The sequence below is a fragment of the Perissodus microlepis genome, chromosome 10 (assembly GCF_051167445.1).
Source record: "Perissodus microlepis isolate ML-2025 ecotype Zambia chromosome 10, ASM5116744v1, whole genome shotgun sequence".
Taxonomy (NCBI): domain Eukaryota; kingdom Metazoa; phylum Chordata; class Actinopteri; order Cichliformes; family Cichlidae; genus Perissodus; species Perissodus microlepis.
Window position 1 is genome coordinate 13,756,078 of NC_140470.1, and position 129,986 is coordinate 13,886,063.

Here is a 129,986-nt window from a genome sequence, read left to right on the forward strand (position 1 = left end):
AAATGAATTTAGGTTTGATGTGGGAAGCTCGGAAGCATTAATTATACCCTCAAAGTTAGGATAGATAGATAGATAGATAGATAGATAGATAGATAGATAGATAGATAGATAGATAGATAGATAGATAGATAGATAGATAGATAGATAGATAGATAGATAGATAGATAGATAGATAGATAGATAGATAGATATTAGAATTGTTGTTCAATCTGGATAATAAATTACAGTTAAAGGGTCATTAAAATGTTACCTAACACCCAGTTGTGTTTGATTTTAAAAAGTGGTGGTGTCTGATTACACGGAGTTGTACACCATCTGCTGGTAAAATTCTGTAGTACTACTACTAAGAAATCAACCTCAAGTAGATGTTACATATTAGTATTATTCTTTTCATGTTTTAAGCGTATACTACTGCTCATTTGAGAGAAACAAACACATGTTTTGGATAAAAATTACTTAAAATGCTGGTATGGTGTCACATTATCAAGGACTGGAGTAACAAAGAGCCCTCATGGCACACATTTGAACAGGTAAATAAATAATAAATAAATCATCTGATTCTGCTGTTACAGTTTTAGGGTCCTTGTGTTGAGCATGCTGGTTCTCCACATCACACAATAATGGCTTTTTAGAGCAATTAATCAGAACAGAGTGATGCGAATGGCTTTTCCCTGAAAAAGTGTCCTGGTGGAAAAAGTGCCTATTTGAGCCTAAAAACACAGTGATATTTGAAGTGTTTGCTCTGACTGTGTCAGTGGGCGGGACCAAAATCAGTAAAGAAAAAAAGAACAGTACAATTTACTGTACCCTGCAGAAGAAATCCCATTTTATTTCTTATTTTACCCTTATTTATCAGTTGGCTGCTCGTGCCCGTGTGAAAGTTGCAGTCAGATTTTATGCTTGGACTGTCTGTGTGCAGAAATAGAAAACAGTCTCCCTTTCAAAGCCCCCAGCAGTTGACAGCAGGACAAATGGGGGATGTCAGAGTCTGGGCTTTGAGAGCTCTGACATTCCTTCTTGTGCCCACTACCACCTGCCATGGCTTTGACTGCCAGTCGGTCACCTGTATGGTCATTCAAGGTCTTGGCCAAGCTTCTGACGGAGCAGTCATTGAAGGATGAATGTCCGTGCCTCCTAGGAAGAGCCCAAATTGCTCAGACACGTTTTTCGCGCCAACACTTGAAATTCGGTCACTCGAAAAATAGTTGTGTCCAGCTAAGGAGCTTCCCAAGGCCTTCGGGGACTCAGTTGCAGCTCTGTATTGGAGCACTTATCATCAATCAGCTCATCTGTGAAAGCTTTAAAGAGACTGCTGAAAGACAGACACTGTTGTGATATTTTGGAGGGGCAAAACTGAGAACTCAAATGTCTTTTCGGTTCAAAAACGAGTTAAGATTCATGCATGTGCATTCATGCATGTACAACTGGTGATGAAAATTCCCATGGCATACCATTAACACCCATGAATGAAAACAAATTAACACAACAACTGATCTCGCTTGACCTGACATTTTGTCTCAGGTACATACAAGTAAAGTTGCCGATGTGCCTCCGGGCATTTTAAAACACCCTGTGCGTTATAATCAGGGGAGAGAAGTACTTTTCAACATAACAGAAGGGCTAAAGTCGTCACTATCTCATAACATTTTTGAGTCACTACTTTGCTCCGCTTGTGGCAAATAGAGGTGAGATGAAATATGAATCACAAAGCAGCGAGTTGAGGGAGAATCTGTGGAGACCAGTGGCACGTTATTCTTATATCTCAGCTACAAGGCTGACACAGAGAGGGGCCCTTGAGAGCTGAAAGACAAGTGAAGAAGCCTATTAATCATTTATACCACTTGGACTGTGTTCTCGAAAAGACAGCATTGTGGTAACTCATTTATGTTACCTCAATTGCCTTTGTGAGGCAAAAAAGAGACATGTACTAGGCAGAGGTTTAATGTGTTGTCTCTCGTTGGAGTTTCCTGCAGATTCGAGGTGAGAGTAAGAAGAAATTTGAAGGATGATAATAGTGTTTGATTTTCCTTTACTGCTACATTATTTTTGCTTTGGAATGACTAATACTCTACAAGCAGTGCTTGTTTTGGAAAGCCTGTGCCGCATCAGTGATCCCCACAGTTCTATCCAAACATGTAAATCTTAACAGCATGGTGTAGCACAGCACTGTCTATGCATGCGTTGTGAGTGCACAAATATTTCCCCGCTTGTTCTGTCAAAGAAGAACAACTGCAGTGCTAGCGGCACTCCAGCAAGCGAGGCTAAATCGTGCCGGTTAAAGGGTTAAACCAGAGGATCAATCTACTGATTTTAGACATTCATCTTTTTCCCTTTTTGTTTGATTTAGTTTATTTTTTTCTTTTCTCTGGAATCCTTAACCTCAAATGTTGCGTGACTCATGGAAGACTTGGTGCTTGCAAAGAGCAAGGAGATACAGTATTTGCCTTGCCTCACACATGCAGCACAACCTGAATAGGTGCCGTTTTACAGTTTCTGCTGAATCTAGTAACACCAAGCCAGAATCAGAGAGAAGCCCCGACCAAAAAGGAGTGAGAAAAGAAAAAAAAAAACCCCACACTTGTTGTGATGTGAAGAGTCTTACTTTGTGTCGCATCTGGCTTATCTCTGATCATATCTTGTGAGTTTCAGTAAGACATGTAATACTAATGTTGTCAGTGACATACTGGACTACTGAAAAAAGTTATTTTAGGCCCAGTAATTGACAAATTAAGACCAAAGACCAAATAACCAAAAGAAGAAGAGAAGAACAGCTAACAAAGAGATTTTATCGTCTGTACTTGTCAACAATCTGCCTGCAGCCAGTTTTGAAGATAAGAGGCGAGAAGCTTTCTGCAGTGCAAACTTACTGTGCATTACAAAATGATGCAAGCTTTGGGTAACTTGTAAGTTATTTTAATTTTAATGGCCATTCGTTCTCTCTCCCAGAAACATGAAAAACATCACAAAAGACCAGACAAAGAGATTGTCTTTGCTGCTGTTTTTTTTATAGCAGAAAATCTGTGAAGTATGGGGAAATGGCAAAAAAAAAAAAAAGCCAATGACGACCACAACTTGTGTGAAATTTGTCTAATATATCTGATGGTACAGTGTGCAACTATTAAGAGGGCAAACTAGGTCAGTGGCTGGAAATTAAGTGCATTTCTATCACATTGCAACAGCGGCAATGAACAGCGCACATTCATAAATACTATATGATTTCCCAATAACTTGGAGTGATGATACTGATTAAGAGACAAAGTGTGACTGAGTACTCAAGTGGGCCTCACATCCATGCATGGATGGTAGGCTGGCATTCACAGATGGACCATGGCACAATCTAGATTTTCAAGTAGCTTTACACACCAGACATAAAACAAATCTAATGTGGATTTCCCACATGATGACACAGAACAATGATGTTCTGTGGTGGCACTCTGCTAAGATGGCGGTGTGGTGCAGCATGACCTTGTTGACTAGTTTAAACCAGCAGCTCATGCTTGACACTGAAGAGGTTCAGCAGCCGTATTACACACAAAGGACTTCAATCTTTGCTGCACTTGTAAGAAGAAAAAAAGGGTTCATGTACGTGGTGCACTCACCGGTCAGTCTGTTCGGCTGCTCCTCAAAAGCAAATGTCTAATCAGCCGTTCATGTGGCAGAAAGCCGGTGGATTTAAGAATGTAGACATGGTCAAGAGGATCCGCTCAAGTGCAAATCAATCATTGGGATAGGGTGGAACGTCTATTTAAGTGACTTCGAACATGGCATAGTTGTTGCTGCCACTTGGGCTGGTTTGATTATTTCACAAATTGCAGAGCTATTATGATTTTCACACACAACCAACTCAAGGAGGGGCCCAAAAAAGAAAGTGCTAAGTGCTAAATGGCAGAGAAGAATGGCCAGACTGGTTGAAGGTGATTGAGAAACAACAATAACTTAAATAACCAGTTATTACAACTGAGGTTAAGAACACCTCTGAATGCACAACAAGACTTTTTCAAACATGAACTACGGAAAATTCATGAAAAACCATTAAGAACATGACGGTGGCATGACGCAAGACGACTGCTAGCTGTGAAAATTCTGTCAATTGTCGCAGTTGGATATCACTCAGACTTTGAACTGAAGTCAGGAACAGGAAAGTTAAAGATAGTTTAATTCGAATTTGATTGAGCCGTTTATTTGCATTTTGGTGTTGGGTAGGGTAATGCCCAGGAAAAGCTCAAAGCTGCAGTGTGTGTGAAGCAGATGAGCTAGCAGCAGAAGACAACACCTATATTTGCTACTCCTTTCACCACAGGCCACATGAAGAATGGACCAATGTTATCTTGTGCGATGTCTCTCGATTTCTGCACCGACATTTATATGGCAGGGTCAAAATCTGGCGCAAGCAACAAGACAGAGTGGATCCATCTTCGCTAATATGTCATGTTAAAAAGCCTTAACAGCTCAGACTTGTTTTTGAACATGACAATGACTTTACTGTTCTATACCTGTTCTATAAGCGGTAGAGCAGGAAGTTTTCATCGCTGAGATGCTACCAGCAAAACTGCCACAACATGTTAATATCACCTTAGTATAGACCAAAACATTCTGAGGAATGTTTACCACACCCTTTTGAATCTATGCCACAGAGCATTAAGGCACAGCAATTCTGAGGACACAAGGAGTGTGAGTGGTGAATGACGAAGGGCCATGCTGAAAAATGTTCATAAATGTTGGTGCCACTTAAGTGCTTTGTTAGCGTTAGCATTTTGAAATATCTACGGCTAACTAAAATTGAATTTTACCAAAGTGGTTTGTAGCGCTTGCAGATTGTTCAGTTTACAGTTGACGTAAACAAAGTAATGAGAAAGATTGCTGAGATGATGAGCCATTAACCTGTGTCTACTAAGACGGGTTTAAATGGGATGGATTGGGAAGGTAATAATATTTTTAATTGGACCACAACTAATTCAAAATCAGTTTGCACATTGTAAGTTGAGATACAAGCCATAATGAGTTGTCTAGACTGTCTGTAAAATGAATAGCCCGTGGTCCATTCGTTTAGTGGAATGTATTAATGGGAGAGCAAAAGATACAAGGACAAGACTTTTGAGTGGACTTGCACAGTAACGTTTCTTAAAGCACACAAAGAAGCGTGGGAAATACTGATGTGTTTCTATGTGTTTCTAGAGCGATAATAGCCTACCATGCCATATTTTTAGTTGCACATCCTGAGTCCAAACTTGTAGGATCAGTTGTCGGTTAAGTGATTACCAAAAGCTGGTTTGTTGAAGCTTGCAGTAGCATCATTGTCTGATTACACGGCTGTATGTAAGGCCAAGCAGGCTCTCAGAGGTCATGTGCAAATGAAGTGAAAGCTAAGGCCTAACTTGTATTTGAATATGGGGAGAAGCACAAGAGACAAATAAATTAATTAATGAATAACCAAATAATTTTTAAGTCGCAGAGCTGCTGTGTGAGGTGTGCCCTGACCTGCCATTGTGAGATTATACACATGTATGCTCCTCTTTTACCTCCAGATATGAATTTTAGTTGTAAGAATTTAGAAGGATCCCAAAAATCTAATAGAGAAGTGATTTGTAGTACAATATTTTAGTGTTCAAAAGGTAAAGGTGAGGCTTAATCAAATCAAAATTTAATTAAAAATATGATTTTCTCTAAACTGCGCGGCCATTTATTTTATTAATTGCAGACTTTTGTAAAAAAATAAAAATAAAAAATCTGTGGATTTTCTCTGGAAATTGATGAGGACTCATCAGAAATGAACAAAGGTCTTTAGGGGCTCAGCAGATGTATTTAGCTCTATCTTATTTAGTTGTGAAAATTGGTCAAATTTCTTAAATAATGCTATTAACAAGGCTAAGTTAAGAGGTTTGGGAATAAAAAAAACAAACAGTTCCAGGCTATTCATAATCCTCAGGGAAGCTCTAACAAACCAAATAGTTTTATTTATTTATTTATTTATTGCATTTTCATGTATTTATATATTTATTTTTTATTTTTTTTAAAGATTTTCACTATTGTAATATATATATATAATATATATAAATTTGCTATTTTCTTGTCATGAGGTATTCATTTAATATCAGCCATATTTTCAATCATTTTTTTCACACCGTCCTTGATTTCTTTTTAAATTCACTTTTAAATAGCATAGCTTAATTTGTTAATAAACCGGCACAATAAGGGAAAAATAGGCATGCAATTGTACTGCAATTTAAATTTCATTTTTAGATGCATTGCACAAAATTTTAAGTTAAAAGCATGTGTTTTAGCAAGCTTTACAAAATAACTGCTTTGCCCTCAGTCCCTTCACTTAATGCCTGATACTGTATTAATAGCACAAATAGGCAGATAACTACAAATAAACTAAGCACGTTTCTCATTAAATTTCTAATGGTGTCAACAACCCGTTGCCATAAAGGCAAGTCCGGTAAAATATGCAAAGCACTTAAGAGCCACCACAGAAACACAATGTTCTCCATGGTGAATCCTCCCTGCACGTGGTGCCGGCTGAGCCGTCGTGTTAATAACGCGAAGTATCCTAAATACTGTTCCGGGAAAGGCGTTCACCGCACTGATGTGCAATTTTTTTCTGTTTGTGATCTGAGATTGTGATCATTCTGATTTGGAATAAGTATTAAAGGCATTTTTTTGGTTTTCGTGATTCATTGTCGGATTGCAACCGATCGCATTAAGGCCGGTAGTGGTGTTCCTACACTGTTCCTGGTTAATGTAGGTCAAAGCAGTGACGGAAGGGTGTCCTCCGTTGAACCCGCGGTATTAATCCACATCGCAGTCCTGCAGATGGCGCGCACAGTCAACTGAGAGTGCCCTGGGTGCTCACCGCGGTGCTCGCACAACAATATCCGTAAGGAGCCTACCCAGCTTCCGAGAGCCTACCCACCTCTGTCTCTCCTGTACAGCTGGAGGGTTTTGCACGCAAAGTTCAAGAGTGTAGCTTTGCTTAAAGAGAGTTTTTATTTATTTATTTATTCGTTTGAACATCCCTCTTTCACCCAGCAGCTCAGCTCGGGACGCAGGACGGTTTGTCACATGGGGCTAACCTTAGTTGACCTCTTTGTCAAGTAAAAAGCTTGTCTTTCAAGAAGCAGGGAAGCTTACACTGAACACTCCGTCCACTGCACACCCTAATCACACACATACATATTTTATTTAAAGTATCTGTTATACACTACCTTCTACGTGGTTCATTATTCCGATGTGAACTACAGACAAGAGTGTGCGCACACACGCACACCTGTCACTGTCTAGACAGGGAGGGGGGCATTAAGGCGGTGGGTGCGGGGAGGTTGGGGGTGGGGTGGGGGGGGATCCCACATGACCCATTACTGCTTTTTTTTCTAAGGCAGCCAGAATATATCTCAAGGCACTGGATAATGACAAAAAAATCAACAACAACAAAAGGGGAAAAGCAGCGGCTCAACCAAATCTGATTGGCCGGCTGAACCGACACCGTTTTTTCCCCCTGCTCGCAAACCCGAGGTCAGCTCGGGACGTTAAAAAATAAATAAATGAGAAAATAGAAATGCGTAGAAAGTAGAAGACACGGCAGACAATCTAGCTTGTTGGCGCTGGAAGTGAGCGACGGCGTCGGCGTCCAATGGGAAGCGTCGGCGCAGCTGGCTCGCGGTACAGGCAGAGGCGGCGTCCAATCAGAAGTTCAGACGCGTGATGGACGTGTAACCGACAATTCCCCCTGTCCTTCTTCATCCCAAAGTGGGGGATTGATTTCGGAGTTCATTCACATTTGCGAGCGCAGAGATTTTAAAACTGTTGGCGCTGAAAGCCACGTAATAAAAATGAGTGAATTACATAAAAAAAAGAAGAAGAAGAAGTGGGGGGATTTATGGGTTCAGGAAGAGATTCGCCTGCTTTTCATCGTCACTGCGAGCCTGTTTAACCCTCATCCTTTTACAGGCACCGCTCACTTTCACAGCCCGACTTCCACTTATATAAACTGCCGTGTTGCTGCTTAGGCAGTGGCAAATGAGTAGGTTGAACGCTATTAGCCCGCTACAACTACTATTACTACAACTCCTACCACTTCCAGAGAGCCATAATGGAGCCGGTTTGACCGTCCCACCGCGCTCCCTGCGATTGGGGCGCAATAATGTTGACGGATTTCTGATCCAACCCAAGACAGTGCACTGTTCTTCCAATAGCAGCTTTAAGTGAAAAGGCGTGCCTGCCCGTTCACCCCCCCCTCCCTCCTCCTCCACCACCACCACCACCCCTCAAAGTACTCGATGTATAGTTAAAAAATGGGAGGGCACACTTGAACCGAGCTGCTCTATGAAGGTAGGCTGCAGCGTGTGTTTATTGATGAGATGAAAAGAAGATGGAAGTGAGAAATGAAACAAAGTAAGGGAACATATTAAAAGAAGAAGGAAAAAAAAGACATCAACTCAGCGCGCTTCGTCAGGGGGGGGAACGCCGTGGAAACGCTGTCGCCACTTTTTTTTCTTCTTGTGAACGAGCTTCGAAGTGCAGGTAAGAAATTGAGAGAAAAGTAGGAAAAGGGATGGGTCTTTACAACATCTCTGCCGCTATTATTAGAGAGAGAGGGAGCGGGAGAGAGAGAGAAGGGGGGGAATACAAGGAATTTCCTCTATCGGGGATTAAAACATGCTCGCTGACTTTCGGGTGAAATGCATGAAAATGCCACTCACTTCCCATGTAGTTGTGGCTGGCGTTACCAGCCCCCCCAAAAATCTCCGCAAACATTGGAAACTTCATTCTTTGGAGGGTCACGAACGTTCAATAAACGTGATGCCAGCGTCCGAAATGTAGCCTAATGAAACGAGCCCCTTGCGTTAGATTAGAGGAGGAAGGGGGTGGTGGTGGCAGGGTAGGTAGGTAGGTAGGTAGGGGTGAGGGTATTCAGTTTTGGCTGCCAGGGGGTTTTGTTGTCCATCTATATTCGACTACCAAAAAACGCGCTGCCCTGGCGTGACGCAAGTTTGCCATCTGTCATTATTCTGACTGTGCCCCCTTTACTTTTAGATTTACCCGTGAGCCGGACAGTGGAGAGGTGGTGGTGGTTGTGGTGGGGGGGGGGGGGGGACACTTGAGAACAATACTACTCCGGTCAAAGTGTGTTCACAGGTCTGTTTCTCTCAATCAGCGAAAGCCTGAGCGATGCTCGCGGGCTGCCTGCTCACATTTTACACACTGTGAGCCCGGAACAACTGTGGCAGGCGACGTGCGCATTTGGCTTTTAGGTCAGTTATTTGAGTCAGAGGAAACACGTTTCCTTATTGCATTTTTTTTCTTCTTCTTCTCCTTCCTACCGCTCTTATATACTCTCACTAGAAAACTATCTTAAATGCATTTCAGTTTGTTAAACTTACCGGGAGAGGTGGTTGGGTTTTGTTTTTTTTTTTGTTTTTTTTTTTTTTGCTTTTTTTTGTGCACGCGTGAAATCTATCCTTGGGGCGAAGCGGCTCACACTGAGACAGATGTCTAGCCTACATTTTTTTGTGAATTAATATCATTACGCCGTTGCATTTATGAGATGGGGTTACGTTCAGATGTGCTCAGCAGGCGAGGGGAGGCTGGCTAATATTGTGTCTGTAGGTAAAGCAATACTGCAGGTCCAGTTTCTGGGATAAATAAGAACTGGATCTGGTGGGACTCTTTTGGTCTGGATTTTGGTGCCATGTTTCTCCCAAAAATAAAAGCTCACTTTAAACTGTCGCAATCGCTCCCTCCCCCCGTTTTAAATTCATACCCTACAGTAGATTTAAAAAAAATGTTTACCATGTGAGGCTGGCCTAGATACGAAGCCATGCTCTGGTGTAATTAAAGTTGCAAGAGAGGCTCTCTGTGTTCCTTTTGAGACATTTTGTTGCAAAATATTAATGGGCAACTCGTGATTCCTTCGCTCTTCCTTGTTACATGGCAGCACAGCGGCGCTTCGCCTCTTGATTAAAGTCAAAATATGTGTATTGTTTGCGCAATTAAAAAAAAAAATAGATAGATGCGTGCATATGTGTGTATATAGATTAATATACGCGGATGAATTTATTGAAAGGGCCACAGAGAGTTCATCCCGAGCAACATGTCAGTCCTTCAGTGCTCTCTCCGTGCTCGATCGCGAGCGTGCACGCGCGCGTGTGACTGGGAGATGGACAGGGGCAGAGAGCGTGCGTGTGTGTGTGTGCGTGCATGCGTGTGTGTGTGTGTGTGGCAAACAGATGTTGTCCCAAAGCGCTCGGCTTTGTCAGATAAAGAGAGTAATACGGCGTGTCCTTGTGTCTAACGCGAGCGCCGCTGATAGTTTCTATAATACAGCACGTTCCGTGTCTGATTAATAGCCACAGACCCGGCTGGAGCCCGGGAGTTGTTTCCAGGTATAAAGCTTTGCGTCAACGCATTAGTCATGTCACAGGTTGGTGTTGGTTTGGTCAGTGAATAGCCCCAAACAAGAGACCGGTCCCGGGTTTGACAGGCACGAGAGAAACGCCGCGTCCACGTCCTTAAAGCGCAGACTCGATCTGTGGATGTGCACCTGTGTGTGTGTGTCAGAGCGTGTGTAGTTTTTTTTCTTTCTTTCTCTCTTCCTTTTTTTTTTTTTTTTTTTACGATTCTGCGTTTGCCTCTGTTTTTTTCCCCCTACTTTTGTTGTGATCACTTCCTCCTGCCCGCCTTCATTCAGAATATGCCTCCACAACGTAAATGACTTGCTTGTCTATAGGCTCGGTTACGTAATTGGTGGCAGCACTGGATCGTTTGTTTTCTGAATGGACACATTTGGAAAACACGGAGCTGAGCGTGCAGCATGTTTGTAGGAGAAATGCAACATTTCCTTCACCCCCTCCACACACCCACCCACCCCACCCTCCTCCCCTCTCCTTGATGTGAGACTAAAGCCAGGCATAATTGCAATTCTGTCCCATGAATTAGAGCACGCTGATTTGACAGGTTGCATGTGGGTGAGGAAATAATGAGAAAGTAAAAATTATATTGTCACAATGTGTACACTGAATTGAACGCCCTTCAACTGAAAAGAAACTCAAAAATTATAGTAAACCCCCCCCCAAAAAAGGCGTAGCACCTGCATTTGTGGACATTTTATTGTTTTGATGAATTGGAGGGTACTTGTCTTGGCTGTAAGTGAGCTCTCGCCATGGCTTGATGTCAAAAACTCTTGTTTTATCACTACAGAGGTGTACAGGAGCTGCTGAGCGAGGGTAAGCCATTATGTGCTTTGGGAGTGTTTGTAGTCCGTGGATCAGGTGCCCGGTTTCATCTCAGTTAAGTCAGGAACGGGTATTTACATGTATAAATTCCACACACATTAATATTCACAGGGTTTGAGCCATCGCCATTTGCCCACTTTCTGTGTCACGGCTCAAACCCACCCATGACTAATGAATATTTAAGAGTACGTCTGCACATCAAGGAAAGTGGTTATTGTGTGAGGAAACCCAGCAGATAAACTGTACACCTATACTCACATGGAAGAAAGAGGCTGTGTGTGTGTGAGTGTGTGTGTGTGTGGAAGGGGTGGGGGGTGATCAGTTAATCCACATGCGGCAATCAATCCCAATTTTCTTTTGGCTTCAGCATCCTTCACTCGTCCGCTGTAGCTTGTCACCGTCTCTTCACATTTGCCAGTTTATTATTATTGACCAGAAAACTGGCGCAATGTGTGCCCAGCATTCAGTTTTGAAGTGTTTTTGACTGATTTAGTCACGCTTTCACACATTTTCTCCCACCTGATTATTTGGGTTTACTCAAGTGAAAATGTGTAAGGGTACCATGCTGTACTAATGTAATAAGTGCTTCTTTGTAAGACACATATAACCAGGAAAAAAAAAACAATCATCTTGTACTGTACATGGACACAGATGGTAGGTCAGATTTCCAAAAAATAAAAAATAAAAAAAGAAATAAGTGAAATAAGGCACTGATGCCCAAAAAGACAAGATAGAGACATCTTTCTGAAGCCTCCGCAATGCTTCATTGGTTGTTGGTATTCCCACGCCATTCAGCTATCTTCACCAGGCTGTTACCAGGTAAGCGTGGTGGTCCTGAACTTACATGATTATATTTATAAATATTTGAAAGGATCATATTGTTGCAGTGCAGTTGCCCTGAAATGGTTTTTTTTGGCCTTGGGAGCTACACTATGTAGTGAAACGAACTGGAGAGGTGTGGGAGGGCGTGTAGCGCTGGTCATGAGAGGAATTCACCTCGCTCGTTCTGCCATGTGTACTCTGTATTTATAATTTTATTTTGGAAAGTCTACATTTGGCTGAAAATTCTGGCATGTGCTGGCAATACAACGGCAAAGAAACGAACCAAATAAAATTCCTCCTCGCGGTAATGGCGCGCCTTTACAGATGAAGTAAAATCAATACTGTAATTTAAACTAAAATTTCAAGTCAGGTCTTTACCATCGTATGACAGCAGACTTGCACTTGAGTCCATTGTGGCACTTTGTCTGGCTCAGTTGAACATATTTGGCAGCCATTTTGGGAATGCAGCAGAGATCCATCGATATAACAAGCCACTTTGTGGATTGCATCCAGAATGTCACAGTGCTTGTTAACTGCTTGGCCTTTTTGTCTCAGGCAGAGTTTATCTTTTCCCAGCTTTTTATTTTTTTTTTCCCTCCCTGTATGATACTCGTTAGATGAATATTCCCCCCTTTGGAGTAAGGCTCATCTTTGATGTGATTGCCAACAGAGACTGTTTTCAGGTGCACATCTTAAAGTTAATAAGTCTTGTAATTAACTACAGAGTAGCCTTTAAGCCTTTAATAGACTTTAAGCTTAAGGATTTGGTTTTGTTTAAGAAGAATGAATAAAGTTTCTCACCTTATGTTTATTGGTAAGACTCCTGTTTTACAGCATTTGCAGCTGTAACGCAACATTTGAGTCCCTAGCTGCCATGGTAACTCCCAAAAAACTCAGGTGCCTCTAAAGTATCAGTGATTAAATTATTTTCCATTTCTATTTTCCTTGTATCCCTTGATGCTAGTAAAATATAATGATAGTTCTTCCTTGCTGGATCGTTGGATTACGCTTTGCAAACTAGAAATTGTTGGCAGGCTAGCTACCTCCTGGCTAACTGGCTTGGATCCTTCTACCCACAAATCACCCTTTCCACACATTACATGCTTCTCTTTATATTACATTATTTTTATCCCTGAATATACAAATCAATCACAAAACCTATTGACAATCTGCACAGGCTGCCTTTGTCAGTAAGGAATGAATTTCCCCGTTAGCTGCATAATGCAACACAAAAACACTGTTACAGTGTGTTATGGGGATTTCCTTCCAGCTATAAAGCAAGGATTGAAGACAAAATCACTTGTTTACAGGGAGGAAAATTGTATTTTGTTATTGAAGATGTGGTGAAGAAAGCATAAAAAATATTTTGGAATCAAATGAGAGGCTTTTATTTATTTTTATTTTTTAAAAGAAACCCAATCAGGGTATATTATCCATAAATAATATTTCAGGAATATTTACAGCTCCAGACTTTTTCTTCTCCTTCTTTTCAAAATTCATTGAGTTGTTTTTTTTGTCTTGTTTTTTTAATATGTGCCCTTTTAGTTCAGAACTTTTATTAAACCTTAACTGAACCTGGTGCGACTATAAGATCGTGCAGCATAAAAACTTTATGACGCGTTTTTCAGTTTTCAAAGGACTTTTGTTTTGGAATCTTCCCTCCCTGCAAGTATCACAGGAATGCGTAATGAAAGCACAAATTGAGCCTGAATAAGTATTTGCCAGTGTTACAGCCGGTCGTCAGTAAGCTTTTGTTCGGCTATAAAACTTTATAAAGTCTCATGAAACCCGCTTAATATCCTTACTTCCTGCATAGCTTCATAGTATATGGTTTTAGGTTTGAATGTTTACTTTCTCCAAAATAAAGCAAAATCTAAAAGGAGCGTCCCACAGGGGAGAAACTCATCACACACTTGCCGTCGGATAAGGTTTTATTTTAATGTTTACACATGAACTTGGTACAGGACCAGAATTAATATTAGCCTGCTCACACGATAAGAAATATGTTTATTAGTCTTAAGATTTTTTTTAAATTTTGTCATTTAAAGTGCAATGCCAGCTGCTTTGTTTTTGCAGTTGCGGTCTCCTTGTGTCACATGTATACAGTATATACATTACAAACACGGTGGGTATGATCATGTGTTTCCATTACACTCTCTTGGTTCATGCAGTTGTTATTAAAGCTTTTATATTTGTGCTGCAGGAGCCAAATCTCATGTAAGAACTTGATCAGAAGTTATTTCACAACAATTTCACAACGGAAGAGTTTCTTTTTTTTTCTTCCTTTATTGAAGATGTTTAAACTTCTTTAGAACTCATTTTAATAACGTGTCTTAGAAACATTTATTTTGTCGGTTGCATGGAAGGAGCATTTAAACCTAATTAATGTTCTTTCTCTTTAAACACACAAGCAGGCCTAGGTATTCAACTGATGTGAAAAATATATCCTGGATTCTAATAGCAAAGTTGTATGTTTGCCAAGGTGCATGTGTGTCCTCAGTTCACCCTGCTACCCATATGGTTTTCTACAAGTCATGGTGAGCTCACTGCCTAGCTGAAGGGGAGAGTATCTAAAGAGAGTATGAGAAAACTGCAAAGAGCAGTAGTGTCCTTTGTAAGTTTTTCAGCTTTTCACAATAAATATAAGCGCTGTAAGTTCCCGGCTTCATTCTTGGCATCGAGGAGACTTTTTAAGCCTCATTCCACTAAACTGTACTCACACCAGCCAAAATGTTAAGATTGTGCACACTCTCGCTCGAGGTACATTGGTATGCACTGTGCTTTGGGTAAACTAAGGGGGAATTATTTTATTTACACAATAGTATTTGTGTTGTGGTTTTATCAAATATTACGTTTGCTGAAACCTTAGAGTATTTTCACATAATCTAAAACTGTATTTTCTTTCTTTTTTTATTGAGTAAGTCATTAGTTGTTTTTTTTCTCGTCTTTTCTTTTTTTAAATACAGCCTTAGGAAATCACTGTCAGGTATTTTTCTTATTGAAAGAAAATCTTCAACAAGGGAATTTTTCTCTTGCATTTTCATCTTGAAAAGGCATATCTGTTCTTATACCATCCATGTTATTTATTGCCCTGAATTGTATCTATATCAAGACACGTTTAGGTTTTGAAGAGTCTGAAAATAATAGTTAATTTGTCTAACAGCTTTTTGTTTTAATGAATAGTAAACTATAGATTGTCTTTTTTTATTATTATTATTAGGACTGTTGGTTTAGGTGACAAAGAAAATGCATGCCTAACCTGTTCAATGACAACCAGATGGCAAGGCAAATGTTCAGTTTTATCCGAGTTGCCAGGTTTGTTGACAATAAGTTTGACATTTATCAAGTGACCCAGTGGGATCGTTCTAGTGACGTTCGTAACACCTGCATTACATTTTTATTGTAGATGCAGTCCATGTGTCTCCATGAGATAGTTGGGCGGCTTGAAATTCAATGCAATGGTTGCTGGTTGTGGCAGCAGTGGGACGCTGCACGTGAAAACGTCCATACATGACCTTGTGGCAGCTGCTATGTAAACTCACTTTAAGCTCTTTTTAAAAAAAAATTTCTGTGAACGGATTAAACAACGTGAATCCAATTTAGAGTCTTTCACTAGAGTGAGCTGTGCTGCTGGCTAGTGTCTAAACAATCATTCATTCATTCACAAAGCATGTTTCTTATTCCCACTTCTCTTTAGGCTCACTTCCAACATGCATTTATAGGAAGGAAGGTCACACAAATAGACAAAGACACACATAGCTATTGTACGTACCCTGTTAACTTCACCTAACACACAGTCACATGACCAGGAATAAAGGCATATGCATTCCTGGGCCTCTCCATCAAACCGTGGCACCACAAATGACTTAGAAGTGGCACATTTGTTACATGACCTGCCGAAAATACTCACAGGCCTGTGGCACGATTTTTATAGTAATATTACCAGAAACAGCTGATCAGCTTAGGTTACACTCTGGGGCTTATGAGCTATAGATTGTTAGCATCAACGATAATAATTCTGCTGCATTCAAAAGACCACACTGACCAACAATTCATGAGCATTAGCAAGGCCAAAGGGCCAGAGGATTATCATAAACGGAGCTGATATTATCGGCGCTTTGTGCTGAGGTGACCCTGTGGTCTCTCTGCTTTTTTTTTTTTTTTTTTTTACATTAAAACAGATCAGAGAGGACAACCTGGGCTACACTAAAATGCACAAGGAACAATAGGAAGTGTAGCAATGGTGAACACGCAAATATCTTGTTGTGTTGACGGTGACACATTGCACAGCAACAAACAACGCAAGCCATGTAAGGTAATGGAAATTCGTTACAAAGCAAGTGCGGTTTGCTCTGTAATTACAAATTACAGCATTGTACAGCTCCACCAGTTGTTGTCTTTGGAAAACATAAGGAAGTCCAGTAAGAAACGCAACATTGTCATCATCACTTAAACGCCTTTTAAATCAATTTCCCTACTTTAAATATGATCGATCTTGGAGAAGACTTTACTGCTAATGGCATTTTTTTGTTTTTTGGGCACCAACAAAGCAAACAGGAAATGGAAAGATCAGAAATTAATGAGCGTGTTAACAGCTAACACATCGGGTGGTAAAAATCTATTAAAAAAACAGCCAAACAGCTACCATCAGCTCATTTGATATCATTTGAAAAACATATAGTCATCGTCACGGTCACACAAGGACACAAGAAGTGGTTATGTTTACGCAACCTCTGATATGCTATAGAACTTGTATAACCACACTAACTGGTGTTGCTTACATAGTTTTTCCTGATGTCATTGCTAGGAAAACAACAAGCACAAACAACAGGCTTTCCAGGCAATGCACAGGCCCATTTTGAGATTAGACTGTCCAGGTTTGACACTAAATTGGACTGTGTTAGTAGAAGCCTTACATGTGATTCCCATGAAGTTCATAAGCTTTGTTTTGTCACATGTCCAAGTTTGCATATTTTCCTTTAAACTTCTCCATTTACCTCTTTGTTTCCTCCAAAAGGTGTATTTACTGAGTAAGAGGGTGTGGCTTACAGTGTTGGCAGTAGTTTCTTAAAACGTACTCATCATAAATGCCCGACGAGAGCTGATTTCCTCTTTACATGAATGATCTTATTGTCCTTATGCGAGCGCCGTTTTCACGAGGGACCGATGACTTATCTGTACTTTGAGTGTGCTGCTGTGAAATTTCAGTCAGCTCAAATGTCTAAATAACATCTAGAGATTAACACAAGGCCGAAAGAGTGGAAATCTTTAGTTTTTGGCCTTTCCCTGAGTGCTTGTGAAATTCTGTAGTTGGCTTGCTTAACAAGTTAATCTCGCAACACGCTATTGTATGGATGAAATTTCTTAATGTGGTTAGATTGCCACCCCTTGATGGATTACCAGAAAACCTTACCTATGTGCCAATTTTTGTTTAAGTCATTAGCTCTAAATCACATTGCTCAGCCTGCAGACCAGTGGATCAGACCAGCGCTTGGTCAAAGCGTGTTTAGGGCACGGTTGTGGTCGGCAGTGTTTCAGTGCGTCAGCATTGCACTTTTAGATGGGTCATATGTCAAATGATCTGATGAGACATATATAATCATCTGTATTTACTACACAACAGCTTGCCAAACTAAAAATAAACTAAACACTGCTAACATCCATATGGCTTCAAATAAGGACAGCATGCTTCCATTAAGTCTTCTGGATTTACCATCTTATTCACATAATGAGGAAAATCTGTGTTTGAAGACATCGTATTGAAGATATCACCGGTTCACCTGAATAATGAGTCAGTTTTATTTCATCCCAATGCCATTTGTATTTTTGTTACCGTAGCTACAGGCTGAAGAAATATGTTGCATCATGAAACTATTTTTTCTTTTGCAATGACCATTTTCTCTTTTTTTTCCTGCTAGCATGTTAGCAGTTTTGTACCATGTCTTTTTTAAACGGCAAACATTGTGCTTGTGCTTGCCAGAGAGAGAGGGTAGGTTGCTGACCCTTGAAGCAAAAGCAGCTAGCGGAACAGCTGACCTGCTTAAAGCACCCTTGTGCATTTGTGAAAGTTCAGCTCTGTGCTGGACCATCACCGCGCTGGCTCGTGCACCCTCGTGCAGCTGCTGTGAAACCTCATGGTACACAACTTCTGAAGCTGCTGACTATTCCACGCACGCACGGTCGAGTAGTGATTTAAAGTCACTGCTAGCAGTTAAATCATTAGTCAGGTTAACTTAAAGGTTTAAATTTTACAGAGCAAAGTGCCATTGTGGAGGCACTAACCATGACTGATGAAAGAAGGCTTTACTGTTTAACCACAGCACGTATGTGTGCTGTCTTTGAGAGGCAGGACACCTTGAAAGCGCTGCATGTGAAACCCGGCTTTACATAAAACTTATGCGAGCATCTTTTTTTCTGTTTTTCTAGCTCTAAATACAGATGAGACTGTGGTTTCATTCTGTTTGGCCTCACTATAGTGACAAACATAGTGTACTCTTAACCCTAAACACATTCAGAGCCTGCTTTGTTCGTTATTGTGTTAGAGCTGCGCGCTTCTTCACAAAGGTCAGTCCCCTCGAAATTCAGCACAAACGCCTGTTTTTTTCCCCTTGTTTACATCTCAAGGATAGAAAGTCAGGAGATGCTTTATTTTCTTTGAAGATACAAAACTGTTCCTCATAGCTACACAGTCCAATTTTTGAGAATAGAAATATGAATAGAGGCATACACGCTGATATTTCTTGATGAGCTGAATGTATTAACTGCTCTTTATCATGATACACTAGTAATAGACAGAGAGGTCCTATATGAGCAGCTGTGTAGGTTCGTGAAGATCTCTTAATGGCCTGTGAGGTCCTTTTTTGGAGAGGCAAAATGTCCTTGACGTGTGTAGTAGCTGTAGAGAGGCAGTTGCATTGGACACTTGTGCCTAAATGATAACTCTTGAATTTAGCATTATCTGCTTCGGGGGTTAGAGGTGTTTTGGAGACTATCATATGAGTAGTCAGATGGTTCTTTTTGGTCAAATGCTCATTAACAAAAGCAGAGCCATTTGCCAATTCTGAGATTTTTTTTTTTTCTGTTCCATCACCAAAGTGACTGCCGTCTTTAATTTTAATGGCCGTAAGCCAGCAGTGGCTGTTTGTCCCCCTCCCACCTCCCCCACTCCCCACCCCATCCTCTTCATAAAATACAGTATGAACAAAAAAAAATACTGATAGCACAAATTCACAAGTGTTTGTGTGGACTTTGTGTGAAAAAAAAAGTATATTAGAAGTAGATTATCCTCCCATCTGTAAGTGTACAATGGATCTGCTATGGATAACGGGTGGCGGTGGGTGTGTTTTTGACAGAAAGTGACGAAGTTGAACAAGCTGTCCTGTCAAAAAATACTTTAACTGTCCTCCACTTGAATTGCAGTGTTTATTGTTATTTATGTGCTAGAGGAATTTATTTGAAAGCTGCACATCCTGTCACATTGAGTGGCTTTCTGTTGAGCTGAATATGTTAACACATTAATGTGCTGCGCTACTGGAGACATTTCAGTGGAACTAAAGATTTGCAGCGTGATTAAATTAAGGGGACCTTAAAGAGTTAACAGTGGCTGCAGTTAGCGTATGATGCACACAAATGCATGAACAATACAGTCATTGAAGCAATTTCAACTGAAGAGAGGCTATAACATTATAGTGGTGTAATTACTTTACAATGATTTGACCAAGAAGGAAGGAATTCGAGAAAGGAAAAGTGTTGTAAATTTAGGTATTTTCATGTTTTGAAACCGTTCCTGGTCTTGAGTTTAAAATCGAAAGTACAGTTTTGAAGGAGGGATCTCTGGTACGCCTCCGTTTTGAGGTGAAATGGCAGTTCAAAGTTCAAAAGCCGTTTCATGTTTCATAATAATAGTTGCGCATCGAGTCTATTTTAAACACGCTATAATTATCAATGATTTGCACTCGAAATCATTCAAACTATTTCACCGGTTCTGACATGTCGCGCCGTACAGTTTCGGTCGAGGGAGAAGTAGAAATGGGAAGGGAAAAAAAAATGTTGTGTGAAAAATCTTGGCTCAACTTGTCAACAGTCTCCGTGTGCTTGTTGATGATTTTCAGTGACTGCAATAAAGCCAAATCAATTAAATCTTGAGACTGAGGATGTGGTTTTTCTGCAGCTTTTCTTGGAGTGTATGGGAGTTGGGCGCATTACTTACCTGTTAAGTGCTCAAAGGTAACGAGAGAAACGCAGCGCTCCAAATTGCTCCGATTTAATTAGCTGACACAGCTGTCGTTGGCCAGACTTTTTCATTTATTTCTTTTTTCAAAGCGTGCAGCGGCAAAATAGTGCTGGCTAACGTTTGATTTTTCAGCAAAGTTTGAGGCCGAGTTGCGTGTGCGCACCCATTTTGTCAAAGAAGTGAGCTGAACGCACTCTGTCTTTATCAAACGCGCCCCCTTCACTTACCTCACGAATATTGCTTCATTCCCCCCCCCCCCCCAGTGTTCTGGCTACATATTTACATTGTGAACAGAATTACATTAGATCCCATATCCAAAACGTACTATTACAGCCTGATTTCTGGCAGTTTATATGCTAATGTGCTTGGATGATTGAAATTAATAATTACAACGTCGGACGGTGATTGTTAAGCAGCGGAGGTTTTAGACAGACTTACTGTTAATAAGGTGTAACACAAAAACACTCTCGATAAGTGCAGATCTGCATCAGATCCATCAAGATGCTATATGCGCGTCCATGAACATGAGCTTTTTCATCATGCCCCGCGGCCCTTTTGTCTCCACACTGAATCGTACCAAGGGCCTTGAATGTATGCTTGTAGTGTGTGTTGTAAGCAGTATTTGCATATTCAAGATGTACATTATTCAAATGGCTGATACTGCTCCTTTCATAACCATGCCTCTTATGTCTGTTCTCAACCCCATCCCCCATTCTCACCATTCTAACCCCCCTCACACCCACCCCAAAACCCTCCCACCCCACCTTGATTAACTAATGTCCAATTCGGTGCAGCGTGTTCCACGAGCTCGCCTCCTCACGCAGTCAGCTGATTAACCTGGAGCCTGCCTGGTGAAGTTGCAACCCTCGTCTTCCCGTCTTAATTCCTCCTTTTTTTCCCCCCTTTTTTTTTAATGCCCCCTTCTTCCTCCTCCTCCTCCACCCCTCCCTAGTCTTTGTTGTGGCGGCAGCAGCAGAGCATGCGTTGCATTGGCGGTCTGAAGCATTGTGTCTGATTTCCAGCAGACAAACTGACCTCTGGGGATTTATTGACAGCAAACTCCACAGAGGCAGACACAGAGCTGGGGGCATGGAGGCAGCCAGAGAGTGGGGGGGGGGGGGGGTGTTGGGGAAGGTTTGTAAGGAGGGAGGAGGGAGGAAGAAGAGTGGGGGCATAGACGGATGGAGAGATAGATGGGTAGGAAGGGAAGACGGGGAGAGGTTCAACGTGATGAAACAGGAAACAGGTAGAGGCGCAGAAAGAAAGAAACCAATATGGGGGAGGTGGGGTACGAACGCTGAATTTAGTTTGATTTAAAAAATTTTTCCTCCCCATGGAGTATTAGCAAGTGAAAGAAAATGGCCGCCTCCTACAAGGATCTAATTAATTTTGAAGGATCATCAGCCCCTTTAGTCCAAGGCAGGGTACAGGAGGGAGGGAGGGAGGGAGACAGACCCCTGGGCTGATTAGAATTCACTGCAGGTAGGCGCTGGCTGCTGCTCACCCACTGTGTCACGGCTAAAATGGAATCAGTGTTGTGAGTGGCAGTCTGGGCAACTGAAGCCCGCTTCCCTTGGCCTACTCCTTTGTTGCCAGCGTTCACCTCACTTTCCCCATTAGGCAGGTGGATTTACATGTCTGGACTGGTAGAAGCAACATATATGTGCGCATTGTCGAGCAGTAGCCACAAAACCCAACCATGGCACCTGGATAACATTTGCATGTCAAGCTAACCCCAGCAGGAAAAAGGAAAAAAAGTCAAATATTTGACATTATAATGGATAAAGAAATTTGACATGTGGGTATGCGGTCTAGTAAAAAACAATGGTCTCGCTATTGTTTTTTAGGTGGTGCAACAATATATATATATATATATATATATATATATATATATATATATATATATATATATGTATATATATATATGTGTGTGTGTGTGTGTGTGTGTGTGTGTATGAGGGGGTTTCCTTTGACTTTGTCAGTCAGGATTATTTAAAGAGGGTTTCATTCACACGCAACAGGTCGCAGTTATACATAGTTTCTAACTTAGCAGCTACGCCAGCGCTCAGTTTAGACTTATATAAATATATATATTTATAGTAAACCATCTGTATGTGTTATTTTAGGTCACTCACATAACTTTATAGTGAATAGAAAATGGCTAAAGTTATATTTCATATGTAGGAGGTTCATTTTATAATAATTTTTTTTTTTTATCCAGATCAAAACTGAAAAACAACCAACTGTTTGCGTTTGGTTGAAAGCTTGATCCATCTGAGTATTGTGTGATCACCATCTGCTCCTAAACATGTTATTGCATGCCTATATCTAATCATCAAATTTGTAAGTTGTTACGAAAATGTCTGGAAAACAAGCACTGAGCGTCCCACAGAGTGCGGCGCTTCTCGAAGGGAGGCCCGAGACCCAAGCAGTCCGTCAACTCAGCCATTTCTACTCAGTTACACTTTAACTGTACTTTTTCCGCCCAGATTTTCTGCTTCAGCGTGCTCAATTATAACGACAATGATCATCTTCGGGCCACATTTACACATTAACGCGTGTCTGTTACCTTGGCATAGAAGAGCAGAACCGAATGCAGCCAATGATCCTTCCACACGAGTGTGTAAGGAAAAAAAAAAAAAAAAAAAAAGGGAGGTCACTGCTTAAAATCTCATAGTTTCTGTAGCCAGGCTTTACTTCAGTGTCTCAAAGTAGGTGTGCTGTTGGAAAGTACTCGAGAGCCGTAAAAGAATAATTTGCTCCAACATTAATGCGCAGGTCTGGTCAAATCCTGGTCCCGTTCTGTTCATTCAGCAGCACAGAGTAGTTAGTGGCGTTTTACAGAGCACTTCATGTTCCTGTTGTAGCAAGCGTGGCTGCTGCTGAACGTCTTTTACAAAAGAAAAAAAAATTGAGTGTCAGAAATATCATCCACCCTCAAATTAATGATAAATATTCACATCCAAACATGCCATGAAAATTTCCAGGTACTTTAAAAGCTTCACTCGTTGCATTACCTGATGGCACTTTGGAACAATGTGGGTCTAATTTGTTTGGTGGAGGCATTTTTTCACCGATTCAATGCATTTTTTTAACCCCCCTTTTCCAGTTTCCCTGCTCTTGAACGATAGCACGAGTGTGCGACTTGAGTCTGATGAGTTTTATGTGATTTTGTGATTTTTTTTTGTCTTCTTTTTTGGGGTCAAACATTTGCATACTAAATGTGTTTGTACAGTGTGAGAGCAGTTGTGTCAGACTTCCTTAGCATCACCAAAGCAGCTCATCACATGCTTAATGTTGTTGAATGCCTTTCTTGTGTTTTCAATGAAAGCCTTGTGTGTTTAATATTTGACTCTTTTCTATTATTACAACTAAAAACGTTGCTTTACATCTGTGTGAGACATTGTGCCGTTTCATTTGTGGATTTGAAAATGACAAGGGGAACAGATACGCACACGCGCGCACACACACACACACACACACACACACACACACACACACGCACACACACACGGATGGTGAATATGACTGAGACCTTTTCCAAAATATTCAAACAAAAACAAAGCTCTTCACGAAAAAAAGTAGATAATTTTTTTCTTTGGAAGGGTGTGGTTTTATTGCCCAAAAGCTCAGGCAACTGTGTGCGTGGGTGTATGTGTGTGTGTGTGTGTGTGTGTGTGTGTGTGCAGGGGGGGGAGCCAATACCAAAATTATTTTCAACCTTGATTTGTAGTTTTCAGTCATGTGAACTCACCGACGTCCATTCATCTTGCTTTTTAAAAACTCTTCACACATCTGTTGCAGCAGACACTCCTGCTAATGTGGCTCCTGGTTCATTAAGGGAGTGGCAGTATCGACGAGGCTGTATGTGGCATTAAGATTTGTCTTTGTCTTTTTCCCTCTCTCTCACTCTCACTCTCTCTCTCCCTCTGTCTCCCCCCCCCCTCCAAACACTGTGGCAGAGCAACACATGATTTGGACAGAGAGGACTGACAGCCTTGCCTAGCACCAGGCCTCTGATCAGCCATCTCCACCAGCAAACTGAAGCTTGACCCGCACTTCATCACCAGCCACACAAGCATCTTCGTAACAAAACGTCATCTAACTGTGAGTACTATACTCCTTTCATTTCTTTAAAAATAACGTATTCTTCCTTAACGTTTCATTCACTGAGCTGGGAATTAGCACTAAAGCGTTGTGTTGACACTTTTGTACTGCCTCTTGCAGTAATTTTTACCTAAATTCAACTTCACTGGTTAAAACAAAATCTAGTTTTTATCATTTGACCCCCCCCAACATTAATTTTACTTCTACTCTCTATATAATAACATTTTAAATTATAAAGTGTTTCTTCAAACATTCCCCTGTGTATTCAGCAGTAATTTGTTCAATTCTGCCTCATATTTTCATTAGCACTATTTTTTAAATAAATTAATTCACTGACAGATGAAGTGTAAAAACCCCAAAAAAAATCAGTATAATATTCCACTTGGTTTTGTATGTTTTGAGAGGTAAAAACGAGGGCAATTTTCTTGGTTTCAGTACAAGTTGTTTTTAATGATCCTTCAAATAAGGTCAGCAGCTGTACTTTAAAGCAGAAATTATACTTAAGTATGTTTCTGTGCTAAATAAATACATTTTTAAAGCAGTTGTAGAACAAAACAGACAATTCGTACACTTACTACCGTTCTCATTTTTATTCCTTCAGCTGAGGACATGGAAGAAAAGCACTTTCATTTATCTCTCACACTGATCAGCCGGGTCACGTTTTAGCGGATCCCTAGGATAGTTAGGAAGCGCCATCACAGTGAACACATGGCTAACAAAAGAGGCCTGTTTGTCCTCTAAGCCCAGTGCACCACCTAATGGTGTTCGGAGGAATTTCAGAAATACACACTGATAGAAACTTGGAGTAATTAGATGGGAACCATCTTAATTGTCCTTCAGTTTGGCGATGTGGAAGAAAAATGTAGCTCAGAAGCTGGAATTACTGGATTGTCTCCTAATACTATGAGACTGAACTGAAAGACCCCCCCCCCCCCTCAGAATGAACACATTTGTCTTATTGTTTTAGACATTCTCCAAAGAATTTTATTATTTTTATTATTTATAACAGGCAGTTGTATTGAATTCGTATTCAAACTGATTGCTGTGTCATGGTTGACGACATTTTTACACACAGTTTAGAAAGGCAATTTCCTTGAATGGATAAAGAGCTTCTTATCATATTGCCTTTGGTCATAACTGTTGTATTCCATTGTGCACGATTTTATTAATCCTAATTTATCAGCGACGCTGGGAACAATGACGATGTTTTGTTGTTACATGTGAAAAAAAAAAGTGCCGGGACTTTTAGTGTTGTGTTCAGTCAGGCATGTTGCTTCCTGCTTGCAGGTGACATCAGTTGCAAGGGGATGACCGAGCGCATTCATAACATCAATCTCCACAACTTCAGCAATTCTGTACTTGAGACCCTCAATGAGCAGCGCAACCGTGGGCACTTCTGTGACGTGACTGTTCGGATCCATGGAAGTATGCTGCGAGCTCACCGGTGCGTGCTGGCTGCTGGAAGCCCCTTCTTTCAGGACAAGCTGCTCTTGGGCTACAGCGACATTGAGATCCCTTCTGTGGTCTCGGTACAATCCATCCAAAAGCTGATAGACTTTATGTACAGTGGGATTCTGCGAGTGTCTCAATCAGAGGCTCTGCAGATCCTCACTGCTGCCAGCATCCTTCAGATTAAGACCGTCATTGATGAGTGCACACGGATCGTGTCCCAGAACGTGGGCCTGGCTGGGCCAGGGGGGTTCCCTGTTATACCAGGAGATTCTGGTCAGGAAACACCCCGCGGCACTCCAGAGTCTGGCACCTCTGGGCCCAGCAGTGACGCAGAGTCAGGTTATATGCAAGCAACATCACAGCAAAATGTGGATCGTGCATACACATCTCTGTACTCCTACCCTGGCCTGTCTCTGCAGAACGGCACCCGCGAGCGCTCCCTTTACATTAACCCTCTGTCGACGAATTACGATCCGAATCTTAGCACTCAGAAGGACCAGCAATCTCAAGATCCGCCCTGGATGAACCGCATCCAGGAACGATCTCAGCAGGTTGATCGCTTCATCTCCACAGCTGAGTCCACTCACTGCCGCAAGCAACCACGACCGGTACGCATACAAACGGGAGGCGTGAAAGTAAAGCAGGAAGAGGATGATGAGTACAGCTGCTATGAAACTATGGGGGACTGCCAAGACGACACTGACCAGATTGAGGGTGTAGAGAGTGAATCCAAGGTTGAAAGTTTTGACTCAGGGGTGAGCTCCTCCATTAGTACTGAGCCAGATACAATGGAGCAGCAGCCATACCTGACTGGCTTTAGCCGAGACGGTGGCGGGGAAGGGCACCAAGGGGAAGGAGTTCCAGTGCAGATAGAGGTCAATGACTCGTCCCCAGAGCAAGTGCAAAAGACAGAGGACGGGGACACATCCCACAGCACTAGTGATAGTAGCATGATGCATACCCTGCAAAACTCAGTCAAACTCAGCCCTTTGTCCCAGTACATGCGCCAGCCAGACACCAGCAATCTAAGGATGCCGCTCACCGTGACCAGCAATTCCCAAGTGATGGGCACTGCTGGAAGCACCTTCCTGCCCACACTCTTTCCTACACAGCCGGCTAGAGACCACAAGCCTTTCCTTTACCTTCCTGGCCAGCAGCAACCCCAGTTTGTGGCAGTGCCGCCCCCCGCAATGCCATCATTCCCCAACCCTATTTCGGTACCGCAATCGCCAGCTCAGCAGCAACAGGCTGCAGGAGGAATTGGTCAGGGGGAAAAGAAGCCCTATGAATGCACTCTCTGCAGTAAAACCTTTACTGCCAAACAGAACTACGTCAAACACATGTTTGTCCATACTGGTAAGCGAAAAATATTTTTAATCAGTTGAATTTTCTTAGTTAATCAATAATAATTCATCACTTCTCTAGGTAATGCCTCTGCTTGTGAATGCTGAAAGCTTTTCGGTTCGCCACAGTCTTTTTCATCTGAAATTCATTCTGATTACGATGTTTCGTGACAGTACCCGAGCTCGCTAATCATAAACTATTCAGACAAATTTTGTTAGTGCAGGAGCAATATGCCAATGCGGAAGAGCTGGAAAAATCCAAGGTTACCACACATGGTGTGAGGTTGTAGTTTGTTCACACTGGGGAAACAACCAAATTATGAATACTGTACATATTGATATCTGATTTCCTGTCTTCGTTTTTCTGCAAAACATGTGGGTGTCATAGAAATGACTGTTTGAATGTAGGAACAAGTGTAGGTCAAGTTTAGATTAAAGCAGAAAAACGAGATCTCGACCATAAAAAGTGAAGTTTTAGGTATTTGCAAAGTTCATCTTTACTATTTACATACAGTATAAATCAGTATGTAGATTTATGAGAGGCACTGTTGCACAAAGATAGTTGCCAAGTTCTAGCGTTGCACTGCACTGTGGATTATAGTTCCAGTGTAAAGCTGAGGCCTGTCGACACATGTCTGTCATCTTATTACTTCCAGCATAATAAATAATAAACCAGTACCCATCCTAGCAATTTAACTAAATTACTGACTGATAAAAAAACAGCCCCAATCGCATTCGTTAGGTCACGGTTGACTATTATCTTTGCCATCATTTCTGTTTAACTTGCAATGCCAGCAGAGTGCTCGTGCAGCACATCGTTTCACTGTGCACCGCTTTCCTCCAGCACTTAGAACCTTATCAATCACATGCTGTAGAAATCATCATCACAGAAAGAAAGAATAAAATATCGTATATAATTAGATGATCTTGTTAAAATTGCGTACTCAAATAGCCATTATTATTCATTACAATCCATCGCTTGGCCAGAACCACTTGTCATATGAAAGCTATTTGAAACTAAATTTCCTGTTTTACTCGCATAATTGTGAGCAGCAGAGTGATGACAGATTGAGAAGGAAAATAAATCAGCGATCAATTAATCCCCCTGGACTAGATCTGAACAAGTCGTGGCTGCCGATGATGGATCGCCTTTGTTAATCTCATAAAAATTATATTTTTCAGAATCCACAAGGATGCCAGCGTGATTTAGTATAATATGCCGCTGCTGTCCATATGAGAATACATCTAACGCATACACAAGATAACATCTTTTGTTTGTTTATTAAGCAGGAGTTACAAAGTACTCCAGAAAATGTAATATATCACATCTTCACAGGGCACATTGACGCGGCGCACTCAAAATAGCTAAAAAGATAATGATAACACGTGCAGCAGAGGTAGTGTGTCATTTTTCTGCAATCAAAAACCTGTCAGAGACATAGAGAATGCTTTTCAGCGGTATGAATCACTGTACTGTGAGTACACCGCCCCCCGGGCAACACAGTAAAATACCTGTTATGTATGTGCTGCTCATGTGTTGTGACCCTGAAACCTGACCTCTGCAAGGGCCTGGGTCGGGTCAAGTGGAAACAAACAAAAAAAGACAAAGCAAAAGCAGAATTTATTAGCTTCATTAAATGAAAGCAGGTGGCAACACATTCATTTTTTCGGCGCAGCAGAAAAGCAGTCGATACACAGAACTTCATTAACTTGCGTGGTACAACTTGTGTTATCAGTCTCCTTCTCTGCCTGTTCATTTTACGTTATTATTGATATGTTAATATTTTACAGCCCATAATGTCAGCAGAGACAATTATGGAAAATGATCTTAACGTCGCGACAAAGTGGCAGAAATGCCAAATAGATGCATAAAATATTGCTTTCGCAGTCCTGACATTTTAGCCTCACTTTTCTGCGCCGTCATTACAGCATTATTACATTTTTGTAAAATACTTCAAATGTATCGTTTTCTCGCTTTTTGTGTGTTTTTTTTTTTAAATTTGCGCATGTTGTATCAGAGCAACTGTGACGAAACCTAAACCTTTCCCACGGCGCTATAGCGTGCAGCGCAACGTGAAACCAGCATCACAATACAGCAAACACAGGTTTAAATAATTCTAGCCAGAGGTATGTTCCTGTACTGGAAAAGTAACCCCTGTGGCTTTGGGCGTCTGATGTTGCTGTACAAGTTGAAGTCAGCTGATCCTGCCATGTTTTTTTTTCTTCTATGTAGGGCTTAAGAGTCAGCTGGCTGTGTTTCAGGAGCGTTTAGCGCAAAATTTGCCTTGATTCAATTTCCAACTACTAATTTGGTCCAATTTTTTTGTAATTAATAAATCAGACACGTGCCTTCGTAATGGCTGATTTACCCACAGCGGCGTGCGCACCCTGAAATCTTTCATTAAAAATGACCGCGCCACACAGATCTCAGTGAATGTCCCTATTGAGGTGGATGTTTATGTGATAAACAGATGGAGCTAAATTAACCTCAGAGAAAGAAACCAGAGAAAGGGTGAGAAGGGTTAGAGTTATAAGAATTTTCCCTTGAATAAATTTTTCTTTCACCGTTCAGTAATTGCACGTCCGCCTGGTCTGGAGATACATTATGAGATTTTAATCATTTAAAATGTTTAGTAGTGATTTTTTGACACCCATCTTGTCCATATTTCTAACCTAATCCACAACTTTCTTCCCCCTTTTTCCCCCCACCCTCCTTAATGCTTTTGTCTTGCATGCACATCCAGGTGAGAAGCCTCATCAATGCAGCATCTGCTGGCGCTCTTTCTCCCTGAAGGATTACTTAATAAAACATATGGTGACACACACGGGGGTGCGGGCCTACCAGTGCAGCATCTGCAACAAGCGCTTCACCCAGAAGAGCTCTCTCAACGTCCACATGCGGCTGCACCGTGGAGAGAAGTCCTATGAGTGCTACATCTGCAAGAAGAAGTTCTCACACAAGACCCTGCTGGAGAGGCACATGGCCCTGCACAGCACAGCCAGCGCCATCACTGGGCTGTCAGGGAGTGCAGTTACCCCGGGTCCTGTCTCCATTCCCATGCCTATGGCTGTCCCTGAGCCCGGAGCTGGAGTGGTTGCCCTCGCCATGCCAGTAAGTGGAGGTGCTGGAGTAGGGGCTGGGGTTGGAACAGGAGTGGGTGTAGCTGCAGAAGCGAGCTGCCAAGAAGGGACCACCTACGTATGCTCCGTCTGCCCTGCCAAGTTTGACCAAATGGAGCACTTCAATGACCACATGCGAATGCATGTCTCCGATGGATAAGTACAACTAGATAAACTTCTTTCAAAAAGAATGACAAATAAAATGGCACTAGATTTTCCTTTTCTTATTTTGAGGTATGAAGAGTAATGAGTATAGACACTGGCACATTAAGTTTCCCAAAAAAAAAAAAGATTTTTTTTTTCTGTTATTCTAAAAGAAAAAAAAAGATGGTGGCCTTAAGGCTTAGTAGTTTGATATTGATCTACTGGATGGATCCTAACTACAGGCCTCTAAATGTATGCTTTCCTAAAATACTGATTTATGTGTTGAACACTACCGAAAGGCCTACGAAAGAAACACATACACACAAACACACCTTTTGTGTCGACATGTCTGAATGAATATACCTGTTTGAACGTTCGTGCATTTGCATGTGTCGGTCTGTTTATCCAAGTGTGTGCGTGCGTGCGTGTGTGTGTGTTACCGTGTGTGTGTGTGTATGTGTGTGTGTGTGTGTGTACATTGCCATGAAATATCTATCATGGCAGGTGTGAACCCATATTGACCAGTTTGGAAACTTTAGATGTCCAAGCTTACTGTGGTATAATTTACAACAACAATAATAAGAAAAAAAAAACACCTGGGGTTGGGCTACATATTCCCTCTAAAAATACTGATGGTCACAAGATTGCCTTCTTATATGAAATTAAAAAAAAAGGAGAGTAGTTAATTTGACACTGGGTTTTGTTTATTCCTATTGTATTAAGGGATTATAATGCAGCCATTGTCAAGGTACCAATTTCAATCATTGTCCTGAAATGTAACACCCTCGTCAGTGGTGACGGTGGGCAGATATTTCTCACATGCTTTATAATTATTGTCCATGCATTCTGATGGTAAAGATGACTAAATTATGGTGTGTTGATGAGACAGTATTTGAGCAAAAATCTGTTTCTTTTTTTCTGAAGTTTGGAGTTTAACTCATTTGCATACACTGCCACTAATATCTTCAAAAGACTGTTAAGGCTATTAGACCTCTTCCATGTCAAAACATAAGAAAAAAAGAAAGATTGTTTTTTCTGACGGTTTTTATTTAGCCTTTTACGCTCATAGTTTTGGCAGGTTGGAATATGCGACTAAACTCTCTCCTTCATAATTGCTGCTCCTCAACTTGCACCTGACTGTTATGGGATATAGATTAAAAAAAAAAAAAAAAAAACCCAAACAAAACAAAGATTTGTCACTTCAACTATTGTTGTTATTAAGTAGCCGATGTGGTTTTAATTTGGTAATTGAATTTGAATATCGGGGAGGGGTTAGGCTAGTTGTTGATTGAAACAGTGTTGTTTAGGAGTGGATCATTTAATTTGAATCAAATTTGAAATTAAAGGAAACGTCACCCCTGATCACAGAGCACCTGTATAACCTGTTTAATGGTATTGCAAAGCTATTTCAGCAGATGGGAGCTAAATGCATTGCTTTTCATGTCCTAGCTCTCCCTGAAGGCTCAAATAGCGTGCAGTGTTTTGAAAGGAAATACAGTCTGAAAGCAAAACAAGTAGCTCCACTGACTGATTGCTATCACACTGTTTCATGGTATACCACAAGTTGCAAATGGACTTTGTAGACAATAGCATACATTCCTAATTTTTCTAAAACCTAGACAACAGCATGTACAGAATAGATTTGGAAGCTAGTGTGTGCAAGTTGTCATCCCTGCATCACATCACTTAAGGCTCATTTCTGATATTTCAATTCTTTTTTTTTTGTTTTTATTGCTTTTTAATCCAAAATAGGACACACACACACACAGACGCACGCACGCAACTGCCTGCAACTGCAATCTGAAGGATTTGCTCATTTATGTGAGCAAACACTTTCGTAGTTGTATTATTAAAAGAATAACTAACTGCATACGGGGGTCTTAAAAAGACCCGCTGTCCATTTAAAAAAAAAAAAAAGTGCTACTTTGCACATTTTCTTAAAATGCCTGTGCTTGATATTTAATCATTTTCCTTAAATGAACTATGATTTTCTTTTATTCAATTTCAAAGGAAAAAAACAACAACTTTTTTTAAAAAAATCTTGATAAGTGGACTGCATTATTTTCTTGCATATATGTTGCACTGCTTAAACCAATAAGTGCACTACTGTTAACAGAGATATTATAGTTTTAGAAAAGAGGATTTTTTTTTTAAATCTAACATTTGGTTGTAGAGTTCACATGTAATAGAATAGCTTTGTTTCAATTTCTTCATTAAGTACTTCAGCGATTCTTGGCTTTTGTTATTGCTTGCAGTTACCTACAGTATATATACTTGTGCCGTGTTAATGCAAGCACCTGTTTTTATTTAAACCTGTACCATTATGTGTGCTCATCTATGTTTTAACCTTTGAATTCACTCTTCTATGGAGTCAGCTCCCTGTAACAGTTTTATTCAACTGCATTTCTTTAGTAAAAGAGCAGAATTTTCCTATGAGAAACATCCAAGCCAAACAACATTAACAGTGCAACAACGACAGTAATAATAAACAAACTCCCGTCCGACGCTGTTGGCGGAGGCAAAAAAATAATAATAACTATTATTATATTATTAATAATAAAACATTTATAAAGTGTGTGTGTGTAACATAAATGGTATGTGTCCTAGAACAACTTTTTTCTGTGGGGTTTAAAGGTGTAGGGGAGGTGATGGAATGCGGCTTCTTTGATATCTGTCCGTCAGTCGTACACAGTTGTGTCCCTTCCTTAGTGTCCGTATGTCTGTGAGTGTCTGTGTGGTATATAGCCTAATCAAAATGTTGATAAGTGGAATATCTGAACTGTAGGGCTTCCTTTGCAATATGCAGCGCAGGTACTATGAGAAGCAGCTCTCCAAACCTTTTGGGCTAATAAGGCACCTGTAACAGTTGTTCGGAGGATTTTACTCAAGCTTAGGTCAAGTACTGTTGACTTCACTGTACCAGATTGGAGAAGTTGTGTCAAGCATTTGTGATGCTAAATTTCATATAATTGCTACTAGATTTCACATCACTGCCGAGTCGGTTTCAGATGAAGTCAAGTGACGAACACGTGAGACCCGGTGATGTCGGGATTCTGGATTCTCCTGGTCTGAAACTGAAATAAAAAATAAATCGGCCACACTTTAGAAATACACTGAAAAGCCGTGAGGTTGGTCCTCAGTAAAAGTAGCACATTATTTAACATTTGATTGGGCCCGTCTCTTACGGTGTGCATATAAGCCTAAACTACATGGTTCCTGTTTGTAGCTGTTGTTGCCAGGATGGCAATATTGCTGCATGCTAGTGCTATATTTGTCTCTACACAGCACGTGGAGGGTAATCTCATGCCTTAACAGACAATGCACTAAATAGAAATATGTAAGCAACTGCCGAGATCTCTTTCCAACAGTATTGCCACACGTATGGCGCACAGCTCATGATGTTGGTGTTTGTTGTCTGTTCAGTACCAAATAAACACTGCCAAACTAACATCATCACTTCTTTAACAGCAAAGGCAGAGACATTAATGAAATCGTTTCAGTGTAACGTGTGTATTCAGTAATCTAGCATTCCTTCATGGCACCGAAATTTTTACATATTTTGTGTAAACACGTATATCAAATGCACTATTGACTGTAGCTAGATGAGTACAACCAGCTTTGTGGTATCATTGGTCTAAATAGTAGGTTAAGTAGCTCGATGTTGGTTTTCTTTTTCTTTTCTCCTCCAAATATTTGATTTCACAAGTTCACTATCAATCGTTTCTCTCTATCACTTCTTTTGGAATAACAAAAGTAGCCAATCTCAACGTTATCTGGATGAGGGCTAAATAACTCGTCCCGTCGTCAGTTGACTTCTTGTATCATAAGGTGTTTGATAGCAGACCAGGCTCGGAAGGGGAAGCACCTTCTCTCCAGTGTGTCATAACGTGCTTAGAGCATACCCAGGCTTCCTCCCCCTCTGTCCCCTGTCGCATTAGCATCACACGCTCTTCACTGTCCATAGTTATATATTCCTTATACTGCTTCAGATACTCGTGGTGGTGCTTAATTCTCTTTTCTCAGTGTTGCAAAAAAAAAAAAAAAAAAACCCCAAAAAACCCCAAGTCAAAAATTGTTGAAAAGTTGCAACATTATCCAGAAAAAAAAAGTCCTTATCTCAATCGTGCTTCTTCTAGTTGTTAGACTAGACTTTATGTTTGCAAAGTGTACGCATATTTTCCTGAACAAAACATATTGAAAAGTAGATACTAGTCTTGAGCCTGCAGCTGTTTGTATTGTGTTTCAGATATATTCCTGTTTATGTTTTGTTTATCGTAGTGTAGAGACACAGGGTCTACAGTACATTGTTGTCCTTCTTGCAGTAAGTTTAATTCATTGTTATACTTCTTTATTTCGGAGTTCCTTCTGCTTTTTTCTGGTGGTCATAGTGGTGTTGTTTATACATACATAGCTTCGCGCGACTGAATAAAGAATAGTCGGTTATTTTTCACAGTGTATTATATATATATGCATATACGCTTTGCATTTAGTTGAAAACAAGGAAATGGAAGATAGTAATGGTGAGGGTGATACTGAGTAAGGAACAGGTTCATTTTATTCTGATAAGCATGTGTCTGTCTTCCTGTTTGTCTTTAAGTCTGTCTCCACACATTTTAAGTCAGATTTCTTTTATTTAGGCGCGAATAAAGTCACAAAAGTAGAAAACACATGAACGCATTCATATAATACTTAACAGCTTTTTTATTTTTTTCGTTGCTTTTTTCGTCCTTCTACAGTACACATAAGAATGAAATAGATAACTTCTTACAAATAAACTATATATATTTTAAGTATCACCATCTCCACACAGATAAAGAATACATTTTCAGATAGTTTGATAAAATTGCAGCTAGAATATACAATACCTTGTGTGATATAGGGAGTACGCCTATCAAGTGCCTATCAGTACATACAGCAACTATACAGAATATTCATAGTTTTTCTCTCCTACGTTGCACAAATACAGAATATACACAGTGGACTAATGAAAAATAGACTATTTATACTATTACTGCTAAAAACCTGGTGGTTGTGAGTGCATAAGAGAACCCTTTAAATACCTGAAATGTTCTATTCATATACAGTAAAGACTACATCAGCTAGTTTTATTTTTTAAACGTACATGTATACAGTTTGGAGGATGAAAAGATTTAAAATGCAATCACGCACGCCTTTGATTGGTTGGTTTAGATGGCAGTTGGAAATTAAAATATGAAATCCTAATACTGGATAGCCATTTTGTTTTCCTGTCACATTGCTCTCTGTCATAGATGAGGCTTTTTTTTTTCAGTTTTTCACATTTGCAAACAAGCCATATACTGTACTGTACTGTATGTTTGGGGAGAAAGGGCAGTGGCATTTTGTGAACAGCAGGGGGAGCCACACATCAGCCAGAAGAGGTGAAGTTTAAACGAACAAAACAAAAACAAGTAGAATCGTTGAATATTTTTGATTCTCTTTGTTGGTCATTATGGCCGTTGCGTTTTTTCATATTACAATAACATCTGTGGGAATGCCAGTAGTTGCCTCCTCTGAGACTACATGAATGAAATGGTTTGCAGTCTGTAGGATCTGAAAGCTGCTTTAAGGTTCTTAGTTGGCTCCAAAGTACACTGTGCGCAAATCACACCAGGCGTGCTGTGACCTTGATGGCAGGCCCGTCCAAATGCAAGCCAATGCCCAATTTCCCCACAATGATCATTAAAGTTTTATCTTATCTTACAGCCTTGTTATTTATGTGCAGCTTGGAATCGTAAAGGGCAAGCAACGAGCAATGTGGTTAAAAAAAAAAAGAGAAAAGAAAATGGTTATTAAACATTAGACTGGCCGGTTTTTATCACCGCAATTTGGAAATAAAAAGTGAGATGCCAAATTGAAAGTTTTGGCTACAGATAAACAGCTCTTCCCTGAACAGCAGTCTTTAGGTGCTTGGATGAACAAAAACTAAGAGAGAAATACGGCAGAATGAAAAACCACAAATCAAGTTTCAGGACCGAGTGGCTCTGAGATAAAAGGTTTTGTGATGGCTTATTATTTTGTCCCATGTGGACTAATTACCACAGTTTTCTCTCTAACCTTCTCCAGCCTAGTTACGGTGCCAAATTTGGGGAGGATGAGGGGAGACTTTAAATTATAAGAGTAAGAGGGAAGCAGACAAATATAAAGAAGAAGAAAAAAATCTTCATTTTTTTTCTTAAATGCAAAACATTTTATAACATGCCAAAAGAAAGTGATTGCCTTTATTTTGAATCTTTGAATCCTCCATAATGCATAGTTTTCAATTAAATTAGGAGAAAACAGCTATGATTAACAAATATACACTTAGTTTCATAGACATTTACTGTTAAAAGGAAGCATCACAAATATAGGCAATGTGATATAGCTAGTCCCTGTCATTCAACCGTCACACTATGACATCCTCAGAAACAGTTCTGTTTGAAATTTAAGGGTTTTACAGACATAATGAAGCAGCTGTTCAGATTTTCAAGTAGACACAGCTATACTAAGCTATTACAATATCTAGATTATATTTACTATTCTCCGAACATGCAGTTATTACTCTACCCCAGATGTGTTGTTTTAAAAATAAAACACCATCTTCAGGTAATTACCATCGAACAGTCCAAATAAAGCATGCAGTCCTGTCTACACAGCTTTTTTTTTTTTTCAGTGGAGGAGTACTTTGTTATCGAGTCCCTGGATAACACGCATTCAGTATCTTTTCTTTATCACACTGATGAGGGGACTTGGACTCTGAAGAGCTGAGCCTCTTTGTATTCTCAGTCACTCTAGTCTTTTTGGCTTAGTTCAGCTGGATGAGACGATTAGGTTAAAAGTGTGCAGCAGCGTTAACTAAAAACATGCATTCCTGTTCAAGAGCAGCACATTCCAACTCAAACCAAACATTAAGGAGAATTCCCAGCACTTAATCATTTTTACAAACCCGCCGATCGTGTGGTAGCAAACTTGCTTATCACAAGTTTAGCAAAAATTTACATTTCCCTAAAAATGATCCCATTTCGTGTTTTTTTTTTTATTTCTTAATTTATTTTTTTTTAGATCTCATCTCGACATTTATTTCAAACTTTGCCATGAGATCACAAACCCTTATAAGCTCTGACCACAGCTAACGCTTGTGCGGACTGGTTTTATAGACAACATATACACTATGCTATCGTTCTGCCTCTCTCTCTGTGTAGGTCACTCTTTAATAGTGCAGAGACATTAGAAAAAGTCGAGGTTCCTCGCCGTGATGTTGGCCGTGGTCTCGGCCAACTCGTGGTCTGCCATCACTGAAGACTTAGATGAAAAATTTCAGCACTGTGTCTTCATAAAACAGGCAGGTAGGGGTAATTAGCAAAACGGGGCCATGGTAATCATTAGAAGTTAAATAAAACAAACAAACAAACCAAAGAAAAGGTTAGGACAATTTTAAGTTTTTGAAAAAATGAATATTTCTTTATAATGTGTGTGGGGTTCCTACAATTGGGCTAGATTGCCACCGTTATTATTACTATTATTAATATTAATATGATTGATTTTCTTTGTTTTTAATCTCATGGCAGGGTGCTTGTGAAAATGCGTATACGTTATGTCACTTGTTTATAGTTTTGTGGTTGTGTTAATTTGCCTATTGTAGACCAAAATAGATTTTCTTTTTTTAAAAATAAGAAATGCAACAAAACATAAAAATGAATCTGACACAATAGCTGTGATGTAAACTATTGCATGTTAAAACATGTATAAGATTGTAAATGTTGCATTGTTCCTCTGGCAAAACATAATAATCATTGGTTACGTCTTCTATACACACATTTAGCAAATCGGTGTACACTTTTTCACCTTCACATTGATTGTGTTTAATATATTTAAGGCTGTCCCTAGTAACAAATCTGACATTGTAACTTAAGAGTACATTCAGCCATTTATACTTGAGATGGACCAAGATGTTAAGTTTGCACATATTTGTAAGTTGTTTATTAAGCCAAAAAAAAAAAAAAAAAAAAGGAAAAAAAAATTATACACAACTTTAAGTCTCAGCAACTCAAATCTAGTTTAGGTGCTCGTCACCTATTAACAAATCGACCTTAATGTTCGCTGAAAGAAAGGTAACAAAGCCGGTTGTCACTGCGCAGCAAAAGTAAATTCAAACCAAACTGTAAGATGGATTTCAACATCGCGACGTGATTAGGTATTATTTATCAAAGTGATTCAAAAAAGAGTATATTTTTGTAATAGCGAATGTAAATCATTTGGCAACAATTAGTTTTATAACTATGAGGTCCAAATCTGGGTAAAATCTGCTGTATTTGTTCATCCTGTGTATTCAAAATAGAAAATTGAATTACTGTAATTCAGGCAGGTTTGTTTTTTTTTTTTTAAATCAAAACCCAGGCCGAAGATATTAACATTTAAAATCCAAAATTACACGCACCCTTTTTAAAAAGCAGCTTAGGTTTGATTTTGATTTTTCTTCTTCTTCCATCGTGCTTTCAGGCTTTTTGCTGCCATATCATGTACCTAGATGCTTTTGTAAACATGCACATGAGTTGAAATTTGAGATGTGGTTATAAATATGTGTATATTTTGTCAGGCTTTTTTTTTTTTTTGCCTATGTCAGCTTTTGATTTTACCATTTCCCTTCATAAAAAAAAGAAAAAAAAATGACATCTCTTATATAGTTATGAACTTGGCAGAAGTGGAGCTGTTGTAGTAAAGTTAGTTAACATCACAACTAAGCAACCCTGAAATATATGCTGCAGTAATGTGTTCAGTTTGTTTTTGATAATTTATGCTCCAAGTTGGTTTGTATGTTGTTATTATTGTTGTTATGAAACAAGCTTGTATGAAATGTATTGACTGCTGTTTTGAAATAGGGGATAAAGTTGGTTTTTTTTCTTTTTTCTTTTTTTAAATGTATGTGCAAGGATGTTTTTATAATATGATTTGTCAAACACTGGACTGGAGTGAGTTTTCCAACATTTCCAAGTTGAGAGATGTATTTGACAGACATAACTGCACAGGCAACACCCGTTAGCACCGATGTGAGCTGACAGACAAAGCACACCCTCCCCCCGCTGTACACGGGAGGGTGAGTAACATGGCCGCCATCCTCCCGATCAAAATAGGAGTTATTTGGATAGAAGGAGTTACCATATTTCCTTTTGTGCTGGTTAATTGCATTCAGTAGGTGATGGGTTATATATAAATATATATATATATATATATATATATATATATATATATATATATTTAATAGGAACTATTTATTAGGGATGTCCTTCAAAATTGTTGTTATGGCATAGACTGGTGACAGATTTGTTTTTCTTTTCTGGAAAAGAAAATTCATAAAGGGATACCACTTCACAGCTAAGTAGTTGTCAGATTCACCCAATATGTTCTTTCTAGAGCAGATTTAACAGTTGCCTCTCATTACACCTACCACCACTTCTCAAACCAGATAAGAGATTTGCACTAGACTGATTTTGGTCTTATTCTATCAAAAGCAATATAATTCACACGACACATATTTGAACCATAGTATGGGACGCTTGTCCTCACCATGGGAATGCTGAGTAAATGGTGATATTTGACGTATTTTACTTTGTTTTGTTTTTTTTGTATTCAAAGGTACAGAATTGGTTTTTTAAATGCACATGACATCCATATATTGCTGTTTGTAGCAGGGTTCTTTTTTTTTCTCCCCTCGCCCCTTTTTCCTTCTTCTTCTTCTTCTTTTTTTTTATGTTAAATTTACCCAGCAGTACCCTGAGTATTAGTGTCCAGATTTGAGGGGCATTAAAACTGTTGTTTCCTCCTGTGATTGTTTTGGACAAATCAAGCAGCTCTTACAGATCCGAAGTGAGAGTAGGGATGTTATGAGGGATGGAATCGTTCACCACGAGTCAGTCGTCTTCATCACACAAGCCAACATGTTTAGAAATAAACACAAATGCCAAAATAGAAACCCAGCTGTCCACCGTCGTGCACACCTTTCCCTTAAAAACTTTGAGTGATATTTTTCTGGGATGTTACAGAAAAAAATGCTTTAAAACGAAACAATAATGAAAAAACGAAAATCCAAAATGCATCTCTTTTTTTTTTTTTTTGTTCTTCTTTTCGTCAATGAACGCACCATCATTGGCTGCTTATGTAGAGAAGCCACCAAAATGTATCATACGTCATTTTCAATTAGTGTCATTTACCGACAGCATTAGCGATCGGCCCGAACGTCACTATATTTTTCTGATAAATAAGTGTAAATTTTTCAAAAATTCACAAAGAGCAAAACGTCACCATTTTATCTGGATGTAGTAGCTTTCCTGTTTTCACCGCTTTGTGGTGTTGTTGAAAGATGTTGCGGTTTGTCTAAATTTGTTGCGTGTTAGAGGAAGCATAAGTATGTGCCTTCTTGTAATCTCCTTGGTGAGCTTGTTATTATTGAGAAGCTGAAGCCAGCCAATTGTGTTTGCACTAAAACCAAATTGCTTTTTGTGATGTAGACTATTTAAGCAAGCTTGTTGCGTCACTTTAACCGTACAGTATGCATGAGGGTGAAATTGGTAAGTCTAGGGCTAGAGCTCTCATCTGTTGACCTGTAAACCAGTGCAGCTTAGAGGATCTTGTGAATATATCTTGGCTTAGTTTCGCATTTAGTTTTCAAATTCCATCTCCTTACTCATCCAGTTTTTCACGACAGTTAAAGGTAAAACGAAACAAAAACAGAAAAAACAACACAAAAAAAAAATCAAATAACACATACCATTGTACCGATACAATACAGCTTTTACTTTCACATGCCACAGTTAGAGTTACACAACTGCAGAAGAGATTTTCATTTTTCTGAATCCATGGGAACGCATGAGTATACGAGGTCGCCTCGAGACTATTGGTCAAATTCATTTAGGTCGTTTTTGAAGACTTGTATTTATTGCATATTTCGTTGACATCTAAGAAAGGCCTACATCATGCTTTTGAGTCTTACAAATGCACCTTATTCATGTCAGTCCATGTGGGGTAAAAAAGGAAAGAAAAAAAAAGGCTGGCAGTGTAATATCTCTGATTTTAGCACCTTACTACACAGCATGTTTTCACTTTATGCCAGTTTAACTATTCTTCCATATGTATGATTTCAAAAATAAATCTCATTCTTTGTGAAATTGTTTCATGGGATGTGCCAAAGTTTGGAGGCGATCTCCCAAGTGTTTATGCTTATCATATTTTTTTTTTTCTCCTCCTCCTTCAGTTATAGCAAGGGTATGTCAGAACTTTCCTATAACAGTGTGTGGAATCAATTTATCTCAGCAAACAGTATCATTACTTGCCATTTTACAATAAGCCCTGTATTTCACATATATTTACCAGTGATGTGTATTTGTTATTATAAAGAAAATAGCCGTAAAAGCTTCATTATGTTACATAATATTGTGACTTTTTTCGAAAAACTGTGAAGACTTATCTTGCATATACTTTATACAGAAGTATTAAGCCTTAATACAAAAGACTAAAAAAAGTGTGGAAGAATAAACTGATTGTTGCTAAGTAAGGATGATTTTTGTAAATGTTACCAGCACTTTTTTTGTAATTTTCACTCTCTGAGGTATTGTACAAGTTCAAGCTGTTTGTGAAGTTTGATTATGAAGGAATAAAAACTAGTACTTTCCTGTACTTCACAGAAAGTCTTGTTGCTGTTTTCTTTTTGTGCTCTTTTATCTTTTATCTTTGGATCAATGAATGCCTGTGTAGTAATAATAATAACAATAATAGGACTCACATTTCCCAACTGCGCTGCCACAAAGTACTAACATCCAGTTAATCCTTAAAACCAGATAGACATATAGATGAAATGCTCGGAGTCAATTTATTCGAATAAATTACCCGTCGTAGCTAAAATTAAGCTCATAAATAATATTAGCCTGGTGTGTTGTGGTGCGTGTTGATTCCAAACACAGTTGGAAGTGACGAGATAATGAACAACAGGCTGGAATGTATCCCAGAATGCACTGTGCAGGAGGCAGGGAACACCCCGGACAAGCTGTCAGTTGGTTACAAATCTAACAATGATTAATAAACAGTCGCAGTCGTACTTCACACCTACAGACAATTCAAGAGTACAGTCCACTTGACTCACAAGTGTTTAGACTGTGGGAGGAAACTGGCACGACCAATGTGGAAAGAGCTACAGAGATGATTTCAGCAGGAACCAAAGAGCAGGTGTGTCCCGTTGTTAGGTGTGCGTTTTTACCCCCGAGCCGCTGCAAAGTACAGCACGTGGCTGCGCAAGGCCGCAGATGATTCTCAGATATGGCCATATCAAACGTGGTTTGCTCTGGGGCTTTTTACACTGATTAACATACTGTGTGTGTGGACGGAGAACAACCCGAGCAAGATCAATACGAGCTTTTATTGATATTCAGATTAGAGCTATGTGATGTAAACAGTGCTCCTTATTTCCACAAGAAAAGTTAAAGAAAAAACAAATGCCAACCATGCGCTTCAATAATACTCATTAACAGATTAGCAGATGTCTAAAGAATGGATAATATGACAGGTTTGATTTGGCAAAAACACTACCCAGCAAGAGCAGACAGGGAGAAGGCAAAGAAGATAATGTGTACTGTATGCATTTTATTCAGATGCATACGTTATTGGTGTTTATGACTGCAGAATAAACTTGTAAAGGACAAACATAGCTCTACTGCCTTGGCAAATCATTCCCTTTCTTTATATGGCTACACCCACGCTCTCAGTACAAACAGGAAAGTGATTTGCCGGTTTTTTAATTCATATTTTCAAACGATTTAAAGGTGAATCTCTCGTCAAAGCAAAGTAAAATGCAAAGGGTTTCATTTAAATTGATGTAAGACACTGAGCAAACAGTTCTGTATCTGTCCACTTTATTAGCAACTTTATAAACACTTTAACATTTGTTATTTTAAATGCACTGGACAAATATTCTTCCTTTACTTTGTCAGGCTCTTAGTGCTTTATTGTAAGGTGTACTACTCTTTTTTTCTTTTTTACAATGTAATAGAGGAACAACAACATTTAAGTTACAGTGTTACAGTACAGGCTACAGTTACACAGCATCACTCTGGAATGCATCAACACCTCTTTAACCTTCTGAAACGAGTTATACAGGCAGCAGGTTTCGCTGTATTGAAGTAATAAGTTCAACATAGCAAACACTGCCTGGCTGTTTGTGATGATTGTTTATCTCGGTTGGGTCAGGGTGATCCTTTGTTTTGTTGTCATAATATTCTGATAAGATTTAAAGCCTGTTTGAGCTTTAGACACTCATTAAGAAACTCTCAGTGGGAGCAGTTTAGCAGAGCTGATCTAGTTTCACGCTGTATGCAACTGGCGCCCCCTGCTGTCCACATTCAGTATCTCGGGTTAAGTAGACCGAAACCAGATTGTACTTTGAAACTTGTGTGTAAGGGCCTCTTAATCGCTGCTTTATCTTTAATCTGACTTTTCATTAGGTTTAAAAAAAAAAAGAAAAAAAAGCCATGCCATTTTTTTACATACCTGCCAAGTTTACCTTAAACTCTCTCTCTCTCTCATAATTTATATATATCTATATAATCAAATTACACCTATGTTAATTTACACCATGTCATATAGGCTTTATTACTTATGAAAAATGTAGAAAGTATGTAGGAAGTATTTCTCCCATAACACTCTGCCTGGCTACAGATATGACTAATAAAGCAAGTGTTCACCTAGCCAGTCATTTGCAGCTCACTTAACATGCGCCACACCTTGTAATCATGTTTGCTATTTAGGTTGACAAAGCAAAACCAAACTTCTTACATCGCCAAAGCAACTTATGATGGATGTGAGAATAGATTTGAATTCAGTTGGTGTCTTGGATGCATGGTAGTCATTCTGTTCTACTAAATTTAAGAGCTATATTTATTCAGACACTGAATATCCAATGAGAGGGATATCTTGAACTACATATATTCTATTTTATATATTTCTCTTAAGATTTACATCTTCCAGCTGTTTGAATAACTAAAACTGCAATACTGTCAATTTACATGTGCTGTGAAAGATAACCTAGAAACAGAACCTCAGTAAGGTCAGTATACAAGCTATAGATTGTGCTACTAACAATCTGAGTGGCACAACAAAGGAGGTGACACTCGAGTATTCTACTCTACAATCCTAGAAGTGGCCACGGTCAAATGCAGAAAGGCTCAGGGAGAGATAAGCATGAGTAAATATAGCCATTGGGTGTAATCCACTTCGTGCATTTCATTATCCAAGTGAGTGTTCATCCCATGCTATAACAGTATTGGAGACAGTAGACATAAATTGTTTAGTTTGTTCCCCAGAATAAATTTATTCAAGTTGGGACCATACAAACCTAGTGATGACAGGAGGAGGTATCATATTTCTTTTTAAACAGGAATGACAGTGGTAAACAGGGTGTGGAACGTTTTAAAATCAAAGATGCACAACGTACAGCCATCTCTCACTATTGGTGAGAAGTTTGTTCCCATAAATAAGGCAGAACGCAGAGTCCGTAGAAATGGAAAGTTATTACATTTAGCCAAATTGGACAGTGATGTGACAATGAAGATTTAGAGGACCTTCTTCAGCTCATCGTACAACACCAGCACGAAGGCGCCGCCCATGCCTCTGAGCACGTTGGACCAGGCTCCCTTGAAGAAAGCCTTACCACCCTCATCGCGTGCGATCTTGCGCCAGCAATCAATGGTCCCGGTGTACATGATTTCAGCTAAGGAAAAAAAAAAGAAGAAAAAAGAGTTAGCTATGAAATAAAACTCAATATAGAACAGATCACCTGTAACTTCTGGGTTCATGTCTAGGTGACGCGTGTTACAAATACACTCACCTCCTTTACGTCCGGACTGCATCATCATACGTCTACGGACAGTATCGAAGGGGTATGAGGTCAGGCCAGCAACAGCTGTCACAGTCTGTGCAATCATCCAGCTCACCACAATGTGGGTGTTTTTGGGGTCTGGAAGCATTCCTGCAAGCACAAAAGGAAAGGTAAATTATTTACAACACCAATAGATGCAGATGAATCGCTTTATGATCAGTGCGAAATAAACATACCCTTAGCTGTATCATAGATGCCGAAGTATGCAGCCCTGTAGATAATGATGCCCTGCACAGACACATTGAAGCCCTGGTACAATCCTTTCAAGCCGTCAGACTTGAAGATCTTAATCAGGCAGTCACCCAGACCTGAGAACTCTCTCCCGGCTCCTGCCTTTCCCACATCAGCTGCCAGACGGGTACGGGCGAAGTCAAGGGGGTACACGAAACAGAGGGAGGTGGCTCCAGCAGCACCACCAGAGGCCAGGTTGCCAGCAAAGTACCTCCAGAACTGCGTGCGCTTGTCGACGCCATCAAGGAAGACCTTCTTGTACTTGTCCTTGAAGGCAAAGTTGAGAGCCTGGGTGGGGAAATATCTGATGACATTGGCAAGGTTACCTCTCCAGAAGGAAAGGAATCCCTGCTCCTTGGGAATACGGACAACGCAGTCCATGATACCCTTGTACTGCTTATCAGCTGTGATCTGCTTACTGGCATGCTGGACCTGGATTAAGAGAAAAGGAGAATCACACAGACTAAGGTTAAAAATCAGGAAGCAAAGGAACCACTTTACAGCGACATGGTCCCTTTGTTGTGACCTTGAAGCTATAAAAATTGCAGGAACCACAAGAGAAATTCTTAAACAGATATCAGTAATTAATGATAATGACTACCATGTTGAATTGTAATCTGACTAGTTAATTCGGACGTGGTTAACCATCTATTAATTTAATCATGCTCACACAGACAGACACTAAGCCTCAAATAACACAAATGTCACTAAATGCAGGGTGTAATACAATGTCGTTGTGAGGGTTGAACAAGAAGGGATGTAAAACTTGCTGATCTGGCTGTGATTGACTACCGCCCGGGCTTTAGCTTAGCAGTCGCGCTAAACGCTAGCTAACATCCGGGGGTACATGGGCCACCACAATGATACGCCGCCAAATTTTACCGAGAATACTATAATCATGTTATCCCCGTGTAACTACAGTTGAGATACAAGCGCTTTAAATAATCCAGACGAGTTGCCGGCTGTTCGTACAGAGTGTTCCCGTGTTTGTCCTTTGTTAGCTATGCCGGCTAAGGTTAACGTGTAATAAAGCTAGCGTTAGCAGCCGGGCTCGTGTAGGTCATTTCCCCATCCTGTGGTGACCTCAAATCCTTGAAGCAGTCACTCTTTATAGTTTCACCGTTTCCGGATAAACATTATAATAAGCAAGCTGCAATTAGTTTAAGTACAAGCTACTCAATTAGTATTCGATTAATACTTTTAAATGGCAGTGAGTAAGATTACAAAAGCTAGGCGGCGAACGGCTTTCCGCCAGTCAAAGAGTTTTACCTGAAGGAGAAGCTTCACTCTCTCGATAGGGGCAACGGCTGTTTTGGAGATGGCAGCAGAAATACCACCGGCCAAGAAATCCTTGGCGAATGAAACAAGTGTATCATTCATATTGCGATGTTCTTGATGTGTCTTTCAGGTAACTAGTAAATACTATACGCCCCTCTGCCCTCTGCGGCTGATGGCCTGCACCGACAAAATGGCCGATCGTGTAGCTGCGCCGGGGATTTATTTTACATATTGGATCGCGATACTACACGAGAACTAGCCTCCGCGTCACGCGCTGCTCCGCCAATAAAACGGTACAATTTGTCTTGTCGTCACTTTACATAGTTGTCTCGACCCCAGGCGAGTAATTCCTGAATTATAATTAAATTCACGTGAAGTGCCTTAATTTAGACCGAAAACCAAAATGAGACAGAACGTGTTCTCGTTCCTTTTTGGCTTCCTGCTCAGAATCACTATCGTGGGTAACGAGACAGTTTCAAATTCGTGGTGTGAATCATACCGTGAGGCTCACCTATCAAGGACCTTAAAGATGCGTAATCCCTACAATTATTAACGGCATATTACCTGTTATGAAACAACTTTGGCACAGCCTGTACTCCTTTTCAGTGTTACGTGTGACTCTATTAACATAGGTTTCACATTCTAGTTTTGCCCTGATCGGCATATTTACACTAAACGGTTAAATCACTGCACCAGCCTGCAGATAATTCTTCACGTACTACGCAGAGTCCGCTAGGATGATATTAGATGCTTGTTCATTTCTGCACCTGCACTGCTGGTACCACCAGTACCCTCTGAAAGCCACATCTTTAGGCGTGTGTGAGTCACCATTGTGACAATGCTGCAAATAGATATTTAATCTATCTAGTAGACTTAAGCACATATGTACACAAGAGGGCGGCAGAAGACTTGGCCTCAGTTTTATCTATCTATCTATCTATCTATCTATCTATCTATCTATCTATCTATCTATCTATCTATGTTAATGGGTTTTCTGCTTGTCTGACTATTTATAAAAGCCATTGATTTTCTTTCAAACCACAGATCATCGAATAATATACTTGTTGACTTTGTTTTATTGATTTGTTGACATTATTATGTAAAACCATAACATCACTAACACTGAACATATATTTTTAACTGTATTTGAGCATTTGGATCTGCGAGCTGCACGTTTCTTGGCTCATGCGCAGTGTTGACCACAGGGAGGTGCTGCTGTCATGCCATGCACAGCAGTCAGTGTCTAGCCATCTCTAAGAAATCCTACCATAGACCAGCTTCTGAAGGTGAAGGGGCTAACAGCGTATTAAATGAACCCCCTTGGTACTGCTGTGAGAAAATATTTGCCTATTCAAAATTTAAAAGAACCCTGGAAAAATGTTTAGTTTTTTCTCAAAATCTTGCGTTGCCCTGTGATATTTACAGTTCCTTATGAAATGCCCTGTGTGGTTGGTCTTGTTTGTCTGCATGTGCATTTTAACGCCAATCACTGTCCACTTGTATTTCTTGCTGCCACTTGAGAATACATTTAAACAGGATGTGTAAATTAATCCATTAATCCCTCTGCTTTTAATTACAGTGAGGACAGCAGGTCAATTGCACGCACTTTGCAATTTTAAATTGCTTTTGTTCGCCTTTATTGAGAGGTAGCTGTGGGTGTATTTAATCATGTTTTTTGAGTGGAGCATTTTTTTTAAACAGATAGGCTTGTGAACTCCACGAAACCACAAACAAACACCTTAAAGTAAAAAAAAAGAAGAAGAAGAAAACAATTTATTAAAAAAGTGGATGCTATACTTGAAAGCTTTGCAACGATGCTACAAATCTTTGTAAAATACTGAAAGTGAGAGAAATGAGGAAATAATGAAAGACGGAATGGTGCAATAACAAACACAAGGGAGGGAAATCACCTTAGCGTTACAGGTGAGCAGTCTTATTTTAGTATTTCTGAATTCATTCCTCTGTGGATAACCACATTCCCCCCATAGATCAGCCACAGCACTGGAACAAATTAAGATCTCACAGTTCCACTCCTGCTATAAACTGATATGAATGGGAAAAGCCTGAACTGCAGACCAGCCTCGATGGAAAGGATGAGAGCTGTTTAATTTAAGGCAACTGTGGAGGAAACAAAAAACCCAAAACGATTTATAACCGTGTACATATAGTCCAAACGGAAACAAAGGGTCGTCTTCCTCAGATTTCCTCTGAATGCAGCCTGGCATGGCACAAAAGCCTATTATAAGCGTCAAGGTCGAAGGCATTCATGTTCATTCACTGGAGCTATGCTTTGAACACAACCGACCATCAAAAACTAAACACAACACGTGAAGAGTTGAGTGGATTCACAGTAATGGTGCTAACTTTTTTTTCCTGTGTAACCTCAATAACACATGCACGTTGTCCATAAAGTTGATGCCCATATTTTCCTTCTGGGACCCAGCTGTTCTCCCACTGGAAACATTTTCACGTCCCTTTGGCCACAATCGCTCGTTGCATTGGGCCAATCACATTGCGCCTTTAACAAGAGTTGCACCGTGCAGTCTCAGTCTGCTCTCAACTCTGGCTGGACAACTGTGGAGCTGCCAGGGAGGCAGAAGCGCAAACGCCACACAGCTCGCGCTCGGGAGGTTACGGTACGGTGTGTGACTGATGGGAGCTTTGTCGCGATCAGCTGCAGAGAAACTTTCTTCTCTCTCTCTTTCTTCTTTTGTGGATAAATGATTTTGGAATTGGCGTCCGACAGAGATCAATATAACCGGGATCCGAAAAATAAATGGAACAACAAAAATCGCGAGAACTTGAATCGCTCCTGTTCAGTTTTTGCCAACTTTGTATAGGCTGCTAGACCATCCGATCAGCCTCAGTCAGTCAGTCCGTGCGGGCGCAGCGGCAGGGGAGGCTGGATGTGGCAGGAGACGGGTCACTGAGCTGCAGTGAGCCGGGTGCGAGTTTCCTAATCCCTAACTATCCAATGTCACCGGGCAGGATGATAATCGTTGGACTTCTGCTCAATGTTTTCTCTCATGGTAAGCATCACCTTTCTGATTTTGAAGTGAGATTTTAATCACCCGTTTAGACTGTCATATCGCGGTGTATAATGCAAAGCTGGGATCTTTTGGAAGAGATATTTTCTTCCAGTACCGGCAACTTTAATAAGAAAGTGCATGTGTGTGCGGGTGCGTGCGTGCGTGCGTGCGTGCGTGTTTTTCATGCAAATGTATGAATGAATAGCAGCATATTAGAGAGTATGAAGCCCCAAGCCGAGATACACACGAAGACACAGGAACTAAATTTGTTTTGCTGATGTTCTGTTATTATTTTTGTATATTGCCTACATCTGTGTGACCCGAGCGGTAGCTGGCTTGATATTGAAATTCATAAAGGGAGAAAGACTTTTTTGTCCATGCATGAGAAGGAGAATAAACGTTGGCTGGACGCAGGTTCATAAATAGTCTTGCATTGTATTCCAGGTTTAAGAGAAACTTTTGGGACAGCCTTCAGAATAAAACTACACAGGTCCACGAAATAATACAAAATCTAGCAGAAGTTCAGATATTACATGTGGATGATGTGTTCAGGTCTGAGACAATAGACCTTTCTTCCTTTATTTCATAAAATGTGCAATGGAAGTGAATCTGCTGTAAGATTAAATCTGACATTCACAACTTAATAGAAGTAACAAAAGAGAGCATTTAGTGTCACAGCACGAGCAGTCATTGTCTTTTGTGAAGATCAACTCAAGAGAGACCTCTCAGCAATATCTGACATTTCAGCAGGCTCCGTGAATTTGCAGTGTGAACACACATTAAGCTTCTGCCAAGTGCCTTTATATTGTCTAAAGTCAATAATGTGGTCGGACATCTCAGTGGAGCGTAAAGCTTGTTGGTCTGTGGTTGCTGGTTTAGAGTTATATCCATTTTGATCTTTCTTTTGAAAAATGTGACATGTACATCAGAGCTTGTGGCTCTTTACATGTCATGTATCTTGATCTATTGTTCTTGATCTAATGTAACACAGACCGCAGGAAACACAGCCACCGCCCACCCTCTGCTTTTCACTGCACAAATGCATGCAAATAGTGTAATTGTTGGATTATGCTCCAAGTACAGGAGGTTCATCCTTCTCGGCATCCGGGAATGTTCAGATAACATCAGGTGAGACTGCCCATTAGAGATTAGTATCATTAGATGATGAATGCTTTCTCGTGAATGTCAGAGCCTTCAGACATGCAGAACATCATACAGTGTTTCAAGCCCACCTGCCACGCACTTAGGTGGAATCACACCAAGAAAAGCAGCTACTTTCAAGTGCTAATTAATCGAGATACGAATCATTGCACATGCAAATTAGTCTGCACTGATGTTCACTTCTGACATTATACCTGATTGCAAGAGAAATTATTGGATTTTAATTTTGTTAATCAAGGTCATTAAAAAAAAAGTGTAATTGGTGCAGAATCTGGTCTCGGTGTTAATGTCGTTTAGGTCAAATCTGTTGTGGAGCTACTTTGTTTCAAAACGGCTGTTTGGCCAGACTGTTGCTGTTTAAATAGTCTGGCCCCTACGAACTGTATTCCATTTCATGCAATGTTATTTTTACCTTGGAATATATCCGACTTTGTGCAACTCGGGGGCCTCAACAATGGCAGCGCCAACAAGATGATGACAGTGGCCTTCTCAAAAGGTTTGTCACCAAGACTGAAGAGGAGAAAAACATCTATAGGTATAGATTAAGAATTTTCACCCCTTTGAACAAAAGTCCCGACTTTTAAAAGCTGGCTTTAAAATCTATCATCTGTTGGGTCAAAGATATGATCTGATTCTCATTCTCTGGGTTTTCCTTTTGTATATGTTGTTGAATCCACAGTTCTTTCCCCAAATGAATAGTGCAATGGAAAGAAATCCCACAAATAATGCATGCGATCACTTTGAATGTGGCAACACTGCATGTTTGCCAGCTATATCAACTGAAAGCTGGCTATTGTTGAGTGACATTTAACCCGACTTTGACCCTTTGCTGCCAGGCCCCTGAGGATTATCGCTAAAGTCCCAGTAGAGGCTGCAACTGCTGATTGAGCACTGCTATTTTGGTAGTTCATTTAGTGGATGTGATTGAGCCATAACACGGTTGTCACAAATTTATTAGGGCTTATTTTCAGGCTGTGTAAAGTTACCCACTTCTTAGGTGGACTAGTCTCCCTGGAGTTTCTATTTGGCTATTTGACTTCACCTCATGCACGCAGGTTTATCCAATTCTCAGCCTCTTTATCCTTCTCTCCGTGCCATAGGCATTTCTTTGTCTTCCCCTCTGAATGCTCAGGCATTGTCTTGATGTTCCCTGTGCCGGTAATTCTGTTTTGTTTAGGACGACAGCACACAAAAATTAAACTGGCAAGAAGCCCATTGAATATTCCTTAGATAAAAAATATGAAATGCCCACCTCTGAATATGCATCTATTTGACATTTTACATTAAAGGAGTCATTTTAATTAAAAGGATCACATCAAGGATAGCAATTAAATGTAGGTCTGAATGACACCTGGTTTCTCACTGTCAAGCTAAAAGCATAAAAAAGCCCCACTTTCTTAAACGTTAAATTGTGTCACTTATGTATGACTGGCTGTAATAGTCAATTTGTTCACGTGTGCACTGCATCTTGATTGCCGCTCGCACACACTTGATGGCACAAACAAAAAATCCACAGCCCGATGGAAACTGTCAGTGCTCCTGTGTGTGTCTGGCCAAGAAATGTCTTGGCACATTGGAATTTAGAACTACATCAGGCAGCAGAAGGCAGAAGCCTGAAATATTCACACAGATCCAGACACCCTAGCTGGCTGATGCAGCACCTGATGCGTTTTACCTGGTGTACAGCGGAGGGATGCTGCCTGCGTGATGTGGCTGCACAATCCGCTGGAAAGGCTCATTAAGTGAGACATTATCCATGTACTAGATGCACTGGGTTGCTGTTGATATCGAACATGAAATGATTATTCTTGTACTCACCAGCAGAACTGTCGCCTCTGGATTCAGACAGCTTTACCTGCTGCTCAACAACTCACTGTTGAGCAGCAAATACTGCTTTGCTTACTTCTGACTCACTTACTGAGGGCCCCCCAGGCCTGGAGTCTTTCTTTGGGTTGGTACATCAAAAGTGGTTAAGCAAGTGGCTCCGTATGGAAGTTTTCAGCACTAGTGTTGTTATGTTGCACAAACTGAGGCAAAATGAAAGGTGAGGTGTTTGCCCATACATGCGAGGTAATTTAAACAAGGTGTGTTTTTTATTTAAGGAGGTGTGAAGAGTTGTTCCACAAACAGCTTTTTGAAAAGAAGTTGGCAAATGATCAGATTTTTTGAAGACTGCAGATTTTATTTTATTTTTTTAAGTCAATGTAACATGTTACTAAACCAATCAGTGTTGTCCTCATGTGGCCACAGCTGTGAGAGCTGCTGGTAAAAAGATGGGGCTTGTACACTTTAGGTGTGGAAAAATTTCGATGACTTGATAGGTTGTAGAGAATAAATAAATGCAGCAGGTAGAACTGCATGAAGTGACTGAAGAGGAAGAAGCTACAATGCAGAACAGAGAGGTCACAAAAGCATGTAAGCACAATGACGGGGGAGAAAAAGATAACGCAGTGTACTGTGGTTGCTTGGCTAATGTATGGTTGTTGTTGTGTTTCCTTGATAAATAATAACTTTGTTTTCAGCTTCTTTTGAAATGTTTTCTTTGAGCACTAATAAGTCCCCAATACCCAGCGACATCTGAAGGAAATGCATATGCTTTGAAATAGCATGTTAAATACGAGTCATCTCAGCACGAGTTCACATACTAAATAAGTCAGCTTTCCATTACAGACAAAAAAACCCAACTTTTGCCATTTCTTTAAGAGGAACTGCTCGAATGAGGCTGCCCAGGGCAGTAGCGAAACTTTGCTCATAACAAAGAGAATATGTGCAAACTGTTAAGCATATGTTTAATGTTAAAAGAAGGCTTAATGTTAGAGGAGGCTGAGCTGAGTGTTTGAATTTGCATAATTCTCAGTGGAAACGATTGTGTCAATAAGGAGCCACTGAAGCCTTAATCAGCACTGATCAACCATCTGTGTCCTTCCTGAGGAAGCAGCTCTGACCACACTGCACAGGGAACAGTGTTCAAATTACACATCATGATTTGAGCATAATGTTCTGCGGGGTATCCGCTCCCATTTATTAGTCCCATGTTTTTTTTTAGCATGACGTCTTGTGGTCTTGTGATGGGTTAATTTCATAGAAATACAATATCCCAGCATGGTTGTGGGTCAGCCCTAGCATGCCAACACTGTCGTCCTTTTAATGTGCCGCTAATGAACAAAACAGGGCTATAGAGATATTGAACATTAGCCTCATCGTTGTCATTGCAGCTATAAAACCACAGTTGAATATGTGGTTTAACTGCTACTAATAATTACCTAAACACAAGCTGACATCTTCTAGCTGCTATTTTTTGTTTGTTTAAAGTCCAATCCTAATCTATATTTATTTAATATACTCACTACAAGGTCAAGAAGAGCAGTAAGTGTTTGTGTTTTTATGGTGGAATAAGTGCATTTTAATTATAGCTCTACTTTCCCTGACACAAAACTGTAGCTGCTGATTGTCAACAATTCCAGTTACAACAAGTAAAATCTTTTACGTGCACGCAGAAATGCATGAACAGGTCAGACAGGAATCCCACTGGTGTGCTTGTGAATGAGTGTACGTAGTAACACTTCGTGGCAGCCGTGAGCGTGTTTCTCCTTTTTCTCCATCTTGTTGCTGTGCTTCCATTTGCTCCTTGAGTCTGTGACTTCCTTCCAAGAAGTCCCTTCTGTCACAATCTCTGAGCAGATTTCACATCAGAGTCGCACTCTCCCGCCACGGTCTCCTCTCAAGTCAAATTACTGCCCAACAATCTGGACGCTCTACAGCCCATCCCATGTGTTTGAAAGGACGGAAGAGAAAATTGCCAACCCAGTTGGTCCCTCTGTGAATGTCGGTATGTGGTGTATGGTTTGACGTTTATGGCTTCAACCTTCATCAGCTCACAAATTCTATTAATCAGCCCAGTGAGAAATCAATAGAGTGCATTATGGCTCACATATCGCAGTAATTAATCTCCCGCTTACTTTTCTTTCTATTTTTCTTTTTTCCTGAAAAACATAAACCCCGTGCTTACACCAACAATTCCCTTAATGCAGAAGTTTACTGTAGCAATTTGTCGTCGCAAAAAAAACCCCATAATGTGAGCCTAGTGCTTCTTTATCAGCATAGCGTTAAATAATGCTATAAAAATGAACTTCTGACCTGCACGCTGGACGAGGCATAAAAGAGCTGGTCTGGACTCCATAGAGGTTTTTGTTATCTCTGATGTATATGTGTGTTGGTATGTGCATGTGTGAGCTTACACCATGAAAGGTTCTCACAAAGTAAAACTGCTGATAGTCTGTCTTTATCGAATGTAAGCCCGAAGGAGCAAACACTGAGAAAGAATAATGAATAAACTGGAGATTATACAAAGCCTGCTAAAATTGCAGCTAAAAGTGCTGGGATGTAATACTTTGGTAGGATTATCGAGACGTCACGATACACCGATAGACAGGTAATCATCACCTTTGCTGTAACCGTGAATATGACTGATTGGCCTGTGTGTTACTATCCCCCACCCCCACCTCACCCTATAGAGTCCCAGCAGTCGCTTTGGAAGTTTTCCTGCTGCGGCGATGAAGCATAGCTTCTGTTTATGATATGTCTCATGCCAAAGTGAGACGTGGACCTCATGTGGCGCCTGAGATTGCAAAACATGCAGCAGCAGAATTGGATTGCAGCCGCGCTTTGGGCCGCCAGTCAGCAGGAGCTTAATCGAAGTGTGTGACCAATCTAACACAATGCCGCATATGTTTGCATACGAGCTTATGTGATGTAAATGTTAATGTACTGAATCATAAGTATACGTGTGTATGAAACAGGTACAGATATTTGTTAGCAGGCATGCATTAAGTTTTAAACATGATGATTTACTCCATGTGCAACCCAGTTTTATATGTCTGCCAGCCTATTCATTACATGCACTTACAAAGTAACAGGATATAGAAAATTAATGAGCTAAAGTGGGAAAAGTGAGTGCATATTGCCTACCCAAGCTATTTTCCTTCTAAGTCTCGAATTACTGTATATCAAGTGTAATTTGTGGGGACAATAATGTCTCACATTTGAGAAAATTAATTTCCTGAAATGCTCAGATACATTTTTTGAAGACCGCTTTTTCTTTTTTTTTTAAACAAATGTTTTTACTCTCTCTCGTCTCACTCGGCCTGCCTCTGGCCTTCCTGCATTGTGTTTTTTTTTTACTGAGCAGCAATCAGCATTATGAAATGATTTGTAGTTTATCACTCGTAGTCATTCGAGGCAGAACATTGCCAATCAAAATATGCTTCATGCCTAATCACAATGGACCCGCGTGTTTTTTGTTCTGACATGTAGAGGAAATGTGGTTGATATGCAGCATGTTTCTACAAATACATATACAGCTGATGCAAATCTTTAGCGTCCTTAAGTAGCATGTTTTGCAGGAGCAGCTGTATGAATGCGCACATAAGCTGGGGGAACATCCTGATAGTGGACGTTTCAATTCGGTCACTGTCTGAGTGTCTGAGTGTGATATCCAGATTGAGTCTCAGTGTGAAGGTAAAACTGGAAGTGACGTGCTGCATAGTGCTGAATAAATTGGTTTTGTCTCTGGCATTACATGTGGAGACGATGTCTGGCATCGGTAAAAGCTTGTTCCAAATGGAAGGAACTCTGCTGCAAAAGGATTTGCCCTAAGCTGTTTAAGTGTCTTATAATAATAAAAACAGCAGCGCAAGACATTCACAAGTACACATATCTGAACATAGCCTAATAAATACAAGTGTGACACATGTAAGAGGATGATAGTCAGGTTTGTATAATCTTTTATGTAATTTAAACTTATACATTTTTACACTGCTATCAATGCCTCTCATTAACTTTTTTTTAAATGATATTTCTATGCATGCTTGTTTATAGAAAGCTACTTTCACTTTTTGGCCAATTACTGTCACATAGGAGGGGCCAATTCCGGAAATACTCTCTTGGTGGTGGTTCAAGTATTTGCAGAGCAAAAACGCATCCAAGACTTGAGGGCTGGCTGTTGAATGGCATCCCTTCTGATCCAGGAAACTAGCAGATTTTTTTTTTTTCTCACCACATGCCCGGTTGTCTTTTAGGCAGAGTTTCTTCATAGCTTCTGAATGCAATGCAGTTAGGAAGCTGACTCCCAAACCCTCAAAGAAGCGCTTGAACAGAAAAGTGTGGACAGATTTCTAAATGGACAATAACATTGATTTGACCCCAAAAATAAAAGAGACAAAACTTTAACTGTGTGAACATCCGGCGAAATCAGAAACCAAGGTGGGGAATCAATCTTGAAATTACGCTTCGGAAAGTTGTCAGCAGTAGTAATGTTGCATTTAATGGGATACATCATGGGTGTATGAAGAGGTAGTTAATAGGATGAATCATCAAAAACATCAGTAGGACCCTCCACTAAGTAGTTTAATCAAACAGTATGGCAATGTTAATTTAGAGAGCAAAATCCTTTTTGTGTTGTTGGGAATGTAGAAGCTGAGGAAATATATGACTAACAGAAGTGGTTACTAAAGATTTGGCTAAGTTCTCATCTTTGCTCACTTAAAGCAAAGATGGTTAACTCTTAAGAGAGATGAAGCTAACTCATAGTATATGAGCTCCATCGTATTACAATTTGAGGTGAAGCATACTAAACAGCTTAAGAGGACATGCTGTAACTCCCACTGGTGCAAATATTGTGCTGAACAATAAACTGATAAAAAAGTCAAAGATTTACTTTTAAGTTGTGTGGGGAAAAAAAGAAACCAGAAGAAGAAAATTCAACTACGATGCCCACTGGGAAGACGAGGAAATAATTTGAAAATGATTATAGCCATAACATACTCCTGTAGTGTTGGTAAATTATTCTCCTTAGTCTCTTTGATTAGATCTGAGGTTTTGCTCTATTGCTCTTGTGTAGTTTCAATTTTATCTTCCTTTTTGGATATTATCATAACCTGTTGAGTGCCTATGGAGTGCACTCACCTGGCTCTGCTGCCTTAATTAAAGCCTATTTAGTACTGGGTGGTGGGACAATAAACCCAGTAATGTTGGCAACATGCAGCTTTCACCACTTACGACATTAACCTTTCTTGCAGGTAGCGTGACAGTATCTGCATCCGTAGACTGTTTGGTGGCCGAGCAGGGATGCATCCAGGAGCAGTCCTGCATGGCCATCTATCGATTGCTGGAGTACTGCGCGGCCGAGGAAGCCGTGGCGCCCCTCAGGGCAGACGCGCGGTTGGAGTGCCTGGAGGCCCAGAACTCCTTGCAGCGCTATCGCCCCCTCCAAGTTTGCAAGTGTCAGCGTGGCTCTCGCAGGGAGGAACACTGCCTCAAGGTCTACTGGACTGTGAGATTCGCAGGTGGGTTTGATGTCAGCATTTAATGTCTGTATGTGCTGAATTCTCAGCTGGGTCATAGATGTGGTCTTTGTTCTGCTTTTTTAGCATATGATGAGTATGAAGTGTCTCCATATGAAGAACTGAAGTTAAACCTGGTGAGAAACATCGAGATGTCGCGTATGGCCTCCATCATGTCAGGTAGAGATGAACGTTTTTGTGATTTTGCTCCCAAAATTAGATTGAGATGCCATTTTTGATTTTCCTGGGTATACATTGCTCTGTTTTCCTCCTGAATCCCTCCCCCCAGCTTCCTCTAATACTATGGATGGTCAAAATCAGTGCTTGAAGGCCGCCCAGGACTGCGGCCTGTACGAGAAATGTGGCTCCCTGCGGTCAGAATATGTTGTAGCCTGCACCAAGCGAGCAACAGTCTCTGACAACAGCTGTAACCGCCAGAAATGCCACAAAGCCCTGCGGCGCTTCCTGGAGCGCGTGCCAGAGGAGTACAGCTTTGCTTTGCTCTTCTGTCCCTGCTCTGACACTCTGTGTGGGGAGCGCCGGAGGAAAACCATCGTCCCGTCATGCTCTTATGAAGAGAATGTGAGAGGGGAGGAGAGGGCGGGCAAGCCCAACTGCCTCAGCCTTCAGAACTACTGCTCCAAAGATGAGCTGTGTAGGTAAGATGGCTGTTTGAGTTGACTGATGCAGAACATTAAGGGCTCGTCGTATGGACACAGAACAGAAAAAGCATTGAAAAACGAGTCAGAAATATTTGCAAAGTTAACCACAAAGTAATGATTCGACACAGTCCTCAAACATGGCTACATCAAACACACGGTGCTGTCTTTTTAAACACTAGTGGCACCAGTGAGCTGCATTCTGATGAGCATCTCCCATTTTGTTAGTATCAACAGAACTGCTGCAAATAAAATTCCCCCTTCACTGATGAATGAGTTAATTAAATAATCTCTCCCCTAAAGCACAAACATGCAGTCCTTCAAGGGTGATATGTATGAGATACACCTCCCGGATTACTAGTGAGGGGAATAAATGTAACTAAAAGTAAAGTGAATGGAAGCTGTAAATGCTTTTTTGATTGACAAAATTCATCCATCAGGTCCGCTTTTCCCAGATGTGATTTAGCATGTCATTCAGATGATACAATCCAAGATGTCCTGAACATACCAGACCCACTGCACGACCCTTGCTTTTGGACTTAAAGTGGAATTAAAAGCTAATGTTGTCCATGTCCACTTGTGCCACTAAATGAGCTCTGACCTGTTGGTGCATGGACACAAGATATTTTGGAGTGTCCCGTGGTGCCTTTGAGTCCTGTTCTGGCCTGTGGTAAGTCTTGATGCGGTACATCTTTAGATCCCAATTTCGATGCTTGTTTGAATTTGAATGTGGGAGGTTTGGAGGCTGTGCCGTTGATTTCAGCTCTTTGTATTATTCTGGGATTTTCCTGAGCAGTTTTTGTGGTTTTTGGGGAATATTGTCATGCTGCCAACAGAGAGTGGTATTGGCATGGGGGTGCTTGGTCTGCAACGGTGCTCAGGCAGGTGGTAGATATGAATGTTACATCTATATTAATGCCAGGACCCGTGGGTTTTCAGCACATCGTTGCATTGTAACTCAAAGATTAAAGTCTCGGAATATAAATATTTTACGCCTTGAATGTACCGTATCCTTTCTTGTCTGCTCGTAGGGAAATATAGGCAGGTGACAGGTCCTGTGGGGCCATAACCACTGAGGAAGCTTTTTACAGATACAGATGTGGGAGCAAAAGATTGGACCAGTTTACTTCCAGTGACTCAGAATTCAAAGCTACATCGCTGCTCATCAGGATGATTTGTGAGGGCAGTTTTTGTTCAAGCGCTGTCTACTTATTGTTCATAAATGGATATAACAACACTCACCAGACGCATTGTTAGGTCCACTTGTTCACCTGCTTGTAAACACGAGGATCTAATCAGCCATTCACACGGAAGCAGCTCAGAGAAAAAATGTTGCATGCTCTGATGAGTCTCAGTGCTGCAAAATTCACATGACAGTAACAGAATAAAAGCATGATTCTATCCTGACTTGTATCAACAGTTCAAACTGGTTCAGTTCTCAAACTGGTTTCTTGAACATGACATCACTGTATTTATATGACCCATCCGTGGTGGAACAGAAGAGTCAAATCATGGATGTGCAGCTGACAAATCTGCAGCAACTGTGTGACGCTTTCATGCCAATATGGACCAAAATCTCTGAGGAAAGCTTCCAGCACCTTGTTGAATCTGTGCCATGAAAGATTAAGGCAGCAGTGAAGATGAAAAGGGGGGTACTACCGAATACTAGCAGGGTGTACCTAACAAAGTGTCCATAGAGTAAACTACTTGAGACTTTGAAAGTAAGACGGTGACGCAACACTCACATTTTCAATATACAGCATTAAGAGGAACAAAGAGATATGAGGTTCTCGGGGGCGTAATTTCCAGGGGGGTTACGGGGGGTAATGACCCCCCCCCCCCCCCCATAATCAGACCCAACCAATATAACCCCCCCCCAATAAAATTATGAATTATCTTGCATAAATAGGCTGTTGATTTCCTTTACTCATTTCAGTTATTACCAGCAAAATAGCTGCATGTTTAATCATATGGGAATTTACCCAGATTTATTTATTTATTTAGACCGAGATCTTGACCCCCCCAATGTTCAGCACAAAGTTACGCCGACGGAGGTTCTCCTGTTTCATTCCTGCTGACATGTGTTACTATACTGCAGAGTGTGGAAACAGCACCAAAACACACCTCACATCATTTAATGTACAGTCTTATAGATCTGCTGTTGATTATTGATAAAAGCTTTGAATGATGCAGCTGCAAATGACTGTATCTGTGCACATTGAATACATTAACTTCATTAGCCCGGCGATACTTTTTATATGAATGAATGAAAGCTGAAAAAGAAGATTAAGTAAAAGAACAACTGCAAGGCCAAACACCACAAAGTGCATAAGAGAGAGTCGTGGGAATTTTGAACTCAAGAAGTTGTCATCAGCAAAAGTTTTAAATTGAACTCCAGCTTTAAATCAGTGAGTCAATAGACTCACTCAGATTTTTATACAAAAGTAATGAAGCACAACAATGCTTCATTACTTTTAATTGCGGTAGCATCAAGCAGTCTCTTTGTCTAGCGTGCTAACCTATGCAGCATTCTGAAAACGAGCAGCGGGTTATGTTTCAGTAATGCACACGGCATATGGGCTGCACCTCCATTGTGGAAAGGGTTGATTGCAAACCTAAAAGACATCATCTACCTGCAAAATGTATGGTTTGCACTCCTTTCAAATTATCTGTCAGCACTGACAATAACAGTGTGTGCATTTTTGCAGAAAAGAAGGTGGTGTCAGAGTGCTAGAAAGCTACATTTTTTTGAAGCTTTACTAAAGTACCAGGCAGTTTTCATGTATCCCTTTCTCTAGTGGGTTGAGCTCCTATACTATGTCGTTGTTTGTGTTGCTTTTGTTGTTTCCATTCAGCACAACCCTGAATCCTGAAATGAAATTGTCAAAACACTTTTAAAATGCACACTCTGTTTCTCTGTGCTGACACATGAAAAACTGTTTTCTCTTCTTGTGTGTGTGTGTGTGTGTGTGCGCGTGTGTGTTTCAGATCCCGCTTTGCTGATTTCCAGCATAACTGCCAGCCCTCCCCTCTCTCTGCCTCTGGCTGTATGCGAGAACGCAGAACCATGTGCCTGAAGGCTTATGCTGGACTCATAGGTGAGACGGAGGAAAACAAATTAAAGAGGTGGAAGAGGCTGAAAGAGTGTATAGCTCAGAAAAAAACAGACAGAATCTGACAAACAGAACTTCCTCCAATAGGTGTTTAGCAGCGATATTCGGTATGTGTAATTTTTATTATGCAAAATAAATCTACAGGGGTTCACAAATGGTCCTTAGCTGCTACTCTTTATAGCATCACTTATAACAACGGCAGCAGATTCAAAAACAGTGTTTCCAGCAGCTCACCAAAATAATGTGGGAAATATTATTTTCACTCATTCCTCACACTCAAAATGTAATTTTGTGTACCTGAAATAATCAATATCTAGAGCTGGGAACCTGGTGACACCATACCTGCAGGGCATCTAATACCGTTAGTAGTCTGTGTCTTACCTTTCATAGAGGTGTGTGCTGAAAATAAAATTCTTGAGTCTGAAGGAAATATGATTTTAAAAGTTTATAAAGTTGTGCCTGCAGTATGACTTTGGTCTTCTTTCTATAACCAGGAACCATCATGACTCCCAACTACGTGAGCAACAGCAGTACAGAGGTGTCCCAGTGGTGCACATGTGAAGGCAGTGGGAATGAATGGCAGGGCTGTCAGCGCATCCTGCAGATGTTCACCAACAATATTTGTCTGCGTGAGTACGATGTAATAAGGCTGGGAAGGGAAGGCAGCACAGCACAGTTTTACAGTTTTTTATCCAAAGGAAAAAAATTGATACCAGAAATGTTCTAACAAAACCAGTGCTCACAACAGTTTGTGAGAACCAAACAGTTCAAGACAAATAAAATTTAAGATCTGGGTTTTTCCTCTAGTACACAAAATCTCCGTCTCTGTGTCTCTGTCTTTGTCTGCCCACTCCTCCTACATGATCAGGAGTTAAGCATCCAAACGTGGCGCACAGGAACCTCTTAGGCACCTTAAGGTTCTTCTCATCTCATCTATCTCAGAAATTATGATGTCATCATGTTATCTAGCAACCAGCTAGCAATGGGCTAAAATGACCTGCGTTTATAAAAATTTATAAAATCATTGCATCATTTTTACTTTATGACAGCTATAACTAATTCAAATCCACAAAACTTAAATTATTATATATTATGACACCATGCTAATAACCACCTAGCAACTGCCCAAAATGACCTGTTTTTAGCATTTATGCACCTATAACACCTTATGCAAGCTTCATGTCATTTTAACTTTAACATCTCATTTATATCCACAAAAATTCAGTTATGTAATATATATTGTGACACCATGAGGTTGCAAGACAACCGCCTAGCAACAGGGTATTGCTGTCTATGCTAAGAAAATATTGTTTTTCGCATTTATACACCTATAACACCTTATGCAAGCATTATGTCGTTTTAATTTCACAGCAGTGACATCTCATTTATATCCACAAAACATCAGTTATGTATTATATATTGTAACACCATGAGGTTGCCTGGTAACCAGCTAGCAAAGGTCTAAAAGGACCTGTTTTTAGCATTTATGCACCTATCACACCTTATGCAAGCATTCTGTCATTTTAATTTCACAATAACATTTGTATATATCTGTAAAAACTGAATTATACATTTATATATTATAGTGTCATGATGTTGCCTAGCAACCACCATGCAATGGGCTACAATGACCCATATTTTGTTTGTATTTTTGCAACTACAACTCCTTATGGAAGCATCGTGTCATTATCATTTCACAGCCAACAGGAATTGGCTAAACAAAGCTGTGGCATGAGTATGTCCTGGTCATTCTGAGAAAATAAAAGTGTGCATGAACATTCAGCGAGTCAGGTGTGTTTCAAAGTTTCAGTTTCAGGAAGTTTAAACTTAACTAAGGAGACTGTAAAAACACAACTTGAAGAAACAGTGTACCTTTTTGATCATTTACTGTACGCTTATTGACATTCACATTTGAGGATTTGGTAATATATGTTGATTTTTATTTTTAATAGCATTTTTTTCTACATTTTGTGTTATTTCAAGGAGTTCTTGTAAATTTAAATGGAAGCACAAGTAGCTGATGCATCTTACAAATCAAAATTTAAACACACTGCTCATCTTTACGCTAAGTATCTTGTATCTGACAGAGATACAAATGTGCATGAACACAGAATTCAAATTAGGTGGGTCATAATTGATGATTGAAATGGCAAACCATTGAACCATAATGTTTTCTTATAAATAAATCAGTGGCAAGAGACATCATCCCTGGTGTGTGGCTGGCTGCCAAATGTGAATCTGATTTCCAAGCTTTGTGGAGTCAATAAATCCTTTCACCAAATCTGATAAATATAATGTGGCTTCTTGTTGAACTGTTGCCAAATCAGAATGGCTGGAAGGGTATTATCTCATTTTGCTGCTGTGTAAGTATAAAGAAAACTGTAAAAAGTAAAACAAAAAATTGCAGTACAATACAGTAGAAACAATTTTTACTGATGTACTGTACTCTAATGAGAGAACAAGAATAATTGTTAGAGGCCAGACACGTTCTCATGAGTAAAATATGATCAAACATTAAGAAGAATCAATCAATACATGTCTAGTATACACAGCAGTCATTGGTTACCTGCATCAAATTATTTGGGCTTAAGATATAAGTAGCTGAGTGAACACGCAAAAGAAAGAAACCAAATGCAGCATATATCAAATATTACAATGACTAGTTTCAAGGATGTGCATTTTATATATCCCACCCTGTAGCCAATGTCTGACAGGTTGAAGCTAGAATATCCCACAGCAAGGAATATTCGTGTTTATATAAATATACATTTAAAACATTACACCGGTAATATTTTTAGTGCAAAAAGCAGTATAAGAAATGACTTAAAAGTGTTTAAGCAATAACTGCAGTCATGTGAAAAAGAAAGTTTTCTTAGCACTCTATGTATTACTGTGAAAAACGAACTACACTATCATTTTCTCCATAGGAATTAACAGGATAAGTAGCTAATCTTGATTAATTCCTCATCAGCACATGTGAGCACCTCTAAAAAAAGGCTTTGGTAGTTTGCTGGTGTGGAGCATTCAGGTGTGTGTTTACACACTGCCACACTCTTCCCAGGAGTGGACATCCAATAAATTCACCCGAAGGTCAGACTGTGCAGCGCTCACAGAAACTGCACAAAATCAAAGAGCTACATCTTTTACTCTACAGGGCTCATACTAAATGTTAAAGTTCATGACAGTACTATTAGAAAAAGCCTGAATGAGTGTGGCTTGTTTGGAGGGGTTACCAGCAGAAAGCCGCTTTTTAAAAAAGAGAGACTGACAAAGTCATACAGAAAACAATTACTTTAAGTTACTACTGCTACAGTTATCCCTACAAGCTGGATCACAGGATACCATGCAGTCCTGTGAAAACCTCCTTCACATGAATATACTTACATATACGTACAAGTATTTGTACACCCACTAATGACTTCACCACAAATACAAACAGTTGCAATATTAATTTGAATATTTTAGTATTTTATTTGCTGTCCTTCAACTATCCGTGTGTGAATGTGTGTGTGAATGGGTGGATGACTGGATGTGTAAAGCGCTATACAAATACAGGCCATTTACCATTTACCATTTATCAGAACTGCTTGGTAACATGTGGCATGGACCCAGCTAATTTCTGGAATAATTGTTCATATCAAAGCAGATATTTTCTTGTCTTTGGCAGCCAGGAGGTTCTCTGTGGGATTTAGCTAAAATAATATTTGGAATGTGTAGAATAGATGTGAAATTAGATTATTTTCTTCCCTTTTTTATGTAGGGAGCCAACAGAAATATTGTACAAGGTTTTGACTTAAAGGTGGTATTAAATGAAAAGTCAGGAAATTTCAATTATCAGAACTCATGCCAAGGGATATGTGGGTATATGTACCAATTTCACAGCAATCCATCCAATGGCTGATGGAAGAAGCTGAAGCACGCAGAGAAAGTTCAAGTAGCCACAGGTAGAACTTTACACGCAGAGGTCTCAGAGTAGCAGGTTTGAAAACAGAACCTTTATGATTTGAGGTGAATGTGCTAAACGGTGCACTACCGTGCCACAAAAACAAAAAACAAAAAAGAGAGGCTCATATCTCATGCAGTTTTGCACAGTGTTTTCAGAGCTAATGGCTCTAACTATGCTTAGAAAAGTCACAGAAATTTTTTTGGGTGATGCTTCAGGGATGAATAATGATGTGAAGCTAAAGAAGATTTCCCCTGCTGCTTTTGTTTTTAGGCAGTGCCATCAGTTCCATGGGAATCTCTGCACCTCCTCCTGTGGAAAACTCTCCCATGCCAACTTCTCAGCCCTCCCCACACGTCTACCAGGAGAAGGTCCACGTCAGTATTAACACTCTTCCTGAATTCGACAGTGTAAGTTGTCTGTGCTCTCTGCGCCATATGCTGGTGGTACCAGTTCAGCTAAAGAGGCAGTCGCCTGTGTATCAGGTGATAACACCTAAGTGGGACTATTGCAGTTTGCCGGGCTCCGGAGCTCCTTGTATAAACTCAGATTACTTCCCTCCCTCTCTCTCCTATCCACACCTCTTATTGTGGCCTAGGATTAGCCGTAGGTGTTTGCAGCAGCAGACTCAGCCCTTACTTTTAATATTCATGTATGCACACCCATCTGCTTCATAGTCTCCATTCTCTCACTAGTTTAATCCTTCTAATTCCTCATTTTCTTTTCCTCCTATCCCAAGCCACCCACCCTCGTAGCACAGAAACTCCGCTGCTAGTAGATTTAGAAGACATCGAGATGCACAGTTCATTTCTGGAGTTTCACTGAAAAAGGTCAGATTATGAATTCTCGTGGATACGCCAAAGTGAAACTCTGCAGCATCACTCCACACCTCCTTTGATGCTTTTATCGATGCACTGATTTGAGAAAACCTGAATGAAAAAATGGATAGATGACTGCGCTACAAGTTTCCTTCCGTACTTTTAATGCAGTGAAATGCCAAGACCAAAAAGTAAAACCCAAACTAAAGTAAGGATCTGAGGTGAGGACTCAATCTCTTTCCATTCAGTGTGCCCTCACAGCCCTCTGTGGCTGTGTTTGAATGGAGGCTTCACTGTAATTCAGACCTTTCTCAAAGGAAAAATATATAGCACAGAAAGTCATACAGCAGTGAGAGATTGTTGAATGTGAACTCTCGAAGGAGAAGTCGTGTAAAATGAGATCTGGGTTATTAATATTAAGCTCGGCTTCTTTCTTATTTGTACAAATAGCTTTAAACAATCCACTGAGAGCAACATTTTGTGAATAACCTAATATTTTACTGAAAAAAGATCACACCCAGGTCATCAGTAGATGTTGCTCTATGGTCAAAAAGTGAAAACCACTGCTTCTGTACGCTGCTTCACATCAAAAGCATAGACCAGAGAAAGCCCAGCATACATTTATGTATTAATACTGAGCTAATGTGGGAGTTTTCTGCCTGCTGACTCGTGCCGACTGTGTAAATTTTCACTTTCACTTTTTATATTCTTATCCATCACAGAGTTCCATGGTGTGACATCTCATTTGTCCCAAATTTTCCCGCGGCATAAGGCAACAACCCCAAACATACAGCCAGACTTTTAAAGAACTATCTTCAATGAAATGATGAAACAAAAGCCTGGGCAGAGCTGATATAGCTCCCCGGGGACCTGAAATACAAATACAGTCAAAAACAGATTACATGAGGAAACAGAAGACATTGGAAAAGCCTAAATAGCAAGATCCCTCATCCCAAGTGTTGGGAAAAATGTGCACATTTACCTCAGAGAAGTGATGCTTTTGACTTTTTAAATCTTTTGCACGACAAATTGGAGATTACTGGTGGGACTCCTAAATGTGATTTTATAGAATTTCATTAATATTAATAATGGACCAGGCTTACTAGAAGTCTTATGATCCTCATTCTTACATTTAAATTGTAATTTTTGGAGTGTTACTAATCTGTCAAGGACAGCTGGGTTATGTGCTTCATCGTAGTTTAACTGCCTATTTGTACTTTAGGTCATAGAATTTGAGTAGAAAGCCTTACAGGTTGTAGTGCCCCTTATATACATGCTATATGCTATATATCAGCAATGATCATCTTTACAGATTCGACTCTGTGTGTTGTTTCAGCCCCTCCCTTGCTAGGGGAGGGGCTGAAAGGCAAAAGAGGGCAAAGGTCAGTTCTTTTGCATACCCCAAATATCTTTTCTTCCTCTGGTTTAACTCCAACATCGACAATCAGGCTAAGCAGTCACACGAAGGTGTTTGTTAACTCAGTGAGACAATCTGCAGTTTCCTAATTTAGCAATGAGTGGCAGTGTTAGCAGCATGTGACCAATCAGCCAATGACAAACATGGAAAGATTTACTTGCACAAACCTTTGAAAAATATGGATGAAAACAGAATTTGGTTTTTGAATAAAAACAGCGGTCCAACCAGTAATTATATTCAGCCTATACCTGCCAGTTTTTATATATGCTGACAGCCCTGTCCTGCTATAGTGGAAAAGGCAGGACTTACCTTGGCCAGTGCGAACACAGAGAGACAGTGAACCATACACTTGCACATTTTACGTCATGTGAAGGACAAATATATTACAACTGCAATTTTCCCAACGTCCTATTAGCAAAAGTAGAAGTTAAAGTTTACTTTTATGGTCTGATGGTCTTGGTACAGTTGTGTGTTCCATTTTTCTATTGCAGCAAACTGAAAACTGTCAACAGTTGTACTCTAACTATTATTAGGTTTCAGTAAGGATGCATCCACAGATCAGCACCACACATCTCCTTTTTCTTTTGATACTGAGTGGAGCAAACAAGAGAGTGGTAGCTTAAAGAGTAGATAAAAATCATTTATTCACAATAAAAAATGGATCATCCCAAAAACATTAACGATAAAAAAGATAAAACATTCAAATTTACTTCAAGCTCATGGATGTAATAGCAAAAATATGGAAATACAGGACATAAAAATAAAATCTTACCAAATCAAATGGTGAGCAGAATAAAGCTGTCAGGCAATTCAGTAGATATAAAAACTCCAAATCATAAAATAGTATTTGCAACCACAGAAGAAGAAAAGTTTCCCCGGCTACAGCAAAGGAAGTTGTTTTGGAAGCTAGTGCAGCACTTGTTAGTCCTTTGGCATGGGTCTCCACTCTGGGGGGGTCTTACTCAGGTGATTGCTACAATGATCAAGTCGCTTACTGCAGATTTTTTTGTTGCTTCTTCCATTTTTGACCTCGTCCTACCTCTTAAGCACTCACTATGCTCAGGACGACAGTGGCTCACCAGTGGCCGTTCCCTCACCGTGGCTTCCTAGTTGCTAATTTTCATTCCCGTCCGTGGTTCTCTCTTCTCAGCTCCTCCCATAACTGTGTATCTGTTGCCCTGCCCGTTTCACTTCTCTGACATCCTATAGGTCCCGTCCTGGGGGTTGACCTTTTTTTTTTAAAATTTAAAATAGTGTACAAATAGCATTGAGAACTGACAACGAAAACACACATCTATATATACATATAGATAGATAGTTTCAAGTTGCACAAACGAAATGTACTTTCTGTCTTTTGTTAACCTAAAAGTCATGTCTTAGCTTCCAGGTTTTTTGCCTTTAGGATATTTTTACATGTGCTTTAGATTCTGGGTTAATGTAGACTTTCTCTTCCTGACCTCTCCCCCATGCTCCAGCACACATGTTAATTGAAAGAATCGCTCTTCCTGTGCTTCCCGCAGATGGAGGACAGCGAAGAAGAGGAGCAGGAGGAAGAGGCGAGCGAAGAATTCAACGTCATTCCGCCGTATTCCGAGAAGGACTCTGACACAGAATCGGGTGCTAGAGGGAGCCAGCGGGGAGCAGCTAACCAAGCAGTGCCCGTGTATCCATTACTGCTGCTGCCTGCGCTCATCATAGACTGGAAGTGTTGGAGCTACTGAAGCCTCCATCTCATTCTCCACTTACATTTTACACTCGCTACTGCTGTCAAATTCATCTCAGCACTCAGAATGGACCTCAGAGGACTGTCATGAAGAAGAAATGTAAATACTCATAACACTTTTTCTTTCCTTTTTTCTAGTTTTGTATCCCAGCATTTTTTTCTATCTTCTTTTCCTCTTGAGCCTCCTCAAATGTTAAAAGATATCTGTAGCCCCGCTGTATCCATGTTGTCTGTGCTCAAGTTGTCTCAAATGAAAGGAAGGCAACAGCACGAGCAGATACATGAGAGCATGGGTGAATTGAGAGGTTTTCTCTGGGCAAATGCTCCATCTAGAGCTTGCTTCACACTGAAACCCCTCTTTTACCAAGAAGCACATTGCCCAAGGCCGCATTCACTTTACTTGCTCCCAAAAACCATAACCAGTCTACTCCACTGCAACCAGGCATGAGCGTGGCTTTTGATTTCTTTTTCATGACCCATGTCGCATCCGTTTCTCTGCTGCCCCTTCGGCTCTTCCTCTCCCTCCTTCGTACTGTGGTAGAGTAAGATAATCCACTTCACAACGAGCTAATAGGGAACCGCACCACACTTAAGCTGCTTTGTACCACTAAAAACGAAACACTTTTGGCAATGGCTTCATTGAAAAAAGTGATGAAATGTAAAACCAACGCGTTGTCGCGTCGTATACAGTTCTTTGCGTTTGGCGCACCGAAAAGCTGAGAGCAAGAGTCACTCTGCTCCCTTTCTTTTGTTAACACGCCACTTAGTATTATTCCTACCGCAGTGAGTGGCTGCGAATTCAACCACAGGCAAAAGTAATGAGATCAAATTCTTTTGTAGAAATGACGAGGAGAGAAAAGCAACATAAGCAATTACAGCACAATTCAAATTGCTCAGCATGCAGGGGAAGTCTAGAGTAGGGCTCAGGGGAGGAAAAAGCCAATTTACTGCTGTCATACCCTCTCACTTCTTTTATCCTTAGGAGATGTGTTTTTAGTGCGCCTTCACCATCATGCACTGTAGATGCTGCGAGAGCGAGATGCAGCGATAGAGACGGACACAGGAGGCTGTAAAGCCTGCTGGCTGCTCTGATCATTGAGCAGCACATTGAGCCATTCTCTCTGCCTGAAATATCTTTTGCTGATGTTAATGATTTTTCCTCTTATGGCTCATTTTCTTGTGAAATTATGCAGCTGCAGGGGTGTAGGTAAAGAGAAGGATAGTGAAGCTTTTTAAGAGGGGTAAACTTCTCTGATTTGATGATGGGTTTCCAAGAAGTAGCTCTGCAAAGAAAATCGCTCCATGGTTTCTCACTAGTCATAAACCGCTATAGCACCAATTCATTGTAATTATGAATTCATGTTTTTAAGAAAATAATATGTATTGGAGTAATTGCATTGATGGGTGACTCGAGACTGCGTCACCAACATCTGCTGGAGTTGTTTATTAATATGAAGACTGAACTTTGGATGTGTCTCGACAGTGTGAAGGCGTAAAGGAGACGCTGGAAGCATATAAGCCCTGTTTCCCTGAGTGCCAGTCTATCCTATTTCAAAGTTTGGGGAAGTTAAACTTGGACTTTGAATGGATGTTGTAAGGCTAGTGCACCTGCAGTGACTATTACTGACTGTAGGGCAAAATGACATCATGCAAGTTTTTTGACCACTTACTTGTTGAGAGCAAAGTTTTGAAGTATGACTTCATGCTTAGCTGGTGCCAAGAGAACATAACCGGACAGAAGAAGTGAAGTAATAGTCTGATTTGACAACCAGCAGGCATTCACATTTATGAAGCAGACCGTGGAGGAGGCGTGCCGCTAGCGAGCTCTTAAGCATCCAATGACAAGTGTCAGTAATTGCATCCCGTGCACTCTGGCCTTAACGACTTAATGTGAGTTTACATGTGTGTCCGCAGGTTTGTTTATATTTGTAAACTATGTAAAGTAAACGTTTACATCAGCTTACTTTCCATGCATAAAACTGAGATATTAAAGAAACTGTAACTATTCCCCAGACAGTTTGTATGTTATATCATGGATGTGGTGAGGCTATGTACAGTACTGTTTCAATGCTTGTAAAAACATACCAGACATGCTGAATAATGCTGACCTTAGTGTGTATTAACTGTGTAATTTTGTGACATAGCATAAAGTGTTCCAGTTTGTTAAAAAAAAATCAAAATAAAAGTCATGTTGGAAATTGAAAAAAGTGCTTTTGAATGACCGAGGAACGACCGCTGTGAAAGGGCTTTTTGGTCATTTATAATGTAAGCGAACATTAAATCAATTAGTTGGAAAAAATAAAAATAAAAAAGAGTGTTAAAGTATCCAGTTATTATAAGAAAGCTCTAAGGTTTTACTTATTGTGAAACCATCAAAAAATAATCTGGTCGTTAACAAGTCTTCAAATTAGGGAACTGCAACCTCATAAGAACTACAAAATCATGTTATTATTTATTTAACAAAAACTAAGGCAAAATGCAGATGCATTGTGTGAAAATGAAGTATTCCCTTGCTGCTTCCACAGGAATTAAGAGGCTAAGTAGCAGCCAGGTGATGCTAATAAAATGCACTTGACTGATCATCATCCAGTGTGAGCACCTCTATAAAAGCAAGTTTTGGCAGTTTTCGGGAGCATTAAGGTGTGTGGTAACACAATGCCAATAAGGAAAGAAGCAATTGTTGCCGCCCATTAATCTTGTATGGGTTATGAGGATATTTCCCAATCATTTAAAGTTCATTATTGTACAGTGAGAAAATTCTCCCTAAGGTCAGATTGTGCAATCCTCACAGAAACTGGAAAGAAACCAAGGGTTGCATCTTAGATCCTAACAAGTACAGTTTGTTTGGAAGTGTTGAAAGACTCTTCACTCTAAAAAGAAGAAAAAGCTTAGGTTTGCAAAGTTGCAACTAACCGCAAGACCTCTAGAATAATGACTCTTTGGACATGCAAGACCAACGTGGAGATGTGTGGCCATAATACAGTGCTACATTTGATAAAAACACAAACACAGCATATCAGCACAAACACCTCATACCAACTGTCAAGCACGGTGGTAGAGGGTTAATGATTTGGGTTTGTTTTGCAACCACAGGACCTGGACACATCGGAGTCATTAAGTTGACCACAAAGTCCTTTGTACATCAAAGTAGGTTGTCTGTCTTACAGCTAAAGGATTTGCCAAAACATTGTGAGGAAACAAGACGATGATCCCAAGCACAGCAGCAAATCTACAACAGAATGGCTAAAAATGAAAAAATATTGTTAAATGAATAATGACAGGATGTAATATGCCATGTTTTTTTCATCTCAGGCTATATTTACTTTATTTTTAGACCTGCTAAGGATATGTAAAGCTTTTTATTTGATGACTGTATAAATACTATTTGTAGCTTAATTAGCTCTAATTGAAAGTCAAATGTTCAGGCTAATAAGTCACTTTAATTTCCCCCCAGCTTATATATTGACTCTGGACAAATTGAGCCAGGACTCTCATTTTTACATTTCACTCCTGACTGACAGAGGTGATTACAGGGTCTGGGGGTGTCTACATACAAAATGAAGCCGCTGTGACATGAACAAGCTACAGTGAAATGATTTTTAGGCAGCAATGGAAACTTTAATTACAAAAAAGTGCAGCACAAGGGCTCTGGGCCTTTGTTGTTTATGTCCAAACTCAGCCAAGTGTCCCAAAAGTTAAGTTATACTTTATTAATCCCCCTGAGGTAAAAATATCTTCTACATTTTGTTATTTATGACCAGTGGGAGCTCTCAAGTTCTGAGTTGTTTCTCACATTTTAACTCATTTACTAGAAACCATCACGGGTAAACATTTCATACACAGCGTTGCTGTTGTTATTTTTAAAGCCTCGGGCATTATTGTAGGGAAGTGGCTGTGAGACAGCTGCAGCCAGGAGTGCAGCATAGTACAAATACAATTAGGTTTCTTTTTTTATTTTATTAATTCATTTTAGGCGATCTATGATTTGAAAAAAGAAAAAGAAAAACGAATCTGAGAAAAGCAGCTGAGCGTCCTCGATTATAATATTTATCGTGCTATTGTATTGTTTTTTTTCTTTTAAGCTGTACTACTCTACACTTGGGAATAGTTTATCAATAAATCAATATCCTTTAGTATGCATGCATATGTCAAACACAGCAGTCTAGAAGACCAGATACATGTTCTGTTGTCTAGTTTAAAAGTTCTTTTTGAACACTGCTGTCTGCAGAAGAAAACTCACTGCTGAAATAAATAAATCTTTTATAATGTAATAACAAATGTTACATTGAGGTTTTCAAGGACTGTCAACATTACAGTTCTAAACCACACCACTTCTTACCTTTTACAGCTACCGGTCGTGCTGCTGTTAACACCAAAAGATTATTTGGTCAAATTTTTATTCCAGTACCACAATGCTGAAGTAGCCAAAGGGAATTAAGCCGTTTAAACATTATTTATGACTGAGCGTTTGCTACTGTGCTTCATGGAATGAGCCTGTTAATGGCCTGTCAATGTCTGCCCTCGTGTTCACTATAGATTACAGACTTCAATCATTTGATTATTAGTTATGCCATCAGTGTGACGCTAGCGTAATTGTTTATGACTTTTTTCTCCAACTATCGCAGCCCTCAACTGAAAATGTGAAGCTAACAACGTTTTGCTAAAGCTTGTCTAGTAAATCCTGCCTCCATCTAGTCTCTTAAAAATGGAAAATGGAAGCCAGTGGCTACAAGGAAAACAAAAGTATATCATGATATGGAGAAAACATATGTTTTCAGACTGTCTGCGAAAAACACGAGGCATTTAAGGGTAGAAAGAGCAGCAATCTGTGAGGAAAGAGCAGGAACGATGGGAATTTAACGCCGCATGCAGTGCAGCTCCATTTGGATTCAAACTCAGGACCCTCTCACTGTGTGGTGACAGTAATCACAGCTGAGCCACTGTTCTGCCCCGGGAGGCTGTCGAACTGCTTAATATCCCAGCGCTGTGCTTATAATATATAAAAGATAAGCAGTTATGTTAATGTGGTTATTAATTAGGTAAATCAGTGCATGCATTTGAAGGTAATCCTATGCCCACATACAACACTTATCTTCCTATATTAAGTAACATGTATTAATAATAATCTATAACTCAGGCATGAACCCAAAATCTTACAGCAGTAAGCAAAAATTGGCCTTTCTTATTAATATGATAATATGTGCAGAAAAAAAATATAAAAAGTCTACTGAGATTATCCCATTAGCTTCTCTCTCATATCCACTATTGCGTGCTGTTGTTGCATTTTTTTTTCCAAGACTCATTCTGCACACAAACACACAGTCAGATACCTGTGAGCACTGTAAACAAGAATTACCCGAAAAGCTGGCAGATCAAAGGTGCGCAAAGGTGACTCATTGCCTGTGATTCCACCACCCCAGTGATGCAGCCTGCAAGTTCACTACTGTACATCACCCTGTGAACAGTAATGAAGAAAGAAAAAATCGTTAGATTCTTTACTTTAAGGCCTGCAGTCAGAAATGTGGTTTGATTAATGTTGTTCCTCTCGAATGTTTCAGCTTCACTGCACAGAATTATTCATGTGTAGAGTTTGACATTAGAAGACTGATTTTGAATTCTTCCACTGAAATGGAAAGTTCCCCTGAGTCCTTAATTCTGAGTGTAAGGCAAAAAAGTGCAGTGTGGAAGGTTGCATTGCACATTGTGAGTGATTTTTCACTGATGTGAGATCTTCAACCCAACAATTAACCCTTTGAAATGAAATATATGTTTGCATAGTTACAGATAAAGGATATTCAATAACTTTAAGAGAACTATAGGAAACCATATCAGACACAGAGCATTTTATATGTCATCTGAAATCAAACAGAAAAGCATCAGTACCAGAAAGTAACAAAAACAACCTGCAAGGGACACTCAGATTTACACAAAATGTTCTAAACTATCTGATTATCCAGTGAATTATTAAATGTAACATTATTAGATTATTGCACTGATGCTCTGATACATCACTGTTTCTCAAGTTTTGTCTGCCAAGACAAAAAAAAAGTTCACACTCCAAGCATGTGCGAATGGATCCAAGTTGAATTAAAGTCAGTGCAATAGCGTCACCAAAGTGCTGTTTATTTTCCCTTTAAAAAAATCACTACTACCCCTTGTAGGCTACGTCCACACCAATTCGTTTTCGTTTGAAAACGCATCGTTTTCTCTCGGTTTTGGCCTCCTGTCCGCACTGAGACGGTGTTTTCGCTCATGGAAAACACAGCGTTTTCAAAACGCTCTAGAAAACGCATACGTTTGAAAACAATGCTTTCGTATTGCAGTGTGGACATCAAAAAACGCAGACTTTCTAAAACCATGACACAGATAGCGGAGGGCATTATACAGCAGTTGTTTTGTTTGGGCTCAATTTTGACAGCCGTAATAAAGATTAATATCAGTCTGTACATGCTTCAGATAGCTTTTCTTCAAATTCTTTAATTCTCACTCGCTTTTGCAACTTTGTACTTTTGTGTTACTCGCAGCAACAACTCCGCCTCATTGTTAGTCCATTTAAAAAACTCGGTGCTTTTCCTCAACATTTTGCTGCAACATTTCAAAGAACTGGAAAGTAAATAAGCGGCAGCCAGAACTGAGGCAGGTCGAATCTTCTTGCGTTTCACGCATGCGCAGTACTGGAACGTAACGTTTTCGGCTGTTTCAATGTGGAGCGTTTTCAGACAAAAACGCCGTTTTCAGATCTAGTGTGTCTGACTGTCTCACTTTGAGAACCACCAGCTTCATGTTTCTGCATTTTGCTGTTTTACTACTCCACATGTGTTTAGTCCTAACAACACATATTTAGTTTTCTGCAGTAGTTACCACACTACTATGGATGGCCACCATGCAAAATATAAATGAAAGAGACTTTTTAATGGTGAATAACAAGCCAAAGCTTTTAAAAATATTAGACTTACGTCTAGTCTTTTATTTTGGGTAAAAGCTAAAAAAAATAACTTAAATTAAGCTAGATGTTTTCAGGGGAAATCTCTCAAGTGGAACTAAATATTTTATTCAACGACTGGTTCTTACTGCTTTAATTTTTTTAAAATTATGTTAATATTGCTTTTCTCAATTACTACTTGATTTTTTAATGTAAAACCTTACTCTGAAGAGCAAGTCTTCACAATTATTTGATACCCCAAACTGTAGTTAAATACCATGCTTGAGCAGATCTAATTAGTTACTTTTTATCAGTGCAAGTGTGGAAGAAACATTATGCAGTTATCATATGGGCACTACAGAGATTTGGTGCAAAAACCTATTTTGACCTTGTAGATCTTTGCCTACAGGGTAAAATACTACAAGGTAAAATTGTAACTTCCCAGACGGGAACTGTGCGAAGCTGATATGATTCATCATATCAGCGCTCACTTCCTTTGGGCATGTTAGGATTTTAATACAATTAAGATTTCATACTCTTCCAACTTCCCTTTTACTTCAAATATTAACCATGAAACAGTGCTGTGAACAAACACTGAAAGGGCAGCTCTTTATTGTAGAAATGCTAAGGTGGTGCATTTTCTCACGAGTCTGTTTTCTTTCACTTGATGGGACATTAATGAATGAAAACAGATGGAAATTTTGAAAGTAGCAACGTGTATAGTAGATGGCATTCTGCTCACATCATGGACACTGCAGATGTCACTGAGGCACTGGAAGTCTGCTTACAACAGGGGCGTTGTTTATACAGTACAACATTTTTTTAAGTTCCAAAATTTTACATAATAAAAAAAATTCAAAAAGTCTTGAAATCAGGTGAGTACAATGTAAGATGAACAGCATGTCACACTACACCATGTCATTATTTACAAGAAGTAAGGCAAAATGCAGAAACAGTATGTGAAAAACTAAGTATACCTTTACTGCTGCCATAGGAATTAAGAGGTTAAATAGCAGCCAGGTGCTGCTAATCAAATGCACTTAATTATATACATCATCAGCAAGTGCGAGCACCTCTATAACAGCAGACATTTTGGCGTTTTGTTGGTCTGGAGCATTCGGCTAAGTGTTAACGCAATGCCAAGGAGGGAAGATATCAGCAGCAGCAGCAGCATCATCATCTTAAAGAAGCAATTGCTGCTGCCCATCAATCTGGGAAGGGTTACAAGGCCATTTCCAAACAATTTGAACTCCATCATTCTACAGTGAGCAAGATTATTCGGGAACATTCAAGACACTCCCCAGAAGCAGCTGTCCCAGCAAATTCACCCCAAGGTCAGAGCATGAAACTGCAAAAAACCCAAGAGCTACATCTCAGACTCTACATGCCTCAGTTAGCTAGCTAAATGTTGAAGTGCATGACAGTGCAATTAGAAGAAGACTGAACAAGTGTGTCTTTTTCAGAAGGGTTGCCAGCAGAAAGCCTATTCTCTCTAAAAGAGCATGGCAGTTTGCAATATTACATCTAAAAAAGCCCCATAAGAACAGACTAAAGTGGAGGTGTTTGTGCTGATACCTCTATGCTCCTTTTCTTCCTTTGTCTTAAATCAACAGCAACACAGTTTTAACCTCACTGGTCTGGTACGTAATCTCATTCTTAATGATCTCCAAGTTTGATTTGGTAAAGATTTTACAAAGGATGCCCTTCCCATTTTCCAGCCTTGGGGTTGGTACTACAAATACATTTGGTTGTGGGTTAGATGATTTTATTATTATGTCCTGATACATAAAAAGAGCCCGTGCCTTCTTCTGAACATTTTAAATAAAAAATAACTAATGTTTTTATCGTTTATGGTGCTATTTTCTCTTTGTCATGTATGAAGTCTCCTGATTTCATCTGTTTTGTCAGTTTACAGCTGCCACAGTCCAGTTGCCGTGTTCTATTATTGTTGGAGAAGATAAAATAAAATCACAGGTGTTAAAACAAACTCAGCAATAACCCAAATCCATTTTAGCTGCTGCAGCTTGGAATCCCATTGTTCAGGATGGCTCAATTCCGTGGCTTTATCAGACACTTGAACATAAGAGCACGGCGGTTGAAGTTATTACTGTGTTATTCCACGGTTGAGAAGTCAAAGTGAAGACTAATCTGTCAGACTTGTTGCTTTGGGGCCTCCAGATGTAGCCATCTGCCTGTCTTTGTTTACAAATGCAGATAAAGGCAATAAAAAGGTTAAGTCATTTCAGAGCCATGATGTGGTTTTGAGATTTCATTTCTTCACATGCAGTCACTGTTTTGCTCTCCACAATTACTCTTTGTTCGCAAGCAGAAAATGCCTGCTCAAACGTGATTGGTCATTGGCTTCCACTACAGAAATTCTTGCTTCTTTCCTACTGACTCTACATATTTTTGTGCATAAATCTGACACCTTTGCATGTCCTTTGCTCCCAGCATCTGGATGTAAATGCTATTTTATCCAAAATATGTCGTACGTGTTCTGAAGAAAAATGACTCTAAATGCTGATGCAGTTCATTATCACTGGCTTGTTAAAGCAATGATCAGAAGGAGCCTCTCATTTTTCACTGATGTAAAGGAGAGAAAGCCCATTTTAAAAATACACTTTATTAAACAGTTTTTTAACCCAAAGCTTGTGTAACCTAACAGAATGTTAATTTTGAACATGGTCATTAAAGAAAAGGAAAAAAAAAAGAATAGCTATTGGTGCACTACACAATTAAGCAGCCATATCCAGAAGGATCACATATCTGCAACCTTTAATCACCATAAAACAAAACTTTACTGATGAGTACATGTCTGATAAGGAAAAGGTAAAACAAACAAAAACAACCCCCATAATTTCAGCTCTGTTTTTTCTGCAGCCATGCTCACATTTTGGATTTTTGTTTTTAGGTACGGGTGAACTGTGCTTTAAAAATTGTGGTTCTCCTTTGGTGTAGGAGATGGACATTTTTTGTTGCGATGTGGTGCAAATGGCCTCAGAAACAAGGAGTTTCTGGAGTGATGTTTGCCAAAGCGATACCGCATTGCTTTTTACACTGGGATGCATATAATGATAGTGCTCTTAGGGCAGCAGCTGAATGTCATTTTATTTTTAGTTTCTTTTTCTCTCTTGCCACTTTAGGTTATTTAAAGGAATAGCTTCACAGTTCGTGAAATACTTGCTTTCAGAAGAAAAACGTGACATCGGTACATCTGTGTGCTAAATATGGAGCTATCGACAAAGAGACTGCAGGTGACTGGAGTCTGCTGGTTTGCAACAAGATTTCTTATTCCTAAATTCCTTTCTCTTCACTTAGCTTAAACTTCACTGATTGGGAAGGTTTTTGCTTCGCTGAATTTGAACGGTTTACAGGGGAGTAAACAATAAGCCTTCCCTGCATGTTTTTGTGCTGTTGCTCATCATGATTTTCCCTTCAAAACAGGTTCAGAGTTGTTATTATGGTAATTTTCCAAACCAGAGCAACTCACCTGACATTCTGCCTCCTACCAGTTTACAGAGCTGGTTCACCTGCTGACTCCAGAGTGCCGCACGCAGAGAGCAACACAGATGCTGATACTCGTGCAGAGCTCTTCACGCAGTCGAACTCTTTTTTTGTGCAAATTAGGAAAAAAAGTAATGTGAGGAAATCACAGCGTTCTTTTCTCTTGCCAAAGAGTAGATGATGTACAGTCTGACTGATGTTGTTTTTGGGATTTTTTTTTATTTTTTTTCAAATGCCCCGTGATGTTGGATATTACCGATAATTAGATCGGGAAAAAAACTCCACTCGCCTTCGGTGGCCTTATTACTTTATGCAAAAATAACAACAGACACCACACTTGAACAAATAGTACTTCTGGAGCAGCTTTCTTTCATGCAAATATTGAATGATAATAGGCAATAATTTTCTTCCATGTGATGAAGACCTGATTGTAATGTGCTTTGGCATTTTGCAAAGAAAATAGGCCTACTCAAAGTTTATGGTGATTGAATGTGATAAAAAGGGAAGGTCTCCCTGATTTGTCAGAGAAGCTTGTGTGAGATGATTACTCATCACCTACTGACAAACACTTGAGATTCAGTCAACTGTTTCCAATTGCGAGCAATTTGTGTGCCCTCCAGCCACAAACTAGCAACATTACGTTAATAGTAAATCAACATATGGTCAAGGCGACCTGCTGAAGTTCAAACCGAGCATCAGAATGCGGAAGAAAAGAAAGGAAATTTAGGTGACTTTCAACATGAGAAGATAGACTGGGATTTTCCCACAAAACCATCTCTGGAGAATGGTGTGAAAAGGTGAAAATATCGAGTGAGCAGCATTTCTCGGGATGAGAATGCCACTCCTGTCAGCTAACAACAGGAAACTGAGGAGACAATTCACACAAGTCTGATGAGTCTCTATTTCCTGCTTTAACATTAAGATGGTAGGGTACGAATTTGATGTAAACAACATGAAAGCATGCCACCACTCCCATTGAATACAGTACAACAGTAATAACTTTTAATAACAATTAAAAGAAGAAGAAATAAGAGTGAAAAACAGGATAGATTTTCCAAAAAATTTGATGAGTCTGTCAAAAGGAAATGCAGTCTAAATTGACCCTCCAAAAAAAATCGAGCATTTAGCTAAAATGACAAGTGGACCCTATACTGTGAAGCAATGTGAATCTCCTCAGGATATCTTTATAGTGTCTGGTTTCATTTACCTTAACACAGGCAGTCAGGATAAACGATCACATGAAAGTGATTATCAACTCCATAAATTAAACCAGGGTTTATCAATCCAGCTACAAGTGTGTTCACATGAAAAGTGGCCATTAGCAGCATATAACCAAACCTTAACATGAATAAATCAACTGGCAGTAGTGCATTGATTCTGCAATAGAAGCTTAGAGTATACTATTAGAAAAATATGCAGCCGTTACACACATAATACATGGTAAAACCAATACAGCTGCTGCAGACAAATCAGCATCATGAGTGACAGCAAAAGCACTGTACAGTTGTATAATATTAAAAGCGGTTTATCATTGTGTGTACTTCTGTCGATTAGACTTGAAAAGACCTGCTATATTAATAAAGTTTAGCATTAATGCTCTGTCATTAAGATATTAGAGAATCAGGTGGATGGAGAATCAAACTGACATAAATGTACTGAAGCAAACGAAAGTAGCAATTGAAGACAATAATATGAGTTTCCAGTCAATAGCAGGGAAATATAGAGAGTGAATAAATGACACGTTCAGAGTAATTTCATGTATTTATTGTACATTAAAGCAGTTTCAATTGATCTGCAAGTCAACAATAAGTGCTCTTGACCTTTACTATCTGCAGTAAAATCTATATTGGAAAAAAAGGAAGAAAGAATAGACCGATTCCAACCCTTTGCAGCATATTCTCTTCATTTTCTTTTGGTAATGGCAGTTTTATTTATATAGCACATTTCATGACACGTAAACTCAATGTGCTTAACATAAAAGATAAAAACATAAAAACCTAAGCAGGTATACCTTAAGGAAATAAACACAACAAAACAAACTTTACAAAGAAATAAAATACAAGTTAACACACACACACGCACACATGCACACACACACACAGAGTTATTAAGTGTAAGCCTGTGAGAATAAAAAGGTTTGGAGTTTGTTTTTGAATCTAGACACAGTTCTAATTGACTTCAGGCGAGCAGGCAGCTTCTTCCAAAGAACAGGACCACAATAGCTGAAAGCACCTTCAGCACACATAGATCTAATTGTCGGAACAATTAAAAGATCACCACCTGATGACCTGAGAGGCCTAATTGAGTTATAGACATGTCACACATATACTGAGAACTTTATAAGCTAATAGAACCATTTTAAAGCTAATTCTCTATTGAACTGGGAGCCAGTGAAGTGAAATACCAGGGAAATATTTCCTTGTGGAAATTTAAGGCTGTTGTATTCTGAACTAACTGAAGTCATCCTGCTGATGACTAATGAAAAATACAGCCTTAAAATAGTCTAACCTGTGTGTAATAGACCAATTTCTCAGAGTCAATTTGAGATTTTTCTGACTTTTGATATATTTTTTAAAGTGACTGAAAGCATTTCTGGTGGCCTTATTAAAACAATTATCAAGGCAAGGTTTGCAACTTGCTCATTGTGATAAATATGAACAATTTTCCTGTCTTTGACCTTTTGAATCAACAACAAATATTTAAAAAAAAAAAGAAATCGTTTGTAAGAATTTAAAATGATTTCTTGTGATACAGACATGATTTAATCTATCTGGTGAAAGAATAGAGTCCAGCGATGATAGAATTTAGGACAGAGCCTAGACGCTGTTGGTGATGAAGATGGAGACAACGGCTTTGATGGGTCCTGAGTGACCAGAGTGAAGTGGAGACGGAGAGGAGGTGGGTTTGTGAGAGACAGACTGAAAGAGCAGCACTGAGATTTAAAGCACACAGGTTGGAGGCTGACTGGCTCACTGAAGGCGGGCAAGAGAATCATTGGACTAGAGTAATGATGTCAATATTAACTTTGACAGCGTGGGAAACTGGAAGTCATGTAAAAAAAGACTAACAGGAAACAGGCAGATGAGTGATTACAGATCTTCCTTATCAGACTTATGCATAAACTTCATTTCTGTCTTCTCTGTATTTAGTTCTAAAAGGTTTCCAGACATCCAGCAGTTAATTTCATCGGTGTGGTTTATTATTATGTGACCAGGGATTAGATCATGAGAGGAAAATGATAAATACAACTGAGTATCATTTGTGCAAGAATGACAGAATTCTTACTCCACAGGGTTTAATAAGATGCCAGCCGATCATTTGCAGGTATAACGGTTTCACCTCTACTGGGAAGGCTTTCCATGAGTTTTAGGAGTGTGTTTATGGGAATTTTTTTTAGCATTCCTCCTGAAGCTCCTTTGTGAGGTCAGACACTGATGTTGGAGGCCTGGCTCGCAGTTTCTGCTCTAATTCGTCCCAATGGTGTTCTGGCAGGTTGAGATCGAGACTCTATGCAGGTCAGTCAAGTTCTTCCACACCAAACTTGCTCATCCATGTCTTTATGGATCTTGCTTTGTGCACTGCCATGCTGTCATGTTGGTACAGGAAGCGGCATCCTCAAGCTGCTCCCATAAAGTTGGTAGCATGAAATTGTCCAAAATGTCTTGATGTGTTGAAGCATTAAGAGTTCCTTTCACTAGAACTAAGGAGCCAAGTCCAACTCCTGATTAACAACCTCACACCATAATCCCCGCTCCAACAAACTTTGCACTTGGCACAATGCGGTCAAACAAGTACCGCTCTCATCAATCAGACTGCCAGATAGAGAAGCATGATTCATCACTCCAGAGAGCACGTCTCCACTGCTCAAGAGTCCAGTGGTGACCTACTTTACAATGACTGCAACTGATGCTTTGCATTGAACTTGGTGATGTATGGCTTGGATGCAGCTGCTCGGCCATGAAAACTCACTCCATGAAGCTCTCTTCACACTGTTCTTAAGCTAATCTGAAGGCCACATGAAGTTTGGACATTTGTAGCAACTGACTCTGCAGAAAGTTGATGACCTCTGCGCACTGAGCACCTCAGCATCCACTGACTTACCACTTTATGGCTGAGTGGCTGTCATTCCCAATCGCTTCCACTTTGTTATAATACCACTAACAGCTGACTGGTGGAATATTCACTAGAGAGGAAATTTCACGCCTGGACTTGTTGCACAGGTGGCATCCTATCATGGTAACAAGCTGGAATTCACTGACCTCGTGAGAGCCACACATTCTTTCACAAACGTTTGTAGAAGCAGTCTGCATGCCTAGGTGCTTATTTTTATACACCTGTGGCCATGGAAGTGATTGGAGCACCTGAATTCAATCATTTCGATGGGTGAGTGAATACTTTCGGCAATATACTAAACAACGGTGATCTCCCCACCCCTCCTGTTTGGATGGGTGCAATATTCAAACCTATAATTAGTGGGTGGTGTTTCAGTCACCTCTGTGCTACCACTGTTATCAAGCTTGATTTCAGCTTGAAGCAAAAAAGTCCAGTTTATTACGAATAATGATGCCATTAAAAAGAAGTCTTATTTGGTATTGAACTAACATTGGAGCGAGTTATAGTGGCATTAATGGATCGAGACCAGATGAGTTTAATGTATACAGAGGTGTGGATCTTTGAGGTTTGCTTACTGGCTCGTCGCTGGTGTCTGGTCTGTTGTTAGTCATTACCCACACATGAGAAAACTACTTGGGATTTGCAGAATGTCATAGGATTAAGGCTTTGTAGCTCCTCAGGTTCTCCTGAGATTTTTTTATTGTTCAAAATTCTGACATGCAAGAAATCATCTGAAAATGTGCTTAAAATATATATACACACACGTATAAATAAATCACCGAGAGAGAAAAACACAACTTTATGTTTTTTTTAAAAACTGTGGGTTTTGAAGAGAGGCTCTTGTACTTATGGACGGTCCAGATAGTTTTACCTCAGATGAACAGAGAGAAAATGCCTGCGGTTACAGTTCTACCAATCTAATGTTTTAGCTCAGCACAGTATTTTCCATTAGGCTATCCTCTCTGCCAATAAAATGTGTTCATCTGTTCTGTTCTTTTCATTTTCCACACTGCTCCCAAGACCGACTATGTTGTTACAGGGACCTTTATCTTATTACTGCAGTGAAAAAAGCTGTGGATTGAGCCTGTTATGACAGTCACATAGTGTCCAAATTATTTAATTATGGCCCTTCTTGTTTGATTATTTGGGGCTGATGAGCTCAGCTGGGTGTTGTTTAAGATTGACGTGTCACGTCTCTATTTTTAGCACGTATAGTGCTACACAGTTGTCTTTTACAACAATGGGTTTATGCGCTATTCATTATGTTACTGGGACACAAATACTGAATGTTAACTTGGTCTCACAGCTGGTGACGTCCTCCCACTGAGAGACACGATGACCTATTTAAGGGTTCAGACTTGTATTAGGTTACAGTTATGATTAAAGATTAAAGGGTTAAGGTCAGAAATAAAATGATATTTTGAGAATGAATGTTCATCATTAATTATTAATTATCATCAGTTAATATTCATCAATCTTTGAGATCTGTGGAAATATATGAAAGTTTCTCAAGACAGTAACAGAAGGGGTGCATTTCACAGTCAACCTGCTATGAAGATACTTTATTTTATTTTATTTTTTACAAAAAAAAATAACTTTACACAAATTTGGGAGAGAAGATCAATGCTGCTGTCGTGTGCTAGAGCCATAAGCTTAACTGCACTTATGACAAAGGCTAGAAACTGGATGAAACAACCAGTGTAGCTCGGTGCAAACTCAACAGCAACTGGATACTGTCACCTCACTTATTGATATGTTTTGCCTTATTTTTAATCTCCCATAAATCACAGTGCAAAATCAGCAATTTGTGGTTTTGCATGGCTTTGTGTGCATGATATTTTTCTTGTTTAACCAAAAAAAAAAAACCCAGAAGAAAAAGAAACACTCTCTAATAAACCCTCCACTGAAGCAAGAAAGGGTTTGTTTTTACACAGATTTTCAGTGATGTTTTCCAAAAGTAACGCTGGGAAAACAACCTTTCATGCAAGAGTGCATCAGAAAATGTTCTGCACATTTTCTATCAGATCATTTCTTAACATCCTAATTGAAAGTGTTGCCTGTAGAGCTGTCATTTATGGCCGAGACCCTTGCACAGATTTTTATGTGACAAACACTATTTGCTGCTGTTTGGAAAATGAAATCCAGCAAACAATATGCAAATGCTGACAAAGAATCTCTCATTGGCACTGCTGTATGGGTAAATGCTAAAAAATGTGACAGATTACACATTTTCTTCCACACAGACAGTTGTAACCATCATTTTAGTGACTTGGCATATAAACATTGCCCTGCAGTGATACACATCTGCTGCCAAGTATCCACTATGACAATGCTGCGGCTTCAGGTCTGCCAGGCAGACATATACTGCTGCAGAAGACAAAAATATCATGAGAAATGAATCTTCCTGATGACTTGGAAATGCAGATTTTGTTCTGTGAACATCATCTTCACCTACCACAGAAGGATTATGTGATAATGCCTATGAACTGGACTTTGTGATAATGGCACGCTTCTAAGAGAAGGACCGGTATGATTTTATTGGCCATATAGTCTCTATCTGCAATAACACAGGTCATTGAATTTGTGGTGCACTGGATAGTTTTCAGTGATGTCAGCATGAAGATGGCTGCTGCGTGCAGAAGGTTTGGCAAATGATCTGTGATGTTTTGATAGCTCTATATTAAAACATATACAACTAATTTTAACAGTTGTTGACATTAACTTCCCAGTAACCTGTTTTGTTTTCATCTCTTCCTCATTTCCTCACAGATTAGTCTCCGATAGAGCTTTGGTTAAAACCTTGCATTGATGACACTTGGCTACCTCCGTCTGTATTTGTTTCATAACCACATCTTTTTCCCTCTTGTCCATGTTGCACCTGCCCTACAATATCCCATCACATCTGAGCTCCGACTCTGCCTGCTGGCTGTGTCTTCTCAGTTTCATTTGCTTCACGCTGAAACAGTTCTGTAGCTCTGGCTGTTAAATCTTTACACTCTCAAGTTTAGTTTCATTTTGCATTTTACATTTTCACATTAACCTTTCGGTTCTGTTATTTTGTATAGATTTATTCCCCCCTGCCAATACAAAGCCACAATAGGAAGGCTTTAACTAGCTGTAGATTTGTTTTTTAGTGGCTGTGGTTCCCTAAACTGGGGGATTATAAGGATTATAATGCCTGACATTAATTATTTAAATCTATGTTGGGCTCCTAAATTAAAAAAAAAATAGGTAAACAAGCAGAAGACTTACATTTAATGATATACTAACAGCCACTGCTAATTGTCTATTGTGCTGCTTAAACAAACTCTATAAAGGTAAAAAAAAAAAAAAAAAAAAAGATCCTGCTATTAAAACAAAAGATTTGGTTGGAAAAAACCGTGACAGAGTCCTTTAATGTGAATCTGGTTGTGTGTGGAAAAAAAATCTGAGCTCAACACATCTATCAAATCTGACATTTCAGGTGACATTTCACACACAACAACCTTGATTTGATAAAGGATGATGCATCGTTATATTCTTATGTTTTTGGAGACTTTGTCTTGCGACCATAACCCCTGACTTGTCTAAGTCTGACCTTAAACCTTAAAACCTTTGTACTAAAATTTACACACAATCTGTCCATTGATTATTTTGTGTGAACATAAAGTAGATTTGAGTCAACATTTAAGCTGCCTGCAATACTCACAATATAAATGTTATATTATATTTGCCTGTTGTTAGGTGATGTGCTGATACCATTAAACATGATGCATAATTCAAGTTTTGTGTGTATAAATGAAACGTTATTTTTCAGAAATATAGATGTTATAAAGTGTTATAAGTTGAAAAAATATGCCACAGTTGGGCTATTTTAGCCTGTAGGTTACGTTTGCAGACACACACAGACAGAGATTTTTAGCAATTTGAAAGTTTACATATTAGGTATGACTGGTAATTTGTATTTGGCAAATTACAGAACTATCACAATTAATTAACAAATTTTGATACAGGGAAACTATATGGTTATTACATATAAACTGCCCCTCGTTTCTTTATATTTGGCTTCCAAGGAGCCAGAGTTGTGTAATTTTTTAAAGCATTTTGGAGCACAAATTCTCCAGGGTTGCTGAAGGCCTTTTTTAAAAAAACCTTATTTTTATCTTTACTCAGGCACTTGCTTGCTTACTAGCTGTCTGTTGCATAAACACATAATTTGTTCCAATTTCTTTAGTAGAATGGATGAAAAATGTCAAAGATAACACAGAGACCAGCAATGTCCTGACACAGGACCTCAGAGATGCATCTGGCTCTTTGGTTGATGTTTCACTGAAGAAACATCAGGAATGGTCTCAGTGGAAGGCTGGCTGACAAGAAAGCAAACTTAAGGATGGGAAACAGGGAGAAAAGGCCGAGGTATGTGAAGTTACATAAGAACTGGACTCAAAGTCAGTGGTAAAACAGAGCAACAAATCCAGATTTGATTGGTTACAACAAAATCTTTGTTTCCTTATGTGGAACTTAGCCTTTAATTTAGACATTAGCTTTAGGGCTCACTCCAAATATTGCTGCAACTTGGTTTTGTGGAACACCAGCTTCCACTGGCCCTGTCCAGATTAGTCAGATGCGGCATTCTTGGAACAAACACCAACTGACTGCTGTAGCAGGGTCCATGCTCACAGGTGATGTTAATCAGGTGCATGATTGTCAGCACCTGTGGTACCAGAAGCTGACGATTTGGCAAGTTTTTCATGGGTGTAACCCACAGATCCAACTCTGCTGCTTAACACATGTAGCTCCATTTAAGGTGAAATAAATAACAGTGTAGGATTTATTGCCAAGAAACATTGTTACAACAAAAAATAATGAACAAAACACAAATCTCCTTACTTTATGTGCTAAGTTAGTAAAGAAATGAGAGGTGGGCTCAATAGTTTGACACAGTGCTGTAATTAAAGTATGGCAGTATGAATGCTGACCCGTGGATGCTTATCTGGAAACGGAGACTGAGCATGATCACACTTCTTGAAAACACAGACTTTCACAAAACAAATATTCTCAGACTTAACATTTTCACAAATTCAGCCTGTATCACTGCACTCCACAGAGGGAACATAGTGTAAACCAAGACAAGAATGAAGACTAACTACATTTGGCACTTTAGAGTTGTTAAAGAATATATATAAGGTAGAATAAAGATACTTGACCTCCAATAAGAAAGCACAGATACAAGTTAATCATGGATTATTAAAGGCAATCTAAGCTTTGCATGTTGACCTGTTGCTCTGACCATGTGGAAATGTTTGTATGAAGATAGATAAGAGTATAGAAAAGCCCAGGAAACAACACACAGGCAGAGAGAGAAAGGCAGCGAGGGGTAGATGAGCCTCTGCCAAAACACAGCTGCTGGCTGAATAAGTAAAACCACCTAGGAGGAACAGAATGATGAGAGGAAGCAAGACAGAGGAGCAATTCCCACAGACCCTTTCATAAACACAAAGATGAAAAAAAAAAAAAAATAGGTGTATGGAAAAGGTGCGAGAGCTGCAACAAAAACCTTCCCTTATTTTCCTCACAGTACTCCATCACAGACAGATATATATCAAGATTGAGAAGCACAGACCTTTTATAATGGACTCTGTTTGAAGAGAAAGTAAAAAGGACCAAGAGAGACTATAATGCCTTAGTTTATTTTGTGACAAATATGGGATAGCAATATTGCAGATCATGTTTGCAAGGACACAGAGTGTCTGCTATCGGAGGGAGTTTTGCTTAATGGGGTGGTGCAGGAGATATTTCTGTGAGAGAGAGAGAGCACATAGTGAGAGACACAAGGCAACAGATGGAGGAAAGAGGCGCAGTGTGGCCGACAGCAGTACAAGTACTCCAAAGAGAGAAGACAGTGGGGGGTGAAGCCCTGCGTCCGCTTGATAACCAGGAGAACTTTTAGAAGCAATGTTGTGCTTAAAAATGAGACAAAGTATTGATTGGTAGCAGCCTATTAAACTTACAATGGTGATTGTGGATGTGGGCTTCAGCAAAAAATAATTATAATGATTATTTAATGTACTAACCACTAGCGTTCATTAATTTTTTTATTTTTTTTTTTGTATTTAGTACCAAGAAAATGAATGTCATTATACCAAACTGGCTATCCCATTCCATAACAATGTAAAAGCATAATGTGCTTGCTGGAGGCCAGGACAGATAGAAAAAGTGGGGGAGGAGGAGGGAAATGAAGACGAAGTGTCTGATGTATGGCTCGAGAACAAGAGTGGCATTAATGATAAAACACTGCCAATGAATAAGTCGGCCAGTGGACAGCACAGGCCTGTCAGCGTAAGCATAAAAGGTGATGAGTGAGAGCTTTGCACTGTTAAACCTTCATGCTCCAAGATGCACAGTGCTGAAGGCACAAGAGGAAGACGATGAATATATAACGCAGCCATAATTAAGTGCAGGAATGAAAGTGACAGTGCACACTCTGTTTAGCAACACATGAAAAATATTGCACGATTAAACAAACTATATTCTACTTTAACCAATCAAAGCTGTACTAAAAATCCCACTCAATAAAACACAGGGTATTTAATCTGTTTTTTTGTTTTACCGTGGATGCAAAATAACTGCTATCTTAGAATATCTGCAAGAGAAAATGAAAAAAGGATTTGAGTTTACTGATGAGTAATGTACTGAAAAACACTTATGCAAAGCTCTGTTGCTCCAGAGGGAGCTGATAATTTGAAACAAGCTGGAAATTAAAAAAAATCTATTGACGAGGATTTAGAGTGAAGAGCGCATACTAAAACCCTGTAGCCTGCTCATGATCACTGCTTGAGCTTAGTTGTTTACATCTACACATTATTTCTATATGAAGATTTTTTTTTTTTTGACATTTAATGGCTTTAAGAACTTTAAAGGTACAGTCAGTCATTTTGTGAGGTCATTAATAGAAAAAAAGGATGTTGCTAATGTTGTTAATTAGTGTGTAATTATATCTTCCAACAAATGCGTTCTCATAAAATTCCATTTAAAGGTGACAGGAGTGGGCACCAGTTTGATGGACATCGCTGTTCTGCATTTTATGTATGCGGCTAGACGTTGGCCACATATAACGTACAGCAGAAGCAGAAGAGAATAGAACTTGAAAGATTTTTTTGTGTTGTGAAGGCAAATTTTAATTCATGTTTGTACCTTCAGACTCAACATATGAGGAATCATACCCAGGGGCGATTCTAGGATCAGCGCTTTGGGGGTCAGGAGAGCTGCCCAGCCAGGCAAGATAAACTTTACTTGTCACAATGAGACTTCTTCCCTGGCTCTGTCAGTCCCTGCATCCCTAAATGCCTCCAGTTGTCCCGAGTTCTCTCTGACTGTCTCCTTGGTGCATTTAAACCCCTGTTCCTCCCTGTCCTCGTCGACTGTTGTCTTCGTCTCCGTTATCAGTCATCATAATTTTACCAATCTGTGCAAGTCTGCAAATTTCTTTATTAAATCATAAGATTCTTAAATTCATCAGGTCTCTCTGTGCCTGGGTCCTCGTCTCAAAACATGAGATCACTGTTTTGCACATTTTAACACAATTTAATAAGCATATGCTTCAGCCCAATACCTTTTGATTAGCCTTGTCTCGGTTTCTTGCTTTGTGGTAGATCTTTATTCTGTTTTCACTGAGATATTTGAATGCTAATCAATAAATCAATATTCAATTCTAAAAAAAAATTCTAATCCCCACATTTGTGAAAGAAAAAAAAATACATATCCTAATCTTAATTACTGGGGGAGAATAATGAATGATGCTCACAGTGAGTAAAAAGTAAACTGAATGCATTTTTTTGGACAGAGATTCACTTTCAAAGTTTATGTATAATATAATACAGATACATAAAAAATACACTCCAAAAATTTCAATGGGAGCAACAGGACGGTCAAATGTCGCTGATTTTACTACAGAGCAGGACGGATTGTAGGGTAGCAAACATCGTCGGAAAACACGTTTTCAACACTGCAGGTTACCTATAATGTTTTTCAGCTAAAAAGAAACATGGTCTGACTCCTACCTAACTATATAAAGAGTAACTGAAGGTTAAATGCAGCAAATATGTCCTGTTTTAAGCCAGGCACTTAGACCTCCGTTCCGCTGCGTCTCAGCGACCATCGGTCTGGCACAAAGGGCACCAGAGCCAGAGTAGGGGAGAGGCGAGCTGGAACAAACCATTTTGGGAGGGGGGGTATCTATACTTTTGTTGTTAAAATATTACATCTCAACCAAGTACTGTGTGCTTTCTATATTTTTTGTAGTGTATCACACACAAAAAAATATGACAATATCCTGTACCAAATATTGTCAAAAAAGTAAGAAATACTTGGGGGGAGCTTTGGCACCCCCAAAAATGGGCTAAAAACGCCCCTGATCATACCTATGTTTTATCATGGGAGGAAGGATCCCATTCACCAAAGAACAAGAAGCGATAACGCAAAGCAAAAAAGTCAACGCAACCAGCATCTGAATAAAATGCCATCCTCTTCATCCTCACCTCAAGCCTTACCTCCTGAACTGAAGTAATAGCTCTAAAACACAAACATTTTCAGAAATATGCCTATTTATTACCAATGTTGTCAAAATTAATTATTATTAGGAGATTAGACATGTAACCCTCCCATCTCTGGACAATTGAGTTGGCTAAACAGTAACAATAGCTAGTTAATAGCTGTAGAAATCATGCCAGCTAATGTTAGGCTAGAGTGACCTATAAATCACACTTTCCCTCTGATAAATAATGATTACATTCTCATATAGTATGAGAGGTTTTTTTTTTCACCAAATGTCTGAGTCTAACTATGCTGCATCCACTTCAAAGATAGTTTCACTAAGGCTAGCTAACAGCAGCTAACACCGGCTAACAGCTAACAGAGACTAGCAGCAGCAAAAACAGCAGCACTTAAAGACAAAACTGTTGAGGGCATCTTCAAAAACTCATCTCAGTATTGCTGTCATCGAACAGACGTGAGCTTCACTGAGTCGTATCAGACTCTTTTCATAACGTTTTACAGCCTGGACACTTGTGATACCACTGACTTCCTTTTTGATCTGGTATCGATGATACTGATTGGGTAATACTTTGTACAAAAACTTAAAATGTTTGGAAAATCAAAAGCATTGTATTGCAAACCATACCTTTAAATGGATACAAGCAGAGGCGGAGCCAGACATTTGAAACACCCGGGGCTTAGCCCTAAAGGGTAGTATGCATGTGGGATTTTTTTTTTTTTTTTTTTTTTGGGGGGGGTGTTAGAAATGACTGAAAGATTAATTGGCTCTGTTTTGAGTTTTGTTCAAAAAAGAATGACTTCATATAGGGAAAAATATATATCACATATGCAGGACACCTTAAACTAGTTTTTTAATTAAGCAGCAAGGCAGAACAAAGTCGGGGCTGTATCAAGACACGAGGACTAAACCCCGATTCAACCAGACCCAGAACTGATCCGGAATTAAAACAGGACTACAACAGTTCAAAATCAGGACTACTGAGGACTTAACCAAGACAGAACCACAATCAGAACTAGATGATAGTAGCACTAAAAATCATCATAGACCTGCACTACACTTATTTTTTTAATTCTGCCAAAGTACACTATTTAGATTGAGAAAAGTTTATATAATTATTTAGCCTTGTTGTGCAAACAAGCCTGCATAACTTAATAAATGTAGAATTTGAAAAATAGTAAACCTAAAAAGAAACACTAGGTACGAGATACATGAGTACCTATGATACGGTGATACTTTTGGTAAACAACCATTTGACTAACGTGTGTCTCACCTGCTCTTGTTCCATCTCTGTTCTGTCCTCATTCTCCATCTCCCTCTCTGTTCCTCTCTCTCCCTCTTTGTGCTGACAATCATCAAATATACAGTTGAAACCAGATATTTACACACTCTTCAGATAAAAACACAAACACTTTTTTAATTGTAACATCAAATCAGACTAAATGTTTTTTTTTTTTTTAGATTGATAAATATATTATTTATCAATAACATATTTGTTAACTTTAAGAGTAAAGAGAGAAACTATCTGTATTTCTTAATTGTAAATGGCACCAAATTGTATTCATAATTGAGCCACACTTATGGAGCTCCACAGTTCTTTTTCTGGTGTTTTGGTTGATATCTCTTAATTTTCCCATTTCAAAGAAACAGGCTCTGTGTTTTGCCTTATATGCATCCACAGGTGTGCCACCAATTTACTCACATGGACTCTACTAACCTATCAGAAGCTTCTTCAGCTCAGAATGGAATCGTCTGGAGTTTCTTATTAATTAACAATAAACTTAGTGTATATGTACTCCTAAATTTGATGAAAGTGATAAAAAATAGACAACTCTGTCTCTCTTTATTCTGACATTTAACTAATTCAAAAGATATTTCAATATTTATTTATCCAAAACAAAATAAGTTTACTCTAAATTGATGTTGTACAGTAAAAAAAATGTTCTTGTGTTTTCCATAAAGTGTGATTCACACACAGTCGTAAATTCCCACAGTGTGCACTATGTGCTTTGAATATTGTGTGTACTTTTTGTTTTATACAGTTGTCAGCCAGGCATCTAACTATGAAAAAATTACACTCCAAAAGACCCCGGGCTTCTGACAAAACAACCCGGGCTTAAGCCCAGTAAGCCACCCCCACGCTCCGCCCCTGGATACAAGACATCAGCCTACTTTTTCTTATTGTTTAATTAATAAGAATTGTCATATATAAAATGAAAAACCTGACAAGTCAGTGACTGCATTTTTCAATCAAAACAAATATGACTAATTGAAAATAACAATAAAGCTGAGAAACACTTTATAAGTATATTTTAAAGATGCATATTTATATAATTTATGATAATTTGAGTTGTATTATTATTTTCAAAAGGCCTAAAATGGCTGTTTTACTGCAAGTATGCAGTATATTTTAATGACACCTAGCCTATATAATCTACTTTAAACGCTCTACTCTACAACCTTTCCTGGCTAAAACCAGGCCATCTCACATTGATGCGAGTGATCCCTGGTGCACACATAATACTCCAAGCTAAACTGTAGCTTGCATTTATTTCATTACTTATTTAATAACTATATTTATTATTGTAAATCTGAAAAAATGGGATTCCGTAATTTTAAGGAATTCCCATTGTTTAAACATCAACACAAAAACCTAACTTAGACCTAAGTCACTTCAAAAATTCAGAAACAGTGCTACACGTCGCTAACAGCACCACCTTTTCTCACTCTGTACATGGATAGCGCCTGCCTACAGCGCCAAATGACTCCGCAAGCTGTCTTGCCCTAGCAGCACCTGTCCCTCTCGTCCTCTTCAGTTCGCGTCATCATATACTCATCATCAGGTTCTGTGCCACAATTTACTTTTCTATGTGTTTGACAAGGTTTGTGGTCTTGCCACGTGTGTCACAAACCACGTCTTGGCTGTTTGTAAAGCTGAAATAGTTTTGCACATGACTCTGCGTACAATCAGCCATTATTGTCAACTAAGTCATTGAGTACACGTGAGCCGCTGCACCATCACACACTCTATCAAATCATGTCAATCATGTGCCTTTTCTTTCATGTCTGCATATTGTTTTTGATTCAGATCATGGAAAAACAATTCCTCCTCCACCCACTAGCTGCTGCCAGCATAACTCAGATCTCAGACGATAACTACTGTTGGTCTGGTTCACATAGATCAAATTATTTAAATTACTGAGAACTCTGGTGTTTTACTCTTAAAACCAAAAGATGAAGCACTGAAAAGAAATAATGTGCTTTAGCCACTAATTCTGTGGACCAACATAATATTTCACTCTCATAATTTTTTATTCTGCAGTGCTTTTACCAAGTCTGCAATTTATCAAAACATATTCTCATTTCAGGAAACAGCAATTTTTAACGAGATGCAAAAGATTTAGACGCAGGATAAAGTCAGTGTTTTAAAAAGTTTAGAGTTAACATGTTTTTCATGAGGCCTAACAGTTGCCTTCAGTTTGATTCAAAACTGAACAGACTGAAGAAGTTCATGGTTTTGTTTGTGTGGGTTTACTGTTATTGTTTTTTTCTTTTTGTACATGTTGTACCTTTGCTTTTACATTTTAGTACACCACACTTTTATTTACTGCACCTGAGTGTTCACAGTGCTTTGAAATATGCTTAGGAAAGAGATGACATTTGATGTAACCAGTGTCTCATATAATTATTATGCGAGTGGCTCTGAGCATGATGAAAGTAGTCTGTGAATCTATTTCATCCTTTGTCCATCGCTTTGTTCCAGACTGAAATGTATCAACTATTATTTGATATTTTGTACCGCTATTAGTGTCCATGAAGCTAAATTTTGTTATTTTCTAACCCCCTAAATTCAAATTCTAAGCTTTGATTTATCCAGTTATTACCTCAACATAGTGGTTGCATTGACAAATGTTTTGCAGGGACATACAAAACTTAAGACCTTGTCATTATTTTCCTCTTCCGTCATCATGAGGCTTATGTTTTTGTATTCTAGTGCAACTTCCTAACTCCACATTCATATTCCTTAAGAACTGTAATCACCTCCTAATATAGCAGTGAGATCTTTTTACTGATTTATGACTAAATATCTGTAAACAGCATTTCTAGTCACACTCAGCTTTACTTTGTATCAGGTTCTAATTAGCGAGCATGAAACACGAAGCAAAGATGGTAGCAGTGATAATTGCTCAGCGTCAGTATGTTCACATTGCCACTGGGGGCATGTTGGCCTGCTAATATTTAGCTGAAAGCACAGCTATCCATTATTAGAGTCTCACAGAGCTACTCGCATGGCTGTAAAGTGTTTTTCAAGATAGTCGACTCTTCGCCTTGAGATTTAAACCCTAACGTGATTTTTAAAGTCGTGCAAGAACATCACACGCATACACACAAAGAAGAAAAAGCAAACACACTGCAGCAGTTACCCTTGCATGTACACACAAAACGTGACCGTTACGAGATTATAAATGTCAGCCACAGAGTGCCTCTGATGATGTCATTGCACTTACTTTTGCTGACTGATGACAGCTCTTTGTTCCCTGAGATACAGGCACACTTGCCCATAGATCCAGAATAAGAAACCGCAGGCACAACCACGACACTTTCCCACGAGAAGCCAAGAAAGATACACAAACATTGTGGAGCTTAAATGCATTTCTATGTCTGTGTTTTCAGCATTTAATAAAAGTCATGTCAGGGCAGATGTCAGCTGACTCCTCATTGAAGATTTAGACCTTCTGAGTACATAGGGGCCAGTGGTCAGACTTTAAAAGCCTACAGTCTGGTCGGGTGAGGCTTACACAAAAGCGCTTCCTCTCTATTGAAAGACACACAATGGCAGAGGCCCTTTTTGAGACTTTTGCTTTGAGGGTAAATTATGCAACTTAATGGATTCATCTCTGGTCCTGTTTGCTGAGATAGAAGGAATGGAAGGAGCACAGCAAAATGACTCTGAATGTGGAGAATTACAAGTGGGATGAAGGGATGTAAGAATCGGAGTGAACAAGAGGAAGGAAAAAGGGGGAGATGGGATATCTCAGAGGTGAAGCTACAGCCACAGGCTTTAAAGCTGTAAATCCACCTTTCTTGCAGAGATGTGGGTTTTTCATTTTTGTTCTAGCTACCTTCCCATTGCACCTCCCCGATTTTCCCTGATCACACACACACGCACATAAGCATGAACACTAACATAAATGCTGAATCACACTCCTAACAGCCTTTCTGCTGCACTATCAATACAATCCAGCAAATTATGTGGAATAGCCTGAAGTAAAACAGCAGAAGAAAACATGCTCACAAGCTCATCACAAGGGAACTATTTAATATCAGTGAAGGTTCATTAAAATGACCTGTGAACAAATACCTTTCATCTTCTACTTCATTCCATTTCCACTTTGAAATATGAAATTTCAGCATTCATGGCAAATTTCATAAACATTTGTAACGTGGAGAAGGATTTCTGAAAGTCTAGAGAGACAAATGTTGAATCCTTGATTTTTGCTCCCTGTGAAAAACAATAGCAAATCTTCTTTTGACTTAAAAAAATAATCTTAAACGCAACAGAAGACTTCTTCCTTTGGGCATGCTACACCTCTCCAACAAGTAGCTTCTGTGTAAGCATTCTCACTAAAAACCAAACACACAAAAAGCACTAAACAAATACCTTTGCCTTGAGTCTGCTTTGATGCAGGAACAAACTAGAAGGGCACACAGAGAGCACATCCTTTCCCAAAGCCAAAGTTCTGTATCACAGTTTTAAAAAAGAAATAGATCTGCACCAAAATGCAATGGTTTTGTCCTGTGGCCTACAACACGTTTCCACTTTGTGTAAATTTGATAGTTTTGCATAATAACTAAGTAGATTTTGCATAATCCTGGTGGCAAAAATAGATGTCCATCTCAATTCATTAGAATATGAACAACCAAACAACTAACTAAGCTGACTATAAATTTTATCAATATGAGGAGAGGGTGTCTGTATCCTGAGTCCAAACTGGGGTCTGGTTTCAGAGAAGAGGGGCCTGGAAGCTGAAGGCTCTGCCTCCCATTCCAGTTTTAAATATCCTAGCAACCATACAATAATACGAGTAATACGAGGTATTTAAGTTGAAATATGGCCAGATTAATCAACACTTTGTATGTGAGGATTTGATTTTAAATTTAACAGGGAACCAACAAAAAGAAGCCAATATGGGACAAATGTGGTCTCTCCTGTCTGTACTCTCCCCGCAGCGTTATGGATCAACAAAAAACAAAAAACAAAACAAAAAAACAACAACGTACAGATCACGTAAGAGGAAGAAAGTTGATGTCTGTGCACATTTGATGGAAGAACGAGTGATCAAACTATTGTGTTTATTAAACTGGCATTGAATCAAGACGCTAAAGACAGCGGATAAGAGCAGATAGAAGGAGTTGGAGAGGAGTGTACAGATTAAGAGTGGTATTAATTCTGACCCATAATCTCTCTGCCTCTGTAATTGAGGTCACACACCAGGGGAGGCTGAGTTAGGAGAGAGACTGGCTCTCTGCTTTACTGAGCTCTATGGACGGAGCACACAGCCACAGAAATGAACTAGGGTGATGCAATCCTCCCCAGACCTTGAGACAGTAGAGTTTGGGTTTAGAGACAAAGTAAAGGGAGACAGTCAGGGACACACTGAGGACAGTCTCAGCAAAGACCTGAAAACTACTCGAAACCACGGAATTCATTAAAAAATACAGGAGAGCCCTGCAGAGTTGAGTCTGAGTATAATCTTGAGATCAAAGATATTCAGAAGGCCAGATAATACAATGTGATCATCATGATACTTAGTTGCATTTCCAGTATGAAATGCTATACTGTCACTTCCACAACTGTGCATATACAAGAGACAGCCAGTGAATGTTTCACTGATTAAACAGGGGTGGAAATTTCATGAATATTGTAAACCAGTGCTAACATTAACTAGCTATATTTACTAGCTTCCACCAGACTAATGGAATAGACACATAATAGAGGAGTGTGTCCTCCTCACTGTCAAGTGTTTTAAAAGGTCAGGCATTATATCCTGTGATATACAACCAATGGTGACGCGATCTTATGTCAGTTCCCAGCTTGTAGAATGAGAAGTTAAAGAATGTGTATTAGCGTGTGCAGTTTCATTTCACGTAAAATGCCAACTCAGAAGTTTAGATTCTTTTCAACAAAAATGTCCCAAATGGTTTTGCCGTATATGATGCCGCTCAGAGCTCAACATGCAACCAAAAAAGTCAAAACACACGTCAAAGAAATAAAGTTAATGCACAAAAGGCTCCATGGTTAAAAGCAAATATCTACAAGAGTAGACCCTGATGTACAGACGGCATCAGGAACTTCATGAGTCACCCACCATGACATCACCCACTGATCTGTGGACTGCTGCTACAAACACTCGAGTTGAGCGTTGAGGCCATTGCTATGTTGGATTTCTTAAAGCTGCCTGTGAGTGTGTTTGGACAGACTCTGAAGAAAATACGATGTAGCTGCCAGAGAAACTGAACAGCTGACTCATTCAAGCATATGTCACCATAACCGAATGCTGAACTAGATAAAACAGACCCCACTCCTCACTCGAAGCCTATCACTTGTAACTGTGTCAAACTTTGCCTTAATACAATTTAAACAAGTTGGTAATACAATAAAATACACCCATCTACAGTCACCACAGAGAAGGAAATTATCTATTGATTGTCAATCAGTTTTTTCTACCAGGAGGTAAAAATGTGTATTTCTGCTCTAAAATGAGTCATTTTAAAACCTAAGTGTAGATAGATTGAATGACTCACATTGGTAAACAGCCTAAAACGGCTGTTTGAGAAACTGTAGTCTTTGACACTTTTAGATGCCTTGAAAAAAGTTGTGTCTAAAAGCTGTTAGTCACCTAGGGCATTGTGAAAAAGTGACACTTAATTCAAAATTTTTCAGATGTGAACCTGCCGTGTAATGTATATAGCAGGGGTCCCCAATCCCAGTCCACGAGGGCCGGTGTCCCTGCAGGTTTTAGACGTGTCCTCCATCACAGCTGATTTAAATGGATAACTTACCTTCTCAACATGTCTTGAAGTTCCCCAGAGGCCATGAACTAATCATGTGATTCAGGTGTGCTGACCCAGGGTGAGATCTAAAACCTGCAGGGACACCGGCCCTTGTGGACTGGGATTGGGGACCCCTGGTATTTACAGACTTAAAGAAGAAGGAAAATTCTCAAAAAATGCACGGTGAAATATATGAAGTCAACAACAAGCGATGATGAGGTGGTTCTGATAGTTCTGAACAAGAAAAAGGAAGAAATGGAGATTCTGCTTTCGTACATATTTCAGGACGTCACTGTGAAGTATTGTTGGCAGAGTTGAGATCTCGTCTGAGGAGGCAGAGAAACATTTTCAGAGAGCTGAGCAGCATCTAGCTCTGTGACTGAGCAAAGTAGCATTAATTTATTATTTTCATATCATTGTATATTCAGTACTGGTGCATGTTTGAGCTACGAGTGCACTTGTTGCCAAATGCTGTGGTCTGATTGGTCAGATCTGTTTGTTCACATTTGTGAGTTGTTGCATTAAGAATAATTTAGTCTGAAAAATATTTTAAAGCACAAAATATTTGCACAAATTTTAGGCATGTAACTTTTGACACAATTTTATGAGTAAAAGCCTTAAAACCTTAAGGGTGTTTTCACACACCTGTCCTGTTTAGTCCATTCAACTGAAGAAGTCTGTTTGATTCTCCCCCTTTGTCCAGATGTGAGCATATTCATTGTACTCAGGTATGGACCAGAGCATCTGTACCAAGAAGCTTTGAAGAAGACGGCCTTGCTTAGATTCCAAACCAATGATACGGCACAACGTGATCTGATGTTTGGACTAAACCACTTCCTGTAGGATGCAGCAGAACACTCCCATCCCAAACACATCTAGCCAATAACCAAAAACAAAATGTCCTCAAGTTACACATTTTGTTCTTTTTGATTTTTCTAGAAATCAAAAGAAATCACACCAACAATAACAACAACAAAAAAAGCTATAAATATACAAATTCATCAGCTGATTCATACCATAATTTTGAAGCTCTTTTTTGCTGTAGCTAACAGTTGCTGGCTACAACAAAAGCAGTACTAGCTAACCATTAGCTGGCGTACTTGATGGTTCCAAAAACTATTTTAGCCAGTGAGTACAAAAACAGACAAGCAATAGCTGATCTTATGAGAAAATCTGAGATTAAGCTTGTACAAAAATAAAATAAATGAATAATTGATTTCCATACCTAACAAGATAAATAAATACACATAAATGAATAAAATAAAATACAATAGAGTTTTGTTGATAAGGCCAAACTTTAGAGTAACCAATCCTGGTGTGTCGCCTCCCATAATAAAGACCTCAGAACAAAATAAAACAAGAAAACAAATAATTGAATAGCTTTGGATTGATCTCTACGAAATATCAAAATTAGCTTAGTGTGCTGGTATGTGCTCTATCCATCAATTCTTTTTGCTGCCTCTGCTCTTAGTTTCTCAGCCTCTGAAACTTCCCTGGTCTATTCACTCTGTTCTTCTGCATTTGTCTGAGATCAATATTGTAATAACTGGAGGAGAAAGTCTCATCATAATCAATAAGAGCAATGTATAGCTAGGCAGACCCAGACAGAGAGAAATCATTCTGCCCAACAGCAGAGCTTAATGTTTGTGACACCTCATTCATTATAGTATTGAATAATCCATCGGCTTGTCACCGCCGAAGAACAGAATGAGCTCTGGTGCGAGCACATAGGTGCTCACAGCAGGAGGATGATCTGACAGAACTTGATAGGATTCACACAACTTTGAGAGTATTTACATATCCACAAGTCTGAGACGAGTTGTGAGATCACCAGGGCAAAACCAAAAAAACCTTGAGGCCAAGCCAAGTTACAAGCTTAAACTGGAAGTAGCTTTTATGAAATCTACAAAATCTTTTTGTATAAGTTGTTAAATTATAACAACAAGGTTTCAGAATTTCATATTTTCATACAGTTATGTGCATATATATTTGGAGACTGTCCCAGTTTTTTTTTTTTGTACCTTTTTACTGAAACATATTCCAATTATAGTTATATAATAAGCATGGACATAATGTGTGGACTCTCAGCTTTTATTTAAGGGCATCCACATTCAAATTGGATGAAGGTTTTAGGAGTTTCTGCTCATTAACATGTACCACCCTCTTTTTAAAGGGACCAGAAGTAATTGGACATCTGACTCAAAGGCAATTTTATGGGCGTGTGTGGACAATTCCTTTGTTATGTCATTATCAATTAAGCAGATAAAAGGGCTGGAGTTGATTTGAGGTGTGGTGCTTACATTTGGAAGATTTCGCTTTGAATGGACAACATGCGGTCAAAGGAGCTCTCCATTCAGGTGAAACAAGCCATCCTTAAGCAGCAAAAACAGAAAAAAAACATCTGAGAAATTACTACAACATAGGAGTGACAAAATCTACAGTTTGGTAGTCCTGCGAAAGAAAGAAAGAAAGAAAGAAAGAAAGAAAGAAAGAAAGAAAGAAAGAAAGAAAGAAAGAAAGAAAGAAAGAAAGCACTGGTGAACTCTGCAGTGCAAAAAAACCCCGGATGTCCAGATAAGACAACTGTGGTGGATGGTAGCAGAATCATTTCCAAGGTGAAGAGAAACTCTTTCACAACAGCCAACCAAGTGAACAACACTCTCCAGGACATAGACATATTGATATCCAAGTCTACCATAAAGAGAAGACTGTGTGAAAGTAAATACAGAGTTCACTGCAAGGTGCAGGCTACTCATGATCCAAACATACCATATTATCTGTAAAACACGGTGGAGGCAGTGTGGGCATGCATGGGTGCCAGTAGCCCTGGGACACAAGTTTTTATAGATGATGTGACACAGGACAGAAGCAGCTGAATGAATTCTGAGTTTTTCAGAAACATACTGTCTGCTCAAATCCAGCTAAATGCAGTCAAATTGATAGGGCGGCATTTCATAATACAGATGGACAATGACCCAAAACATATAGGCAAAGCAACCCAGAAGTTAAAGCAAAGAAGTGGAATAATTTTGAATGGCCAAGTCAGTCACCTGATCTTAACCCAACTGAGCATGCATCTCACTTAAGACTAAACTTCGGACACAAAGGCCCTCAAACAAGCAGCAACTGAAAGCTGCTGCAGTAAACCCATATGGAAAAGAAATAGTAAAAACTTATAAAAGACTTGCATAAGATGTGGCCTACTTCATATAGTGAATCATATAAGGCTTACATGATTTACTCATGAAAGTGGCCACTTTCTCCTTACTTTACCTTGGTGTTCATCTGAACAACAGACTGGACTGGACTCATAACTCAGACGCCCTCTACAGGAAAGGGCAGAGCAGGCTGTACCTGCTGCGGAGACTCAGGTCGTTTGGAGTGGAGGGCCCACTCCTGAAGACCTTCTATGACTCTGTGGTGGCTTCTGCTATCTTTTATGGTGTGGTCTGCTGGGGCGGCAGCATCTCTGCCGGGGACAGGAAGAGACTGAACAGGCTGATCCGAAGGGCCAGCTCTGTTCTAGGATGCCCTCTGGACCCAGTGGAGGTGGTGAGTGACAGGAGAATGGCGGCTAAGCTGTCATCACTGTTGGACAACATCTCCCACCCCATGCAGCAGACTGTGACAGCACTGAGCAGCTCCTTCAGTGGGAGACTGCGGCACCCACGGTGTGGGACGGAGAGATTTCGCAGGTCTTTCCTCCCCACTGCTGTCAGACTGCACAATAAAGACTTTAACTGATCAAACACACACATCCACACATGTGCAATAACACTAAGTACAATAATCTTTTCTGGCATCGTTGTATTTTTTACTCAGTTGTATATAACAATGTATTCTATTTTTATCTTATTGTATATTTTATTCTACTGTATATAGTATTTTATTTTATTTTATTCTATTCTGTACAGTTGTTTACTGTATTTATTCTTATTGTATTCTAATTTTTGCTTCATAACTTTTGCACTGTCCACTTCCTGCTGTGACAAAACAAATTTCCCACGTGTGGGACTAATAAAGGTTATCTTATCTTATCTTATCTTGTTTTAGTAAGTATCCAAAACATACAAGTTTCATTTATATGATTTTTCAAGGGATCTTATATCTGTTTTCACTCTTGTATGCTTTTCATATATTGCGTTTCACACAAGACAGATACAAACGTTATAAGATTTATATATATCTTTTCCATATGGGAAGGCCTGGCAGAGCATTAAAAAGGAGGAAACCCAGCATCTGGTGATATCTATGAGTTTAAGACTTCAGGCTGTCATTGCCAGCAAAGGGTTTCCAACCAAGTATTAGAAATGAACATTTAATTTTTTTATTTATTTAACTTGTCCAATTACTTTTGAGCCCTTGAAATGAAGGGTTTGTGTTAAAAAAAAACCCGCTTTACTTCCTCAGATTTTTATGCAACATCGTCTCTGTCTAAGCTAACTGTATATCTGCCTAAGTACACTTTTTCAGCTCACGCTTTCAGTCTTTCAGGGATCTTTCAGTGGCTTATTCTAATGAGCACCTGCTTAAAAATTAGGGACTACTCTTCAAATGTAAAATTATAAATAAAAGCAGTACCCCCCTCCCCCCGCCAGATGTTTGCAGTAGGTTATGTTTTCCTCCCACAGCTTGAGATGGCAACAGCATACAGGGATTTTAAAGTTTGGAGTTCCTGCTGTCAAGAGAGCCATTACATTCTTTAGAAGATTATCCATTTACAGCACCATCAGTTCACTTAAACCCTGAGGTAAGAAAAAAAAACATGCACCTCAGTGGCTTATCACCTGCCACCAAAAAAACAGAAACATGGATCTAGTTTCGGGGCAGAAGTAGGACACTTGGTGGTGATCTTATCAAAATGTCTGTGAACATTTTTGTTTGACCTTGCTTGGGTCAAAGCTATTATAGCTGCCATAAAAAGTAGCTGACATCCACCTCCAGTAAAATTATTACACCATGAATACGTATGCCAAGGTGGGAGGAGGAACGCTCAGACACAAGATGCAAAGTCATCAACTCAGATTCACATGTGTCTGACAGACACAGAATGAAACACTTCTTAAGAATTGCTCTTGTGGGGCCTGGAGGGCCTGTCAGTTGACTTTGGTGCGCTTTAAACTCAGGGCTAATAAGGATGTGCTGTTGGGAATTTGTGTGCATGACAGCAAAGCAGAAAGAGAGGCTTTGATTAGCTACGGGGCCCGTGCAAAGAGAATCATTGCACGGGGAGACCAGCCACAAACCTGAGCTGAGAGAGAAAAAAAAGTTCAAATACTGCTGAAGTTCAAGGCTGTTTGAGAAAATAAAAGCATGCACGCCACACAATCTATGATTTGACATTTTAAGGTCAAATAGGGAAATATCTCAAGGTCTTACTAAACAAACTACATTAAAAAAAACCACTAAAATAAAAAAAAAAATCAGTTGATTGTTGTCATCAGCAGTGCAGTCGTGTCAAACATGATGACAGAGACCTTTTGGCATTTCAGGCAATCACAACACGTGAAATTGATTTAGGGTGTCGAACTGAAGAGCAATGAACAAGTGATTGTTACTGTCAGTGCATCATAGGATCAGCTTGTTCTTCTGCTGGTAAACAAGCTTTCAACGTACAGAGGAGACTGTCGTAACACATTAAATGACATGTGAAATTTGGCAGCCAATAATTAGAAAAATGGGGAGGCTCCCTGGGGGAGCCGTTCTTAACCTGCTGGGTGTTATTTCTGTCTTTTTCACACTGTGAGGAAACCATTAAGGTCTTCTGAGTTGTTTTGATTGAGAGCCGCAAGGTTTAAACTGTGACCATTCTAGTAAATAAAAAAACAAAAAACAAAGTAATAACAGCAGCTCAAGACTGCGATTCCAACAGTGAGTTTAAGATTATGAATTATACAGCAATAACTTTTTCAAAGTTCATGTTATATTTGATGTGCATGGTTGAATTTAATATCACTGGTTTAGAATTATGTGCAAATAATCTTTAACTAACTTCTTAAGATATAATAGCAAATTAACAAGCAAGCCTTTACCTCTTGGATTCAAGTGCATTCAACTGCATGTATGTATGTATACATATACTCCATGGTAGGGTGTAGTTTGCGGCTTAGCTATAGGGGAGGGGTGGAGCAGTGGGTTCAGGGTATGGTGTCAAGGGAGGCTGACCAACACAGCAGATTTCCATCATCTTATCATGTCTGTCCTATTTGAGTAGGGTGCCGTGACCTGACAAGAGAGCTGACTGATGTGTTGCCCTGGAGAAAAAGGTGGAGAAAAAACACTGTCAATAAACATTCATCCATATTGCAACACTGTGTGTTGGGTCCTTTTGTATCACAAGAGGTGCTGCAACCCAGTCATGGGATGACGGATCCATGACCAAAAAAGTGGTAAAAGTAGTGTCGGAGCTGTGCATCAGGAACAGGCAACGGTACAACAGCAATAGCTTGACCGTCTGCAGGGTTAAGTTGTGCTAGTTGAAGCTGTTTGAGGACCTAGTTGCTCCGCGCCAACATCACTGTCCCACCAGTGTCCCTTTCCCCAGAGACTCTCTGCTACTCACACAACCAAACCAGGGCTCCTAAATTCACACCATATCACTGTAAATTGTAGTAGTAAAAGTAAAAGTAGTGAAAAGGTATTCTTGCCTCAGCATTGAGTCTTGCATTTGGGTCCACGCTGCCTTCCGGCCACCTGGACGTAACACCCTCAACTTTTTTGGGGGACATCCGCTGGGCGATACTGGACTGGCTGATGGGTCCCCTCCTGGACCCATCACCACCACCATGGCCCATTGCTGCAGAGCGACTGGGACATATCCACCGGGAATGCCCAAGGAATGGGGGTGGGACAGTGTTGTCAACCCTTCAACATACAGTGTACCAGTAAGGCATCAAGGGGGTATACGCAGCTTTGTTGGACTCAGGCTACACGAAGTCCTGATCCACCCAACCCTGCGTTGCCCAGGGGCATTGTATAAGGCAGGGGTGTCAAACTCAAATACACAGTGGGCCAAAATTCAAAACTGGAACAAGGTCGTGGGCTAACATTAATATTTATTGAAAAAAAAATTTTCCTCCAGATTTAAGAATGAATCTCTTCTTATGGACTCAAACAAGTTTTGCTGAAAAACTGAATATGGAACAAGCAAAGCTTAATACTAAACAATATACATATTAGCTGTATAATACCAGTAGGCCAGCTCTAATAATAATTTGGTATGGCTTCGCGGGCCAAATGTAATTAGGCTGCGGGCCAGAGTTTGACACCTATGGTATAAGGGCAAAGAGGTCGTCTGACGGTGACTCTGGGGAGGATTAGATAGGTGGGCCTTCCTGGGAGGCCTCACTGTCTCCAGCAGTTCACACAATGGGAGATTTCCCACCAGAGCAGTCTCGAGACGATACTCTATGCTCAGCCTTTGACCAGGTGATGAGAATCATTGGTCTAATGGTGTGCCCTGATGTAGCGCTAACCTACCCGCATTTTGCGGTGGTGACAGACAGATTACATCAAGTGATCTGTGACACTTGAATGGAAAAGGAACACATCCAGTTGTTGGTGCTAAAAAGCTGCCTCTACGAGGTAGTGCGGTCAGACAGGGGAGTAGCCACAAAAGTTTAACACCTTAACCTGCTCAAAGCATGGAGAGGCTTAGGCCACTTCTTTGGTGAAGGAAAGAGATGAGTTGGGGCCGGAGGTGCCAAATTCCACCATTCCTATCTCCCTCCATTGTGATGACCATGTCACACAGGTTCAGAGAGTGGATGGTGCTGGACTGCAGCAGTGTTTTGCACATGTGTTACCTCCCCCCTACTTAGTCATACCTTGCTCATAGAGCACCATTTTGAAATGCGCCCTGATGTGATGGTGCATTCAGGACTCGACCAGCTTCCTGGACAGAAGACAAGGGGAAAAAAGAGAAATAGTTAGGAGGAAATGGGGGAAATGCTGAAGATGGGAGTAACAGAACAGTCCCACAGTGTGTGGTGTAGCCCCACAGTTCTTGTGGTGAAGAAAGGTGGGTCTATAACATTGTGCTGACAACCACAAAGTGAAAGAGATGCCACGATTTGATGCCATGCTCAGGTCGATGGTTCATGGGTCAGTTAGGGACTGGTCATTTTTTCATGACACTGGATTTAACCAAGGGCTACCAACTGATTCTCTTGTCTCAAGAGCTGTTGCAGAGCTGAGTAGACCTTTGACTGACCTCCCCTGAAAAGTCACCCCAGATCTGGTCCAGTCGACAATGCAGTGCCAGGCAGCATTCGTGCAGGTAAAGAAGGCTCTCTGTAGGGAAATGCCGCTCCACACTCCTAACTTCTCTCTCCCCTTCTGTCTGCATTCTGATCTTGAACGGAAGGCAGGTGGCTGTTTTATCCCAGCAGGTAAGCGGGGGTCAATTGCCCTCTGAAATATATCAGTGGGGATTTGTTAGAGCTGAGAGAGGCCAGGTACAGTACAGTAGAGAAGGAGTTCCTGGCCATCTGGTGACAGCACTTGACTCTCTTTGATAATACTTGCTGTACTTCCTGGAACGTCCATTCACCCTCTGTTCGGACCATGCCCCACTCCAGTGGCTCCATCGCATCCAAACATTCTCCCGCTTCTGGGTTGGGGTCGGGGTTCAAGGTGTGGTGTCAGTTGAGGCTGTCACCAACACTGCGGATTTCCATATTTCCAGCATGTAATCATGCCTCCCTTATTTGAATAGAATGCCAGGACCTGATGAGTGAGCTGTGTGGTGTGCTGAATTGGAGGAGGCAGCTGGAAAGCTGTGCAAACACAAAGTGGCAAAGAAACACTGTAAATAAACATTCATCTATGCTGCAACGCTGTGTGTCAGGTCCTTTTGTATTACATACCCTGTTGCTTTTGTGTCCCTTTATTTGCAGCTGGCAGATTGAATAGAGTTGTTGACACCCATGGAACACACAGTTTACTCTTTTTAATGTTTATACACCCCGTTCACACTCTCAAATCATCACAGACTGATGCTTGGTCAATAGATTATAGCCTTCACATTTTAAAGACAGTCTGACAGAGTTCAGGGACATGACTGTTGCTGAGCATTCAGCCAAAGTAATAAAGAAATATCTGTGGGAAATACTGCCCTTTAACGTGTGTTACGGTGGGTGAATGCCTGTGTTTGGACTGTGCTTTACCCTAAATAAAGAGCGATGGAAAAAGGAAAATCAAAAACCAAAAACAGAGGTGACTTGAAAAACAAAGGATTCTCTGAAATTACTGGAGGCTGTGTGTTAGTGATTGTGCTATCCACTACCCCAAATGTCTCCTGACATGTGTTTTTGTTTTGGTCTGTAAGTGTTCTGTCTCCTGTCTTACCAGTCATTTATCACTCTGGTTCATAATTTTTTTATTTTAATTTTTGAGCGTTAATTTTTCTTTTGTTTTTTTCAGTCAGACTCTCTCTCATTAGAGTATTTTTATAATGACAGTTTCAGTGATAATGTTTGATGGAACTGAGTTCTTTTACTACATTGCAGCTGTAATAGTTGCTAGTTTAGCATCAACCGCATGGCAGCTACAGTAACTGTTTGTTTTTTGCTGGCATGCATTATCAAACATTAATTGACAAGCTTCCCTTTGTAGATCAACAACATTAACAGTGGTTGAGTAGTAAGATTAATAAGTTAAGTTGGTAGGCAGCCTGCATTTTTGTCTCCATTGTCATCCAGCTGAACTTTTTCCCCTGCAAGTTTAGCAAGGCTGACCTTAGGAGAGAATGGACTGTAGCCTCCTCCAATTACAGCAGAAAGCACGAGGATGGTCTTTATCAGGTCACACTCACTGGGAGTGAGTGGATGTGTTGACACAGCTTCTCCAGCTGCATGCCTTAATAATGAGTAAGAGTATATCTTATACTCTATATCTTTTTTTTCTGTATCTTATGAGCAAAACTGTTCTATTTAAATACAACATTTTAGTAAAGTAAGTTTTAGGGGGATGTGGCTCAGATGGTAAAGCGTATTGCCTACCAGCGGGAAGGCCAGTGGATCAATTTCTGCCTCTGTCAGTCTGCATGCCAAAGTATCCATGGGCAAGATACTGGACCCCAAGTTGCTCAGGATGTATCCAAATGTTAGAAAGCACTTAGACAAAGATAAAAATGTTATATGATTGAGTGAATGACACTTGCAAAAGCATTTTGAGTCTTCAACTAAATGTAAGTATTAGTCTGTTTCCATTTCGTCAATTCAGTCCACATTGAAATAGTTGGTTTTCAGTTTCCAAAATGGGAGTGCTTTTGAATTTAAATCAACAGCTTGTCAATCAAATCTCAACCACACGAAAAGCTTCTTGAATTCTTGCAATTTAAACTATTAAAGATGCATTGTTTTTTAGAATCAGCTTTGATTTAGCATGTCTATTTAAAACAGTCTTTTGGAAGCTTATACATGTATAGCAACACATTTAAATAATAAACAGGACCAGTCACACCTTCACAAATAAACAAACTGACCAATTAACATTTAACGAGGCTAATTGGTTAATTGGTTAAGCTACAGCCCAAATAGATTCTGGACTGAACCACTACAGATTAAAAGGGGGAAAAATAATAAAAAAAAAAATTCCCTGCAGGTCTAAAAGAAATACATACTCAAAATTACACTGAAAAATGCAAATAAGTTTATATAAAACTAAAGTACAGGGACGTTAAAAGAGGGAGAAACAATACAAAAATCTATGTTTTTAACTAAATTTTTGTATTTAGTTAAATGACCCTGAAGATTAAATGACCCATTTAGTTAAATTATGTATTTAGCAATGACTCTGATGAAGGCCACAAGTCAAAAGCTGTTACTTTAAGTGTCGCTGGAGTCTTCATGTCATCAGCTTATGCAAGTAGACATCTGTCCATTGAGTACAGTGTTTGGAGTCCATCCACAGCCTGTAATATAAACACTCAACTTACAAAGCTATGCTGTCACTACTGAAACTACCTGTCTTATTTTATAGATTTAGACTTTCCAGACACAAACAGCATAATTTAATGAATGGCAACAAATCAGATAGTATTTTATTCATTTTCCCACCCCCCTGTGTCTTGTTTGTGATGCATTACCTATTCATTTTCAGGTCCCTTTAGATTTGCTGCTTTGTGTATTTTTGGTACAAAAAGCAAATGAGTTTTACACTTTTGTCTATTATTTTTTGCTGCAGTTACTTCTGTGATACAAAGAGGAAAAATAAGGCATTCAAAGATTAGGATGTGGTGTTTATACCTTATGAGAGCAGGAAAGCCAGAGTGAATGCACTGTAAAGGTCATGTTTTGTATTTAAATCAACTGTCTGCACCTGGCTGACTGTTCTGTTTTATTTTTGCTTTGTATTCTTTCTACTCCTTGCTTCTGCGTCATTTATTCTCAGTCTGTTTTTTCTTAATACATCATGTTAGTTTGATTTAAGAGCCCCTGACAGACCAAGTGACAAAATGACAGTCTTGGGAAACAGTAGAAAGACAGTGAGAGATTCTTCTGGACAGCATCATATTGCTTGATATTCCTCTAATGCATAATGATTCCAAAGCTGTTTACACCCTGAACTTTAATTGGCACCGCTCGTGTAGATGTGCAGTGATTTACAATAAGTATCAAGAATGAAAATAAAGTAAAACGGGGACATGTTTCAAAGGCTGTACTCTTCTGACAGCCCGACACAGCTACGAATGGTGAAACTGTACTAAAAGCATAGCATGCAATTTTGAGCTATATAGCGCTGCTTTTCCGATATAAGAGGAATGCATAACTGTCTCTTTTGACATGGAAATATAATATTTTCAAGCAGCTGTCAATCACAAATTCTTTTCAGCTATCAAGAAGCGCCCCGCTGGCCGAGTCTGTTACCTTAAAATCAGTTGAAAACCCCAAAGTGCAAAGGCGACAAAATAAGTCAGAGGAAAGAGAAAATTACAGAGAGCAGCTGTGATTTAGCCCTGCAAAATTGTGAAGAAGATGTACAAATAATACAAAGCGCAGTCAGGCCAGAGGATGCAGACATATGGCAGCATCTCAAGGCAAAGCAAAATGAGAGGAAGAAAAATGAGCGCACATACACCAAAGAAAGATGATGCAAGAAAGCTCTGACACTACTGAGAAGGATGGAAGTAGAAGGAGATGGATGAATGGATGGAAGAATGGACGGATGGAAGGGTGAGAAGAAACTTGAAATCAGTGATTTTCTTTTATGTTTATATATATATATCTCTCTACATATATATATATATATATACATAAAAAAGCGTTGAATGTCAAGCAGCCATTCACAGAACAGACAGTTACATGGGGCAGTAGTAGAAGAGAGGTACAGGCACAGGAGTGGGCGGCTAGCCATCAGTGCACAAGCCTGAAGCAATGAAACATTACGCCAGGATAATGAAGATGGTTCTGCTCGGTCACACTCCACATTAGCCCAGAGTCAGACCGACCCCAAAGTGTCAACAAGTTAATAGACTGGGTATCAGTGACTCTTTCACACTGCTGCTCTCCACCACAAACACCAATTATTTACAGGAATTTTGTGGATAGATATACATAGATCCCTCTTCGTAGAAATTAATAATATGATCACAGCCTGAGGTACAGCCAGGGGTGTAAGCATTAATGAGTGTGTAGAATTTCTTGCCATGTCGAATGTGTGGCCAATGGTGTGAAGCAGTTTAATGGTATTTCTGTGTAGGCGTAATGCTAAGAGAGAGACATGATGTCAGCTCTGGATCTCGGTTTATCTTCAGCCTTTCTTCTAATGGAAAATCAAAGTAAAGTCACAGTATAATTTAGAAAAAATATAAATAATTAAAAGGAAGAAAAAAATCACAAACACTTTCTCAAGCCAGGGCGTCACGTACTGCTGTTGTTCTGTGCATGCTCTATTCATACAGGGTTGTTTTTTTTTTTAATGTAACAATGATGACCTTTAAAGTGAATTAAGCACTTATTTTAATCCTAAACCAAGCTCTTTTTCAAATGTTGCATAAGTAACATTTCTGGCTTTCTCAATTTTTTATTAATTTTTTTTTTGGTAGCAGCACATTTATGTAAATGTTTCTTGCAGATTCAATTAGCCATACCCAAGACCATAACTTCTTTAGAGTGCATCTGCTCTAAACCGCACTTTTGAGCATTTAGCTCTCTCGCTGTCAGTAAAAGAAAGCGTAAAAGAGGGATGTAGTTACCATGACGTCACCCCCTGGTTTGTAAAGTCCTGTTTTTGCCCTCAGCATCTTGATATTTTCAAACCAGATGAGGGAATGGTCTGACTATGAACCTGCCATCATTGGCTAGTGATTTGTCGATCGCAAGCGGTTAGCAAAATGACAACATAGCATTCATAAAATGGTCTCAGTGTGAGTCCATTTTATAAATGAGTGACTGAGACCATAAGCTTGGCAGGATATCATTCACAGAGGGCTGTCTTCCCATAAATGTCTGTACATGTACAACCGAAACTCCTGTTGCAACCGAAGCTATCGCTCCCTGGTGGCCTTTAAAAAGAATGCAGGTTTAAAGGTTTAGGGCAGGGATGTGAAACTAATTTGCTACATGCAACACAGATTGATCTTAAGTGGGCCAGATGACTAAAACTTCACTTTCTGTTAGTGTAACTACACATTTAATCCCTGAGGTATCCTAATATAAGATAAATAAATTCAATTTTAACAGTACATACCAGTTTTTCTACATGATAAATGTACACATAAAAGTTCTCGTAGCTCACACATTTGACACCCCTGGTTAAAGGCATTTCCAGATATCTAAACTGATTGAGGTTAGCATTAGCATTTTCTAGAGAAGGCATGAAGAACAGGGTTGGTTTTAGTTCATGGCAAGGTCGAACTTATCATGGATATAACTTGGTCAGTTTTAAAGTGCTCCATTTTTGCATATTTACAAATATACAACAGTGGCAGGGGAAATTAAAAGTTTTACAGCTGTTTACATTCACTTCAACCATCTTTTGATTGTTAGCTTATGGTTGCTGAGGCAACTCTGACTTTCTGACTAGGAAATTAGAATTAAAGGTGGTAGTCTAGATTAAAATTCTGGCTGGGAGCTCAGAAATTCCAACGTCCAATTATTCAGGAACGCACCATCAATTTCCAGACCCAGAGGCTGTGTCCATCTTTTATACTGTGAGTGCTAATAATGAGTCTCTCTGAATTTATGGGCATGGTTATTTTGAGGTGCTAGCCCTTGCACATGGGTTTGGAAACCGTCAAAATCTTATTATTTGAATGTTATTACTGTTTAGGACAGTCTTGAATCCTGTTTTCTAAGGTGTTGAGCACCCACATGAGAAACATGCTAATCCATAATCCAATTCAAACTTTCAAACATTACTAACTGTGATGCAGGAATCTTGTAAATATATAGATCTACACAGAAATTATTAACATGGTCACAGCCTGAGGTACAGCCAGGGGTGTAAGCATTAATGAGTGTGCAGAATTTCTTGCCATGTCGAATGTGTGGTCAATGGTGTGAAGCAGTTTAATGGTATTTCTGTGTAGGCGTAATCAAAGAGAGAGACATGATGTCAGCTCTGGATCTCGGTTTATCTTCAGCCTTTCTACTGCCATAGCAACTCTTAAGCAAGGAGGAGCTTATCATTTAGACAAAAAAAATGTGCAGATCCTTTCTGTCAAGTTAGCAAACCTTTACTCTGACATTGTTCATAAAAGGCATCTACTGGCATCTGCATGCTTCTATATAAACCCTGTCTTTGCATATAAAGCAAAAACACAGCACATTTTTATCTTTTTGAGGGACCACGCTGCGCAATAATCACAACGTCATTGGATCAAACACGTGCCTATACGGGGCACATGCACAGGCTTGTTTTATTTATCAGTGTAAAAATAACTACCAAGTACTAGCCTATATTTGTTGTTCTGAATGTGGCTCTGTCCTTGAACATTATAACCTCACTCACCCTCAATTATGCTAAAATAATGAGGTTTCTGCCTTCAAATTCTCAAAAAGCATTTTCTACAGTAGCATCCTACAGCCTGTGTCTCCATAGACTGTATAAAATTACCTTTAAACAGTGAATAAGCTGTACTTGAACACAGTCATGTTTTAACACTACTGTCAAGATACTAACGTGCTCCAAATGGGAACCCTAATATGGAGCTGTTTAGCTCTTTATGTTGCTTTCTTCGTCACCTTATTTGAGAGTGTTAGCAGCTTTTCCTAGCTTCCACCAAACATAAAGTACAGTCGAGGCTCATGGGAATGTAATTAATAATATGATGTAATTGACACTCACTAAAGCCATCGCTAGGGGAATATCAATTCCCATAGCACTTCATTCAGCAGCTGTATTTTACTCCAAGCCACAAATGCCAGCCTCACGGCCATGCATCACCAAAGGGATCACTGAAGTCCGCTCACAATGAGAGCGATTTTGTCTGAAGCATTCCAACGACATTACGATAAAGGCTAGCTGACTGATGTTCTGTCTTTTAAGCCACTGTTAACACAGAGCCTCGAAGCCATGAATTTGAATTCAAATCACTGATGAAGCACACTATTCTCCTGGCTTGGATGCTTCAGATGCCACACAAATGACACACGGACAAAAAGCTTCTCTAATGGCGACGCGAGCCAGTCGTCAAATACTGAATTCTGCCGTTTGATGACAGCCAAAAGTAAACCTTCTCAAACAATAACTGCAAGAGCAACTCGGCTTCAGAAATCTATGGTACTCGAAATTGTTGTTTATTTTGATTCCACAGAAGTAAACATTCAAAGCAGACAGGCATAAACAAGCCAGGCATCTCAAACTTTTTATTGGATGCAAATTAAATAGAGAGGGAGCTCTTTAAGACCATTTGTAATCCTCTATCTTGAGCAATTAGGCGAGGGTACGATTGACAGCAGCAGAAAGCAGATGCAGAGATGTGACAGGCAGCCAGACGCACTCCAGTGTGCTACACTGAACTCCCCTAATGCTTTGGCTTGTAGATAACTTTACAGATCAGCCATGATTATGTTGCTTATTAATTCAATCAGTCAGCTCTGGATGGCTGCTCTTTTATTAGTGCCGTCTTTTTACTTATGCACTCTACAAAGGCAGATGTGAGTGATGCAAGCAAAGAGAAAGCAAAGGAGTGAGAGACAGAGAGAGGGAAGAGAGAGGAGACCTGTGACAAACTCTGAAGTAATTGCCTCTAGTCATTTGAAAAAGAGGTTTTAGGATGAAAAATTGATCCATAGATCTATTTAATCAAGAGCTGACTCAAAAATTGTCCTTTAGAGCACCTCTGCTTTCTGACACAAGTGAAATAAAAAATGAGACACTATGTTTTGGATTTTACACTTTTGACATTTAGAGTATTGTAACATTAATTGACCGTATCACGAGTATCTGCCTAGCTCAGTGGGTTTCTAAGGATCTGGTATTGTGGTGCTAAAGCAGATCAAATGCAGCTTCCGCGAGGCATCAGAGATCCAGCCGAGTATTCCTTTCTCCTCTCTTTTGCCACTTTCTAGAATTACTTGCAATACCACACCTCCCAAGTTGAAAAATATAATAATTACATCAGACGTTAAAACTTCATGAGGGTGACATGGTGAGTGCGATTAATGTAATTATTCCTTCGGGTTATGTAGTTCTCTGTTCCACAGTCAAAGAAAAGCAGTGAAGTCAGATGCATCAAAGAAAAGTTACATAATATAACCGAGTTTCCCCCCAAAAAAGTCAATTATAAACAAAATGTAAGTATTTTCATATCATTTGTACTTAACTGAGAATTGCCAATATTAATTGTTGAAAATGAGAAAACGAATTGCTTAAAAAAAGTGTTCAGTTTCAATTTAATGCCGGCAACATGTTTCAAAAACATTGTGATAGGGGCATGTTTACCACTGTGTTGCATCACCTTTTCTTTTTAAAATAACACTCTGCATGTGTTTGGGAACTGAGGAGACCTATTGCTGTAGATTTGAAGGCAAACTGTTTTCCCATTCTTGCCTGATAGCTGCTCAACGGTCTTGGTCCTTCATTTCACACTGTGCAGCAGGATTTCAGTGGGTGACAAGTCTGGGCTTCAGAAAGGCAGGGCTTAAAGTTTCAGTATTTGGTGTCCTTTACAAAGGAATACATGAAGAATGGGGTTTAATTTTGCGTTAGTGAAGCAAGAAAGGTGTTTTTGGAAAACGTTGCTCCAAAACTTCATCATTCAAGCGTCATTTAGCATTAATGGTGCCTTTGCTGAGCAAGTTACCTACACCATATGAAGTAATGGCCTGGTCTCAGAGTCAGTTAGGTTACAGGTGAAACGGTGATCTGCATGTTTGATTTGGCATGGATGCCTTTCTTGATGTAACCCTCCGCCTTTATCTGGGCTGGGGACTACATAGTGGCTTGTGGCAGGATGAAGCTGAATGTTGTGATTGTGTATGACCCACATGTTGGGTGTCAGTTAAAGTAGGAAAAAGAACTATGGCGTAAGCTGGATGAAGTCCGGTCACCACTGGTGATTGATAGACTTCAGAGGACATATGTAGGTCAAGTAAACAGAGGTGATGAGGATGTGATGGGTTGCTATGGTGTTCAGGAGAGAAATGTGGAAGGACAGATGCTTTTGGACTGTGAAAAAACTGATGCAATAATTGTGGTGAATACACATTTATGGAAGAGTGAGGAACATAGGGTAACATATAAAAGTGTACATAGTTGTCAAGGAGGGGTTTGGTGTGTCCTTGGGCAGAGAACAAGGAGACTTGGCGATGGGATGAGGAAATACTGGAAAGTATTTATGGAAAGAGGCTGGCAAAGAAAAAGTGGGATAGTCAGGGAGATAAAGAAAGTAAACAGGAGTACTGGGAAGTTCCTCCTGTCTAATAGAGAGGTGGCAAATCCAAAGGCTTAAGGTGAGTTGTACATGAGGCTGGGCACTCAAGTAAAGGGAAAAAAAGGCTTTATCAACTGGACAGGCAGAAAGATTGGACTGCAAAAGTTTTGAAGCAGGTCAGGGTAAGGATAGAGATGGAAATGTACTAACAAGGGAAGAGAGTGTGCTGGGAAGGTGGAAGGAATTCTTTGAGGAGCTCATGAATGAAGAAAATGAGAGAGAGAGGAGGTCGGATAGAGGACAGTTAGTGAATCAGTGAGTGCAGAGGATTAGTTAGAAGGAACTGAAGGCAACTATCAAGAAAATATAGAGTGCTCCTGACATACCTGTGGAGGAACTGAGCTGTTAAGGAGGGCAACGGACTTTTTAATCAGTTTGTTTAACGCAATTTTGCAGAGTGAGAAGATCCATGAGAAATGGAGAATAAGTGTACTGGTACAGATTTTCAAGAACAAGTGCTGAGCTGTTGTAACTACAGAAGGATAAAACTGATGAGCCACATAATGATGCTATGGCAACGAGTTGTTGAAGAGAGAACTGACGATCAGCAAGAAGCGGTATAGCTACATGCTGAGAACGACCACGAGAGATGCAATGTTTACTTTGAGACTACCGATGAAGAAAGAGCAGGTCAGAAGGAGTTGCACTGTGTCTTTGATGATCTAGAGAAAGCATATGATAGGGTACCAAGAGAGGAACTGTATCATGAGGAAGTCAGGAGTTGAAGAGAAGAATGTGAAGGTGGTGCCAGACATTAATGAAGGACAGAGAGAAAGTGGAGATTTGTATGGTAGGAGCCACAGATGGGTTTACATCAGGGATCAGCTCAGGGCCCCTTCTTCTTTGCACAGGTGATGGACAGGTTGACAGATGAGGTCAGGGAGGAGTCTCCGTGGACTATGATGTTTGCAGATGACATTGAGATCTGTAGTGAAAGGGAACAGTTAGAAGAGAGTTTTGGAGGTACACTCAGGAGATAAGAGCAAGACAGAATAAATCTGTGTGAATGGGAGGGAGACAGGTGTAACGGTGAAGCAGCAAGGTGTAGAGATAGTGAAAGCAGTTGAGTTTAAATACCTGGGGTCAACCATCCAAGGCAACAGACAGTGTACAAGACAGGTGAAGAACAGAGCAAAAGCATGGTGCAGTAGATGGAATCAAGTTTCAGTGATTTGTGAAATATTGCAGCATGAGTGAAGGAGAAAGTTTACAAGATACTGAGACCTGCTATGATTTGTGTGTTTGAATATGATGGCACAAAGTTACAATAAAACGTCTTTAAAAGAAAGAGGTTAATATAAGTTAGGAAAGTGCAAAATCAGTCAGGATGACTGGTGAGACTTGAGGTCTTATTCGGGCAAAAATCCCCTGTCCTTCCAAGACAGGAGGGCGAGCTGGAGGTGACAGAGTTGAAGATGTAAAAACATTTTTTATTTTTTGGGGGGAGTGGCAGAAGGGACAGGACTAGAACTGAATATATCAGAGGGACAGCTCAGGTTAAGTAATTCCAAGACAAAGATAGAGAGGCAAAGGTGGTTTGGACATGAGCAGAGGAGAGATGGTGGATATATTAAACAAAGGATGCTGACTGTGGAGCTGCCAGACTGGAGAAAAAGAGGAAGAGCACTGAGAAGATTCACGATGTAGGGAAGGAGGACATACAGAGAGCTGATGGATGCAAGGGATAGGGTCAGACGGAGGTAGATAATCCCATGTGGCAGCTGCTAAAGGGAGCTGCTGCAAGAAGAAAAAACTGAGATTTACTAGGATTTTTTCTTTTTTTTTCTTTTTTGAATTAGACAACTTCCTCGGGTTTTTGTTTCCCTGTTCAAACTGTTTCAAAACATGTTGCTAGCATCAGTTTCAAAATAAGTATACATTTTTAGTTTTGATGACTGAGAGCCAACATAGCAGGTCACACAGTGAGTTTAGCTTGTGTAATGATGATAGCATGTCTTCATATCTTACAGCCACTTTTAGCACTTGTTTGTAATTTAAGACAATGAAATTGGCAGTAGTACAGTAGTGCATTGTATTTCCTTGCTGGAGTCAAAGACCTGTCATTTAAGCCATGGGATGTAAATGGACGGCAGCACGGTGGCACGGTGGTTTAGCACTGTTGCCGCACAGCAAGAAGGTCCTGAGTTCAATTCCACCATCAGGCCGGGGTCTTTCTGTGTGGAGCTTGCATGTTCTCCCCATGTTTGCGTGGGTTCCCTCCGGGTACTCTGGTTTCCTCCTACTGTCCAAAAGACATGCAGTTTGTGTGGATAGGTTAATTGATTGATCCAAATTGCCTATAGGTGTGAATGTGAGTGCAAATGGTTGTCTGTCTCTGTGTGTTAGCCCTGCGACAGACTGGCGACCTGTCCTGGGTGTACCCTGCCTCTCGCCCTATGACAGCTGGGATAGGCTCCAGCGCCCCCTGCGACCCTGAAAAGGATAAGCGAAAGGATGGATGGATTTAAATGGACCACTGCTTATATATATATTTACTCATTTCAAATAGATGTGGTACATAATACTGCATTTTAACCCAAAGTTGGAGGCGTAGCATCATTCTCCAGTGATACAAGGTAATCAATATTATTAACTTAATTAATCAAACCTTACTCTTTAACAAATAAAAATCAGCATGTAGATGATGAACAAGAACCTCAGCTCATTTGACTGACAAGTTCTACATGCACGATGTTAAAATGAATACAATTCTCTCTCTCTCACTCACACCCTACCAAAAAACCCTGCAAGTCATTATTGAACAATAATTAAATCAGAATTTACAACAAAAGCTCAGTCTTGTGCTGTCGATTCATCTTGAGTAACAATAACACATTGTAAATGCAGAAAACAGAAACAGGAGAATAGAAATTTCCCCTTCCCGATAGTACTGCATAGGTTTGTTAATAACCACATCATTGTGAAGAAGACCTGCAATTAATTTTAACTCTCTTAATAAATGAAAGATGCCATTCAAAATAATAAAAAAAGACTTTATGTGCAGTTGTAGATCAAATGCTTTTTGAAAAATTTAAAAACACACACATACACAGAAGTGCGTCGTCTGTGAAATCAGCTGTTTGGTCATCTTAATGATTCTTTTTGTCCTCATTCACATCAGTTTTTAATTGTTCTGCTAAGTTTTTTAATTAATTTGTTTCAAGGCCACTGTGTGCATTTAAGAAAATGAAACAAAGTGTGAAACGCAGAGAGAAAAAGAAAGTGGGAGAGAGATAGAAAGAGGGATGGGTATTCTTTTGATTTCTAAATGAAGAAAACTTCCTCAGCCTTTAAAAGCTCAGTGGCTCACCATGTACCCACATTACAAACCCCAGCAGCAGTCTGAATTTGAGGGATAAAATAGTGGCATAATGGGGACTGCGATGTTTCTGTTCTCCTTGAACCTTGATGAGGTCTACACCATGCTGCTACTTCTGGACTTCTTCTTCTAAAAAAAAAGAGCAGCTCACTGTCAGCGGCGGTGCACATATCTTCACGCACAACGATGTGCAATTTGACGCCTTGTTGCCAAAGAACTCATCAGAAGTGTCCCAGTTGAGCCGCAGTGAACATAACCCATTTTATACACTTAAAATAGTCCCCGCGAGGAGTAGCATGACATGGTCAGACAGTCCCAGCAGAGTTCGCTGAAGCGAGCTTGAGTGTTTTGTCCACAGGGACATGTCATCTGTGGCTTGCCAGGGAACTTAAAAGGCGGGTTGGGGTGCTTAATATGACTACGTATGTTAACAGTGACTGCAACTGAGGACATGAGGTGAGTCATTTCACAAAAGTAGGCAGCAGCTTCCAGTAGGATGTATACAAAGGTCACGACAATGGGAATGAACCACAAAGGAAGAATGGACTTTGTTTGTGCTTCCAGTCAAGGGTATAAAATTGTAAAAGGCAGGAAAGGGAGAAACGGCAGCAGCAGTGCATAACCACGAAGCAAATAACCTCACCTTTAAAATTAAAGTCACTTGTCAACATGAAAAATAGTGTGGAATGGTGGAGTGTAAGCTCTGGTACAGGTTTTCAGTCCTAATAGTTTGCAAGGAGTCCTGCTTACACTTGTTGGATACTAAATGTTTTTCCTTTCGTGTTTAATTCTCACTGTATTATCTTCACTCTCGTCTATTTGGGGCTTTGCCAAAATTTTGAGGAAAGCCTTGTCGATTTGAACAATGTTTGGGAGCGTCCAGCTTAGGATCGCTAATGAGTGGCACACCAGCAGTGAGGTTGAAGGGGTCAAAGACGCAGCTGCTGAAACAAGAAAAGTCAGATCTCTAACAGCACCGAGTGCCTCAGGAGGAGATGAAAAAACAAAACTTTAAGCCCTTCGTTTACTGATGTTTGGTGATTTCACATACACATTATGTTTATTATCAGCTGAGATCCTCATCGGTGCCTAGTTCAGCACTGGAAAAGGAACACTTAAACATTCAAATTAACAGATAAAACAATTTAATCTGTTAATTTTGTAGCTTTTAACCAGCAAGAAAAGGGCTGGTGATCATATTAATAGTAATAATATTATTGTTGATCTCTTTTTATTAATTATCAGCACTGTTCCACTTAGTGGAGGGAAGAGAGAGAGAGAGCGAGAGCATAGCCCAATTATAAATTAGTAATATTTCTTCTGGGTTTTATGGAGGAAAGAGAATTGATATCAGAATTCATGTATAAAGTTATGCATCATAAAATATTAAATAATGTATATACATAGCCTTGGGCGCAGCAACCCATCATCTCATCCACATTCTGTGCTGCCATTTCTGAATTACATCTGCTGATAATTATATTTGAGGGGCTTATTACATGTCTAGATTCATCTGCACAACATAATCCTTGAGTTGACCAAGGACCCCTTCATGTAAAATTATTAAAACCTGAATATATAAAACCGTTACTCACGGAAGAGGAGCACAGTTGTTCTGTGTGGTTAAAAAATGAGGTAGCGTGTGGTTTAAATCAGGGGTGACTCAGACTGGTTTAGTATAATTTGTGGAGACCATCTGGCTACGTCGGTGCCACCAGCTAAAGTAGAGTTTCTCACAGACCACGAGAACAAATGGTATCACGTTACAGGATGTAATAACAGCGGTGTAAAAGCCCATTACTGACAGAGACTTTCCATATGAATTTTGTCAGTTACATGTTCCCAGTGGCCTTGTGGAGTTGTTTAAATGGGAAGGGGGCGGGACTTGGGAGGGACTTTAGAGGGGGTTGCATGTAACATTAGAGTTATTGTGTCTGTTCCTGGCCCTCGCAGCACCTGTCCCAAAAGGCAAATTAATCCCATAACCAAAACATATCCCTCTCTCTCTTGCTGTGCACAGACATGACACATCTGTCTCAGCCATTATCCGTGGCGTGACATGTTGCTGGGATACATCACATGACACCTTCACATGGAGGATATAGTTACTGCATCATTTGGTCTCACATCTTATGCATGATGCTTCTTTCATTCCCCCCCCCCAGCTATCTCCTCATATGACCTCACTCTAAACACTTTCTTCATAGAAAAGAATCAAAAAAAGAAATAAGGGAAAAATGTTGTTGAGAGTTGTTCATGACACGGCACTTGAAGACGTGAATAGCACTCTTTTTCCTTCTTTGGAAAGTGTGCATTTCACTTTCTCGTGGAAAGAAAAAAAAGACCCAGAGCAAAACCAGTGCGTGACTATATCCATGTGGTGCAGTGCCCAGTGCTCAGGTGGTGGCTGCCCTGATGAGACATGGCTGTTGGCTGTTCTCAGTCCAGTGAAACAGCATCATCAGTGGCCAATCACAAGGTCCTGCACACGACCCTGAAGATCAAAACCACAGGGACTGAGCGTGTCTGTAAAGCCGCTTTTCACGCTTACTTACATAAATGTAACAGATGTACAAAAGTGTAGAAATGTTGCCTTTTTTTTTTTTCACCCAGCAATATGTTGTCTTTTTTTGCCTCAGACATTCTTGGCTGATAGTATTTTCAAGTTCCTATTTCTCTTCTGTACCGCTGGAGACAAATCTACTCCACCATCTCCTTTGATATACTGCCTGCTGAAAAGAAAAATAGGAGTGAGAAATAAGTAATAGATTCTTTCCTGGGGAAGAATACATAGCTCGTGAATGGGAAGACATAAAGAACTTCACATTAATTGGAACTCTTTGAACTTTACATTTTGAAGGCAGTAGGCTATTTGTTTTATTTATTTTATTTATTCTTTTTTTTTTTTGCAAATAGAAAATCGGTACTTTTCAGCTCTAAATAAAAAGACTTGCATATTATGTATATTTTAGGTTAGATAAGTGTGTATTATAAGGATAAATAAATGACTAGTCCCAATGTGAAGGTGCACAAACAACTAACAAACCAGTCATTATTGCCATATATTCCCTTTCAAATATCATTCTCACTGCCCCATACCTGCAGCTAAGGTGTTTTGGATGTTTAGGTAAAGTCGGATCGAGGCAAGGAGGCAGGGAAAAGACTTCGGAGATGGTTGTGTGCATAACTGTGCAAGCAGGGAAAAGCTGAGTAGAAGGAATAGACTATACGGACTGTCTCTGCACCTATTTCAACCTGCTCAGTGAGCCATGTGCTCAGTCCTGTAAACTGCAGTGCTGCTTTATTACTTTGTCAGTCTCCTTAAGTGGCTTTTGCACTGTGGAAAAAAATAGGGAGACATGTCTGACAGAGGATGTCCAACAGAGAGTGTAGAGATTACTGGAGACACTGCACCGGGAAAAAAAGGGAAATTATATTTTGCTGTCTTGTGAGCACCGTATCATCAGCCTTGCCAAGTTTTTTTTTTCTTAATGTGCTATAAGCGTTGTATCAATCCGAGCAACCAGAATCACGCGGCACTCCTGTGGAGGGCTTTAATCTCACTTTACTGTGCCCATAGTTAACACTGTTCTGTCATCTTCTCATCCCCCTAAGGAGTCCTGAGGGAGCGGAGACAATTTATTTCTCATACCAAATCCCAGTTCAGTTCTTTTAATAAAATTCAAGCAAGTAATAAAAGACATCTCAAACACACCACTCTTAAGCTACCTTTCAGAAAAGGGAGGGTTTGGATGGCTACGGTCGCTGTCTGAATTGCAGGAGAATAATGATGATACAGGGAGATAATTTCACTCCAGCACTTTCCTGGAAACTCAAATCAAAATAAAACTTATTTTTCATTCCTTTGTGTGATTTCCGTAACGATTAAACATCGCAGTCTTGCAGTGAGTGAGTGAAAATTTGGGAATTTGGGAATCCAGTTAGACAGTGCCACCTCTTGGCAAAAATAGGCACACTTTTCTTCATGCGGTCCGTACAACTGCCAGAATTATGCTCACTGTACAATTTATCCATGCAAAACCAACTGACTCAGTGTATTTGTGAAGGAAAGAACATAGAGGGGAAAAGGTTTCATCATAAAAACAACCACGACACACAAAAAACATTCACACGTTCTACTGGGACAAAGGTGGGGATGTATATATGCTTAATATTTATATAATATTTCTATATATTAAGCTTTTATGTATTTAATAACAACAATACAAGGACTAAGATCTACACTCAACTTAAAGATAGGAACTAAACTACTGCAGTGAAACATCATTTTGCTGCAGAAATGATTGCCTTGTCTACTTTACCCTGCAATACACTGGCGACCCATTCAGTTTGTACCCTTTCTCTCCTCCTGCAGGAGGGCTGCAATAGACGCCAGCCCTCCTGCAGCCCTCAATTGGATGAGCAGGTAAAAAAAATGTTTTTTTTTAAATAGATGGATTTTTTTCTGTCCATCCATCCATTTTTTTTTGAGCAGTAAAGTTGTGTATTGGCTACTACTGTTGTCTTACAGCAGGCAAGTCCTGGGTTCAAATCCATCATCCCACCAGGGCCAGTTTGCGTGTTTTCCCTGTGTCTGTGATGAATGGTTCCTTTTCATTTCAAACTGAAATACGAGCTGTTTATAAATACCAGATCTATTTATTCATTACAGCGTAACAAATGTTAAAGAGGAACATGTGAAAGTTTATCGATCCTTCCTTGCCCACTGTTGATGCATCAGCCTGTGTGAGGTCCTGTCGTGAGACTGCATCTTTTCGTCTCCGTGTGCACAAAGCATGGCATGAGAAAAATCTTAGCGCTTGAAGAATGACCTTTCTTTATGATCAAAGGGCAGTTGGCAGGTTTCATGTTGGTTTTAGCGGCTGCTCAGAGTTGGTGTACTATTTCAAGGGTGCATGCTGGTCATGGATTTATTGATGGTGCTCAAAACTCTGTCATTAGTTAAGTCTTTGGAAAAAGTGGCTTTAGATTTCCACTAACTTACAACTTTTGAGCTTCAGCATGAGGCAAGCCACACTGAATTTGTAGTTGAAAAAGCTTCCATTTTTATTTTGTGAGTCTCCGTGTAATACCTAAACCATTATGTGAATCATTAGATTTTAAATTAGGAAAAAAGAGTAGTATAGATAAAAATTCTGCGCCAGTACTCGTGTGCAGCGTGGTGGAAATCCCAAAGCCAGTGACACTGCTGATTTTGACAGACAAGGACATGATGAGCTATGTCAGCTCTGCACCAGTGAAGCGGGGTTGAGCACAGATGCCAGTGACAGGAGCTGGGCAGGCAATCAAGTAACATTCATTATTGGTACAAGAAAGAACCATAATGATTCTGCTCTTTTCAAACTCACTGCTGACTTAGATATTGCTGCAATAAGTAGCTATTGTTTCTCTATAATAAATTGCAGATTTTAACAGAGCAGTGGCAGGATTCACTGGAGCATGAACTTGGCATTAATATCCCCATCAAAGTCTTCAATACAACTGATGCACAGCAAATTAATCTGAGATTGAGCCTGATTTCTATCAAAGCTTTAATTTTTTTCATTATAATGTTACTGTCTGTGTAGTAGAAGAAAGTCTAACCAACATCATCCTGTCATTCTCAGGGGAAAGCAGACAGAAAAGAAAGAAAGATTTTTAAAAAAGACTTCAGGTGTGCAATCAGGTCATCATTAAGCAGAGACTGTAAAACTTAGTGGTTAAACCATTGTTGTGCAAATGGCCTAAACTCTCACTGTGACTTGATGAAAATATTTAAAAGAGATGGAAAAGCATAAAGGTATGCTTCTACTCAGAGACTTTTAGGATTAAGCTGAACTCTAGTGTTCAGTCCATATTAGTAAAGAAAGGCATTGCACGCTCACATTTGAAAACACAGAGCTCATCATAATGATTTGATTGGACAACAAACATCCCAGTGTTTTGTTCTAATTTCCCCTCGCATCAGTTGCTTTAATTCTGATCCTCTGGGGATGCTACCCTGTAGAAATCGGGGATCAATCCACTTCATAGCAGGGTTAAGCCCGGGTTGGTGGTGGGGATATTTGAAGTTCTGAGTGTGAAGTAGCAGTAAGCTGTGGGCCAACAGAGCTGTAAGCCTTGAGCTAACAGGCGTCTCAACCAACAGCTAAATATAGAGTGAAAAGTCCTGATGATGCTGCGATGTCTTCATCCAGTATTTGATTGCAGACACGAAAGCAGAGTGGTACTTCTCCCAATTGTATTTAAAAACCAATGAGCATACTGGACAGCAGTACTCAATGTGATTGCTACAAAACACTTGTGAGATGGGCCTTTATTAGTTTAAATACCTCATTTTTTATTATCTTTATTTCTATTACAAACAGCCTTATTTATTTAGACAAAAAAGAAACTGCCTCGAAGCTTCCTATAAGACGAGGTAGCCCTTACAGAGCTGCACTGGCTCGGAAAATAAGTTACTGTGTTTAAAATAACAGCTGCGGTGCACTGAGTTGCTGAGGTAACGCAGTTAAGGTCCTATTCAGACTGCCATGACTCCGGTGCATGCGTTGGCAAGATGATATTTATGGATCGTGACATTATTAATATTATTTAAATGGCTTAAGAGATTTATAAAATGATGCATTGCCCTTTCGAACAAATAATAATTGACTGTTTAATCATTTCACCTGCAGAGTAATCATTCAAAATAATATTACCGCTGTTATGTACAGTGTCATTAGAGGACCACGAATAAATTGTTGCCCTGGGGTCTTTCGGGAGGTAAATAGAGTCATAATTTTTTTATTAAATTAATTGATCGAACAAATTTTTCTTTAGACAGGGCCTTTAGTGATTTTTTTGTTGGTGTATCATTCTTTACTAAAAAAGAACATCTTGTCCCTCATTATAGCCCACAGGGTTTTCTTGATGTCATCAGCTGCTATGAAAAATACAAAACATTTGATCATCACAGAGATTCAAACTTCAGACATATTGATCTGTCCAGGTAGAAAGCAGAAACAATAGTGGCTTTATTTCACTTGCTTTGATGCAAATGAATGTGCAGGTGCACTGGAGAGGCGATAACAGAACAACATGCAAAAAGGAAAGTTTTTATTTGTTTTTTTTTTAAGGTAGTAGCCACAGACCATCCCCCTCTCTTTATCCATCCTGGGTGATTTTTCTCTAGTTTTGCTTTTTCTGTCAATATTGGGAGCATGAGAGCGGCATTCTTGTTGCACAGATAGCCTCACTCCCCCAGGATATGTGCCATCACAAAAAGGTTTGCTGTTTCTCCTAGTGCAGTGTCAAGAATGTGGAGGATACAAGGGATGAGCCACTACATGAGGAGAGCTGGGCAGAGCATCAGCTTAGCTCCTTTTTGCAAGATGGAACAGAATTAGCGCCACCAGAGACCTACGAAATGACCTCCAGTGGCCCTCACGTGTGCATGTTTCAGACTGGACTGTCTGAAACAGACTCCATAAGGGTAAAATTAGTTCCCAGTGTCCTTTGGTGGGACCTGTGCTCACAGCCGAGCACCATACAGCTTGACTGACATTTACCAGAGAACATCAGAGCTTCAAGGCCCCACCA

General features: G+C 39.8%; 3 protein-coding genes across 3 annotated transcripts; 2 read left to right on the forward strand and 1 right to left on the reverse strand.

The window, feature by feature from the left end:
* Positions 1-8,258: 8,258 nt before the first annotated feature.
* Positions 8,259-42,130, forward strand: zbtb20 (zinc finger and BTB domain containing 20). Its single transcript, XM_084942241.1, has 4 exons — positions 8,259-8,520; positions 24,249-24,393; positions 25,681-27,201; positions 29,933-42,130. Exons 3-4 carry the CDS (start codon positions 25,701-25,703, stop codon positions 30,466-30,468), a joined length of 2,037 nt encoding a protein of 678 aa, XP_084798367.1. The 5' UTR covers positions 8,259-8,520; positions 24,249-24,393; positions 25,681-25,700; the 3' UTR covers positions 30,469-42,130.
* A 1,201-nt stretch (positions 42,131-43,331) lies between these two features.
* Positions 43,332-47,091, reverse strand: LOC146379001 (ADP/ATP translocase 2). The gene is made up of 4 exons (XM_084942242.1): positions 46,870-47,091; positions 45,546-46,032; positions 45,319-45,459; positions 43,332-45,201 (listed from the first exon to the last, which is right to left on the reverse strand). The coding sequence occupies exons 1-4, from the start codon at positions 46,978-46,980 to the stop codon at positions 45,044-45,046; spliced, it is 897 nt and encodes a 298-aa protein (XP_084798368.1). The 5' UTR covers positions 46,981-47,091; the 3' UTR covers positions 43,332-45,043.
* Positions 47,092-48,840: 1,749 nt separating this feature from the next.
* LOC146379002 (GDNF family receptor alpha-4-like) lies at positions 48,841-72,288 on the forward strand. Its single transcript, XM_084942244.1, has 8 exons — positions 48,841-49,907; positions 58,145-58,411; positions 58,496-58,588; positions 58,698-59,067; positions 62,056-62,165; positions 62,675-62,809; positions 66,397-66,533; positions 69,879-72,288. The coding sequence occupies exons 1-8, from the start codon at positions 49,853-49,855 to the stop codon at positions 70,077-70,079; spliced, it is 1,368 nt and encodes a 455-aa protein (XP_084798370.1). The 5' UTR covers positions 48,841-49,852; the 3' UTR covers positions 70,080-72,288.
* Positions 72,289-129,986: the final 57,698 nt, after the last annotated feature.

Coding starts and splice junctions, on each gene's coding strand:
- LOC146379002 (XM_084942244.1), top strand. CDS start 49,853: ATGTCACCGGGCAGGATGATAATCGTTGGACTTCTGCTCAATGTTTTC. Junction 49,908..58,144: donor GCTCAATGTTTTCTCTCATG/GTAAGCATCACC, acceptor CCTTTCTTGCAG/GTAGCGTGACAGTATCTGCA. Junction 58,412..58,495: donor CTGGACTGTGAGATTCGCAG/GTGGGTTTGATG, acceptor CTGCTTTTTTAG/CATATGATGAGTATGAAGTG.
- LOC146379001 (XM_084942242.1), bottom strand. CDS start 46,980: ATGAATGATACACTTGTTTCATTCGCCAAGGATTTCTTGGCCGGTGGT. Junction 46,033..46,869: donor GAGTGAAGCTTCTCCTTCAG/GTAAAACTCTTT, acceptor CTCTTAATCCAG/GTCCAGCATGCCAGTAAGCA. Junction 45,460..45,545: donor CATCTATGATACAGCTAAGG/GTATGTTTATTT, acceptor TTGTGCTTGCAG/GAATGCTTCCAGACCCCAAA.
- zbtb20 (XM_084942241.1), top strand. CDS start 25,701: ATGACCGAGCGCATTCATAACATCAATCTCCACAACTTCAGCAATTCT. Junction 27,202..29,932: donor ACACATGTTTGTCCATACTG/GTAAGCGAAAAA, acceptor ATGCACATCCAG/GTGAGAAGCCTCATCAATGC.